Consider the following 135967-nt stretch of genomic DNA (forward strand, 5'->3'; position numbering starts at 1 on the left):
TTCTTTTTTTTTTTTTTGCAATCGAGGCAACCCGAGGCAAATCATTTCACCTGTCTGTGCCTCATTATGCTCATTGCTAAAATGGGACTAATGTCAACCTCTCAGGGCCTGCTGTGAGGATTAACTGAGATCACTTGTGTGCACCCTGACACGTAGCTGTTCAGAGAATGTGGATTCTAGGGAACTTCACAGGTTCCTGGAGAGATGCGGAAATGACTTGGGCCTTTGAGTCATCGCTTGGAGGAAATGCACCGCTCGAGACTTTCCTCACGTGGGAAGCGCCTAGGGCTGGCGCGTCAAGTGACATTGCGGATTTCAGCTTCCCACTCAGCGCGGCCTCAGTTTCCACCGCACGCTTCCATCCTCGCCTTAATCACACCAAAGCGGGCTCCAGGGTTCCAAAAGGACTCCCTGAGGGCCTCTTAGGGTTCAGACTCAAAGCTCCCACTCTTCAAGATGAGAAGAGCAGGAGGCGGGGGGCGAGGGGGCCTCAGAAGAAGCAGCATGGTCTTCCCTGAGTCATGGAATAGCCGGAGACTCAGGGGCCAGCTGAAGGTCTGCAGTGTCTGCTGAGGGATCTGCTAGACTTTCTGGCTCCTCCACCCCTGGGAATCCAACCCATAAGAGGAGCTAATCTGGCTCCCCTTTGCACCTCTTGTCCCCATCAATTTCCTTCCTGTGCTCTCTGGGAGAAGATGGGAGCTGGGGAGGGAGAGATGTATCTGGGGAGAGTGGTCCAATTTAACTGAGCCTCAACATCTGTATCTTTAACAGTGGCCTCCCTGTTCCTGCTTCCAACTGGGAGGGGATGGGAGAGCCCCGATTCTTCCCAGGAGATGGTGATATGGCTCACTCCCCGGGATAAACCATAGACGAATCTAGCCTTTTCCATATGAAACTCTTATCAAACTGTGGGACTGATCTTCTCACCTTTGGAAATCAAACGTGAAACAGCACATTTTGACATAAAACTCCGAAATAGCAGTGACTGAACCACGTAGAAATTTATCTTTCACTCAAGTCAATCCTGGTTCTACAGAGGCCAGGGGAGGCAAGGAAACTTCACAAGGTTTCTGGGAATCCCACTTGCTTGCACCTCATTCTTATGGTCCAAGGTGGCCGTAGGAGAACCTTCCAGAGAGTATGAGTTCCAGGCAAAGCATGGCAGATACTTAAGGATTCTTCCCCAAAGTCAAACCTAATACCTCCACATACACCTATAGCCCTAAGAAGTGCTAAGCGGGGCTGGAGAGATGGCTTAGCAGTTAAGGTGCTTGCCTTCAAAGCCTAATGACCCAGGTTTGATTTCCCAGTATTCACGTAAACTAGACGCACAAGGTAGCACATATGTCTGTTTTGCTGGAGGCCCTGGTGCACCCATTTCTGTCTCTGTCTCTCTCTCTCTGTCTTTTTTTTTTTTTTTTTTAGGTATGGCTTCAAACTCACAGCAATCCTCCTACCTCTGCCTCCCAAGTGCTAAGGTTAAAGGCGTGCACCACCACACCCAGCTTTATCTTTTTAAACAAACTCCAGACACATACACCACCTTGTGCATCTGGCTTATGTGGTTTTTGGGAAGTTGAACCTAGATCCTTTTGCTTTGCAGGCAAGTGCCTTAACCATTAGGCCATCTCTCCAGCCCATTTTCTCTCTCTCTCTCTCTCTCTCTCTCTCAAATAGATAACTAAAAAAAAATTTTTTTAAAAAAATTCCAGGGCTGGAGGGATGACTTAGTGTTTAAGGTGCTTGCCTGCAAAGCCAAAGGACCCAGGTTCAATTTCCTAGGACCCACGTCAGCCAGTTGCACAAGGGGCGCATGCGTCTGTAGTTCATTTGCAGAGGTTGAAGATCCTGGCATGCCCATTCTCTTTCTCTCTCTCTCTCTCTCTTTCCCTCTTTCTCAGTCAAATAAATAAAAATAAAATTTAAAAAGAAGCTTAAATAAAAAAGAATTCCATCAGATATGGTAGCACATGCCTTTAATCCCAGCACTCAGGAGGCAAAGGTAGGAGGATTGCTGTGAGTTTGAGGCCACCCTGAGACTATGTAGTGAATTCCAGGTCAGCCTGAGCTAGAGTGAGACCCTACCTCAAAAAACCAAAAAACAAAAAGCCCTATGGAGTGATGGTCAACTAGGTCTCAGTCACAAGGTTACAGCTAGCTCCAAAGAGATCTGAGAAGTGGATTCTTTTTTATTTATTTATTGAGGTAGGATCTCACCTGGAATTCACTATGTACTCTCAGGATGGCCTCAAACTCACAGCTATCCTCCTACCTCTGCCTCCCAAGTGCTGGGATTAAAGGTGTGTGCACCATGCCCAGAGAGAAATGAATTCTTTTATCAGAATGACATTGGGAACATTCTCACCCTTCCACAGCAAACGTCCTGACACAGGCCAACCTTGACTGTACTAATTAATCACAGGGCTGGTTTTTCTATGTCTAGGCCAAGCCCTGGACTTACCCCCACCAGGATACAGCTGGCCACAGCACAAACCCATGTCTCAACCCAGTCTCCAAGCTCTTCAAAACCTGCCTTCCCTGCGAGGCTCCCTCCCAGGCTTCCTGTTCCTCTGACGGCTCGTGCCTTGGTCAGCCTGTCTACCTGGACGGCACTCCTTTCACCGTTCTGTTCCTGGTGGACTTGGGTTCGTCTTGTAAGAAGCTGTGCAAGCATCTTTTTCACTGTGTGAAGTCTTTCCTGACCCTTGACTCGCCTGCTCTGTGGCTTTGCTCGAAGTCTCCGGAACTTTATTCTATCACAAAAATGTTTGAGGGGGCCTTTGGAAGGTTCAGAGCTGCTCGGTTACTGTAGCCAGAGGTCTGTATCCGGTGACATCTCTGCCTCTAGATTGGAAATTTTCACCTATTGTCACAGCCTTGGTGTCCCCAGTGCCTGTCAGGAGCTGAGAAAAGAAAGGTCCACAGAAAACCCAGCCCCCCGCAGCAGCGCACGCCTCCCCCAGGACATGGGGCACTGGCTCAGAGCAGGTCCAGGGGTCCTGCTACTTTGCTGTCCCATCCTCCAGCTTTCTGAAGGTAGACAGCTAAGGGGGGATGACCCCCTAAGGAGTGACATTCCAGCGGAACAAGGCCCTGGTGATGTCCACACTCAAATCTGCCTAGTCTCCCCATGAGAGGGGTTCGTCACTACCGCTGACAGAAGACCTTTCCTGACAAGAGCACAGTCCCTTGCGGGTCCCAAGGCTCTTGGGACCAGGTAAGCACTGTGTGGCCTGTCCTGAGGCAAGCCCAGACCCTTCACCTGGCTGCTAGCTCTGAGACAGTGGACCACCGTCTGTCCAGACCACAGTCTTTGGCAGAGGGTCCTGTGAGGACCACACTACTCCCTCTGCCCTGCAGACAGAACCTCTGACTCCCCCTAGACAACAGAGGAGTCCTCAGAAGACATTTGCCACATAGCCACCTGAGACATACCTGGGTCACTAGACCTTCTCCCCAAGAAGCTTCAGGCCATGGTTCGAGCTCCCCTACCCCTTCACAGACTCTCAGAGCTGGGCTTGGGCGCCTTCCCTAGGGGCAGGCATGGTCAGGAATGTCAATGTGGGATATGTGTGTGCCCATACACATGTGTTCATGTATGTATGCGTGTCCATGTGCATGAGTGAAGGCATGCATGTGTCGTGGCACACGCGTGGAGGGCAGAGGACAACTTTGGGCATCAGACCCCTCCTGCACCTTGTTTGAGGCAGGATGTCTTGCTCACTGCTGTGTTTGCCAAGGTTAGCTGACCTGTGAGCTTCTGGGCAGTTCTCCTGTCCCAGCATCCCTTCATGCTCTAGGAGCACCGGGATTCCAGGACCTACGCTACAGCATCAGGCTTTACGTGGGGTCCGGGTATCCGAACCCAGGAACTCAGGCTAGTGTGGCAGCACTCCAATTTTTGCTCTCTCCAAATTTACTTTGATCTCCTACCTCTGCATGCAAACATGTATGCACACATGCACACACATGTGCACACACACGCCAGTATTATCTTCCCCACCCCATATACTCCCATGATTCTCTGCACCTTCACTATGATTCTCAAGACATATTATTCTTGCCAGATGTGGTGGTGCACGCCTTTAATCCCAGCACTCAGGAGGCAGGGGTAGGAGGATTTCCATGAGTTCAAGGCTACCCTGAGACTACATGGTGAATTCCAGGTTAGTCTGAGCTACAGACTCTACCTCAAAAACAAAAACAACAACAACAAAATATTATTAAGGCTGGAGAGATGGCTTAGTGGTTAAGGCACTTGCCTGTAAAGCTTAAGGATCCAGGTTCAATTCTCCAGGACCCACATAAGTCAGATTCACAAGGTGGTGCATGCACCTGGAGTTCATTTGCCGTGTTTGGCTACAGGCCCTGGAATGCCCATTTTCTCTCTCTCTCTCTCTCTCTTTCTCTCAATCTTTTTTGTTTAAAAAACAACAAAAAAAAATTTTAAATATGCATTTTTTTTTGAGAAAAAGTATCAATGCGTAGCTCATGATGACCTCAAATTCATGAATCTCCTGCCTCAGCCTCCACAGTGCTGGGATTTCATGCATCTGCCACTACATATGGCCAAGATCAGACTCTTAATAGATTGTGATTGTCTCTGAACAGGGCAATGACCCCTTACTTGCCTGGCACACAGAAGGGGCTCAATGGATGTGGGTGTTCCCTTCCCTACCATCTCCTCCCCAAATCCTTGTCCCATGGTGCAGGAGGTCTTCGGGGTTGATTCCATCCCTTGAAAGTGGGGGACTGAGCCAGGAGCCTGGAGTCTTCTGGGATAGATCTGCAGGCCTGTGAGCAGCCTGGCAGGGGCTGCTGGAAGCTGAGGAGGGTGGAGGGGGAAGCTGACCAGCCTCCGCCCTCCTCCAGCACAGCACACGGTCCTGGCAGGCAGCTGATGCTGGTTAGGGAGCATTTGCAGAGTACAGGTCGGTTTCTGCTTTCTTAGTTAAGCCACATGGCCAGCTTCTGAGATAGGGAGGAATAAGAAAGCTGAAAAGACGTGTCCAAGGTCGCTCAGCTCAGAAGGAGCAGGTTCTCAAGCCCAGCCCGAGGCTGCTGCCTTGCACGACCCTTGGCTGGGCTTTGTCTCTCCCTCTTGCTTCTCATCATAAATGTAGGAACAGTAACACTCTTCCCTAGGACTGGAGAGATGCTTAGTGGTTAAAAGGCGCTTGCCTGCAAAGCCAAAGGACCCAGGTTCCATTCCCTAGGACCCACGTAAGCCAGATGCACATGGTGGTGGTGGAGGTGCCTGGAGTTCGTTTGCAGCGGCAGAAGGTCCTGGAGGGCTCATTCTCTCTCTGTATATATTTGCCTCTTTCTCTCTCCCTCTCTCAAATAAAATAAATTTTGAAATAATGATAATAATAATACTGTTCCCTTGAAAATGGTGGGAGGTTTCCAAGTATTGAGTGTGTGAAGCATCGCACACGGAGAGGACGGCCACCACCCACTAGCATCCCTCAGGCCTCCCAGTGGGGTGGGGAGGGAGAGGAGTAATGAGTGACTCCAATGTCACAGCCATCCAGCTGTTCGCGAGCTCTCTCGGGCTCTCTGAAGGCTCCGTTCCACATCACAGCCGATTAGTTACAAATACCTCCCCCTCCTCATGTATCACTGACAACGCAGAGAAAGGGGTGATTGTTCCTGAGGGGAAGGTCTCTGGGCCCCTTTCCCCAGAGCAGCTGAGAGCTGACAGGGGGAAGAGGAAGGAAAGGTCAGTCGTAGGAAAGGAGGATGTGGTGGGTCCTGGACAGGTGGACGGAGAGCGGAGGGCCACTCCGGTGCGCAGAAGGTAGCTAGGTGATCTGGGCTCAGACAGGCCCTGAGTTAGGATAGCAGGGAGTGAAGGTGACTCCGAGGTCCCTTTCTGGTTTCTGATTCCTCGACAGCAGTCCGCAGAGCGGTTCCCCTGCCCCCTGCAATCAATGGGCAGACACAGCCTCCTAGCAGAGGTCTCTCCATTGGGTCTCTCCAGAGCTTTCCATGTCCCTGGGATCCAAATGCCCCCTTCGAAGCAGCCAAGGTAGGTAACCCCACTCCCTACCCCCAGCTTGCAGAAAAGTCTGGAAGGTTCTTCGCATCCAGAGACCGTCTGCATGTAAAGGGCTGGCAGTGGTCGGCAGAGCCTCCCTGGGCCCTTGGCGGTACTTGACTTTGCTGCCACAGCTAAGCTCGGCCCCGGGGCTAAGCAGGCGCAGTCCTCTCCTGTCGCTCCTCTTAGCACAGCTGAGAGCAGCTGGCATTTTCACAAAGAGCTTTACTAAATACTAAGGGAGAACAAAAGGAAAATAATTACAGAAAACATGAAAAACCCAGCCCTGGCTGCCAAGTTCCCAAAGTACAGGTTTCCATTCCTTTGGTGACAACACGTCGCCCAAGAGGCCTGAAGCAAGGCCCTGGGCACCTCGCCTGGCTCCTCTTGTTCCCAGCGCTGGTGACGGGCGCCATCTTAGTTCCCACTCTGGGAACCACTTGGTCACCCATGGGCTCATCTCCTGGCCCCCTTCCCATCGGGCCCCGCTCCAGGCCTCCCACTGGGTTCTGGTCTGTGGCCAGTGGCATGACCTCGTCCCTGGGGCTGGCGGGGCGGTGGTGACCAACCCAGCCAGTGATTACACAGCAATGGGAGGTGTTTCTCCCACCCCAGAAAGGCCCGCCCGTAGTGAAAGGTCATGAGTGTAGTCTAGGAGGGCACTTTGTGAGTAAGGAGGGGCAGACCAGGGACATCTCTCCCGTGGAAAGAGCAAGAGTCTCTGAGGACTCGATCCAGATCCCATAGGTTAAGCCCCTACTAATGTGCCTGATCAGGCACCAAGCAAGGGGCTGGAGATACTCAGATGGACAAGAGACTGTATCTGTCCTTGTAGATCTTTTATTTAATTCTTTTAAATATTTTATTTATATTTATTCATTAGAGAGAGAGAGAGAAGAGAGAATGGGCACTCCAGGGTCTCCAGCCGCTGCATCTGGCTTACGTGGGTCCCGAGGAATCGAACCTGGGTGCTTTGGCTTCGCAGGCAAGCACCATAACCACTAAGCCATCTCTCCAGCCTATCCTTGTAGATCTTATGCAACTGGACAGTGATGATGCTGGGCCTGGTGCAACTATGGAGGGGCAGTTCAGGCTACTGTGGGGAGCCTGGGTACAGGAAGCCACGGTGTGTTGCCTAGAAGAGGTTCCTAGGCCACAGGAGGTTCTGGGCAGAGGTGAGGTGGGTGGGCAAGCAATCCCAGACCAGTTACAGGAGAACAAGACAGAGGAGACGAGACAAGTGCCTCCTGGCTGAGGATGGAGTAGCTCTTGGCTAACCAGCACATCCAGCCTCCAAAATGCAAAGGCCATTCACCAAGCTGCGTTTGTCAGCTGGTTGGTCCTTGGAGAAACCGTTTTCTAGCTGCACCTGGCTACCCCTTATGTCTAGGGTCAAAGACAGGGTCAGGAGAACAGGGTGTTGTCGCTAGGCCACTGCAAGGCCTCTCCAGAGGCAGGTACTAAATGATAATACAGAGAAGGAAAGCACAGGAGAATAAAAGGTCAAAGGGTCAAGACATTGACAGGGCTACAGCAAGGGCTGGAGAGATGGCTCAGTGGCTAAGGCCCTTGCCTGCAAAGCCTAAAGACCAGAGTTCCATTGCACAGCACCCCCATAAAGCCAGACGCCCAAAGAGGCATATGCATCTGGAGTTCATTTGCAGCGGCTAGGGGTGCTGGCATGTCCACTCTCATTCTCTATCTACCCCAGGCATGGTGACACATGCCTTGAATCCCAGCACTCAAGTGGCCAAGGTAGGAAAATTGCCATGAGTTTGAGGCCATCTTGAGACTACATAGTGAATTCCAAGTCAGCCTAGGCTAGAGCCAGACTCTACCTTGGATAAAAGAAAGAAAGAAAGAAAGAAAGAAAGAAAGAAAGAAAGAAAGAAAGAAAGAAAGAAAGAAAGAAAGAAAGAAATTAAGGAAGGAAGGAAGGAAGGAAGGGAGGGACAAGTCTACAGCCAAATGGGAAAATAAGTCAGGATGGTGCTTATTCGAGACAGGGTCTTGCTAACTAGCCCAGATTGGCCTCAAACCTGCAATCTGACCCCCTGTGTCAGGTCCCAAGGGTTGGGATTACATGCCAGTACCACCTGGCTGATTGAGGAAGCAAAATGGAGATGGGTTAGGGTAGGTGTTTCAGAAGAGGATGGTGGCTAATACAATGTGTAGAAGGTTTGGGGTCTGTGGCAGTCACATAGCAAGGGCTGGCCTGCAGCAGACACGCAGACAGAATCTTGGGTCAGGATTTTTCCAGCCTTACTTCTGGTGTTGCCATGCATTTGCCCAGCACCCTGGGAAGGTCAGCTCCTGGGGAGGCAGAGGCAGGAGGATCACCATGAGTTTGAGGCCAGCCCTAAACTATAGTGAATTCCAGATCAGCCTGGGTTGGAGCAAGACCCTACCTCGAAAAGAATAAAACAAAACAAAAGCCACAAAGTTGAATGAGAAGTCATGTCCAAGAGACAGCATTGCTTGCACACCTGAGGTTTTATCAGTCCTCAAGAGCTAGGGAGGAAGCACTGTGACTACATCCCCTTTGCAGGTGGAGCAATGGGCTCAGAAAGTGAGAGCTGTGGCTTGAGGTTAACAAGGCTGGCCCGCCGCGGGGCAGCAGCACAGGAGAACAGGCTTCTCTTCAAACCATAGGAACTCTGGAGTCTTCGTTACTGTTTTTGCCACCTCACAACCCAGGAAAGTGGGGCTTAAAAGGGTAAGGCTTGTAGTCTAGGAACAAGAGCCTGAGAGGCCCTTGTGGAAATCCCAGATGTTACCCAATGTATTAAGTTCACACAGGAATGAAGCCCGGTGCCTCCAGCAGCCCCACCATCTGCAGATGCGGAAATGCGGAGGGAACATCTGTATCGAATCCCCAGCCCTTGGGCGGGGCATAGGGTACAGTAGGCTAACGTCATATGTGTCAGATGCAAGAATGCATGAATAAAGACGTCCAGGGCACACCCTATGCAAGTCCAGTTATAGCCAAATGTGCCAATTCATAAGTGCTCAGAATATTCTGTCCAGAAAAGCATATGTAGCACAGATAATTAAGAACACAGTCGCCGGGCGTGGTGGCGCACGCCTTTAATCCCAGCACTCAGGAGGCAGAGGTAGGAGGATCGCCGTGAGTTCGAGGCCACCCTGAGACTACACAGTGAATTCCAGGTCAGCCTGAGCCAGAGTGAGACCCTACCTCGAAAAACCAAAAAAAAAAAAAAAAAAAAAAAAAAGAACACAGGATTGTGGCGGGTCATGGTGGTGCACGCTTTTAATCACAGCCCTCAGGAGACAGAGGTAGGAGAATCACGGTGAGTTTTGAAGTGGGCCTGGGACTACAGAGTGAGTTTCAAGTCAGCCCGGGCTACAGTGAGACCCTATCTCAAACACACACACACAAGGTTGTACACAACACACACACTTGTGCCCACATATGTAATACACAGGATATAATGAGCAAACATATATGATATTCACATCCACAACACCCCCATGAGTCTGCTTACCCTCATCTACACTCACAGCGACCCTCCTCCACCGTACTCAGGAGTCAGCAAGGAATCTGTCTATCCTAACAGCTCTAGCACGTTTGAGCACGTCAGAACTTTCTTTGCAGCGTCCACTTGGCTGGCCGGTGTGGCTGGCCCCTGGCTCCTGGATGTCCACACTCAAGTCCTGCCAGGCACGGAGGCAGCATCTCTGGCAGCCCCTCGTGGGTGGGCAGCGGGCAGTGGATGTCGAGGTCACTGGGGTGAGAGTGAGTACTTCCCCGGCCTCCCTGCCTCTGGCTGGAATGTGATACTGCGGCCACCTCCCAGACCCATCTCCTCCCCCATAGCCACCCACCAGCCTCAGGCTAGCCAACTCCTGATTGTCAACCCTGCCAGAGGTTTGCAGCCGGACAGCTGGTCACAGAGGTCCCTGAAGATGGTGGTGGTAAGGAATGATGGGAGAGCACGAATTGACACAAAAACACAGATTTGCATGGTCACACACAGAAGACGCCTGACCAGGTATTCACATACACACAGGCGGAGGCACAGGCCGGTACACACTCACAAACCCACTGAAATGCATGTGCAGACACACTTCCTAACATCTCCAGGGCCACAGCCCGTGTGTGCGTGCACACACACACACCCCCAGTGTACAGCGATACCCAAAGACCTAGCCACAGCAGAGTCATACTGAATATTCAGTGGGCACACCCATTCATAGTTTCACAGTCACACATAAATACCAATGCCCATGCAGTTTCCCATTCCCCTTAACACCCGTGCACTGGTGAACTTAACTCCTCAGCCTGGTCCGGGAAGGAGATGCCAGCATAGCCCGCTCTCCACCTCCCGTGGGTTGGCCCGGCCTGGCAGGAGGAATTGGTGCTGGACCCCTAGCCAGGTGCCCTGCGGTGTTTCCTGTGGGCCGCCCACAGTTGGGTTGCCCTGCTGCCTGCCTGCCAGGCCAGGTAGTTAGATCAGGGTGGAGAGACGGTACTGGAGTCACGTAGCTTGGGGTTCTGTCTGCCAGGGCCGGGGACACACAGGCTTGTAGGGTGCCCGCAGGCGCGCGCGCGCGCGCGTGCGCGCGTGTGTGTGTGTGTGTTCGCGGGTGGGGCGTGCACACAGGTGGCGTTTGCATCCATGAAATGGGGTTAGTGATCCTTTCGCTCCGGGCACTGTGTGGATGGCATGTGGAGGTGCAGAAGGGCCCGACCGAGTTGCTGCCTTTCTACGGATCCAGGGCTGCGATCCCTACCGACGTCGCGAGCCAGCGTTCTCGGGATGGCAGACGTTGGACGCCCATCACACCTGGCGGCTCGCGGTCCCTTCCCCACCACCAACCCCACCACCATCACCACCACCTCCCAGGTGACCCAGAAGAGCCAGGGGGAGCTGTGGCCGCGCTCACAGCGGGCCGGCTCCGGTCAAGCTAGCCCCGAGCTCGGCCGGCCGGGGGCCCTGGCCGGCAGCGCGGGCAGCGCCCCTTCCGCGCCCTGCGGGGTCACGCGCCCTCGGGTCCCGGCGCCGCCAACCGCGCGCTGCGCTCGGCGCTGGCCGCTCCGGGGGCCGCGGGGCTCGGGGGGCGGGGCGGCCGGAGGCCCCGCCCCCCGTACACTGCCTTGAAACTCCAGCGGCCGCCAAGCTTCAGTCCACAAGGGAGCTGCAGTCTGAGCAGGAAACTGCATCCTCAGACTTCGGCTCGGCCAACCGAGGAGCTAGGGTCGCACCGGGAGCCCTGGGAGTCTCTCCCAGAGACGCGCCTGCCCCACGCTGCCCACCAGGTTCCCCAGCCACAGCCTTACCTGTGGACTCCCGACCACCCCCCCACACCCCATCCACACACCCACACACACGCACACCCCGACTTCCAGTGAATGCTCAGGCCGACGGCGGGGACCTCGAGACAGCAGTGAGAAGAAGGACATCTAGCCCCTCGCTCAGCTCCCCTCCAGTGGCAGCGTCTCCCCCAGGGGGGGGACGAGCATGGTGATTGTCCCTTGCAAGACCTTGGCTTTCATCGTCTGAGAAGATGCTAGCGATGAAACTGTTCACTTGCTTCCTGCAACTGCTTGCTGGCTTGGCGCTGCCCACTGTGCGCTCCGAGGTAAGGACGTCCCCACGGGGTGAGGCTAGGGGCTTGCCTCCCCACGACCTGCTCATCCCAGCTCTCGAGCTAACGGGGGGGGGGGCTGAAATCACAGACCCGCTCTGGGGAGCACTTCCTCCTAAGATGCCCACACATTTCCCAGAGACCAGACAGGCTGGACCTGTGTTCTGGGGGTGGAGACCTCAGGCTTCACTGTCCCCAGCTTCTGGGGACTGTCTGGGTGGGAGCAGGAAAGCCACAAAGAGGGAGGTTTCCTGTCTGGCCCCTGGAGCCCTAGTGGCTTTGCTAAAAGCATCTGTCCACTAATCCCAGGCAGTTCCCTGGCCTTGTGGTCAGGGTTGAGGCCCCATGACCAGCCAGGCGCCCCCAGGACCTCTGACCTGGCCTGGTGGGGAAGAAACTGGCTGAAGAAACTTCTGTGGTAGGGTGATGTGGCCCTTCCCCCACTGGGGTTCTAAACTGAGCTGGGGGCTCTTGGGTGGGCTGCAGATGTGACAAGGGGTCCTGCCATGCCCTTTCTCCAGGGTGGGTGGCCGCAAGTCCTGAGTCCAGGGCCTGGGGAAGTAAGCAGGGCCCTTTTCCCAGGAGCTGGGTGTCTGGCCCGTAGCCAGATTGGGCAGCAAAATCCTGACAAAGCTAATGTGCTCCCTTCCCGCTGCACTGCCCACCACCCTGGAGTCCCGCAGCTCCAGCCCAGCAGTGGGTGGGTTGGGCAGCCGCCTGGCTGAGCAGCCGGGCCATCAGCCTGCTTGCTGCAGGGCTGGCCAGAGGTGTTACGTTACTGGCAGGCGGCACCAACTCATGGCGCCGCCTGCTCCAGCCCCTGAGCTCCCCACCAGCTGATCACCTCCCCCAGGCTCTGGCACCCAGCCAATGTGGGCTGTACAGGGCCCAGCAGGGATGGCCTGGGGGCTGGGTAGAAGAGAGACCCCACAGGATCACAGGCTTTTGGGGATACGGGAGGCCTCTAAATCCCACTAACTTCCTAAACCTTTTCCAAATGCAGAAACTGAGGCCAGAGAAAGGTGGGACGTACCCGGGGGTCCAGGTAGATTTTTAGCGGCACAGGGGAGGAAGTAAGTGAAAGAGGGCACCGTGTGCAGAGGGTGAGGAGGAGCTGAGACGGGCCTCTACCCTCTCACCATCACGGTTAGCCCCAAAGGCAAGCACCCCAAGGAGATCCCCACTCATGGCTGCATCTTTCTGTCCACAGCAGAGGGCCCTGTCTGCTGGGAACAGCTCCTCGGAAGTGGAAGGTAAGCCAGCCGGGCTGGGTTTTCATGTTGCATCCCTCTCTTCTTTCATCATGAGCCCAAACCGAAGAGGAGAAGGCATTGACAGGAAGGGTGCGTATGGGATGATAACGAGGTAGGAAGGCCTTGCTAAGCCAGACACCTCGGCCAGAGCCAGTCATCCACACTCGTTGTGACCCATCACCTTAGAAAGGTGCAGCAGTCATAAGTTAGGGTCATCCAGTGCACAGAATGCAGAGCAGGCTGGCCAAGGTTCATCCAGCTGGCTCAGAGCCCCTGCCTACCTAGCATGCTGTCAGGGTGCAGATGGGGTCTTGGAGGGCTGGGCTGCAGTTGAGTGACAAGGACCAGAGTGGGCGTCTGGAGGCTAGACACAGCGAGCAAGCATTCAGGAGGCTTGGGCACGCTGAAGAGCCCACTCCAGCAGCTCAACCCTGGTGGAGCTGTGGAGATCTGGCCAACCCTTCCCATTGATTACAAACAGACAGAACTCACGCGCGTTGTACCCTTCCTGGCCCCTCCACTCCCTGCCCTGGGTTGGATTAAGAGGGACTCTTTAAAGGGCAGCAAGACCTTTGCCAAAGAGACATACATGCAGAAGGCAGGAGAGACGTGCCAGGCCCTTGCTTCCTCCCTCCCTCCCTGCCTGCCTCTCCGAGATATGTACAGTGGCTACACATCACCGCTGAGGCTTCCCACCAAGCCATGGGAGAGGAAGCATGTAGAGACAGGCTCGCGCACATGCAGGACTGCTGTCTGTGGGCTGGGAGCACCCTCCGCTGGCCTACGCACCCACCTTCTTGCCTGCCTCCGTGGTCACAGCCTCTTCCAGGCCTGGCCATGGGGCTCAGACCACTGAACTGATGAGGGAGGAAGCACTTAACGTCACTGACGGCCCCATTGAATGAACCCTTCGGAGCTGACCTTGTAACGTGCTGTCCCACTTCCACACCATATTCTCTTTCATGACGCGTTTACCGTAGTTCAGGCGAAAGCCACCAGAGATGGCTCAGCTTCAGTTTCCTCGCCTGTCACATGGGGTCGCTGGACAGCAAAGCCTTGTTCTTTTTGCTAAGATTCTGAGTCCATGGAGGAGATACAAAGGTACATGCGTCCCAGGGTTCTGGATAAGTGCAGGGTAGCTTCAGAGTGTAGGCCAGCTCATCTGTCACCCTAACCCAGCAGGGGGCCCGCGTTATGGCCCCGTGCGCACTGAACCCCCAGAGGCAGCCTGGCTCAGTTGTGGACACCGATTTTCCTTACTATCCTGCATGGCCGCGGGGGTGGGCCCGTATTGTCACAATGGCCACAGGCTGTGAACTGGGAAGGTATTGGCAAGTCTCCGTGTTTTACAGATGAAGAATCAGAAACTCTGAGAGGTCCGCCCCAGGGGTTGCCCAAAGCCCAGGGCCCTCCTCAGTGTATCTGGCAGAACTGGCATTGAGCGGGCAGGCATGAGGAGAGTGGCTCTTGTGTCAGGCTGGCTGGGTGCCCTGCCAGCAAGCAGGATACCTGCTGGGCTCTGGCTGGTGGCTAGTAGCCACCCCGGAGGCCTCTCCCAGAAGCTTGCCATCAGGATTCAACAGTCCCCATCTTGGGGGTCCTCCATTCTAGGTGGGAGGCAGCTAGCTGGAGGCTCACCCACAGTGCTGAGGTGGGAGCTGAGAGCCCAGGGTGGCCCTGGGAGAGGCCCTCCAGGGAAGGCCCAGCCCCGGCCAGGAACAGCCTCCCAGGGCTCCTCTCTCTCCCTCACCCCACCCCCAGTCAGAACAGGTCTGGGGCCAGCGGAAGCGCTCTCAGGAGCAGCTGAGCGCAGCTCTTTCCTGAGGGGCTCAGCCCACATCTGGGAGCAAGCGGTCCCTGTGTTCCCTTCAGAGGCCCCCTCACCCAGCCCCCTTTGTTTCTCCCACACACCCAGACTGGGGCCTCCAGGGATGAATTGCTCTATTTCCTGGCAGCTGTCAGGTAAACCAGACCCCTGGCCCACCTCCTACTTGGCCTTTCACCAACGTGGGGTCTGGCCACCTGGGCCCACCAAGTACCAGGTCCCAGGATATCAGGGATCCTGGAACCTGGTTCCTGTAGACTCAGCACTTCACAATGGGATGCGGGAGTGATGAAAAGGAAAAGCCACCTCTGCTGCCAGCGCCCAGCCCTGCTGGCTGGGAGCTTGTTTGCGGGAGGGTAGGGGTCCGGGTGCCCTCCACTCCGAGACTGCCCTTCTCTCTGATGGCTACATCCCAGACGAGAGCTTGGGCTTCCAGTGGTATTTTGAAGCTAACTGCTCTTCTCTTATTTGTGTTTCCATGGCAGAGATTAAACGTCCCGAGCGGTGTAGTACTCAGGGGTTTAGACTAAACACAGGTCTTGAGCTGACGATAGGAGAGCACTCTCTGACCCTTGTTGCAGAGGAAGATTTTTCCCTGGGTTACTAGATCACCTTTTGGCCTGCTGTGTTTCCCCAAGAGGACTGTCCAGTGGCCTGGAGAAATAATCAGAGAGCCCACCCCACCCCACCCTGATCTCCCTCCAACCCCTGATCCTGCCCAAGTACCCTGAGACAAAGCAGGGCAGGATGGAGCGGCAGTCGCCCAGATAAGCATGGTTTATTGCCTTGGTGGCTGCCCCCAGCAGCTCCACGTGGCCGAGCCGCCTCTCGGGTATTTTCCACCAGCTTGCTGCCTTTCCTGAGGGCCTCGGCTATGACTGAAGTTTATTTTTCTTCTGAGATTATTCTGAGCCGCATGGCCTTGTCAGATCCATGGAGCGGACTTTGGCCCCCTTTGCTGCTTAGGAGGGACCATAGAAGTAAGGGGCTGTTGGGAGAGGCCTCTGCTCTCTTCCAAGGCAGTAAGGTTTGCAGGTGATCCAGCTTTCCTGTCTCCACCCCAATTAAAGATGACCATCAGATGTGGAGCAGGATGACCCAGGTGGACCGGGGACATTTTTTTTTTTCTGGTCTGAATCTCAAGGCTGGTCCCAGGCACTGAAGTTACAAATACTCTGTCAGAGCGGAAGAGGCCTTAGCAACCATCTATTCTCAGCCTGCTTTCTCCAGTTTAGGAAACCGATATACCCAGAGAGGCTAAGTGACCTCCCCAAGGTCACACAGCCAGTGTAAAGACTGAAGCCAGATGGCCTGGCTCTGGCTGCTTTCAGAATCTGTGTTTGTGTCCCACCCCGGGCCAGCCTCTGTAGAGGCAGCATCTCTTGAAGGATTCCAGATCAGTTCCCCCAAAGATCCCATCACCCACAACCAGGACATTGAGGGGGGGGGTGGTTGTTCCTGGTAATCCTGGGTGAATTATCACCTCATCAGTCAGGAGTCATTTAGCCTGTGTCTCCAGGGGCCTTGCTCCTGTCCTTCTCCAGAGCTTCGTCTTGGCTGTCATAGAGATAAGAGCTACCAGTGATGACCGGGAGATGAGCCCCACAGCTAAACTCCACTCCTGATGCAACGGCTGGAGAAGGCTATAGGGAAAAGTGGGGGCTGGGCCCCCCTTAAACCTTACAGAGCAAAAGAACAGAGCTGGCCACGTGCACAACATGCCTGGGCTTCCTAAGCAGGCTGATGGGACCAAGTGGTGAGGAGGTTGGATGTGGTCCTGGTAGCAAGTAGGGGAGCTAGTTACTGAGTGGGACGGGACACGAGGGAGCCATGGAAGATTCAGGGACAAGTTCCCCAATGTGCAGAAAGGCTTGAGAAAGATCCAGAGGCCTGGGACGTGGCCAGGGCACAGTCCTCCAAGTTCTAACGAAGCAAGGCGGAAACACAGCAACAGCCCAGGACCCTAAGAAATGCCCTACTATGCTGGACTGTGTCCAGAAGAGAGACAGGGCCAGCGGACATCCCAGAGCAATGGGGGCAACATTTCAGGGCCCATAGGGATGAGGGTTTACCAGAGGAAGCCATGTGGGCTGAAGCCGGGAGCCAGCTCTGGGCCATGGAGGAGCAGAGCCCCTGCTGACCTGACTCCACCTTCTGCCTCCTCACAGTGGTGCCCTTCCATGAAGTGTGGGGCCGTAGCTACTGCCGGCCAATGGAGAAGCTGGTGGATATCATAGCTGAGTACCCCAATGAGGTGGAGTACATATTCAGCCCGTCCTGCGTCCCCCTGCTGCGTTGCACTGGCTGCTGTGGCGATGAGAGCCTACGCTGCGTGCCAATGCAGACAGCCAACATCACCATGCAGGTAAGGGAACGCTCCTCCTCCTCCTGCCATCACCTGCCCCACCGATCATAGCCTCTCCGAGGCCCACCGAACCCACTCACTAGAAGTTACTGGAGAGATGGCATGGTGGTCAAGGCGCTTGCCTGTGAAGCCTCAGGACCCATACTCTACAGATCCCACGTTAGGCAGACACACAAAGGTGAGGCAAGTGCAAAGTCTCACATGTCCACTAGATGGCGCAAGCATCTGGCGTTTGATTGCAGTGGCTGAGGCCCTGGCGTGTCAATTCTCTTATCTCTCCTCTCTGTATTTCTCTCTAAAAACAAATTACTAATAATAATAACTGTCAATATCAATGTCCTCAATGCTCCAACCAACAAGGAAGAAAGAAAGAAAGAGAGTGAGAGAGAGGAAGGAGGGAAGGAAGGAAGGAAGGAAGGAATTACTGGGAGAGAGATGGAGGCAGGCCAGAGTCCCAGAACTGGAACTGCATTCCTTACTCCAGCACAAGGTCCTCCTCCTTCCAGAGCCCCTGTCATAGCTTTGAGCCTCTCACCACCCCCTCACTGGGTGTCAACTTTATCCTTCCCGCAGATCCTGAAGATCTCCACCACTGGGGACCACCTCCCTTATGCAGAGATGACCTTCTCTCAGCACGTGCTCTGCGAGTGCAGGTGAGTCCTGGGCAAATCGGTTCCCTAAACTCAGCCACTTCGGCAGGTTCCAGTGGGGCCCAGGGGAGAGGCAGTGGCTGCCATCCCTGCTGTAGGCTGCACTTGCTTCCCTGGCAAATGGTCCTGGGCGTCTGCCTTGCATTTTGTAACCCACCAGCCAGCGTGGCCTGGGGAGCCGGTCCCAGCAGCCGGAATCCAACTGCCAAGACACTGCGGGGAAAGGAGGGGATAGGAGGTAAACCCTCATCCCAGACTTGCAGCGGTCCCAATCGTGCGGCACCACCACTGTCTGAGATGAGAGGCGGCTGCCACAGGCCCTTGGGGATGGTGCCTGGAAGCAAAGACATTGCAAGCCTGGACTTGAGTTCTAGACTAGACTGCATGCCCACAGGGGGAGACGCAGTGAGCTGAGAAGCAGAAGGAAGGATAAAGCCCCAGCGGAAGGAGGAAAGGAGACCCAGTGGTACCTTCAGAGTTTCATCCCGTTGCTGCCCCGCCGCTCTCTGTCTCCAGAGGCTCTGGTCAGCACTCCACCCTGCTATCTGTACCCACACCACCCTGCCACCAGAAACTTGGAACATGTGTTACCAGGAACAGCAAGCCTGGCACAGCCATCTAGGTTCAGGAAGCATGAGATGGGTTGGGATGCTGGTCTTGGTACCATTAGGCTGTGGATGAAAGCACCAAACTCCAGAGGCCTAGGCTGGGGCAGGAAAGAGAGAAGCAACTTTTCATACGTGTTCACTGAGCATCTCTTGCATGTCAGGCGCTGGCCTAGGTGCTTAAGATGCAGTGGTGGGCAAGACAGCCAAGGTCCCTGCCTTCATGGTTACCTTCCCCCCGCTGTACAGATGAGAAATCCCAGGCTCCATAAAGTTCCATCATTTCCAAGCTGCTAAGAGTGTGTGCAGGAGGGGTTTGGATCGAGACTTGACCCATCGCGTTTCTAAACTTGACCCCTCTGGGCGTGGTGGCGCACACCTTTAATCCCAGCACTCGGGAGGTAGAGGTAGAGGATCGCCATGAGTTCGAGGCCACCCTGAGACTACATGGTGAATTCCAGGCCAGTCTGGGCTAAAGTGAGACCCTACCTCAAAAAAATAAACAATAATAATGATGATGATTATTAAAAAAAAAAACAAAACTGATCCCTTCCCTGTAGGCTCTTTGGGCTGTCATGCATTCTCTGTAGCCCCAATACCACCTAGGCCCAGCCTTTCCTAGTGCTCAGGGCTCTGGCTGTCCTCTTTGAACCTGAGTCCTGGCTCCAGGCCCTCTCCACTTTGCCAGTGTTGGGGGCTCTGACTCAACCTGTCCTTTCCAGCCAAAGCTCAGGCAGATAACAATAGCTTAGTCATGAGCCTACCCAGGCACAGGTTGGGTGGTGATTTTCACCTTCTATGTCACTTTTGCCCTCACGGACACTCTTTTGGGCTAGGAGATGAGGTGAATAGGTGTCTAAGAGTGTCTCTGACTTGCTCATCTGCAAGAGGTGTGAGATGAATTCCCAGAGAGGACAGCACTTCCTCCCTGGCCCAGAGCTGTTACCGTCTTCACTCCACTGTCCTTATAGAATACTGAGGCCCCGTCCCCTTCCAGCAGGCCAGGCAACAGGGGCACTTTTCTTCTAATATCTGGCATACCCGGTGACTATGCAGCATCCCCAGCCCTTGCTGTTGCCAGGGTACGATAGGGGTTGAGCCCAGATAGGCAGCCTTAACAGGTGGCTACCACTGCCCATTTATGGCCTTGCCCATCTATACTCCTCAGGGGAACTTCCAGAATGCACCCTAGAATGAAGGGGAGAAAGGGAAACAGTTGAGATCAGATTCAAAAGACCCTAGGCTGGATGTCAAGAGGCTGAGCAGAGCAGAAGCATGAGAACTCCGAGGGTGGCCAGAGCCTAGGGTGGGGAGCCCGAGCCCAGAGGCCGGCCTCCCTTGCCAGCTCTTTGCTGCCCTCTAGTGTCCCTTCTGCCAGCTGCAGTAGTAGCACTTGGGAAATCTGGGGGAAGGGGGTTGGGGTAGCGGGAAGCACCCACTTGTTACTTACTCTCCTCTTCTTTCTGTTCCCTTAGACCTATTGTGGAGAAGACAACACCAGAAAGGTAGGTGGGTTCTGGGGCTCGGGGCTGCTCTGGGGCCTGCCATCCCCCAGTCTTAGTATAGGGGTTCCCGGCTACTTTGTCATGACGCTTTTGGCTTATTGCAGGAGGAGAAGCACGGGCAGGGGGAAGAGGAAGAAAGAGAAGCAGAAACCCACAGAGAAACCCCACCTGTGAGTGTGTGGGGGGTGTCCAGGGATGGCAAGGAGGCTGGGCCCCAGGGGGGCCCCCTACCCTGCTGGCAAAGATTAGAGAAGCCAGGCTTAGAAAGTGTTGGGGGCAGAATTAGGGCTGCACCTCCCCCAGAGTCCAGGATGCGTCCAGGAACCTTGGTTCTTGTCCTGGCTTAGCCCTGTGTCTCTGTGTGGCCTTAAACACATGATTTCTCATGTGAGTCGATACAGCAGGTGTTGGGTCAACCTGCTGGCGTTCACCACACTCATCCTGAGCGTCAGGCACACGGACAACCAACCGAGATTCTTGCATTTCTTGCTTTCTGCTACCTGACTTGGCCACTTCCTGGCCTGGAGGAAGATGCAGCTCCCTTGTCTGCCAGGCTCGTGTTTCTGCCTTAAGGTCCTCTTTCCACACTCCCCGTTGCTTGTCCATCCTTTCTTCATACCTGGGGCAGCAGGCCAGGGCCCCAGGTTCTCATGTGTCTGGAAGAGAAGGATCAGGGAAGGGACAACCCCATTTATGAACCTGACTAGAGAGAGTAGAAGGTTCTCACCCACGCTAGGGCTCTCCCTCAGGACATACGTCCCCTTTGAGCCCTAGAAGACGAAGTCAGTTCATGCTATGGGAGTGGTAGTGACCTCAGGCTCAACTCCAGCCAGATCCCCACTCCACAAGGGTAGGACTTGGAGGGAATACATCCCTCCATGTGCTTAAGGCCCTCATTTCTGCCCTGGGACTACAGTAGTTTGTGGAAAGAGATGGCAGTGAATGCAAGGTGCAAGGTGTCATTTCCTGGGCATTGGTGTTCAAAACTTGGGAGGCAGAGTTCGAGGCCACCCTGAGGCTCCATAGTGAATTCCAGGTCAGCCTGGGATAAAGTGAGACCCTACCTCAAAAAAAAAAAAGTTTCATTTGGGAATCTCCCAAAACAATTTCAAAAGCCATGTATGTGTACCTAGCTCAACTTTAGGTTAATGTTGAATTTGTTTGTTTGTCTGTTTTGAGACAAGGTCTCACTCTGTAGCCCAGGCTGGCCTGGAACTTACTACTGTACTCCAGGCTGGCCTCAAACTGAGACAATCAGCCACCTCAGGCTCCTACATGTTCACAGGTGCTGTCGCCGTGCCTGGTGAGTTTGAGCTTTAAAAATTATAATTAGGGCTGGGTGTGGTGGAGCACGCCTTTAATCCCAGCACTTGGAAGGCAGGTAGGAGGATCACCATGAGTTCAAGGCCATCCTGATACTACATAGTGAATTTCAGGTCAGCCTGGACTAGAGTAAAACCCTACCTCTGGAAAAAAAAATGTAATTAGGGCTGGAAAGATGACTTAGCATTAAAGATGCTTGCCTACAAAGCTAAAGGACCTCAGTTCAATTCCCCATGACCCATGTAAGCCAGATGCACAAGGTGGGACATGCATCTGGAATTCATTTGCAGTGGCTGGAAGCCCTGGAGCACCCATTCTCTCTCCTTCTCTTTCTCCCTCTCTGCCTCTTTCCCTCTCTCAAATAAATAAATAAAATGTTTGAAAAAATGTAGTTATAAATAGTTGCACAGGACACAATTTCTAGCACATTGTAAATATTCATGTTTTAAAGTAAAGCTATTATAACAGTGAGTGTATAACTTCAGATACATCCTATGGGTATGTCACTATCATTTAATTGTTAAAAAATTAACAGTGACAAAATTGTGCTCACTCCCTTTTGTAATAATTTGACATTTATAGTTATAGATTCGCATTTTCCCAGGACACTGCATTTCTATTTCATTTCTCCACAGAATTTCAGCTGACTGTAATATTGCTTTTAGTGCTCAAGTCTTTTATTTACCACCTTGCTATTATTATAGGCCACAACAATATAAGAAAGAAGTAAGTTTGAAGTATTTTAAATTTCCTGTCAGCATAACACCAAGCTAATATTCCTCCAGGAATAAATTATCAAAATGATCATTAGTAGTTCTACTTGATCACAACAGTATAAATACATCACATTTTAATAAATGAAGACATGAAGGTGCCATTGAGTTGACCAGGGCATGCATCTCAATGAGATGGGTATGGCTGCCCCTTCTTATTTAATTAACGAATCCATTGATGTATGTTACTTCCTGAAAGACTGAAACAGGAATATGCATACATCTCCTTGTTCATCTTTTAATTTTATCTTATTTTTGTTTTTTCTGAGGTAGGGTCTCACTGTAGCCCTGACTTAAAAGTGTGTGCCACCACATCCAGCTCTGCTCATCTTTTTTTTTTTTTCTTCTTCTTCTTCTTCTTTTTGTTTTTCAAGGTAGGGTCTCAGGATGACCTGGAATTCACTATGTAGTCTCAGGGTGGCCTCAAACTCACGGCGATCCTCCCACCTCTGCCTCCCAAGGGCTGGGATTAAAAGCGTGCACCAGCATGCCCGGCCACTGTTCATCATTTAAAAAAATATATATTTATTTGGCAGAGAGAGAGAGAAAGAATGGGCACACCAGGGCCTCCAGCCACTGCAAACGAACTCCAGACATGTGTGTCCCCTTATGCATCTGGCTAACGTGGGTCCTAGGGAATCGAACCTGGGTCCTTTGCCTTTGCAGGCAAATGCCTTCACAGCTAAGCCATCCCTCAAGCCCTGCTCATCATTTTTTTTAAAAAATGTTTTATTTATTTATTTGCAAGCAGAGAGAGAGAGAGAGAGACAGAATGAGAACGGACACACCAGGGCCTCTAGCCACAGCAAATGAATTCCAGATACATGCACCAGTTTGTGCATCTGGCTTTATATGGGTACTGGGGAATCAAGTCCGGGTTGTTAGGCTTTGTAGGCAAGCACCATCTCTCCAGTCCTGTTCATCATGTTTTATAGACAAGAAGTTGAAAAACCATGCTTGCATAATGAATGGTACTAGATACCACCTAATTCCTGGAATTCCTCGAGATAAGTGCCACAAGCCTCTAGGTGGTCTGCCAGCAAAACCTGCTTCTAGTAATAGGTCAGCTGACAATTTGATATTCTTTGATTTACTTGAAAGATAGGAACCAGCTGACTTCTGTTCCATGTCCTCAGAATACCCTTACCTCATACAGAAGCATCTGTACAGGATTTAGAACAGGCGAGGTGCATCCTGTCTCTTTTGAAAGGGACTTCTGTTTCTTGCACAAAATTAAGGCTGAATATCCAAGAAGGCTGAAAATTAATTTCTTTAAAACCACTAATTCTAGCCAGGCATTGTGGCACACACTTCTAATATCAACCAATGTAGGAGGATCGCTGTGTGTTTGAGGCCAGCTTGAGATTACATAATGAATTCCAGGTCACCATGGGCTAGAGTGAGACCCCACATCCAAAAACAAAACAGGGGGCTGGAGAAATGGTGTAGCGGTTAAGGCACTTGCCTGTGAAGCCTAGGGACCCACGTTCGCAATTCTCCAGGTCCCACGTAAGCCAGATACACAAGGTGGCACATGTATCTGGAGTTTGTTTACAATGGCTAGAGGCCTTGGTGTGCCCATTCGTTCTCTCTCTCTGCCTCTTTCTTTCTTTCTTTCTTTCTTTCTTTCTTTCTTTCTTTCTTTCTTTCTTTCTTTCTTTCTTTCTCTCTCTCTCTCTCTCTCTCTCCAATAATTAAGTATACATACACACACACACATATTCAAAGGCTGGAGAGATGGCTTAGCAGTTAAGGCACTTGCTTGCAAAGCCTATGGATTCAGGTTCAATTCTCCAGGTCCCACATAAACCAGATGCACAAGGCGGCGCATGCATCTGGAGTTCATTTGCAGGGGCTAAAGGCCCTGGTGTGCTCACTCTCAATCTCTCTCTCTGTCTCTCTAACAAATAAATAAAAGTAAATATATTTTTTAAAACCACTAAGCCGGGCATGGTGGTGCACGCCTTTAATCCCAGCACTCGGGAGGCAAAAGTAGGAGGATCGCCACGAGTTCAAGGCCACCCTGAGACTACATAGTCGATTCCAGGTCAGCATGGGCTAAAGTGAGAGGCTACCTTGAAAAGCAAAACAAACAAACAAACAAAAAACATTAATGCTCAGACTTAGGATGTAGTTCAGTAATAAAAAGCTTGTATAGCATTACAACACCCTGGGTTCAATCCCCAGTACTGCAAAAAATAAAAATGAAAACAAACAATGAACAACTACCACCACCAATTCTCCGTCTCCATGAACGTCTTTAGGTCCCATTGCCCTGTTTGAAGCCGGCTGTCTTAGCTACGGGGCTGAGTTCAAATGTGGCTCCATTGCTGCCTGGCCGTGCTTTCCTGGGGGGGGGGTGGACAGAGTGAAGGGTAAATGAAACAGCACTGGGTGCCAGGCTGGGTACCTGAGTAGATGCCTGGTGAGGGTAGCCTTGGCTGCTTGCTGGCCGGAGTGTAAGCGGGGTTCCCAGGGTGCTTCTTCCCGCGCTCCCTGCCCAAGCTTCCTTTCTGGGTTCCCCCCTCACCTCCACAGGAGGTGATTCCTTGCTTTGCAGCATCGCGTGCTCACCCTCCTGTCCTGTCTGTGTTTGGTCCCTAGCAGGAAAGATGAACTCGTTCCCCGGAGGTAACCAGACCCTCGGAGAGAGACACCCCCACTACCCAGCTCATATATTTATTACCGTCACCCTCTCAGAGCCCTCCCTGCTGGTACCTGCCCTCTATTTATTAGCCAACTCGTCCCTGCTGAACGACTTGTTCCCTCCAAGGCAAGGCGCAGGGAGGGACAAGACCCTCAGGAACTCAGTGCCTTATGCAGAACGTGAGAGAGAGAAGCCAGCCACGGACCCGTGGGAGCTTCGGTTTGGAAAGAATCGACACAGGTGGCCTTGAAAGGGGCAAAGCCAGACCTCCAGAGCTCCTGGGTCTCCAGGGACCCGAGAAGAAAAGAGGGAGCCCAGCATCTGACCGCGGACAGCAGCTCTTGCCCCGGGAGCTCCCAGGCCAGGCAGACAGGTGCCTTCTGCCATGACAGCGGCGCTGGCTGCGTGGAAGGTGGCAGTCAAGGGGACCCAGCCCCGTCTGTCCTTCGGTTCGCAGAAGCTCTGCAGCCTGGAGACCAGGACGGCCAGCTCTGGAGAACTAAGCTTTGCCCGGGGGCTTCGCCCTCCTTAGCCTCGAAGCTTGCTCCCCTTGCAAGGTCCCACCGCCTCGGTGGCCTGGAGCTGAACAGGGAGCAGGCCGGATGAGGAGCAGCCTGGCCGTCGGACTTGAGGTTCCCGGGTCCGTGACCGTGTGTTCTAGCCCCATGGCTGTGGACAGCAAGCGGGCCCTTGTGCCCCATCAGCCGCCCCTGCAGGGCCATCTGACTGCTAAGCCAGATTCTCTCGAATAAAGCATTCTAGTCTGGAAACGGCCTGTCCACAGAGTGTGTCTGCCGGAGCAATGGGCTTTTCAAGGAATGGAAATGGCAGATAGCGTGGGAGGCAAAGGGTGCGGCACTATCTCTGAGCCTCAGTTTCCTCATCTCAAAAAGCCTGATCAGAAGCCGGGTGTGGTGGCATGCGCCTTTAATCCCAGCACTCGGGAGGCAGAGGTAGGAGGATCTCCTGAGAGATTGAGACTACATAGTGAGTTCCAGGTCAGCCTGAGCTACAGTGACACCTTACATAGAAAAAAACAAAAACAATAAAAGCCTGATCCGGGCTGGGAGGAGATGGCTCGGCGGTTAAGGCACTTGCCTGCAAAGTCTAATGACTTGAATTCAATTCCCCAGTGCCCACGTAAAGCCAGATACACAAAGTGACACATGCATCTGCAGTTTGTTTTGCAACAGCTAAAAACATTGGTGTGCCCATTCTCTCTCTCTCCATCCCTCTCTTCTTGGAAATAAATTATTTTTTTTAAGCCAGCTCATATGTCACAGTTAGTGACAATATGAAAGCTTTCTCCTGCCTCCCTCCTTTTGACAGCTGAGGAACTGAGGCCCAAGGAGGTAGAATGATATGGACAGCCGAAAGATCACTGAGCTGGGAGTCAAAGGCCAGCTCTGACCCTGACTTGTCAAGTGACACTGAGTTTCCTCTGCCTTCACTCTCATCTTTGTCCTGAGGGCTTAGCTAGACCCTTCCAGCTTTGACACATCCTAAAAGGACCTCAGCTACTCAGTGGCCCTGGATGGTCATTGAGGACTATCTCAGGGCTGCGTTTGGGATCACTGTGGTCCTACCTATAGCACTTTCCGGTCCGTCTACCCCAAACGAGGAGCTCACATATGTAGTCTCTCTGGCCCCAGCCTCCTCTAAACATCATCAAATTCAAGAGCACAGTTGGGCTGGAAATGGCTCAGAGGTTAAGGCACTTGCCTACGAAGGCCAACAAGCTGACTTCGATTTCCCAGCACCCACATGAAGCCAGATGCACAAAGTGGTGCACACATCTGGTGTTGGTTTGCAGCAGCTGGAAGCCCTGGCGCATTCATTCTCTGCCTGTCTCTCTTCTCTCTATCACCCTCTGCTTACAAATAAATACAATTAAATAAAGTTTAGAGCTGGGGAGATGGCTTAGCGGTTAAGGCTAAAGTGGTTTGGCCTGCAAAGCCAAAGGACCCAGGTTTGACTCTCCAGGACCCACGTAAGCCGGATGAACAAGGAAGCTCATGCTTCCTTGGGTCTGGAGTTCATTCGCAGTGGCTAGAGGTCCTGGAGTGCCCATGCTCTTGCTCGCTCGCTCTCTCTCTCTCTCTCTCTCTCTCTCAAATAAATAAATAATTTAAAAAAAATTTTTTTAAAGAACAGTCCCCTTCTCCTGCCCCAGGGCCCTACCACTCCCTGCCCAGTGCCTAGCCGCTGGGTCACTAATGAGGGTCCCAGGTTCCTATGCCTTCAAAAGAGACACCCCTGCCTACTGCTGAACTACAGTGTCTCCCTCCCTGTCCCCACTCAGGTCCCTGGGTGCCAGGACCTGCTGCCAGTATTTCCCTTTTTTTGGAGAGGACAGGTTTTGAGGTAGGGTCTCGCTCTAGTCCAGGCTGACCCCGAATTCACTATGTAGTCTCAGGGTGGCCTCAAACTCCTGGAGATCCTCCTACCTCTGCCTCCCGGGTGCTGGGATTAAAAGGTGCCACCACGCCAGGCTCAGTATTTTCCTTTTACCTCCAAACTTCATCTACCTTCTTCCCTAATGCCTTAGCCTGAAAAAAAAAAGAAAAGAAAAGAAAAGAAATTCTAGTCCTTTTTCTTGAGTCCAAACCATTTACGAGCCTCCCATCTGCGACAGGCCTATCTTGCTGGGCCGTGTGCGCTGGTGGAAGGGGTTCCCCGTTCTCTCCTTGGCCTCCTTTCCTCACCGAAAGCTGAAATCCATGCGGGCCCTCCCAGGCTTTGGAGGGAGGCCATCCTGGTGAGCTGGGTGGAGCGGCCCTGTGCACGCAGCTGCTCTCCTCCGTCTGTTCACTGAGGCCTGGGGCTCCGGAGGAGACCCTGGCCACAATGTGCTCCTGGCTGGGGATCACAGAGAGGGTGTGGACTGTCCCCAGGGAGCTTGCTCAGCTGAAGAAATGGCTTTCCAGCTTCTCCCTTCAGCTGCAGCTGTTCAAAGCCTTTGGCTGTCTGAAATGAGAAGAGCACCCCTCCCCTTGGCCAGGCCTCTGGCTGGGCCCAAGGACCCCAACCCCGCCCTGTAGCATCTCCAAGGCTTTCAGTTCCCACTCCCGTCCACCACCCTTCACTCTCCCTCCCCACCCCCTCCACCCCAGCAACCTCTGTTATGACCTAGACAGAAACCAGGGCAGCTCCTGAGGTCAGAAGCAGAAATTTCTGTCCTTGGCCAGGGGCCCTGGGGGCAGGAACAAGTAGGAAAGGAACATTGTGATGAGTGCATTTCACCATATTGGCTGTCCTTTTAGGTCATCTGAGTTGTCAAGGGCCTTTGTTTTCTATTTGTGGAGCACCACCAGGTAACAGGCTCTAAGGAGCTGGTGGGAAATGCCCTCTGGTCTCTTGTTCCACAGGGGGTGTGAGTGTGTGCGCGCGCGTGTAGACATGGGAGTCTTTTCTGCTTCTGAAATTGACGACTGGACTCAGAGCTAAGGAGGAGAGGCTCTGCAGCACCCAGCTTTCTTGTCAAATAAAGGAAAAGCTGTTTGGGACTGGATACATTTGCCTATGGGATTCATTAAGAAGTTCGGCCAAAGGCCGGGCGTTGTGGCGCACGCCTTGAACCCCAGCACTCGGAGGCAGAGGTAGGAGGATCGCCGAGAGTTCGAGGCCAACCTGAGACGACATAGTGAATTCCAGGTCAGCCTGGGCTGGAGTGAGACCCTACCTCAAAAAAAACAAAGCAAAACAAAGAAGTTCGGCCAATGTGCGCACCTATAATCCCAGCATCCAGGAGACAAAGGCAGGAGAATTGAGTGAGTCCCTGCCAAAAGCAAGAAAAAAGGGAGCTGGGGACGTGACGGTATATATAAAGCACTTGCCACACAAGTGTGAGGGCTGTATGAAGTTCAGATCCTTAGCACCTACATAAATGCCAGCTGGGCATGGTGGCCCACCTGTAATTCCAACCAGAGACAGGGGCTGCCTGGGGTAAACTGGCTAGCTGAATGAATAGGTGAGACCTGGGTTCAAGTGAGAGACCATGCCTCCACAAATCAAGTGAAGAGCAGTCATGGAAGATATCTGACATCAACCTGTGACACACACACACACACACACACACACTTAGACGCACCCACAGAGACTTGTGCCCACATGCATATGAACATATATACACCTACGCTCATACACCACACACATACGCGTACAAGTAAAATACAAAAGAAGAAAGAGAAAGGAAGGAATTAGCCAGGCATGGTGGCGCACGTCTTTAATCCCAGCACTCGGCAGGCAGAGGTCTGAGGATTGTGGTGCATTGGAGGCCACCCTGAGACTCCATAGTGAATTCCAAGTCAGCCTGGGCTAGAGCAAGACCCTACCTTGAAAAACCAAAGAAAAGGAAAAAGAAAAAGGAAGGAAGGTGAGAAGCAAGCTAAAAAAGGAAGGGAGGGAAGGAGGAATGAGGGAGGGAGGGAAATGTTGCCGAGAGGTGGTTGTGGTGTATCAGAGATTGCCTCGACTGCTCCAGGTGACCTCTCTGTTCTTCCCTGGCTCTATATTGGCCTGGCCTCTTTTGACTGACAGACATAACAGAAGGAATCCCCCATTGGCCCAATGGCCAATGATCCCAGCTTCCAAGAACACTTGGAACTCTGAGCTGTCATGAAGATGTCAGCTACCCTGAAGTCACCGCGTTGGAAGCAAGCCCGTGTTCCTCCAGCTCCAGTTCCCCTCCCCCCACCCCCCGGGCTGAGCCCCGGACCTTATGGAGCAAAGACAAGCTGTTCCCACTATGCCTTGTTTGATTTCCTATCTCAGGGAATCATAAGACTCTGTAACAGCAGACTGGTTTGAAGCAGTCTGTTCTACATGAGGTAGCCAAAGCAGAAAAGCATGAGAGGCAAAGAGTCAGTGTTGAGGGGGAATAGTGTAGACTGGGAGGTCACAGGAAGCGTCTCTGTGAAGGTGACGTGGATGACATGACGGTCATGTGAAGATCAGAGACAAGAGTACTCCACACCGGGGACAATGCTGATAGAAGGAACTAGAAGGGGGTCCCTCTGTGACTAGAGCATGATGGGTCCTCTAGGGAAGAAAGCATGAAGCAGGCCGAACCCAGATCCAAAGGGTTTCCTGAGACAGGATAAGGAGTCTGTGATATGCTCAAATGTGGCGGGAAACTATCGCACGTCTCAAGCTGGAGGTTAAAATGATACTAGGCACATTTTTGAAAGATCACTCAGATGTGGAAACTGCAGGTATACATATGGGGTGCCTGCATTTGTACATACATGTGCACGTGCAAACACACATACACACACACTACACTCCCCCCCCCCAAAAAAAAACCAGGCAAGTCATTTACCATGTGTGTGGGGGGGGGGGTTGCTTGAGAGGCTCTCAAGGCAGTAGGTTCAAGGCCACCTCCTGCTTTCACAGATCCTGCTTTAACAAAATAACCCAATCAAAACACAAAGAGTAGGGCTGAAGAGATGGCTTAGTGGTTAAGGCACTTGCCTGTGAAGCCTAAGGACCCTGGTTCGATTCCCTTGTACCCATGTAAGTCAGATGCACATGGTGCCACATCCATCTGGTGTTTGTTTGCAGTGGCTAGAGGCCTGGTGTGCCCATTCTCTCTCTATCTATCTGCCTCTCTCTCTCTCTCTCTTTTATTTTTTTATTTTTCAAGGTAGGGTCTCACTCTAGCCCAGTCTAACCTGGAATTCACTACATCGTCTCAGCCTGGCCTTGAACTCACCACAATTCTCCCACCTCCACCTCCCAAGTGCTGGGATTAAAGGCTTGTGCCACCATGCCCAGCTTCTCTCTCTCTCTTTAAATGAATAAGAACAAAGAGTAGACAAGTTTTGTCCCTAGTTCTAAGTGGACCCAAACTGTTGGCCTAGACCCTAAGGTGGGAAACTCAGAGTTGGATGGCATTCGCAAATAATTCTGCTGGGCTGGCACTTATGGTATCGGGCATTATTAGGTAGTGGGGAGTTACTGAGGTGTTTGTTTGTTTGGTTTGGTTTTTGAGGTAGGGTCTCTCTCTAGTCCAGGCTAGCCTGGAATTCACTATGTATTCTCAAGGTGCCCTTGAACTCACAACGATCCTCCTACCTCTGCCTTCCAAGTGCTGGGATTAAAGGCATGTGCCACCACACTTATCTTCACTAAGGTTTTGGGGTTTTTGTTTTTTTGAGGAAGAGGGAGAAAGAGAGAGAGAGAGAGTGAGAAGTGGGTGCCAGGGCCTCCAGCCACTGCAAATGAATTCCAGATGCATGTGCCACCTTGTGTATTTGGCTTACATGGGTCCTGGAGAGCCAAACCAGGATCCTTTGGCTTTGCTAAGCCATCTCTCCAGCCCTTCACTGAGGTTTTTAAACAAAACAGTGCCATGATCTCAGAATTCAGAACTGAAAGAAAGTTTATGAAATTTTACCTCCCCATTCTCCAAAGATGGTGAGTCCCAGATTGTCCAAAGCCACGGAAGTGAAGGGAGCCAGAACTTTCAAGTTTCTCAGGAAGGCGAGACAGAGCAGAACTTGCATCTCAAGCCTAGGCTGTTTGCCCCTCAGCACAGGGCTTCCTCCCTAGCATGGGCAGCAGAGTGGAGCAGAGGAAGAGCTCTGTGTCTACTCCACACTTGAGAAGCTGCCCAGACCATCTGTGAGGTGGGTCAGCAGAAAAGGCCCCCTCCTCAAACTCTGGTGGGAAATCAAGGCTCCAGACAGGGTGGTGACAGACCGGAGTCTTGGTGTGGAAAGATGGCTGTCTGTCAGCTCTGGAGCCCAGCAGCTGTTTTCCTAGAGAAGCCCGACCCTTCCCTTTCCTGATGGAAACCCGGGTGCCCCCCTCCTACGACATTGGCCCTGACTGAGGCAGATGAGGCTCCACCTCAGGGCTCCATGCCAAAAAGATGGTGTGGTTCTGGTCCCAGGGATTGTTTTGTTGCTGTGGAAAACACCAGGCGGTTGCAAGCAGGGAGGGGGGCTAGGCTCCCCCCACAGAGTTGCACCACTGGGTGTCACCTGATTAGCAGGCAAAGGGACACTCTCAGTTCCACGGCGAAGCCACTCCAAACTGTTCTCTATCATACTCAGCTCAGGAGGCCCATGGTCAATGCCAAGATCTGCGGTTCCTTCCCCTCTCCCTCCTCTAGGGCCCTGCCCCCCGGGGGAGGGGTGCTCCACCAGCCTGGGCCACCCAAGAGTCACCATGAGGCACCACAGTGAGGTTGCCTCTGTACTCTCACGGCTCAGGCCCTGGTGACAGTGCCGGAGTTTACAGATGTGCATCACCTGGCTGCTCAGCAGGATCTGAAATTCTGCCTGGAATGGTGCAGCCCTTCAGCCCAGTCAGCACCATCAATCCTTGTCATTGTTCAAAATGTTTTTATTTTTACTTATTTGAGAGAGAGAGAAAGGGAGAGAGAGAGAGAGAGAGAGAGAGAGAGAGAGAGAGAGAGAGAGAGAATGCGTAGACTAGGGCCTCTAGCTGCTACAAATGAACTCACACATGCACCATCTTGTGCATCTGGTTTACGTGGTCCTGGGGAATCAAACCTGCGTCCTTTGGCAAGTGCCTTAACAGCCAAGCCGTCTCTCTAGCCCCCATCAGTCCCTTTTCTGAAACCTGTGACAGCTTCTCACTTTCCAGACATCCTAAAGAGTGAGAAATCTTTCCAAGGATTCACACTTCACCATCTTAGAAGGTCTGGGGCTGCCGCACAGACACAGAAGCCTTAGTCTGAAGAAGGGAGGCCTGTGTCAGGACAGGCCTTTGGGGTTACAGAGGTCATAGTGCAATACAAGAGGGGGAGGGAGCTAGAACTGGGTACAACCTGGAGTAGTGTTCCCCCAACAACCGGAAATAAACTTCTCACCCTACAGAGAAGCTAAAGAGGGATGAAGACTTCTCTGAGACCTTACTGCAGGAGGCCCTTGGTGCCTTTGAGATCATTCATTAGGTGGCACACGCTTTTCATCCCAGCACTTGGGAGGCAGAAGTAGGAGGATCCCTGTGAGTTCGAGGCCAGTCTGGGACTATAGTATGAGTTCCGGGTCAGGGTGGGCTAGAGTGAGACTGTGCCTCAACAAAATGAAAGGTGGGCGGGAACTGATTCTTCTTTAGAGAACACCCCTGGCAGGTGGAGATTGGTTGTGCCACGCCTCAGGGAAGCTGCACGTGTGTGTGTGTGTGTGTGTGTGTGTGTGTGTGTGTGTGTGTATGGAGACATCTGCCACCCCACATCCATTGCCTTTCCCCTTAGAACAAAACAGCTCACACTCTTAGGAAAGACCAGTTGTTACACAGTTATGATAGCAAGTAACTTTAGGACAAGTTATAAACCCAATTTATGTAGTCACTTCGTTCAATAATCAGGTTCCTGAAAGCCATACTCAATCAGTAACAGCCCTCCACATTTTCAAAAATAACCAGTTAGCAATAGCCTCACTCCACTGGCCATGTTCCTGGGGACAACAGTCATTAAAAGTTGGCCCTTGGGCTGGAGATTAAAAGTTGACCCTTGGCTAGTGGTTAAGGCACATGCCTGTGAAACCTAAGGACCTAAGTTCAATTCTCCAGGTCCCTTGTAAGCCAGATACACATGGTGGCACATGCGTCTGAAGTTTATTTGCAGTGGCTAGAGGCCCTGGTGTGCCCATTCTCTTTCTCTCTTTATCCCTCTCTCTGTCTCTAATAAATAAATAAATAAAAATAAAATCTTAAAAAAAATTGGCCCTTCCTTGCACACTATGCTTTCTCTAAACCAATACAGGAGTCCCCCAATTTTATCTGAATTTTTACTTTTTTCCTAATTCCCCATTGTCTTTGTTTTTTTCATGTTTTTGTTTATTTATTTGCAAGCAGAGAAAAAGGCAAAATGGATGTGCCAGGGCCTCCAGCCACTGCAAACAAACTCCAGTCACATGCACCATGTGAGTCTTGGGAAATCGAACCTGGATCAGTTAGGCTTTGCACACATGTACCCTAGCCTTGCCTTTTTTACTTTTCTAAGGTTTCAGTTACTTGCAGTCAACCATCTGGAAAATAGGATGCGGAAAATTCTAGAAATAATTGATAAATTTTTAATTTATTTAGTAGTATGCTCTTCTGAGCACTGTGATGGACTCTCACACCATCCTGCCCTATCCCACAAGAAATGCAAATCATCCCTTCCTTCAGCGTATCCTCACCGTATGTTCTACCCTCCCACGAGTCACCTAGTAGCTGTCTGGGTCGTCAGACCAGCTGTGGCTATATCACAGTGCTTATGCATAGCGTTTGGCACCAGCCACATTCTCGAGTATTCATGGAGGCCCGGGAGCAAATGCCCGAGGATAAAGCGGATGGTGTACCGCATGGGACTGAGCTTCTGCTATGCGGGGAGGTGCTGCTCCTTACAAGTACAGCTCTCCCTTGCTCAAGTGAGCTGTAAATGCCGTGTCTTGTTTCACATAATTATTGGTCACATCTTCTTCTAATAACCTCCTCCAAAAATCATTCTTACAATCTACCACAAATTCTTCCAAAATCCAGAGAACAAGCAATACAAAACTTTTTAGCTCTGGTACAAAATTGGCTTAGGCTGGAGCCAGAAGTTCTTTGCTCCATTCTCCCTCTTTTTTCCTTCTCTAACCTCCCCATCCCCCACCCCCCCGCCCACCCAAGAATCTAGCTCCATACTGGGGGAGTGAGAGTGGCTCATTCTCACATGTTCCCATTCAGAGGATCAGCCAAACAAATAAACCTCGCTTTTGATCTCTCTTGATAAAGTGGATCATGTTCCTTGGCATAATTTTATTAGGGTACTTTATGTCAAAAGACACCATCATCATCGCCGTTGCTACCAGATTAAAGACAGCTGAGATGGAGGCATTCTGTCCCACCTACCTCATTTATGATACCCAAATGAGATTGCTATATATATGTAATATTTTATTTATGTATTTGTAAGTGGAGAGAGATGGAGAAATATACACAGAGAGAATGAGTGTACCTGGGTCTCCAGCCACTATAAACCAACTCCAGATGCATGCACCTCTTTGTCCGTCCAGCTGACATGGGCACTGGGGAGACAAACCTGGGTCACTAGGGTTAGCAGGCAAGTGCCTTGAACACTGATCCATCTCTCCAGCCCCTACTGTGTATTTATCTATTTATTTATTTTTGTTTTTCCTTTATTTTTTATTGACAACTTCCATGATTGTAAATAATATCCCATGGTAATTCCTTCCCTACCCCCACTTTCCCCTTTGAAACTCCACTCTCCATCATATCTCCTCCCCCTCTCAATCAGTCTCTGTTTTATTTTGATGTCATCATCTTTTCCTCCTATTATGATGGTCTTGTGTAGGTAGTATCAGGCACTGTGAGGTCATGGATAACCAGGCCATTTTGTGTCTGGAAGAGTGCATTGTAAGGAGTCCTACCCTTCCTTTGGCTTTTACATGCTTTCCACCACCTCTTCCCCAATGGACCCTGAGCCTTGGAAGATGTGATGGAGATATTTCAGTGCTGACCACTCCTCTGTCACTTCTCAACACCACGGTGCCTTCTGAGTTATCCCAAGGTCACTGCTGTCTGAAAAGAGAAGCTTCTCTAACCAAAAATGAGAGTAGCATTAATATATGGGTATGAACATTAAAAGAAGTGCTTACTGGGCGGTTTGGTGAGCATAGTATATACATTTACCCAGACAGCAGCAGACGTTACACCCCTAGGGCTCATGACTACCCTTGTTGAAGGTTTTCAGTATCAAGGATGTACTCCCTCCCATGGAGCAGTTGGTTTCCCCCATAACAGACATGCCACTATTGCACCTGTTGGCTCATTTGGCCTGGTTGGTCAAACTTATGGCTTGCAGTGTCCACTATTGAGTATCTTCACTGGTGATTTCTCTCTCTCCAACTGAACTGCATGCAGTGTAGCTTTTACCAGCTTTTTGTCAGCTGGTCTACATGGAGGAGGTTTTCAGCTCAGCTCCAGCAGGATTTTTCAGGGACCTTACAGCCCATGTATGTGGAGTCTTCAACGGTAGGGTCTTACCATCTATTCCTGGTAGGAAACCAAGGGTCTCAGCAATGCCCTGTAATGTTTTGGGGGTATCAGGGACCTCCCTGGCCAACATCTCACTGGAAGATATCCCACCGCTGGCACTGGAAATTCTCTAGCAACAATCTATTGCTTCTGAGTGTTCTATTGTCCAAAAGGTCCAAGGTAGGGTCCCATTCTAGCCCAGGCTGACCTGGATCTCACTCTGTAGTTGCAGGCTGGTCTTGAACTCACAGAGATCCTCATACCTCTGCCTCTCCTCCTGAATGCTAGAATTACAGACATGTGCCACCATGCCCAGCTACTGTTTATTTTATAACTTGCTTTAATAGCTTTATATGTTGTAGACAGTTTCCCATGACATTAGATATCCTTCTACAATAGTTATTTATTTTTATTTATTTATTTATTTTGAGGTAGGGACTCTCATTCTAGCTCAGGCTGACCTGAGATTCACTATGTAGTCTCAGGGTGGCCTCGAACTCATAGCAATCCTCCTAACCTCTGCCTCCCAAGTGCTGGGATTAAAGGTGTGCACTACTACACGCAGCTATTTATTTATTCTAAGACTGGGTCTCACTATAGTCCAGGCTGATCTGGAACTCACTTTGTAGCCCCAGGTTGGCCTCGAACTCACAGCAACTCTCCTACCTCAGCTTTGCGTGTACTGGGATGAAAGGTGTGAGCCCCCATACCCAGCTACCATAGATTCTAAGTCCTGAATCATATTGCATCATCTGTGTATATCATCGTGTGACTAAAGCTGATGTCTTGCTGCGCTTGGGTCCTCTTTGAGTTGTCACAGTTACTAATGATGTGCCGTGCATCCCCTGGACTTGCCTTTGCGTGCAGAAGTCTCTTGCTTCACAGGAACAGCAAAAGCAGCAAAATCAAAGCCAGCCTCCTCTGCAGCTCTCCCTCCCATTGCTTCATGCAATAAAAGCGTCTTCCCCACTACATTGCATGTCCAACGCAAGCCGCGGGCGGGGGGAGGGGGCTGACTGCTGTTTCCCAGAGCTGTGAGCTGAGGCTCTGCTTGCGCCATCACTGGGGCAGGAGGAGGGGGCGAGGTGAATTCCCCACTGGCTTTTGAAGCTCCCACCCTAAAGCGACACACACTTCATCTATGGGCACTCCTATGATGCAGCCTCACTTCCAGAAGGGTGGAGAAGTGGGACCCGACCCTATGCCAGAAGCAAGGCTGGCTTGAAGGGCCACGGCGAAAGCCTCACCACTGCACTTGGCGTTTGCTGTGAGTTTCTGGAAGATAACCCATTTATCAAGTTAAGCAATCCATTAGCGAGCTCGTTTAGAATCTGTTATGCAAGAGTTTGTCTTTATCATGAAGCAGCGTTAACTTCTATGAAATGACTTCATGCCATCTGTTTGATCCACTGATATTATCTTCCTCCTTGAATTTGCAAAGGCATTTATACAAATCTTCTCTCTGTCCAGAACATTCTCCTCCACAACCCCTTCCAATTACTTCTGCTGGTTAATTTCTTCCTATTCTTTAGAACTCACTCAGCACGTACTTCTTGAGCAATACTCCGTGCCACATGCCGCTCTTGGCCCTCCGGGGGACAGCAAGGAGCAAAGCAGACCAAGTGCTCATCCACATGGGCTTTGCACTGGAGGCAGGAAAGAAAATGAACATACAGAAACAAGTCATGAATGACACAGCCTAAGTCCAGTGGGAAGAGCAGAGCGGGGTGAGAGAGAATGGAGGTGTTTGCGATGGGGTCAGAGGAGGACTCACTTTACAGCAATGACTCAAAGCAAGAGAGGGGGCTGGGGTATAAAACTCAGTGGTATAACATTAGCATGCACAAGGCCCTGAGTTCTAGCCCCATCCTGGGGGGAAAAAAAAAAAACATTATGTAAATAAGAGAAGGGGGTAACCAGATTTCTGAGACTATTCCAAGCATTAAAAAAAAAAAAAAAAAAAAGACCTTTATCAGATACAGGATTTCTATATATTCTCTCACAGTCTGTAGGTTGTGTTTTCAGAAGTTAGTTCCAAGCCAGGGATAGTGGGGCATCCCTTTTATCCCAGTACTAGGGAGGCAGAGGTAGGAGGATTGCCATGAGTTCGAGGCTACCTTGAGACTACGCAGTTAATTCCAGGTTGGCCTGGGCTAGAGCAAGACCTTACCTCAAAAAAAAAAAAAAAAAAAAAAGATTTATTTTGAGATGTCTTTCTATTTAACATTATTTTATTTCTGTATGAGAGAGAGAGAGAGAATGGGTGCAGCAGGGTCTCTAGCTGCAAAACAAAGCATGCACCACCTTGTGCATCTGGGCACTAAGGAATTGAACCTGGTCCTTAGGGTTTACAGGCAAGTACCTTAATCATTGAGCCATTTCTCCAGCCCTATACTGTTTTTTTTGTTTGTTTGTTTGTTTGTTTTTGTTTGTTTTTGAAGGTAGGGTCTCATTCTAGCCCAGGCTGATCTGGAATTCACTGTGGAATCTCAGGGTGGCCTTGAACTCATGGCGATCCTCCTACCTCTGCCTCCTGAGTGCTGGGATTAAAGGCATGCGCCACCACACCTGGTTTAGAATGTTTTTTAAAAATATATTTTACTTGCTTATTTATCTGACACAGAGAAAGAGCCAGAGAGAGAGAGAGAGAGAGAGAACAGGCACGCCAGGGCCTTCAACTACTGCAAACAAACTCCAGATGCATGCACCCCCTTGTGCATCTGCCTTATGTGGGTCCTGGAAAGTCAAACCCAGATCCTTTGGCTTTGCAGGCAAATGCCTTAACCACTAAGCCATCTCTCCAGCCCCCTAGACTGTTTTGTTGTTGTTGTTGTCATTGTTGAGACACAGTTTTGAGCTTATGAGGGTGTGAAATTGATCTACATAAAGTGGAACCATACTTTGAGTTTAGGATTTTAATCATTCCCGGAATTACCAATATGTGGTATGAAACTCTCTCATGATACCAAGCACCAGAAGCAAGCTGCAGCTTCTAGTCAACCACATTTGTTAGTCAACACTCTGTTTTAAAACAGGCTTTGTGAGCTGGAGAGATGGCTCAGCGGTTAAGGTGCTTGTCTGCAAACCTAACGTCGAGTTCCATTTCCTAAAACCTACGTCAAGGTAGATGCCCAGTGGCACATGCATCTGGAGTTCGTTTGCAATGGTTGGAAGCCCTGGCATGCCCATTCATTCTCTCTTCTCTTCTCTTCTCTTCTCTTCTCTTCTCTTCTCTTCTCTTCTCTTCTCTTTATCTCCCTCTTCTTGCAAATAAATAAATATAAAATAATGAAATAATAAAATAAATATAAAATAGGCTTTGTGTTAGATAAGTTTGTCCAACTGTAAGCTAATGTAAATGTGCTGAGCATGTCTGAGGTAGACTGGATACATTATAGTCCTTGGTAGGTTAGGTGTTTTCTTTGTTGTTGTTGTTTTTCAAGGTAGGGTCTCACTCTAGCCCAGGCTGACTCTGTAGTCTCAGGGTGGCCTCGAACTCATGGTGATCCTCCTACCTTTGCCTCCCGAGTGCTGGGGTTAAAGGCGTGCACCACCGCACCCAGCTATGTGGGTTTTGTGTGTGTGTGTGTGTGTGTGTGTGTGTGCGCGCGCGCGCGCGCGTGCGCGCACGTGCGCGCTGAGGATTGAACCCAGAGCCTTGCACACATTAGGCAAGCGCCCTATTGCTGAGCTACATCCTCAACTCAGAGAATTTCTTTCTTTTCTTCTTTTGTTTGTTCTTTCTCTCATATCTTTCTTTTTTCTTTTCTTCTTTCTACCTTCCTTCCTTCCTTCCCACCTTCTTTCCTTCCAAGTATGTAGCTCAGGCGGATCTCAAACTCAGTATATACACCAAGCACCTTGAACTCCTTAACCCTTCTTCTATCCATGGTGCTGGGATTACAGGTATATGCCACCAAACTCAGTTGGGGTGTGTGTGTGTGTGTTTATAAACATGTGAAACTGTGATGGTTTATAATCATCATCAACTTGACAGGACCTAGAATCACCTAGGAAGCGCTGTGGGGGGTTATCTAGGTTAGATTAATTGAGATAGGAAGATTCATTTTAATTGCGGTGACACCATTTGAACATGAATGAATCCACTCTCACTGTCCTCCAGGCCCTGACTGGAGGTACACAGTGACCAGCTGCTCCTCGCTCCTGCCACCCCGACTTACTTGCCATGATGGACTGCTACCTTGAACCATCAGCTGAAGTAAACCCTTCCTCTTTGAGTTGTTTTTATTGGATATTTAATCACAGCAACAACAACAAACAAAAAAAAACATTATATCAACTGAGCTGCATTTCCAATCCCATTTTGTTAGATCATTAAAGAGTTAAACCTAAAAGAAAGGTGAGAGCTTCTCACCAGCATATTTAAAAATCATGGGACAGGCGTGGAGAGATGGTTTAGTGGTTAAGCACTTGCCTGTGAAGCCTAAGGACCCTGGTTCGAGGCTTGATTCCTCAAGACCCACGTAAACCAGATGTACAAGGGGGCACATGCATCTGGAGTTTGTTTGCAGTGGCTGGAGGCCCTGGTGTGCCCATTCTCTCTTTATCTATCTGCCTCTTTCTATCTCTCTCTCCCTCTCTCTCTCTGTTGCTCTCAAATAAATAAAAATAAACAAAAATATTTTTTTTTAAAAATCATGGGAAAAGGTGCGACCTTGCCCCAAGAGAATAAGGACAGAGAGATGAAGATGTTAAGGACTGAGCTCTGGAACTTGACATTCATAATTCAGCAAGGAGAGCAAGTGCCACCAAAGGAGACTGAGGAGTGGCAGTGAGACACGTGGGAATTAAGAAAAGTGGTGAGAACAAGGCAGCTGGCCACATTGTGTCTGCAGTCCGGCAGAGAAAGGGGGGTGCACCGCTCAGCTCCCTTTCTCCTTTTAACCCCGTCCAGAACTCCGGCCCATGCGATGCTGCCACCCACATCCAGGATGGTTTCTCTCTTCAGTTAACTCTTTCTAGAAACACCTTCATAGGCATAACCAGTAGTGTGTTTCCATGGTGATTCCAAATCCAGTCAAGCTGATAAAGATGATAAACCATCACACTAGTTTACTTTCCCTTTTTTTTTTTTTTCTCTCCAAGAGACAGAGGCTTGGGCTGGAGAGGTGGCTTAGTGGTTAAGGTGCTCACCTGCAAAGCCTAAGGACTCAGGTTTGACTTCCCAATACCCACATAAGCCAGACTCACAAGGTGGTGCATGCATCTGGGGTTCATTTGCTGTGGCTGGGGGTTCTGTTGTGCCCATTCTCTCTCTCTCTCTCTCAAATAAATAAAATATTAGAAAAAAACTAAAAAGGGGGGGGGCTCTTTCTTAGGTTGACCTCTTACTCCTAGCTCAATGGATCCTTCTGGTTTAGCCTCCAGGGTAAATGGGACTACGTGTGTGTGTGTGTGTGTGTGTGTGTGTGTGTGTGTGTGTGTGTATGTGATTGCATCTGGTACTTGCTTTGCTTCAATTAAGGTGAGAGAAACAATATTATGATTACGTAAGAGGAGAATAATCCATTAGAAACCAAAAATTAATAATGTAGGCATAGGAAGACTTGCTGGAACGATGTGTCCTCGATTAGAAAGAGGCCGTCTGTGGAAAGACACGGGAGGCCTAGATGGGGAGGCAATGCTTACAGACTCCCAGCGGCTAGCAGGACTCCGCCCCAATGTCTGCAAGGGAAGGAGAAAGCCACAGGTCTGAGAGGGAGCGCGGAGGCGGGCGAGGGGTCAGAAGGGTCTAGTGTGAAAGGCATCCAAGGGGCAGCCAGGCGGAAGAAAAGGACAGGGTGGTCTTAGGTGGAGCTCTCGGATCAGATCTTTCTCTGAAGTGCTTTCTAACCCCCGACACAGCAAGCCCACGTGCCAACTCTTTAACACCTCCCCCCTCCCCCGTACCTCTCATTAGAGCACAAAATGTGGGCAGATCTGCGGATGCTATCGCCGCATCCCAACATCTAGGCCCTCGGGAGGAGTGCAGCTAGGAACCACTGAATAAATAGCTGAGTGAAGTGATGAATGGGAAAAGTTCTAGAAGTCGGCCTAGGTGTCTGAAGCAACCTTTCTTTTATTGGGGGGTGTGTGGGGGGGGGATGTGATGGAAGAGTGACAACACACTGACTCTCCACTCCCACCCTTTGTTAGCACCCGGGTCCCTGCCCCCTCCCCGCCACCGCCCGCCCCCTCCCCAGTTCCAGCGCCCCCGCTGCGCAGGCCCCGCGGCTCGAAGGGCCGCAGGCAGCGGAGGCGAGCTCCGATTGGAGGTTTATTCTAGCGGGCGGAGGATGAGCTCATCCGCAGCCAATGGCGGGCCGGCACCGGGCTGGGGCTCCCCGCACCTGGCCCGGCGATTGAAGCTGCGGTCCGCGGAGCTCGCTCGGCTCGCGGGGCCGCAGGGGCGGAGGCGGCCTGGGACAAGCTGGCTCGTCCCCCGAGCTCCTGGCTCACACAGGTACGGTGTCTGCTCGGTTCTTCATCCCCCGCAGGCCTCTCCTCTCCCTGCCCCCAACCCTTGCCTTCCTTGGCCGGTCCCCACCCCGCCGCAGCCCGGGCGCGCTGCACCGTGCGCGCGCGGGACCTGCGTGCGCCTTGTGGCACGGAAGGCAAGGATGCTCCTCTGACTCCGGCTGCCGGTGGGGACCCAGAGCGCAGGCTTCAGAGCAGCGGGGATGGCCCCCGATGGGCCGGGCCTGCTCCTCTCTCCACCTCCAGGCCGCATCCTAACCCAGGGCTCAGCTCTCAGCTGCCTTGGAGATGCGGGTTTCCTCCCAACCGCCCCTACATCCGGCCGTGAAGGCCTGACGTTAGAAGTTTCCAGCTGGTCTAGTCTGTTCCCATTGGCACCTAAAATATCAAAAGGTGTCCGCCAGGCTGCAGGGAGGGACAGAGGCGGTGCTGACTGGCCCTGACTCAGCCCCTTTCCCACACCTGCTGCTCTCATCCCCGTTGACCATCCGAGGTCACTCATTGCTTAGGGAAGAGAAGCTGTGGCGTCCTTGACCACGTGGACCTCTGGCCTTCTCAGCATCAGGGCCAGTAGGGAAAGCCATCCCTTCCTTAGAGGTGGGTCACCCTGCCTGCTTCGTTTAACTCAGCCTGAAGTTACACCAAAAATGCCCATCAGTCATCTCTTCTGCCAGTGGTCTTGAAATGAGCTCTGTGCCCAGCTCTCTGCTGACTGTGTTGGGGTGCGTGTGTGGAGAGGGGAGGAGGTGGGCCCTCTGGCTTCAAGATTAAGAGGTGCCACAGGGCTGAACCCCCAGGATAAACCATGGGGAGCAGGGACGCAAGAACAGTCGGTGTGTGAGCAGCAGTGTTGAGCAGTGTGTGTTCTAGACACCAGGCTGGCTCTGTGGAGGCCTCTTGAAGGCATCTCAGGATCACAGACATCCCCAGCTCTGTCCAGGGCTCCGCATGCAGAACGTGCTGGAGAAGTACTTGTGGAGCCAAGTTTGTTCAGTGTTTTTTATTTATTTGAGAGCGGCAGACAGAGAGAGAAAGAGGGAGAGTGACAGAGAGAGAGAGAATGGACGTGCCAGGGCCTCCAGCCACTGCAAACGAACTACAGACGTGTGCGCCCCCTTGTGCATCTGGCCAACGTGGGTCCTGGGGAGCTGAGCCTCGAACCAGGGTCCTGAGGCTTCACAGGCAAGCACTTAACCGCTAAGCCATCTCTCCAGCCCGCGGAGCCAAGTTTGAATGGGAAGACAAGAGCCCCAAGCTGCTCTGTAATTAGCACTGCTAAGGAAGGTCTGGCTCAGTGAAGGGACCTGGCTCACATTAGCTCAAGCCCCTCTATCCTTTAGAGGATGTCTCCCAAGTGTTCAGCGGAAGAAGCACAGTGTGGCTCCCAGCAAGGCCCTCCCTAACACATTTGCTCTTTCCAGACTGCAGCTGCAGGGCAGCCATGAGCCTGGTGGCCTGTGAATGCCCACCTGGCCCGGGCGTGGAGCCTGAGCCCTGCTCACGGGCCCGGTCCCAGGCCTGCGTTTACCTGGAGCAGATTCGTAACCGTGTAGCTACGGGGACACCCGACATGAGCAAGCGTGACTACTTGGTAGACGCAGCCACACAGATCCGGCTGGCCCTGGAGCGTGACGTCAGTGAGGACTACGAGGCAGCCTTCAACCACTACCAGAACGGTGTGGACGTGCTGCTCCGTGGTGTACATGGTAAGGATGGGCCGGGGAGAGTCGGGGCGGGAAGGGAAGGGCCAGTGCAGAGTGCTCCGTCCATCCGTACTGAGAGTACAAGGCACTGTGCCAACTCCACAAAGGGCAGTGATGATAACTAACATTTACTAAGGAGTTCTTGGATGCCAGACACCATTCATTTGAGCCTCACATTAATAGAAGTTACTAGATGTATTTATTGCTTATAGTTATAAGCATATAGGATGATTGTGATGATGATGATGATGACCTTATTTATTTATTTATTTATTTGAGGTAGGGTCTCACTCTAGCTCAGGCTGACCTGGAATTCACTATGTAGTCTCAGGCTGGCCTCGAACTCATGGCGATCCTCCTACCTCTGCCTCCCGAGTGCTGGGGTTAAAGGCGTGCACTGCCATGTCCAGCAATGCTGATTTTAGATGGGACTTTTATTGCTGTCCTGGAAGGTCTTAAATTCCTGAGCTCAAATGAACCACCTCAGCAACTTGGGTGCCCAGGTAGAGATGTGCGTGGTGCTGGGTAGGAACAACATTTTATACTCAGTTTCCAAAATGAGGAAACTGAGGCATGGAGCTATTAAAGGCTTTGCCACCAAGGGGCGTGGCCAAGATTAGGGCTATTTTGGCTCCCAAGACTGTGAGTGCCTTTGGCTGTCCCTGGAGCTGACCTGGGCCACAGCTCTCCGGAAGCTTGAACTCTAGGTGGGGAGAGATGGCTGACTGATGAGTGAGTAATAAGTACTTGTAGTCCTGAGTGGGAAGAGCACTAAGGAGAGAGGGAAGGAAGGAAAACAGGAAACTGAGTCCAGATGGGGCTAGCATGGGATATTTTCTAGAATGTGAAACTCTTAAAACCATTTATTTTTATTTTTTAATTCATTTTATTTGAGAGAGAGAGACAGAGGCAGATAGATAAAGAATGGATGTGTCAAGGCCTCCAGCCACTGCAAACTCCAGACGCATGCACCACCTTGTGCATTTGGCTTATGTGGGTCCTGGGGAGTAGAACCTGGGTCCCTTGGTTTTGCAGGCAAGTGCCTTAACCACAAAGCCATCTCTCCAGCCCAAAACTTTTTATTTACTTTTTTGAAAGAGAAAAGCAGAGAGAGAGAGAGAGAGAAGGGGTGTGCCAGGGCCTCTAAGCCACAGCGAACAAACTTCAGATGCGTGCACCACCTTGTGCATCTGTCTTACGTGAGTACTGAGGAATTGAACCTGGGTCCTTTGGCTTTGCAGGCGAGTGCCTTAACCGCTAAGCCATTCCTCCAGCCCTGAATGTGAAAACACTTAACACGAATACGGAAGAACAGTGGGCGCATTGTTCAATGGAAGGCCTAGCAGTGTTCCAGAAAGTGAGAGGCCCAGGCTTGGGGGAAAAGAGGAGAGCCGTGAAGGACAAAAAGAGGCATTTCAGGCTGGGAGACAGACTGATGTGGAGGCCAGTGTGAGACTCCTCAGGGCCTTGTGGCCAGGCTGTGGGTAACCAGAGTTGCCCCCACTCACCCTTCCTATGCTCCTGCTGCACGGACTCCCACCAACCCTGGGCTTCAAGCCTGTTCGGTGCATTCCTTTCCCATCTACTCTACGCTCCACCCTGGCCCTTGTTCATATTGGGCATCAGCGATAGGGGAAGCAGCGCACTCTGGAAGCTTACGTCTCCTTTTGAAGAAAACGGACGTGGAAATCCCCACCCTGCCCCTTTCCAGGGTGTAAGGACAGCCAGTGAAAGCTGTAGGTGCCAGCTGCCAAGTACGGTTGGCGAGGGGTTGGCTAAGGCTCCCAGCCTCCTCCTGTCCTCTCCCCTCCTCCCCAGCTGACCTCCCACCCCAGTTGGCTCCGTCCAGCACAGGGCTGGGGTTCCCACAGTTGCTTTAGAAACAGGAGCCATCTTTGGGGCCAGGGAGATGGTGCAGTAGATAAAGTCCTTGCCTCCCAACTCTGAGACCTGGGTTTACATCCCCAGACCCTACATAAACGCTGGAAGCTGCGGAGGGCTTGCTGAAATCCCAGTGCACCTGTGATGAGAAGGGAGATGGAGGCAGGAGAAGCCCCTGGATATTCACAAATAGAATGGTGAACAATGAGAAACCCTGTCTTGATGAGATGGAATGTGAGGACCAACCCAAGAGTTGTCCTCTGATCTCTACCCACATGCCATGGCGTGCACGTAACTGCACTCATCCACACATTTTTTTCTTCTCTCTCTCTCTCTCTCTCTCTCTTTGTTTATTTGGTTTTGTTTTGTTTTTCAAGGTAGGGTCTCACTCTAGCCCAGACCTGGAATTCACTATGCAGTCTCAGGGAGGCCTCGAACTCACGGTGATCCTCCTACCTCTGCCTCCCGAGTGCTGGGATTAAAGGCGTGCGCCACCACGCCTAGCTTTTTTGGGTTTTTGAAGTATGGTTTTGCTCTAGCCCAAGCTGACCTGGAATTCACTATGTAATTCTCAGGTTGGTGTTGAACTCACAGCAGTCCTCCTACCTCTGCCTCCCAAGAGTGCTAAGATTAAAGGCATGCGCCGCCATGCCCAGCTTACATTTCTTAAACATTCTTTTATTTATTTATCTATTATTCTTATATTAATATTTCATTTATTTACTTATTTGACAAAAAGAAAGAGGGAGGGAGAGAGAAAATGGGCGCACCAGGGCTTCTAGCCGCTGCAAATGAACTCCAGATGCATGCACAACCTTGTGCATCTGGCTTATGTGGGTACTGGGGAATCGAAACTAGGTCCTTTGGCTCTGCAGGCAAGTGCCTTAACCACTAAGCCATCTCTCCAGCCCTAAACACTCTTTTGTTGTTGTTGTTTTGAAGTAGGGTATCACTCTAACCTAGGTTGATATGGAATTCACTATGTATTCTCAGGGTGACCTCAAACTCACAGCAGTCCTCCTACCTCTGCCTCTTGAGTGCTGGGATTAAAGGCGTGAGCATGCATATATGAATGCACCGGACAGGCTGACCTTGTATTCACTATGGAGTCTCAGGGTGGCCCTGAACTAACGGCGATCCTCCTACCTCTGCCTCCCCAGTGCTGGGATTAAAGGCATGTGCCACCATGCCTGGCATAAATAAATTTTTTAAAAATTAAAATTTTTAGGGCTGGAGAGATGTCTTAGCAGATAAGGCACTTGCCTGTGAAGCCTAAGGACCCAGGTTCGATTCTCCAGTTCCCACATAAGCCACATGCACATAGTGGTGCATGCGTCTGGGGTTCTCTTTTTTCATTATTATTTTTTATTTTTTGGTTTTTTGAGGTAGTGTTTCACTCTAGCTCAGGCTGACCTGGAATTCACTATGTAGTTTCAGGGTGGCCTTGAACTCATGGTGGTCCTCCTACCTCTGCCTCTCGAGTCCTGGAATTAAAGGCTTGTGCCCAGCCATCTGGAGTTCTTTTGCAGTGGCTAGAGGCCCTGGTATACACACACTCTCTCCCCCTCTCTAATAAATAAAAATAATTTTTTAAAAATTAAAAAATATATTTTAGTGCTGGAGAGATGGCTTAGTGATTAAGGCACTTGCCTGCAAAGCCAAGTTCAACTCAAAGCTCAGTTCACCTCCCCAGGACCTACATAAGCCAGATGCACAAGATGGCGCATGCATCTGGAGTTCTTTTGCAGTGGCTGGAGGCCCTGGCGCACTCATTCTCTCTCTCTCTCTGTTTTCCTCTTTCTCTCTCTCTCTCAAATAATAATAATAATAATAAATTTAATTAATTTAAAAATTTTTAAATAGAAATAAGAGCCATCCACTGTGGTGAGCAGAGAGTGGGTGTTTGGTGGGAGCTGGCTTGCCAGCTAGGCCCGGATCGAGGGCAGGAGTGGGCTCTGTTACCCTGGTCCTCCACAGTTGACCCCAACAAGGAGCGGCGTGAGGCGGTAAAGCTGAAAATTACCAAGTACCTGCGGCGGGCGGAAGAGATCTTCAACTGTCACCTGCAGCGGACACTGGGTGGCGGAGCCAGCACTGACACGGTAATGAGACCATTCCTGCAGGCCTGAGGAGAAGGAGGGCTCTGAGGGGAGAGAACCCCTTGTTCTCCCAGTGTCAGGACAGGGTGGGTGGTAGAGGGGACGAGTCCATATGTGTTCAGGCTTGCCCTCCAGCCCTCTGTTTCCCCTCTGTAGCACACCCTCAAGCAGCCTCCCCGAGCGTGTGTGCGCGTGTCTCCATACCATTCTCTCACACACACACTCGGAGTCTCCACATTCTGTATCTGTTGTGCATGAACACACCAGAAGTATCTGGAATGCACATATACACATGAGCGCATGCATAGATGTGTGTTGAAGGTGTCCCCTTGTAGCTTTTCCTGACCCTGGGTGGGGGGACCCACACACATGTTCCACGCTCTCTGGCCTGCACACATACCGTCTTAGGCCCATTGCATCCTTTAGGCTGCCTTACCCAAAAGTAAGTTGTCTTAGGCTGGAGAGATGGCTCAGCAGTTAAGGCACATGCCTGCAAAGCTAAAGGACCCAGGTTCAGTTTCCCCAGTACCCACATAAGCCATTCGCACAAGGTAGCACATGCACCTGGAAGTTATTTGTAGTGGCTAGAGGCCCCGGCATGCCCATTCTCTCTATCTGCCTTACTCTCTCAAATAATAGAGAGAGAGAGAAAGGCACAGAGAATGGGGGCACCAGGGCCTCCAACCACTGTAAACAGATTCCAGATACATGCGCCCCCTTGTTATCTATCTGGCTTACGTGGGTCCTAGAGAATCGAACCTGGATCCTTTGGCTTTACAGGAACTTAACTGCTAAGCCATCTCTCCAGCCTTAAAATATAATTTTTTTTTAAAGTAAGTTGTCTGGATTCCCGGGCATGTTCCTGAAACTCATTCCCACCCCTTACCCTGGGAACATCTGCCTCTGTGGACAAGGCTTTTAAAATATTTACTTATTTATTTGACAGAGAAAGAGGAAATGGGTGCACCAGGGCCTCCAGCCACTGCAAATGAACCCCAGACACGTGTGCCCCCTTGTGCATCTGGCTAACATGGGTCTTGGGGAATCGAACCTGGGTCCTTTGGCTTTGCAGGCAAACGCCTTAACCGCTAAACCATCCCCTCAGCCCCGTGGACAGGGCTTTTGAGAGGGACCATCAGAGGCTCCAAGAACTTGGCCTTGGAGGGCTGGGTAAAGAGGTCGGCCTGGTCATTTTGAACCAGTGTGGACCACCCCTGCCACCAGAGTTAAAGGAAGATTATTCTGCTCAACCTGTCCCTAAGAGACAGGGTCTCCCTGGATCCGGGTCCTACCCACCTGGGCTCCCGGGGCTCTCCTGACAGCCAGGAGCTGGGCCGCCCAGACTCAGTGTGGCTTTGTCTTCTTCCAACGCAGGGCTTTAGCAGCCTGAGGCTCCGGCCCATCCGCACCCTGAGCTCTGCCCTGGAGCAGCTGAGGGGCTTCCGAGTGGTCGGGGTCATTGAGAAGGTGAGTGAGCAGGGGCTCGCAGTGTGGGAAGGGAACAGGTGTGTGAGATCAGGGCGATAGGTATACGGAGAGGCATGGGGGGGGGGGTCTGTCATAGCTTCCTACCTCTGCAGGTGGGGGAAAGTGCAGGCTCAGGAGCCCAGCGGCTCCCTCCCTCACCCATCCACTCAGATCCTGGAGAGGCAAATGTGGGGGGGAGGGAGAAGATGCAGTCTGTTTCCCCACCGCCCTCCAGCTCAGACACACACCACCTGCAGAAACCACGGAGGGGCCGTGCCCGAGACGCCTTCTAGCAGCCACTGCCCTGTCCATTCCCACTTCCCACGGGCCTTCCCCTGCACTCCAGCCCTGCACCCCTGAGTCTCCCCACCACACACGGCTGAGCACCTCCCACGCTGGAAGGCACTACTTCTCTCCTGAACCTTCCAGGAGATACATGCATCGCTGCAAGTTGCTTGCCTTGTCCAGGACCTCCTTGGTAGCTCTGCCCTTTCTCCATCCAGTCCACACGCCCTCATCCTGACTGCATCTTGCACTTTCCCTGTAATTCAGGGCAGATAAGAAGATAGGACATGCCAGCCCAACCCTTACTAAAGAGGTCAGATGAAAGTTGAACCGGTATCAGATTCTCCTCTGTCCCCAGTACAGAGCTCTAAAACAGTTCTTTCCCAAGCTGTCCATTTATACATAAGAGGCATCTGGGGAGCTTCCCAGAAATACAGATGCCTGGGCCCAGCGCCAGACCTGTGGAACTAGAATCTGGAATCGAAACCCGGGATCTGTGACTGGACAGATCTGGTGGGTCTGGGAGTTCACAAAGGAAAGGAGGCCAGTGTGTGCTTCCCCCATGCAGGACAATGGCACGCTGCCTGGCGTGCAGGCTCTGGGTCTGGGAAGTGCACTGTGCACAAGTCCTGACACTGCTCTGAGCTTTGGTTTCCTAGTGAATGAGGTGGAGTGGGAATTCTCCCCAAAAGGGGTAATCTGGGAAGGAAATGAAATGACTTTTGGGAAAAGCCTGGCACGTGCTAAGACACTTGCTGACACTTGTGTAAGTGACAAGAGTGGCAAGGCGCAAGCACCCATCGGCAGGCCCTGCTCCAGCTGCTTCTCCTGGGTCCCTGGAACAGGTCCCAGGCTGTCAGCGAAGGCCCGGCCAGCTGCCATCTGCTGTAGGCCCCGCTCCCATGGCCTGACCTTAGTCAAACACAGCCACGCCCATGGACAGGCTGGGAAGTGAATAATGCCATTTCTTTTCTTTCTTTTTAAAAAATATATATTCTATTTATTTATTTGAGAGAGAGAGAGGGAGAGAGAATGGGCACACCAAGGCCTCCAGCCACTGCAGATGAACCCCAGACACGAGCTCCCGCTTGTGCATCTGGCTTACGTGGGTCCTAGAGAATCGAACCGGGATCCTTTGGCTTTGCAGGCAAACACCTTAGCTGCTAAGGCATCTCTTCAGCCTGACATCATTTCTTTTGGGTGATATACCAGTGAGCCTTAGAGACTATGGTGAGCAAGGTTCCAAAGTGAGTAAGTCTGGGAGACAGGGGGTTAAAGTTACATTACTTTGCATTTTTTCAAACTTTATCTATTTGTGAGGTAAGAGAGAGAATGAGAATGAGCAGACCAGAGCCTCTGGCCACTGCAAATGAATTCTTGGCTTCATGCATCTGGCTTCACATGGGTATTAGTGAATCGAACCCAGGCTTTCAGGCTTTGCAAGAAGCACCTTTAACTGCTGAACCATTTCTCCAGCCACACTTTATACTTTTTTTATATTTGCATTTATTTACAAGCAGAGAGAGAGGTTGAGAGAAGAGAGACAGAGAGAATGGGCCAGCCACTGCAAACAAACACCAGATGCATGCACCACTTTGTGCATCTGGCTTTACGTGGGTCCTGGGGAGTCGAACCCGGATTGTTAGGCTTCGCAGGCAAGTGCCTTAACCGTTGAGCCATGTTTCCAGCCCCACTTTGTATTTGAATGTTAAAAGTTCTCAGAGCTTTTGGGATGCAAACATATATATTGGGAGTCTCCAAGAGGGAAGTCTGTGACACAGAAGTTTGTTCAGCAGCAGGACATGTCCACATTTACAGGCATTTTCATATCCAGTACTCTGCAGCCTGCGCAAGAGAACCCACACTGAAATCAGCACCAACTACGCTGCCTTGAGATTATCCCTTTCCCACCCTGTCTCGGCTACACAAGTGATGGACTCCAGGTCCCTTCAGAAAACCTACCCCATTTCCAAGGACAGCACTTTCCCCAAATTAGGGAAGGTATTAGGGCCCTGGAGCCCAGTCCATGAATCTACCCAGGCAGATACAGGTAGCAGGGCAGGGCCAGCGCCAACCAGCAACAGCCCTCAGGCCCAGGGGAGGAGTCAAGGGCTTGCTCAGGACAGCCTGGTGTGCCCAGTGGTCTCCAGCTATGGGCCTAGCTGGGCAAGGCAGGGGGGGTTCCAGGGGCTGAAGAGATGCTGGCAGGAAGCCATGAGGTGCATGCATCAAGCACTGGGTGGGCAGCCGTGATGTCCAAGGATCTGTCCTCAGGGACATGTCACCCTGTTTTTGCTAAACCACTTCTGAGATGTTGAGAGTTTGACATAGGGAAGACAAAGGTCTTCTAAGTAGCTTCTTGTTTGATTTGGCTCAAACACAGGATTTAAAAATATATAGTTTGGGCTGGGGAGATGGCTTAGCGGTTAAGCGCTTGCCTGTGAAGCCTAAGGACCCCGGTTCGAGGCTCGGTTCCCCAGGTCCCACGTTAGCCAGATGCACAAGGGGGTGCACGCGTCTGGAGTTCGTTTGCAGAGGCTGGAAGCCCTGGCACGCCCATTCTCTCTCTCCCCCTCTATCTGTCTTTCTCTCTGTGTCTGTCACTCTCAAATAAATAAATAAAAATTAAAATACATATATATATATATTTTTTTTATTTATTTACTTGCAAGCAGAGGGAGACAGGAGAGAGGGAATGAGAACAGGAAACCAGGGCTGCTAGCCACTGCAAACAAACTCCACATGCATGGGCCACATTGCATCTGGCTTTATGTGGTTACTGGGGAATCGAACCAGGGTCCTTAGACTTTGCAGGCAAACATCTTAACCACCGAGCCATCTCTCCAGTCCCGTGTTTGTTGTTGTTGTTTTGGTTTGGTTTTGGTTTTTTGAGGTAGGGTCTCACTCTAGCCCAGGCCTTGAGTTCCTACTTCTGCCTCCCAAGTGCTGGGGTTAAAGGCGTACACCACCACACCTGGCTCTCTGTGTACCTTTTTTTAAAAATATTTTATTTATTTATTTGAGAGAGAGAAAGACAGAGAATGGGCACACCAGGGCCTCTAGCCACTACAAACGAACTCCAGATGCATGCACTACCTTGAATATCTGGCTTACGTGGATACTGGGGAATTGAACCTGGGTCCTTAGGCTTCGCAGGCAAGTGCTTACTAGCCAGGCGTAGTGGTGCAACCCTTCAATCCTTGCACTTGGAAGGCAGAGGTAGGAGGAGCACTGAGAGTTCGAGGCCGCTGTGAGACTACATGAATTCCAGGACAGCCTGAGCTAGAGTGAGACCCTACCTCAAAAAAATAAACAAAAAGGGATTTCTGTTCCACTGGCTTTATCTGTGTCCCAGGAAATCAGCAGGTTCCTTTTAAAAAGAAAATGCTGGGCTGGAGAGATGGCTTAGCAGTTAAGGTGCTTGCCCGTAAAGCCAAAGGACCCAAGTTCGACTCCCCAGGACCCACGAAAGCCAGATGCACAAGGTGGCGCATGTGTCTGGAGTTTGTTTACAGTGGCTGGAGGCCCTTGCGCACCCATTCTGTCTCTCTCAAAAAAAATAAATAAAAACAAATGTTTTTAAAGGTAGGAGCAGGTACCCACAATTGCCTTCCATCTTCCCAATTATAAGGCTCACCTCCTATTTGTGAGGCACATCCTCACTTAGAGATGTGTGGCGTCAAATCTTCAGTCAGTCTGACACGAAAAGAAGTAGGCTGTGCATCCAGGAGAGTAGTCACATACGACGGGCTGCATCAAGTCAAACACTCTGTGTCTCAGTTTCACGGGTCACATGTCAAGGGCTTCATCACTATTTGAGGCTAATGGCTTCCCCCACTGCAGAAGGTAGAACTACAGGATTTCACAGTGGCAGAAAGTTATGTTTCGCAGTGCTATCTATACTTATTTGTTTGAAAGAGGGAGATAGGCAGAGAGAGAATGGGCACATCAGGGCCTCCAGCCACTGCAAACAAACTCCTGACACATGCGCCACCTTGTGAATCTGGCTTGACGTGGGTCCTGGGGGAATGGAACCTGGGTCCTTTGGCTTTGCAGGCAAGCACCTTAACCACTAAGCCATCTCTCCAGCCCAGCAGTGCCATATTTTAATAAGTATCTTAAAGAGAATGAACTAAGAAGATTCAAGGAGGTCAAGTTTTAGATTGTGCTCTGTCTCCCAACCCACTTAGGAAAAGAGGATTTTTTTTTTTTTTTTTTTTGAGGTAGGGTTTTGCTGTGGCCCAGGCTGACCTAGAATTCACTATATAGTCTCAGGCTGACCTCTAACTCATGGCAATCCTCCTACCTCTGCCTCCCCAGTGCTGGGATTAGAGGCGTGCGCCACCACGCCTGGTTTTTTTTTTTTTTTCCCCCCCCTTGGTTTGGTTGCACCTCTGCTACCCTTTTGAGATATAAGGAAATAAAAAGAGATTTTAAAACCAGGGGAAAAAAGACAAAAATTCACAACCCTACCTCCAAGCTAAACTTCAAAATAATCACTATTAATGTTTAGGTATAATTCCTTCTAGGAAAAGAAATAGGTTTTAATGTGTCTTGAATGTAGTTCTTCGAGGGACAGGTCAAGTTATAGGGTTCTTTTTTGTTTGTTTGGTTGGTTTTTTTCAAGGTAGAGTCTCAAGACTGTAGCTCAGGCTGAATTCACTCTAGTCTCAAGGTGGCCTCAAACTCTCGGTGATCCTCCTATCTCTGCCTCCTGAAATGCTGGGATGAAAGGCATACACCATCAAGTCAGGCGCAAGGTGTAGTTTTACCTTTCTCATCCTTCCCAGCTGGATTTTCGGATTGTAAATCAGAGGGCCCGGCCCAGGACGAGGTGGTGGGAAATGCCACTTGGCAAAGGATGATGGGGAATTATCTGGAGTGTCAGTACTTGTGGGAAATTTTTTTTTTTTCCCTAAACAAGTTTTCTGCCTTTTTTCAAACATCGCACAAGTTTGTTAGGAAGCCAAGACCAAGCTGGGCTGTCTGTGGCCATTGGAAGGGAGACCTCTGGTGGTCAAAAAGAATCCACTCTCCTGCCACACGAAGGACATAGGGCTCTTTGCCTACTTCCATTTTATGATAATGGGGAAACTGAGGCCCCTGCTAAGCTCTTCTCTAGAATTAGCCTGTCTAAACTCAAATCCTGAGTCTACCAGGTTTTTTTTTGTTTGCTTGTTTGAGGTATGATCTCGCTCTAGCCCAGGCGGACCTGGAATTCACTATGTAATCATAGGGTGGCTTTGAATTCACAGCAATCCTTCTACCTCTGCCTCCTGGGTGCTGGGACTAAAGACATAAGCTACCACGCCTACCTAAGTTTGTGTGTGTGTGTGTGTTTAAATGAGATAAAGTCTCATTCTAGCCCAGGCTGTCCTTGAACTTACAACAACGTTCCTACCTCGGCTTCCTGAGTGCTGGAACTAAAGGCATGAGCCATGATGCCCAGCTTTCTACTGTTTTATTTTTTTGTTTTTTTTTTTTGGTCAGTGGGACTGTGGTAGGCAATTTAATCTCTCAATTTCATCAATAAAGTGGGTCACTAATAATTCTCACCTGATAGGGATAGCACTCCCACTACATTGGCCACCTGGGGGTGTCGGCCAGGTGGGTTTGCAGCCAAGAAGTCACAACACCAGAGCCCTCACATTCCCTCCTCTAGGCAGAATCCTCTGCCTTCTTGCCCAGACACTACTCTGTGACCCTTCCTTCCCCCTCCTATACCTGGGCCCACCCCTGAGATGAACCAAGGGTCCAGCTCCAGACTAGGCCAGCAGTGTGCAGGACACTGCTTTTAACCAAAGCCCACAAGGAGAAGGGATGCTGAGGGCAGTCTCCAGAGATTCCCCTGCTGGCATGGGTGATCGCACCTGCCTGTATTTATAGGACAGTGTAAGCCAGTGGCAATACACACCTTTAATCCTAGCAGTCAGGAGGAAGAGGTAGAAGGACAGCCATGAGTTCAAGGCCACCCTGAGGCTATAGAGTGAATTCCAGGTCAGCCTGAGCTACAGTGAGACGCTACTAAGCACAAGAATAAGGAAGTGTGGCATATCAGGGAGAGAGAGACCTAAAGAAACATGCCAAGCCCAGGGCCTGGCCCACCTGACCTAGGGCCGCACCCCAACAGCTCCCTCATGTAAGCAGCAGGGAGTGACTAGCTCTGAGGTCCTTCCGCTGTGACACCTTCAAACCTTGAAGGATGGAGAGCTCTGGGAAAAACCTGCCGCGAGGGGTTGGGTTTCAGCTGTCGTTGAGCCACATGGGGCCCTGATCAGTGTCGGCTTCCCCCAACCTCAGCTACTGATTGATGCCCAAGGCTGCTTGCCATGCCTGTATGAACATCTGTTACATCCCTGGACTGTACAGTGCTTTGGTGAACCTGAGCTGGATGGGGTGCGGGGGGGAGGGGGGTCCTTGCCCTTAAGGCACTCACACCCAGGAGACAGGAGGCTCCCCTGAGGGACAGCCCAGAGAGCACTGCTTACTGGCCTCTCCCAGGAGCCCAGAGGAGCACCAGAGCACCTCGAGCTCTCGCAAGGGTTGGGTGAGGGGACGGTAGTCAGCCTGGGAGGGAACTGTGTTCTCCATACTGCCTGGAGCAAGTAAGCTGTGGGACTAACCTGTTCTTTGACCAGTGCCTCCTGGAATTTGGCAGGTGCAGCTGGTCCAGGACCCAACATCTGGAGGGACCTTCGTGGTGAAGGCAGGTGCTGCCCAGCACGCCATCTCCGCCCCCCCCCCCGCACGCCTCCCCCACCATTCTGCATTCCTCTTGGGACCTTTTCAAAGCTCTTGAAGTCCCTATCCTCTAGAGAACCCCCTCTCCAGAATCTGCACCTAGAGCCCATGTGCCCTGCAAATCCAAAAACTGCTTATTCATCTCCTGAACATGGCCCCTGCTTCCAGAACAGATAAGACACATGCAATCTCATCCCTGGGCCTGGATTCTATGGAGAATAGGGGTGAAGGCCAGGTCAGGAGATGGGGGGGAAGGCAGTTGGCTCCTCACATTGGCTTCCAGTTCACATCCTGGTGTCCTGAAGCCAGGGCATGGATGTCTCTTAACAGCAGCAGCCGATCTACCTGCCCTGTCCCTTCCCCAGAGCCTGCCCAGGTGCCACGCGGTGAGTCGCGAGCGGTTGACCATCATCCCGCATGGGGTCCCCTACATGACAAAGCTGCTGCAGTACTTTGTGAGTGAAGACTCCATCTTCCTGCACCTGGAGCATGTGCAAGGTGAGGGGGCCCGCGGGGCCCCACCAGCTCCTCGGAGCTTTGAATACTGTCATCCACTCCCTTAAAATGCCCAATCTTGAGGTGTGGCTTGCTGCAGCAGATGTATGGCCCAGATGGGGGACCCAGGTTTTCTGGAGGCTAATGGCAGGGCCAGGCTGCTATGGGAACTCCTGGGCAGGATGTATACACCCTAGGCAAGCAAAGAGGGCATTTAGCCAGCTGTCTTTGCCAGTTTCCTTCACTTTGATTGGTGCCCATCCCTAAGTGGCCACATGGGATGGTGGTGGAAGCTGTAAGAACAGGAATGGGGCCATGTGGTAGGTGTTTAATGCTTTTTAAAAAAAAACTCTGGGGTACACCCTTGGATCAAGATACAGTCAGCTGGGCGTGGTGGTGCGCGCCTTTAATCCCAGCACTTGGGAGGCAGAGGTAGGAGGATCGCCATGAGTTCGAGGCCACCCTGAGAGTACATAATGAATGCTAGGTCAGCCTAGGCTAGAGCGAGACCTTAGCTTGGGTTAAAAAAGAGAGAGACAGTCATCATACATCCATGCCTGGCCTTCTTTACCCCTCATGATACCATTCTCCCTAAAAACAAATGAGAAAGTACAGTATGTTGAATACTGGCAAATCCCCCACTTCAAGGCCACTAATAATAAATAACATCTACCTGGGTATTAAGCCTCTAGAGAGATGCAGGCGGTCAGACTGAGCTCTCTGTAGGTGGGAGAAGTGTGCTGTGCTAAGTGACAGGGGGTGGGAGTGAGAAGGCCAGGACCCCTGTGAGCCAGGGCCATGTGGAGGGAGGTGGGAGCGGGGCCCGGGTCTGGTGTCCACTCTGTCCCCCCCCCCCACTGTCCAGGAGGCACGCTGTGGTCCCACCTCCTCTCCCAGGCGCACCCCCAACACCCTGGACGCCGGTCTGGCCCTGCCCTGGAGAAGTCAAAAGCTCAGCTCAACACCCACCGGGGCCTCCCGAGCCCGGCGCGGCCTCCCCCGGGCCACACCCCGGGGCGGACTTCTCCTCGGAGTGTCCCCGCAGCAGTCGGGGAGGCCCCGAGCCTCAGGCCTTCGGCCAGGACCAGCGCCTCCTCCTCCTCCTCCTCCTCCTCCGACCTCTCCTTGAGCAGCCAAGCCAGGCGAGCCGGCCACAGCTCGAACCCTGCGCCCACGCGGGGGCTCCGCTGGGTTCGTGAGGGGGCCGACCGGGTGCTGGGCAGCTGTGGCCGAGACGGGGCCCGCGTGGGGCGGGGCGGGGCCGTCCCGAGCGCGGGGGACGAGCAGGTGAGGCAGTGGGCGGCCGAGATGCTGCTGGCGCTGGAGGCGCTGCACGAGCACGGGGTGCTGTGCCGGGACCTCAACCCGCGGAACCTGCTCCTGGACCAGGCAGGTAGGAGTCCCAGCCACACACCCCCCCTCCAAGGTGGGAGCCCCCCCCCCAAGTCAAAGGGATTGTAAAGGTCACTGCTGCTTCCTGGCCCTAATGTCACAGCAGCCCTTCGCACGGGACCTGCCTGGCCCTCCTCCCCCAGGAGCCTGGGGCAGCAGCTACCAGGGACACCCCTGAGCTCCGGGTCTCAGGGGCCCGTGTCCCTAGGGAGACTCACCAGACACGGCCTTTAGCTCCACGGGATCGTTGAGGGAAGCCCTAGGACTGCCTCGCCGTGCTGGGTGCTCAGTGATGCTATCGTCATTTCTGTCTTGCCTTTCCTCCCTACGTACGCGGGACAAGGTCACATCCGGCTCACGTATTTTGGCCAGTGGTCAGAAGTGGAGCCCCAGTTTAGCAGGGACGCTGTGGACTGCTTGTACAGTGCCCCAGGCAAGAGGGGGGTGTTGAGGGTTATCTAGATCATGGGTCCCTTTGTGGGGGCTGAGGTCAGTGATGGGTAGTGGGTGGTAGAAATGAGAATATCCGGATAGGCCCCCTTTTATGAGGCCAGGGTAGATGATTCTTTAAAAAAAAAAAAAAATATTTGAGAGAGAATGGGTGTACCAGAGCCTCTAGCCACTGCAACCAAACTCCGGGTGCCTGCACCACCTTGTACATCTGGCTTACGTGGGTCCTTGGGCTTTGCAGGCAAGCACCCTTACTGCTAAGCCATCTCTCCAGCCCTGGCTGTATGTATACTTGTTCACACAGAGGTCGGAGGGATCTCTGAGCTGACTGAAGCCTGTGATTGGTGGAGCTATGGGTCACTGCTGTATGAGCTGCTCACGGGAATGGTGAGTAACTGAGCAGAACTTTGTCAGCCAGCTAGGGTCAAGACAAACGTTGCCCGGTTTCCTAAGACCTGACCATTGGGCTGGATGTCCCGCCACCCCACTGAGGAAGCCGCCACCACTACAAGGCCGTGAGCACATCCAGCACCCCTATCGCACTAGGTGATGTTGCTAAGATCTTCAAATCCTAGGAATGATCTGAGTTGGGATGGCTAGAGGTTTCTGGAAGAGGGTGCCTGAGCTGTCTGAAGATCAGTCATCCCCCAAACCTCCCCCCCCCCAGCTCCTCACCACCAGCTACAGTCTGCAGGTCTGTAACCCCAACCTTAGCTGGCAATAAGACAGGACTCTCATCCAGGCCGGCAGCTGCCCCGTGCAGCGTGGTCAGCCAAGAGTACAATGATCCCCCTGAAAACCCACCTGACCGGGACAGAGGCTCTGCTCTCTGCCCTTCACCCGATGAGCTCAGCACTGCCATCTGGAGCCAATTAGGTTGGGAAGCAAGAGAGGGCCAAACCACATTCATGCAGGAAAACAGCTGGCATGCATGCAGTACAACCTGAAGTCCAGACCTGACCAGACCCATGTGCCTCGGGGCCTCTGAGAACCCCGCCTGCCAACGCCCCCTCCCACCCACCCTGCACGATCTTCACTGAGCGTGGTACAGCAAAGTTCAGCACAGCCTGGAGCATGCAGACCCTAAGCAATGACATTCTCTTATGAAATGTGTTGTGGGGCGCTGCTTTCCTGGAGTGGCCTCTTCAGAGGCCCCACCCTGTGTCCCCCCCTCAGGCACTGTCCCAGAGCCACCCCTCAGGATTCCAGGCTCACACCCAGCTCCAGTTGCCAGAGTGGCTCAGTCGCCCAGCAGCCTCTCTGCTGACCGAGGTAAGCCTAGCTTAGAGGTGGCTTCTTGGACTATGAATGGGGGAGAAGGGGACTGGGAGCACAGAACCACCACAGCCTTGTGTGGGTTATGTGTGCTAATGTGAATACCCGAGGGCACCACCAGTGTTGGGGGAAGGCAGGACCGGGGGTGGTGGGCTGGGATAGCAGGGACTGAACATTCTAGGGGCCGTGGTGCTGGAGCCCCTGGAGGTGAGTGCCCACCTCCTTGGTGGGAGTTGGGAAGGGCTCCAGAGCGCTAACTGGACTTCTCCCCACAGCTGCTGCAGTTCGACCCACAGCAGCGCCTCGGTGCTGGAGAAGGTGGGGCTCGCAAACTCAAGTCCCACCCCTTTTTCAGTACTATCCAGTGGAGCAGACTGGCAGGGTAAGGGGTGGGTCAGTGGGCAAGGAAGCAGCTGGCCTGGCTCTCCTGTCTGCCTGCCACAAGGGCTGTCCCCTCCGATCAGTGAGCTTCAGGAGAACAATGTAGGACAGCAGCTGCCTTTCTGCGCTCCGCTTCCAGCTTGGGCCTCATAAGCAAGACTGTCGCTGCCCAGTAGGGGGCAGTCTGAGGAGCAGCTGAATCCAGGCCCTACTTGCCAGCACCCTGAACCCATCAGGCAACACACACCTGTTGAGTGCAACTACCATATGCCTTTAACATGGTCCTGTCATATGTTAAGGGGTGCCTTCTGTCACTCCAGCTCTGCACTTCTCAGCCAAATGACAAGTTCACTGACACACTCACTGCCATGTTGTGCCCATTGGGACATTCATGGAGACTCGACTCAGGACAGTGATTCAGTGGCTCAGTGGACCCAAACCAGAGCTGTCCTGGGGACATCTTAGACATGTGACCACTAGGCTGCTTCTGCCAGAAGCTGTTCCCACAGGAGTGGGAAGGGTGGGAAGCAGGGACATCTGAGGGGGACAGGAGGGTTCCTGACCAGGCCCTAACTTATGGCTATGGAGAACAAAAGGGAGGGAGGGGAGGGACCTAAAAAGCCAGAAGGAGGTCGGGGGAGGGAAGGAATGCATTTCTGCCACTCGGTTAAGTATGAAAACAGAATAAAGGAGCTCAAGTAATCGGTTAGCATGCGGTACTTATATGAAATAAAGAGCTTTCTTCCCCAGCCAGCCCATCTGTGACAGGGGAGCCTGGCTCATGGGTCTGAGATTACCGTCTCAGGCCTTGAGTCTGTTTGCCATACTCAGTTCTATGCCTACTGAAAGAGAATCTACAAAACACATTAACTACTTTACCCATATGTTCAGCCAGAAGCAAGATTTTCTGGTATGAAGAACTGTGGTGAGTATCCCACAGATAACTCCCTAGGTTTGAGGCTCCTCTCCAGACTCCCTGGATCACTGGGTATAGTGCCTGAGACAAACTTCCATCTGACCTGTCCACAGCGTCTCCTAGCCAGTGTCTACACCACTCGGTGGCACTTCTGACACTGTCCATGGGTTGGGCAACTCCCACCTGACTGCTTGTAACCTAAGGAGGCCCAATATTCCTCAGATTCTCAGAGTGACTCAGGGCCAGAGAATAGGGGAAAACACAGCCTGTTGTCCCAAGCTCCATGGCCATGACCTGGCTGTCCCTGGGGTTTGTCTACTAATAAAGCCTGCTCTTCCTGCAGTGTTCTTATGTCATTAATATAGCAAAAATGGCCTGCACAGGGCACATTACAAGGTACCCTAGAGAAGCTTGAGTGGGCTTAGGACCTGTTAGGCAGCAGGATGTACCTCTGCAGAGAAGCTCTGGGCCTTAGGGGGAAGTGGCCGTATGGGGGATCATGGTGCCAGGGAGGAACACTAGTTTAATCCTCATAGCAACCCCCCTGGGAGATGGTAGCTCCTCAGAAAACGGGCTCTGGGAAGTTAACAGAACCTTTTCCAGCCATCTCACGAGGGCAGCTCCTTCTGCAGCTGCCCTTACGTAAGGCCAGACCACTCGCCTGCAGCTCTATGAAGTACAGCTCACTTGTGGGCCCAACCCTGGCCACACACTGCATCACTTGGAATTCCACTGTCCTAGCCCTGCCATGACTGATAGTTGACCTTTTGATGAAGTGAACGGCTACTTTGTATGTTTACTACCACAGTTAAACCTAGCCCTAGCCCTGGCAAGTACTTCTAGTTTGTTTTTTTTTTTAATTTTTGTTTATTTTTATTTATTTGAGAGCGACAGAGAGAAAGAGGCAGGCAGAGAGAGAGAGAGGAGAGTGGGCGTGCCAGGGCCTCCAGCCACTGCAAACAAACTCCAGACGCTTGCGCCCCCTTGTGCATCTGGCTAACGTGGGTCCTGGGGAACCGAGCCTCGAACCAGGGTTGTTAGGCTTCACAGGCCAGCGCTTAACTGCTAAGCCATCTCTCCAGCCCTACTTCTAGTTTTCTCCTTTCACTGAACCCACCTGCCAGCTCTAATTTCTGCACCCACCTCCACACTGTGACAGGCTTCCAAAGAGAGAATCACTACAGACAGACCAGCAGATAAGGGATCCGTGTGGAAAGTTATGGCTGTGTGTAAACCTAGGCTCTGTCACACCTGCACCTGCGGTCAGTCTAGATTAAATGACCCTGCCTAGTGGCCCCACACATCACTGCTCCTAAGAGGTGACCCCCCCCCCATTTGTCCATACTAACTTCAAACATGTTGGTTCATATGTGGCAGCAAACTCCACCCAGGAATAGGAGCCCTCCCCACTTTCCAGTCCACCCCAGAAATAATGCAAGCCCCCACAAAATGGCAGCTGCCCCATGGTGTTTTGAAGGAGCTTCAGAAGGGGGGAGCCACAATTTCAAGAGTCACTTGCTGGACCTACAGTGCTCCCTGGAAGAAAGCTGGGCACTAAGAATCCCTGGCTGCAGTCAGGGTTCCACCCAACAGGTGTGTTACCGTGTCGAAAGTATGGGCTGGGGAGCTGGGGGCATAGCTCAGTGGTAGAGCACACGAGGTCCCAGTTCCATACCCAGCAGCACCAGACAAAACCACGGGCCACTACAGGACAACAGATCAGCGTTACTAGCTCCCGATACCGGCACGGCTGGCGCGACGGTGCTGGGGCTGCGCAGCCTCAACATCACAAGCGGCACAGATGCTGGAACCCGTTTGAGAATATTTGCCCTTTAATTTTCATTCAAAATCAGTCTCTTTAAATATTGTAGTTACAAGTTCTGAATGGAGAAGACAGAGTAGCAGATGCTGCAGGCACTCATTACTGGCCCTTCCCCCCTCCCCCTAGCCTTTTCTCTTGGCTCAAGATAAAAAGGGCTCTCTGCACTAACTAATGGCCCCGTGTCAGCAGTCTCAGGCCTCAGTGCAGGTGGATACAAGGGCTTGAAGCCTGGCAGCTTTCAGGACTAGTTACTGACATTTTACCATGCTTCAAGAATTCCAATGATTGTGCCCAGACTCAAAGGGCAGTACCTCAGCTGATGTCCTCTCTAGTTCAACACCAAATACTGGCCCCTTGAGGCTTGAGCCTCTCCCCTAGATCTATGTCCTGAAGCAAAGGCACAACTCCCCACAGACCACAGCCCAGGGAGAATGGCCTTCTCAGTCCACATGTTTAGACCACCTTAAATTTAAAAGCTCATCACCCTGAGCCAATCAGAGCCAGTCCTCTTATCAGGCTCTGTCCCGCTGCCATGATGCACTAGAATCCGCTCTAAATGAAAATGTCCTAGAATGGTTCCTAGCAACCTACAGAGGGTTGGCATGACCACCGCTGTGTGTAATTATGCCAAAATGAGTCTCGTGTGAACCTACGATAAGGTATGAGGGCAGGCCAGGGCTCTACTCCCATCTGTGATGACAACATGTCACCTCAGGGGACTTTGGACTCTCCCCTACTTGAAGATCTCCTGGCCTGTGCTTCCTGGAAGAGGTAGAAGAGGCATCTTGAAGTCACTGACAGCTGAGAACGATGGTGCGTTGAAGCAGCAAAGCAGCACCTCTGTGCCTGTGCTCAGTGCCTCAACGCAGGGGCATCAAGAGAGTGCACGGCTGGGACAGAGGCTGCTTTGAGCTTGGGAGGCACAGCACCCCTCTAGGCATCCCTGGAGAACACTTTCCAAAGATAGAAACTCAATTATGTGGTCCCCGGTGGTTTCCCTATAGTTCACTGGCACTGGGGAGAAACACAATTGTCTTTGCAGAGGGCTGGAAGAAAGGCAAGAACATTAATGAGTATCCATCAAGGCTCTCTCTTGCTCTCACTCTCACGCCCATGACATTAAGATATTAGAAGGTGAGAGAGGGAGACAGAGAGGGAGAGAGCCTGATAGAAACATCAAGAAAGACCTGTGACTGCTGGTTACATAGTGCCCTGGCTTCCTTGCTTGAGGCCAACAGCATGTGCCTGCCTGTTACCAGGCTAACCTGGGACTCACATGGGGACAGGGAGAAGACTGGTTTTCAGTTCCTGCATGATCAATTGGTAGGGCATATGGGTTCCTTCTAAAGGTCCAGAAGGAGGACTCTGGGATCCTCTACTGCTGCTTTGATTTTGCGGAGGAAAGTCACAGCCTCTCTGCCATCAATCAGCCGGTGATCATAGGTCAGGGCTACATACATCATAGGCCGCACCTCCACCTGCAGAAGAGAAGTCCACAGGTTTATATCGAACAAATCAGAGAATGCTCTGATAAAAGTAAAGTTTTTTCTCTCCCTCTTTCTCTCACGTAAACAAATAAAAATATTTTAGAAATAAATAAGGGCTGAAGACATGGCTTAACAGTTAAGGCACTTGCCTTCAAAGCCTACACACCCTGTTCCCCAGGACCCATGTGAGCCAGATGCACAAGGTAGCACATGTATCTGGAGCTCATCCACAGCAGCTGAAGGCCCTGGCATGCCCATTCTCTCTCTCTCTCCTTCCCTCTCTCATCTAAAGAAATAAAAATAAAAAAATATTTAAAATAAATAAATAAAGCTAATAAATAGTTAAGTTCTTAATTCCAAAGGCTTTCCTACCAATGTTGCCTCTGGTTAACTTATGATTATTTCCAAAGACAAGCTTTACACTTTACTTTTAAAAATTTTTTGTTTATTTTTATTTATTTATTTGAGAGTGACAAAGAGATAGAGAGAATGGGTGCACCAGGGCCTCCAGCCACTGCAAACAAACTCCAGATGCATATGCCACCTTGTGCATCTGGCTTACGTGGGTACTGGAGAATCAAGCATCAAACTGGGGTCCTTAGGCTTCACAAGCAAGCACTTAACCACTAAGCCATCCCTCCAGCCCTGCTTTACTTTTTTTTTGGTTTCTCGAGGTAAGGTCTCACTCTAGTCCAGGATGACCTGGAATTCACTATGCATTCTCAGGTGGCCTCGAACTCACAGTGACCCTCCTACCTCTGCCTCCCGAGTGCTGGGATTAAAAGCATGTACCATGGGCATCAGAAAGTTTAAGTAAGAAAACAGTCTCCTCAAAATTACCTTAAAACAAGTAAATCCATACTCTGCCCTCTAATTATTCTGTTGCCTAAAAAAAGGTTTTTCTTGCAATGTTGGGGAAATCCAACACAGGGCCTCAAGTAGGCCAGCCAAGCATTCACCACTGACCAACACCCCCAGGCTTGAAATTATAGAGAAAAAAAGGTGACCTTTTTTTTGGGGGGGGGTATTTTTGAGACAGATTCTCATGAGCCTAAGCTGGCCTTGAACTTGCTATTATATAGTCAAGAATGACAGTGAACTCTTGATCCTCTTGTCTCCACCTCCTTAACACAGACATATGCCATCATGCCTGGTTTCTGGGCATTAGGGATAGAACTAGGGCTTATTAGGTGTGAGCTCAATCAACTGAGCTACATCCCCAACATGAGAAAAAAGGCTTAACCTTGAGTCCAAAAATTCTGATATTGTATATGAAGTTGGGCATATAACTATTTTTCAGAAAGACGATTTATGGTTTCTAAATTCAAAAAGTGATACAAAGCCGTGTGTGGTGGTGCATGCCTTTCATCCCAGCACTTTGGAGTCAGAGGTGCGGGAGAGTCACTATGACTTCGAGGCTACCCCAAGATTACGTAGTGAATTCCAGGTCAGCCTGAGCTAGAGTGAGACCTTACCTTGAAAAACAAAACAAAAACAAAAACAAAAGTGATCCAAAAAAGTTCAAAACACGAGAGTCGCAAAAAGCTTTTCCTACTAAATTACCTTCCAATGTCTAGGTTCAGTGCCTTTAACCTCATTCCTGAACACTCAAAAGACTTCTAAGATTTATCATATAATTCCAAAGCACAGATAGCTGTACATTCTTGCTGTCTCCGAGGAAAGGAGCCATCCCAGCTGAATCCTCCACTGCTAGAAAGCAGTGTTTGTCAACGAGTCCTAGATGGCCGCGCAGAGGCCTGCTCAGCTCAGAGGTCCGCAGACCGCAGCACGTCAGCACCGTCAGCATTCTGCGCTGCAGGTCCCCGTGGGGACCCGAGAGTGTGTGTGTTTCTAACTTGTTCCCAGATGATCTGGTCTACAGAGCAGAGTCTGGGAATGAGTGTCTTAGCTGTTAATTAGAAACTAAGAAATGGAACTTAAGCCTGAAATTACAGTGAATGTTTATAACAAGCACTTAGATTTCCCCCTCACAGCCACTTAGCTATTACCACCTTAGAAATAACGCTGGTTCCTACCTTGCCTCCTATAGCCACCGGCCTGTCAAAGATGGCGTGCATACCCAGGATGGCAGACTGAGGGGGGTTGATAATGGGAGTTCCAAAGAGTGAGCCAAAAACACCTCCATTGCTAATGGTGAAAGTACCACCATCCATATCTTCAATGGCAAGTTCATTCTTTCGGGCCTGAAAACAAATTTCATAGTTGAAACATTAAACCCAACCAAGTTTCTTTACTCAAAGAAAAAGTCAGAAAGCTCATATCTGAAATCAGTAGTGTAAGCTGTGGTACCCATAGGACAGGTGACTATGACCAGTGTTACACCAGAAAAAAGGCTTGATTCCAGTCAGACTTTTCTCCCTCCAGCAGGTCTTGACTGGCGAGAGTCCAGTCACGTGAGCGTGTGAGGCTCGATGCCTGTACTCCGCTCTTTCTGGACTACGGCCCTTCCCAGAGGCTACGCATTCCTTACAGCAAACAAAGACTCCGTGAGCAATGCTAGCTGGCGAGCCTAGCCTTCCGCAGCAGGCTACGCGCGCTCAAGTGCCCAGCAGCTCACGCAAACCCGTCTGCCTGCCTTACCTTCTCGCCCAGTTCACTGATGGTCCGCTCAATATCTGCGTAGTTCATGGTTTCCACATTCCTGATGACAGGAACCACAAGACCCTGAGGGAGCCAAAAGCTGTTTGTAGTTGCAAAATAAAGTACTGACAACAGTTACAAATTGATTTAACCCAAAGGTCTCCCAAGTCAGAGCACTTTAAACTCACTGTGACTACAGAAAGTCTAAGGTATTTAGGCCTGACATTAAAATAAAGGAATGTGGTATGGTTAAAAAAAAGTTACTTTTACTAATGACACCCTAAAAATATATGAACAAAGAAAAGATGTCTCCCATGTGATCTGCGTCTTCACATTAATAAGGTGAGGATCTAAGACCAGCACTCCCTCCTCTTGCCCCAACATACCCGTGGGGTGGCCACCGCAACACTGATATCAATATAATCCCTATACACCACCTCTTTGGTTGCATCATCAATCACTATGAGGAAAAAAAACAAAACACGTTACATACAAACCCCCTAGGCCAGGGCATTAACAGAGTAAAATTTTCAGTGTCTTGACGCAGTGTGGGCTGATCAACCAACATGAAAATGATTGCATTACAAGTAGCAGATGGCACTCCACATACTCACACCCCAACTAGAAACAGCAGTTCCCAAATTCCTGAACAGACTTGAGTGTAGTAGCATTTATTCTTCTGCAGTTCACAGACACTCTATGAAGCCCTCACAGGAAGACAGAGTTATGGTTAGCTGGGCGTGGTGGTGCGCACCTTTATTCCCAGTACTTGGGAGGCCGAGGGAGGAGGATCACTGTGAGTTCAAGTCCACTACAGTAGTTTACTATGTAGTGCAAGAGACTACATAGTGAATTCCAGGATAGCCTCGAAAAACCAAAAAGAATGGCTAGGGTTAACAAGTGCTCCAAAAAAGGTAAATGAGCAAAGGAAACAGGGGTGTAGGGACATTGTCCATTCTGCTTTCCCGCTCAAAAAGGGGGAGAGGGAAGCCTCTCTAGGCAATTCAAAGTGGGGTGGTCTGGCTTCAAAATACAAGATAAAATCCGGGTAAGGTTGCACATGCCTTTGATGCCAGCACTTGAGAGACAGAGGTAGGATTGACTGCCTTGAGTTCAAGGCCACCTGAGACTACATAGTGAATTCCAGTTTAGCCTAAGTTAGAATGAGACTCTACTTTGGAAAAACCAAACACACACAAGAAAAAAATTTATTTTCTTGCAAGTGCCAAATATAAGCTTTGGCATTCTTTCCACAGAAAGAGAATTTATGTTGTGTGGTTAGAAGGATCATTATTAAGTGAGAAAGCAACCACGAAACCTTGAGAGATGCCTCCAAGCAACAACAAAGGAGGCCAAAGGAAAAGATGCAGCAGGCTGGCCAGGGGCACAAGAAGAAGACAGAAGAACACATTTGGGCAAACAAAGGCAACCTTCCCACTCACCCAGAGCAGTGCTCGATGGGACAGACTAAGGCTTCTACTCTGGATCTTTTGCTGAGGACTAAAAGTGTCACTGACCCTTCTCTGCTAATACTCCAATGGTGTGAGGAAAAAGAAAATGAACAAAAAAGCCCATAAGAGGCAAGGTCACCGAGAAATTAAACTGGAGCCAAGCTGAAAACCTCCTCCCTGTAGACCAGCCAACAAAGATGGAAAAAGCTGCACTGCATGCAGCCCTATGGGAATCAGAAGCCATTAGTGGTAAAAAAACAATGGACACTGCAAGCCTCAAGTTTGGCCAGCCAGGCCAAATGAACCAACAGGTACAACAGTGGCACATCTGTTATGGGGAAACCAACTGCTCTCTAATTGGACTGGAGGCCTACTCTATGTGAGGGAATACATCCCTGGTACTGAAAACCTAGTCAAAAGTCTATGGTGGAGGAGGTCATGAGCCTTAGGAGCATAACACCTGCTCTTGTCTGGCTAAATGCATAATTATGCCCACCAAACTGCCCTGTGAGCACTTTACTTAATGTTCATACCCATATATTAATGCTAACTTTACTTTTGGTTAGAGAAGCTTGTCTTTTCAGATGGCGGTGACCTCTGGGATGACCCAAAAGGCACCATAGTGCTGAGAAGATGTGACGGAGGAGTGTTCAGCACTAAAACATCTCTATCACAACATCCAAGGCTCAGGGTCCATTGCGGAAGTGTGGTAGAAAGAATGTAAGAGCCAAAGGAAGGGTAGGACTGCTTACAATGTAAAAGTCCAGAGAGAAATTGGCCTCAATATCCACAACCTTGCAGTGCCTAACACTATCTTCACAAGACCCTCATAATAGGTGGAACAGATGATGACATTAAAAGAAACTAATGGAGAGAGGAATAGGATACAATGGAGCGTGGGTTTGTGAAGGGGAAATTGGGGGAGGGAGGGAATTATCATGGTTTATTGTCTGTAAGTATGAAAAAAAAAAAAAAAAGGAGCTGGGCAGGGTGGTGCACACCTTTAATCCCAGTACTCAGGAGGCAGAGGCAGGAGAATTGCCATGAGTTCGAGGCCATCCTGAGACTACATAGTGAATTCCAGGTCAGCATAGACTAGAGTGAAACCCTACCTCGAATAACAAAAACAAACAAACGAGTTAAAAAAAAAAAAAATCCCATGGGAGGGCAAGGCCCAGCCTTCCCAGTGAAGCCCACAGACCTAAGATTAAAGGTCAACCTGGAGCTTATGCCAAGTGAGGAAGTCAAGCCACAAATAAAGGGCCCATGGAGGGGCAGTCATGACTTGAAATGGAGCTAGGCTGCTCCAGAACTGCCTGCTGCCGGAGCAGCTGTCAAGCTGTACAGTAAAAGGAAAAACTATTCTGCTCACTGGTGGGGAGGCAGTCATCATGACGCTGTTTTAGGAATGCTGAGTGCAGAAACCCCCAGGGAAGAGGGTCATGTCTCCACAGCTATGAATAAAAAGCCTTGGTCTGCTCACCCCTAAAGGTAGGCGCAGGTTTGTATTCTCCTAACTACCTCCCAAGACTTCTGCTGTACTGGACACAAGAAACTCACCTGCATTTACAACAGGCTGCTCCTGCAAGGCAAAGGCTGAGGCCTTCACAAATGCTGACATGAAGCCTAGCTTGAGGTTATGTTTCTTCAGGAAAGCATCTTTGTGCCGAGCTCTCATCTCTTGGATGTTACTATAAATAGGAGAATACAATGTCACAAAAGAAATTGACTACAAATGAAAACCTGATTGTTGTTTCTTTTTGGTGATTCTGTAGACTGAAGCTAGTACCTTGAGCATGCTAGGTAAGTGCTCTCCCACTGAGCTATACCCTAACCCATTAAAAAAAATATTTTAGTTTTATTTTATTTATTTGAGAAATAAAGAAAAATAAATAAGAAAAGAAAAGGCATGCCAGGGCCTCTACCCACTGCAAATGAACCATGTGCATCTGGCTTATGTGGGCCCTAGGAAATCGAACCTGTGAACCCATTTTGAATTTTTATTTTCCAACAGGGTGTCATGAAGTTACCCAAGCTGAGCCTGAACTCATTCTTTAGCCCAGGCAGGTCTTAAACTTACACCACCCCTACCTCAGTTTCCTGAGTAGCTCAGATGACAAGCCAGTGCCACCAGACCCTGTCGAAGCCCTCCCTGATTTTGACCTTCACACAGGCTTCTACTTATATGTGCAAGCGGGAGAGCTTTTCCCTCACTCTGGACCATTTACCTAAGTTCAAGGTTTTCTTTTATTTGTTTACATTTATTTATTTTAGATAGAGAAAGAGGCAGAGAGAATGGGTGTGCCATGGCACCCAGCTACTCAAATGAACTCCAGACACATACGTCATGTGCCCCCCTTGTGCATCTGGTTTATGTGGGTCCTGGAGAATCGAACCTGTGTCCTTTTGCTTTGCAGGCAAGCACTTTAACTGCAAACCCATCTTTCCAGCCCAAAGTTCAAGTTTTGAAACACTCTGCTAGAGGCCAAACACAAAAACAAGACATAAAGGAATAGGAGTCAATCTGTCTTAATGTTGAGTTGAGTCATTACATGGTTCCTTCTTTTCCTGTTTTTGTGGTTTTTCAAGGTAGGGTTTTGTTCTAGCCCAGGCTGACCTGGAATTTACTATGTAGTCTCAGGTGGCCTCGAACTCACGGCAATCCTCCTGCCTCCCAAGTGCTGGGATCAAGGTGTGCACCACCATACCTGAAAGGCTTCTCCTTTTCCAGAAGTCACAGATTTCAGTGGAGAATGTGAACAGAAGATAACACAGTTCACCTACATCTTTGCCCTGGTTACACTAAGATCAAAAATCATATACTTGGGGGAAATAATAAGCTTTAAAGTATAAACAATGTCTACAAAAATCAATATTCTTTTTACTTATAATTGAGTTCATCTGCAGTGACTGGAGGCATTTGGAGTTTGTCTACAGTGGCTGCAGGTACTGATACACCCATTCTCTCTATTTGCCTCTTTCTCTTACTCAAATAAATAAAATTTAAATTAAAAAAAAAAAAAAAGGCCAGGGCTGAAGAGATGGCTCAGCAGTTAAGGCACTTGCCTGCAAAGCTGAAGGACCCAGGTTCAACTCCCCAGGACCCATGTAAGCCAGATGCACAAAGTGGCTCATGCAGCTTTGTAGTGGCTGGAAGCCCTGGTATGCCCATCCCCCCTCCCTTTCTCATTCAAATAAATAAATAATATTTTTAATAGGCCAAATTGATAACTTCCTTATGACATTTCTTCTGTTTAGCAAGAGGAAAAAAAACAACAAAGACTGGTATGGCCAGGTGTGGTGGCACACACTTTTAATCCCAGCACTCAGGAGGCAGAGGTGGGAGAATCGCCATGAGTTCGAGGCCACCCTGAGACTACATAGTGAATACAGGTCAGCCTGGGCTAGAGTGAGACCCTACCTCAAAAAACAAACAAACAAACAAAAAGCCTGGGCTGGAGAGATGGCTTAGTGGTTAAGCACTTGCCTCTGAAGCCTAAGGACCCCGGTTCGAGGCTTGGTTCCCTAGGTCCCATGTTAGCCAGATGTACAAGGGGGCACACACATCTGGAGTTCGTTTGCAGTGGCTGGTAGCCCTGGCACGCCCATTCTCTCTCTCTCCCTCTATCTGTCTTTCTGTGTCTGTCGCTCTCAAATAAATAAATAAATATTTTTTTTTTAAAAAAGCCTGGTGTGGTGGTGCACGCCTTTAATCCCAGCGCTTGGGAGGCAGAGTAGGAAGACTGCCCAGATTTCAAGGCCAACCTGAAACTATATATGAATTCCAGGTCAGTCTGAGATAGAGCAAGACCCTGCCTTGAAAATCCCAAACAAAAAAAGAAGAGAAAAAATATTTAGTGTACAGGTTCCATGCACGCAAAGGCTCGTGCGAAGTAGAAGATTCACTCGTTTCCTTTCAGTTGGCAGCTCCATTCTCTTTTTCTTTGAACAATTACTAATACTCACCACATGTCAGGGTCAGGGCACAGTGTCTGCTCCTAAGCTGAGCTTTGGTGACTGGTATTTCACTGGTGTTTAGAAAAGAAGCCCTGTGCAGGCCGAGGCCTATCTCTTTCACATTCAAGAGCAAGGTCTAGCCAGGAGTGGTGGCACACACCTTTAATCCCAGCACTCAGGAGGCAGAGGTAGGAGGATTGCTGTGAGTTTGCATCTACCCTGAGACTACATTCTGAGTTCTAGGTCAGCCTGGGCTACAGTGAGACCCTACCCTGGAAAAAAGAAAAAAAGAAAGAAAAGAGAGCAAGGTCTTGCTTTTGAGCAGCTTAGCAGCCAGAACATGCTTTGGTCTGTATATGCACTGCAGAGTTACTGGAAAATGGCTTTCCCACCATTGTCCTGTGGGAACTTCTATGAATCTTAGAATGGGATTCTATGATGGAAATTGAATTTAACTTTATCTCAGGCTCAAATGTTAGCTTCTTCCTTTCTACTGAAAATGGCCTAATTCAACATTAGCAGGAAAGATAAGATGTGGTACAACTTCAAATGCCCCCTTCAGACCTTTTGTTTTTCAAAAAAGTAATTTTCCTAGGGGGGGATGATTGGGTTTAAAATGTTTATTTTCCTGAGTGTAACCTTATTTTAGTGCTAGGATTACCATCCTAAAGACATTACTGGTTCCCAAGATACAAGGGCTGCAAAAGAGGGAAAGAGAAGCGATAAATATCTCTGCTCTCAGGCCTGTCTGAATGTCACTGTCTCGTCATTAAGGAGTTTCCATTTCAGAGCAGTGCCCTTGGAGACAGAGCTGGGACAATAGGAGAAAGGAGGAAGTCAGAAAGGCCTCTTCTGGGTTAGCTGATAGGCACAAGACCCAAAGGGCACTCAATCTAAACCAAATTACTGGCTGCAGTGAGACCTCAAGCCATCGTTAAGTAACACCAATTTAGCTGCTGAAAGGAGATCCGGCTATTTAACTTACTTTGCAATCAAGGCTGTTGGGCCAAATGCATCTTTTAGGGCCACAAATATTTACATGTTTCATCTTAAGAAACTGGGTACAATTTCAAAGTCCAATTCAATTTGTGTAGAACTTGCTCCTAACACACAGCAACACTGGGCTACAGCCTTTGGGATTCATTAGGCAAGGCCTTTCCTACAGTACAGAAAACGACCATCAGTCTCCAGAAAGCTTCCCAAAGCTGGCAGCAGACTTCTTGCCTAGCACACACAAGGCCCTGGGTTCAATCCCCAGCACCACCCAAAGAATGCATTCCCTTCAAAAGTGATGCAACAATTCGCAGACTTCTGCAGCAATGAGAAAGCTTCCCAAAAGAATAGGATATCGGAGGGAGGGAATTACCATGGGATATTTTTTTATAATCATGGAAAATGTTAATAAAAATTTAAAAATTAAAAAAAAAAAAGAATAGGATATCTAGTGAAATTAAGCCAGAGCCATACTCTGTCGACAATACTTCAGCACACTGCCGATTAACCACTCCCTTCTATTTTTACAGTTCTCCCACAGGAAGAGAATAAATTTCCCTAGTAAAAAGATAGGCAGACATGTTCTCTCTCGTATGTGGATCCTAGCTACAGATGATTGGGCTTCTGCGTGAGAATGAAAATACTTACTAGCAGAGACCAGTAAGTTAAAAAGGAGACATAAAGGGAAGAGAAAGGAATGGAGGAGGGTACTTAATAGGTTGATATTGTATATATGTAAGTACAATAATTGAGATGGGGAGGTAATATGATGGAGAATGGAATTTCAAAGGGGAAAGTAGGGGGGGGAATTACCATGGGATGTTTTTTTAATAATCATGGAAAATGCTAAAAAAAAAAAAAAAAGATAGGCAGATTTAACACCCAGAGTAAGAGAAAAGATGGATGCCCTAAAGATTGGTGATTTACCTCTTGATTTAATGAATTCTAACTTTGACATTGAAAACCTTCAGGAATATGGATCCAACCTTCTTTACCATTCTTTGCTATATGTACTCCTCATGCAGAAATCCTTCCTGCTTCCTGTACTTTCTCACTGTCCAGATTGTTAACTCTATCTGGAATGACCTTTCTCCACAATACTGACTGAAGTGCCTCCCATTCTCTCTCTCTTTTCAAGGTAGGGTCTTGCTCTGATCTAGGCTAACCTGGAATTCACTCTGTAGTCTAAAGCTGACTTCAAATTCACGGCAATTCTACCTCTGCCTCCCCGGTGCTGGGATCAAAGGTGTGTGTCAGGCTTCCTTTCTCTTTTTAGACAAGACGCTATGTAGTCCAAGCAGGTCTCACACTCTCTATGTAGATATGGATGACCTTGGCCTCCTGATCCTCCTGCCTCCACCTCCCAAGTATAGGGATTACAGGGGGTTACCACTATACCTGGCTGTAAATGATTAGCATTTACTTATTTGTTTCATTTTTCAAGACAAGGTCTCACTCTATCCCAGACAGACTGACCTGGACCTTACTTTGTAGCCCCAGGCTGGCGTTGAACTCACACAATCCTCATATCTCAGCCACCTAAGTGCTGGAGTGCTGGGATGAAAAGTGTGCACCACCATGCCTGGCGTAAATGCTTATCCTTCTTGATTGTCTAGTAAGAACTTTCCTCCTGGAGACCTTTTCTGAACTTTCCCTGCTACCAGTACCTCTTATCCAAAAACAAACCAATTCATGCCTTTCTTCGTACCCATTTCATCTTCCTGATACTTATTCTAGTTTTTACTTTTGTGTTAGTCCAAATGAAACAGTAAGCTTAAGAGAACCAGGTTTTTTTTTTTAAACTCATTTTTGCATCACCCCCAAATTTCAGTTAAAAATGTCTGCATTTAGCAAACATTACATTATTTTAAATTTCAATTATTTATTTGCAAGAAGAGAGAGAGAATGAATAAGGGCAACCGGGCTCTCCAGCCACTGCAAATGAACTCCAAAGGCATGTGTCACTCTGTGCATCTGGCTTATGTGGTTACTGGGGAACAGAACCCAGGTTTTCAGGCTTGCAGAAAAGCACCTTAACCGCTGAGCCATCTCTCCAGATCAGACATTACATTTAATAACTATTTTCTCTTCCTTAGAATTCTGGTACAACAAAATTTTGAAGAAAACAAGTCAACAATTAGCTTACTACAGGAACGGGAACAATAAATCATTTCCTGAGTTTTTATTTCAGCACTCGGCCTCTGCCTTTTCACCTGATTCTGGGTTGCTTAGGAACACGCACAATGAGCAGTGAGAAGCAGGATGTGGTGCCCTGTCCTGAGCAGACTGTGAAGGTTCTCCACCCCAAGGGCCCGTGGGCCTGGAAATGGCCCCGTGGTCGTGTTTGTGCTCCACAATCCAATACCAATCATCAAAGTTTAACATTACTAGCAACTGAGTGTGGTGACATACATCCGTAACCCCAAGCACTTGGGAAGTAGAGGCAGAAGGATCAGGAGTTCAAGGCCATCCTGGGCTTACAATAGACCCTGTCTCAAAAATAAGCAAAACTGGGCTGGAGAGATAACCAGTGGTTAAAGCACTTGCCTGCAAAGCCAATGGACGCAGGTTCAATTCCTCAGGACCCATATAAGCCAGATGCACAAGGTGTCACATGTGTCTGGAGTTTGTTTGTAGCAGCTGGAGGCCCTGGTGTGCCCATTCTATGAACATGCCTCTATCTCTCTTTCAAATAAATAAAAATAAAATATTTTTTAAAAATAAGCAAAACCAAGCCAGGCATGGTGGTGCACACCTTTAATCCAGCACTCAAGAGACAGAGGTAGGACTGCTGTGAGTTTGAGGGCACCCTGAGACGACATAGTAAATTCCAGGTTAGCCTGGTTACAGTGAGACCTTACCTCAGGAAAAAAAAAGTCATAAAGCTCCAAAAGACTAAAATTTTTAAATTAGAGGAGAAAAGCATAGTATTAGCTAAGTAAGTTAGATAAAACCAACGAATCAGACTGTGTACATCAACATAAAGCAAAGCAATCCCTGTCGCTTGTCCAGCTAGTGAAAGAACTCCCAGCAGCAGTCTGGCCAGACCAAGGTCGCCACACGTGCTTCTTTCTCAGTACTAGGGAAAGCCTGGGCAAGCTCAGGAGATCTAAGAGAGACACAGGGAGAGAGCAAGGACTGGAACATGTCCCACCTCATGTCAACTTCATTGAAAGTGGTTAGCATTGCACATGTATTCTGGGCCTCCTTCAGACGCTGAGCGATGCGCTGCCGCATCCTGTTCATTTTTTCCTAAGACAAAAAAGAGAATGAGTATTAACAATAAACCCATCTACAATCCGCATATAGTAAAGAGAAAGAACTTAGCCTGCCAGGAATCAATGGCAAGCACTACCAACTTTTAAGTGCAAGAGTAGCAGGCTCTCCCTTCTCCTGGAGTGCCCCTTCCACCCTAGAGCAAAATTAAGGAAACATACACCAAGCACTCACTCAGATGTACCTGAAGTTTGACCAGGAATGGAAGTCACGCCGGGCACGGTGGCACACAACTTTAATCCCAGCACTCGGGAGGCAGAGGTAGGAGGGTTACCATGAGTTGGAAGCCACCCTGAGACTACAGAGTGAATTCCAGGTCAGCCTGGGCTAGAGAGAGACCCTACCTCGAAAAACCAAAATAAATAAATAAATAAAAATGGAGGTCAGGGAGTGGGGAGATTTAAAAACCAAAACCAATTTATAAAAGCCTAAGAATCATTACAAAACTTGCATGACAAAAGCTACTTTTGAAACAGAAACTCAAGAATAATATTTTGAGGCTACTGTATTTTTAGGAAGTATTTTCAGGGAAAGAACCCACACTTTTTTTTGGGGGGGTTCCTTTTTTGTTTGCCTGTTTGGTTTCGGTTTTTCGAGGTAGGGTCTTGCTCTGGCCCAGGCTGACTTGGAATTCACTATGTAGTCTCAGAGTGACCTCGAACTCACGGCAATCCTCCTACCTCTGCCTCCCAAGTGCTGGGATTAAAGGTGTGTGTCACCACGCCCAGCCTACTTTTTTTTTTTTTTTTCCTCCATCAAAGTAGGGTCTCACTTTAGTCCAGGCTGACCTAGGATTCACTATGTAGTTTCAGGCTGGTCTTGAACTCACACTCATCCTCTTACCTCAGACTCCCAAGTACTGGGATTAAAATCTGCCCCCTGCCTAACTCCATGCCTGGCTCCTACACTCTATTTCTTTAGCAAGGCCAAGGAAATGAGGTGCCAGACCTTCAAAAGTAGGCATTCACATTCCACTTTCCTGGAAGCAGTCTTCAGAAGCTTACCCGATGTTCAGTACGCAGACCTTTGGCAAGTCCTGGCTCGGCTACTGGAGGGGCAGCAGTGGGCTTTATTGCAGACACTACAAATGAAGAGGGAACAGCTGTATCAGACAGGTACTATGTGCCAGTGCCTTCATGTCCGGTGTCACCTAGTCCTACAGTCAGTCTGCGGCACACCAGTATCACTTCAAACTCACAGATGAACAATCTTTTCAGCAGTAAATAGCTTAAGTCACAGTTAGCAAGAGAACACTGAAATGCACACCCAGGCCTTCAGATACAAAGACGAGAGTTCTTTCTACAAAGCAGCCAACCGGGCTTGTTCACAGCCATGACTGACCAGATTGCTCCTGATAAGGAAACACAATACTAGAAGAAGTGTTGTTCTTCATAAAGACACCTGAGAGTTGGGTGCTGTGATGGTTAATCTTCACTGCCAACTTGATAGGACTCAAAACACCTCGGGGGGTGTCTGTGAGGGCTTCTCTGAAGAGTTTAGCTAAGATGAGAAGACTCGTTCTAAAAGGGGTGACACATTACATGGGCTGGAATCTCACAGTAAATAAGACGACAGTGAATGGAGCACTTTTATTCACACCGCTCTGCTTCCTGGCTGCAAAGCCAATGGTGACCAGGTGCCTCATGTTTTGCCACCATGCCTTCACTGACATGACTGACTGTACCCTCAAAATGAGCCAAAACTAAGCCCTTCCTTCCTCCCCACCTTCCTTTATCGAGTTGCCCTGTGGTGTGTTTTGCCAGTGACAAGAAAAGGAACAAGTACGGGGGTTTACCTGGTTTGCTGGAAGGAGGTTGTGAGGGTGAGGGCACCGGTGGCATCTGAGTGGGTATAGGTGCTGCAGGGGGAGGAGGACCTGCTGGTGCTGCAGGCTCTGGTTTGGGGGCTTCGGCTGGCTTGGCCTTAGCAGGAGCAGCTGAAAGAAAAAGATGCCATTGGCACTGTCATTGTGGAATGGAAACAAACTCAACTGTAAAGTCTAAGCAGAATTGGGTGGCCACAGTTCTGCTTGTAATCCATGAACAAGTGTCTCCCGGGCATTTGCGGTATGCAAGGCACCGTGAGAGACACCCAACAGCGTAGCGTCCCACACTCTACTCTCAGAGCGCCTAAACGTCTTTATATCACTGGCCCAATTTAGCCATCTTCCCGATTTCACAAACACCTACTCATTATTTCATATTCAGCACATATTTTCAAAGCATCTACTAAGCCCAAGACATTAAAAATTTTCTAGCAGGCTGGAGAGATGGCTTAGCGATTAAGGCGCTTGCCTGCAAAGCCTAAATACCCAGGTCCAATTCCACAGGACCAACGTAAGCCAGATACACAAGGTGGTACATGCATCTGGACTTCATTTGCAGAGGCTACAGGCCATGGCACACCCACTGTCTCTATCTGCCCTCCCACCCCAAATAAATGAAAATTAAATTTAAAAACTTCCTAGTAAAGACAGCTTAGGCAATTTAAAATGTTGAAACATATACATAATTCTAACACATTTTAATCATATTAATATACTCATCATCTAATCTAATATTGCATATAAAAAGAATACTCTTTACCATTAAGAAAGAAGAGTTATACTAGAGAGATGGCTTAGCAGTTAAGGTGCTTGATTGTGAAGCCTAATGACCTAGGTGTGACTCCCCAGAACCCACATGAGCCCAATGCACATGGTGGCATATGCATCTGGAGTTCCTTTACAGTAGCCAGAGGTCCTGGCATGCTTATTCATTCCTTCTTATAACTAAATAAATATTAAATATTAAAAAATAAGGTCAGGGCTAGAAAAGGTGGCTTAATGGTTAAGGTGCCACAAAGCCTAAGGACCCAGGTTTCATTCCCCAGAAGCCATGTAAGCCAGATGCACAAAAGGCACATGCATCTTGATTTCGTTCACAGTTACTAGAGGTCCTGGCATGTCTAGTCTATCTGCCTATTTCTACTTTACATTTTTTCCCCCATTTTTGGCCTTGGCCTGATTAATCTCAATGATGAAATATTATCTTTCTGCTTGACGATTTTAACAATTAAAAAAAAAGTAGAGCCAGGCGTGGTGGTGCACGCCTTTAAACCAAGCACTTGGGAGGCAGAGGTAGGAGGATTGCCATGAGTTCGAGGCCACCCTGAGACTACATAGTGAATTCCAGGTCAGCCTGGACTAGAGCAAGGCCCTGCCTTGAAAAACCAAAAAAAAAAAAAAAAAAAGAGGACCAGAGAGATAGCTTAGTGGTTAAGGTGCTGGCCTGGTGGTTTGATTCAGGTGTCCCCATAAACTTATGTGTTCTAAATACTGGGTCCCTCACTGGAGGCAATTTGGGAATTGGGGCCTCCTGGAAGCAGTGCATTGTTGGGGCAGGCTTATATGGCTGTCATAGTTTGTTTCCCCTTACCAGTGTTTGGCACTCTCCTGCGGCACATATTCCCCTATCGTGGAGCTTTCCTTTGTGTCTGTAAGCCAAGGTAAACCCTTTCCTTCCATAAACTGCGACTATCTTCCAGCAGTGAGAAGCTAAGTCCAACAGTAGCTGTTGTATTTTAACTAAGAGTCATAAAGACAAAACTTCTAATCTCCAATGCTAATTATAAGGTCCAGTACAAATGCCTTGGCATTTGTTCCAATCCCAACACTTAACAGGCAGAGGTAGAAGGACTGCTGTGAGTTCAGGGACAACCTGGAAATTCAGGGTTCATTCCAGGTGAAACTGGGCTAGAGTGAGACAACCCCCCCACCTCGAAAAATAATAATAATAATACTAAGTAGGGCTGCAGAGATGGCTCAGCAGTTAAAGATTCTTGCTTGAAAACCCTGGCAGCCTGGATTCAATTCCCCAGTACCCATGTAAAGCCAGATGTACAAAGTGGTGCATGCATGTGGAGTTTATTTGCAGTGGCTACAGGTTCTGGTGTACCCCTAACTCACTCACTCTCTCTGTTTCTATCTCTGCTTGCAAATAAATATCAAAAAATAATAACCAAAGCCAGGTGTGGTGACACACGCCTTTAATCAGGAGGCAGGGGTAGGATTGCCATGAGTTCGAGGTCACCGTGAGACAACATAGTGAATTCCAGGTCAGCCTGAGCTAGAGTGAAACCCTACCTCAAAAAACCAAAATCATCATCATCATCATCCAATTCCTATAACCAGATAAATGAGAATCTCTGGGGCCTGGAGAATAGTCATTTGCATTATTTTTGAAGCTCCATGTGATGTGGAGTGGAGGAGGGGATCACTATCTTTAGAAGTTTCATTTCATGTTTTTTCTGCATGTGTCTTCCCATGACCTGATGGTTTCCTTTAAGTTATTTACTTGGGGCTAAAGAGATGACTCAGAGGGAAAAGGCCTTGCTTAAATTACGTTTTGCTTGTTTGTTCGCATGTATGTGCACATGAGCATACTACTTTACATCTAACTTTACATGGGCGCCAGGAAACCAAACTCAGGTCAGCAGATTTTGCAATCAAGCACCTTTAGCGGCTAAGCCATCTTCCTAGCCCCAGAACCTTCATCTCTACTAAGTCTTTAAGAAAAGATTCAGGGGTAGGACTCCTTACAACGTGCTCCCTCAAGATACAAAATGGCCTGGATATCCATGACTCCACCGTGCCTGACATTACCTACACAAGACCATCATAAGAGGAGGAAAAGATCATGACATCAAAATAAAAGAGAGACTGATTGAGATGGGGAGGAGATATGATGGAGAATGGAGTTTCAAAGGGGAAAGTGGGGGGAGGAAGGGTATTACTATGGGATATTTTTTATCATCATGGAAGTTGTTAATAAAAATTTGAAAAAGAAAAAGATTCAGTATGAGAAATATCCATAGAAAAAAACATAGTATTGTGAAACTAATTTTAACTATCTTTTTGAGAATTTGGCATTTAATTAAAGTTAACAATATAAAAGCTAAGCATACGGCTAGAGAGATGGCTCAGTGGTTAAAAACCAGGCATGGTGGTGCACACCTTTAATCTCAGCACTTAGGAAGCAGAGATAGGACTGCTGTGAGTTCAAGGCCAGCCTGAGCTACAGAGTTCCAGGTTAGCCTCAGCTACAGTGAAATACCTCAAAAAAAAAAAAGTAATAAAGTTCATAACATAGAAAATTATGATTCCTCTTTTCCCTTCAACTAATGCTCAAGTGGAGTACCAGTCTTTGAATTGCTATTGTGGTAGATTAACCCCAATCCCAAGGGGGAACACTGGAGACCTTGACCACCAGGAGAACTTCTTTACCACCAGTTTTCCTGAGTGTGAAAAGAGGAGTGCCTCCTTCAACTTTTCCCCCATCAGGTACCAAAAGAGCTTCAATCACGCCATGTGCTGGTGACGGAACCTGCACAGATGTCTAGAAAAAGAAGAGAAATGGAGAAAGAGACTACATTTGTACCCAGCGTTCATCAAGTGATCGTAGGGAATCACCAACATGATGAGTTTCGAGTTACAACACAGTTCTATCAGGCTCTGCACGCAGAAACGCCTAAAGCTGTATTTTCAGTCAGAGAAGTAACAAGTTGCTGCTACTGCCACAAGGTTCACCCCTCTTGTCCTTTCTTGGAAACATTAAAACAAAATCCAGTGACTATGTTTCCAAGTGACAGAGGAAGTAACAAGTGAATTAACTCATGATTCACAAAAAAAGTACACAGTCCTTACTTCAGAACAAGTGAAAAACTTTAATAAAACTTTTTTTTTTTTTTTGGTTTTTCAAGGTAGGGTCTCACTCTACCCCAGGCTGACCTAGAGTTCACTCTGTATTCTCAGGGGGGCCTTGAACTCACAGCAATCCTCCTACCTCTGCCTCCCAAGTGCTGGGATTAAAGGCATGGCCATCATGCCCGGCTTAATAAACCATTTTTCTTTCTCATGATCTGCCCCAAAACTTTTACAATTGAGATTAGAGCTAGCTAAAAATTCTATTTAGGGCTAGGGAGATGACTCAATGTGTAAGAGTTCTTGATGCACAAACTTAAGGGCCTGAGAGACTTTGAATTCAATTTTCTAACACCACATTAAAAAGCTGGGTATGGGGGCTGGAGAGATGGTTAAGGCACTTGCCCACAAAACCTAACCACTGGAGTCTGATTCCCCAGTACCCACACAAAGCCAGATCCACAGAGTGACACGTGCATCTGCAGTTCATTTGCAGTGGATGAAGGCCCTGGCACCCCATTCTCTTTCTCTCTCACTTTGTCTTTCTTTTCCCTCTCTTTTTCTCTCTCTCTGCTTGCAAATAACCAAAAACAAAATAAAAATTAAAAAAAAAAAAAAAAGATTATCTAGAGCCAGGTTTGGTAGTGCACACCTTTAATTCCAGCACTCGGGAGGAAGAGGTAGGCAGATCGCTCTTAGTTCAAGGCCACCCTGAGACTACATAGTGAATTCCAGGTCAGCCTGGGCTAGAGTGAGACCCTACCTCGAAAAAATAAAAGAAAGAATGAACGAAGATCTGGGTGTGGCTGTGTATGTCTGAATTCTAGTCCCATGGAGTTTAGGGGCGAGGGTTGGTAGGCAACAGAATCACTGCGAATCACTGGCAAAACAAAAAACAGGTGGAGAAATGCCTTAGCATTTAAGGTGCTTGTCTGCAAAGCCTGAGGACTCAGCTTCAACTGTCCAGGTCCCATGTAAGCCAGACGCACAGAGATGCAAGGTTGCACATGTGCACAAGGAGGCTCATGCGTCTGGAGTTCAACTGCAGCGGCTGTAGGCCCTGGCACACCAATTCTCTCTCTCTCCCTCCCTCTCCCCCTCTCTCTCATTAAAAAAAAATAAAGCTGGGCGTGGTGAAACACACCTTTAATTGTAGCACTCAGAAGGCACAGGTAGGAGGATCACTGTGAGTTCGAGGCCACCCTCAGACTCCATAGTGAATTCAAGGTCAGCCAGGGCTAGAGTGAGACCCTACCTTGAAAACCCAAAAAAGACAGAGAGCGAGAGAGAAAGGAAAAGAAACTAAAAGAAAGAAAAGGCAGTCAGTTGGGCTTGCCTCAAAAAAAAAGAAAAATACCAAAAAACAGCAGCTCTAGGCTGAGTACAAAACTTTATGTCAAGTAAACAGATGAGAGAAAAGATAAGGACATTTGACATTTTCCTCTGGCCTCCACATGTGTACACATCTGCACTTGCATACACCATACACACGTCAAAAAAATTATTTAGCCAGGCATGGTAGAGGACACCCTTTGTCCTAGTTCTTGGGGGAGGGGGCAGAAGTAGGAGGATCACTGTGAGTTCGAGGCCACCCTGAGAGTACATAGTGAATTCCAGGTCAGCCTGGACTAAAGTGAGACCTTACCTCAAAAAAAAAAAAAAAAAAATTATTTAAACAATACAGTCCCTATTTCTTTCCTCAGACTAAAATCAAGGACTGACCATGAAAAATTGTCACTGATAAAATAAGCCCACCTTGTCAGTTTCAATCTCACAAACCACTTCATCTTCTGCTACCGTGTCTCCAACAGCTGAAAGACAAAGGGTACCTATCAGTGGAGCCTCCAGGAGCCAAACACTTTTGCCAAATGCGTTGCAAGACCCCTTTCCCACAGGGCTGGGGTGGGAGGGAGTAAGTACACACATATATAAAAAGGTGGAGCCAGGCGTGGTGGTGCACGCCTTTGATCACAGCACTTGGGAGGCAGAGGTAGGGAGATTGCTGTGAGTTCAAGGGCAGCCTGAGATGATTACATAGCGAATTCTAGGTTAGCCTGGGCTAGAGATAAAAAAGAAAAATGGTGGAGCTAGGTAAAATGGCACATGCCACCTTTAGTCTGAGCACTAGGGAGGCTGAGGTAGGAGGACCACTGTGACTTCAAGGCCAGCCAGGACAACAGAACGGTATTCCAGGTCAGCCTGGGCCAGAGTGAGACCCTGCCTTGAAGGAAAAATAAGAAAGAAAAGGTAGAGTCATAGGTTCCACTGCCTGTCATGTGGAGAAGGGAGACATTTAGGAAATACTTAAAAAGTAAGAGGAAGCCGGGCGAGGTGGGGCACGCCTTTAATCCCAGCATTTGGGAGGCAGAGGTAAGAGAATCAAGAGTTCGAGGCTACCCTGAGACAACACAGTGAATTCCAGGTCAGCCTGAGCTAGAATGAAACCCTATCTCAAAAAAATAAAAAAGAAAGAAAGAAAAAGAAAAAGGGAGAAAAGAAGAAAGAGGAAACTACATCCTACCTTTCTCCCACCTGACATCTCCCTCTGTGACAGATTCTGCAAACGCTGGGGTTTGGACTGTAATCACATCATCCTCTAAGAAAAAAGCAGAGTAGAAAGTCACAAGTAACACACTATGTCCTCGCTGGTGTTTTCCATGATTAAACTCAATAGGTTGTTGCTGGTCAAACTTCACTCGCAAGGCAGGTAGGTACTTACTGCACACAGCCGTGGTTTGGAAGAAACGAACACTGACGACACTACTGTTGTTAAAGCTACAAAAGAAACAAACATTAACTCCTTTAGCATGCAAGCCACTAATACCAGCCCAGCACAGGCACCATGGATCACCTTCCCTTTAAAATTGTGTGGCCTTTTTTTCTTTTGTAGTGGACAGGCATGCAGTACGTAATCTACAATCTTTGGGGGCTTTTTAATGCCTCTTCTTGTTTATTTACTTGTTTGAGAGATAGAGAGGCAGACAGAGTGTGTGTGTGAAAGCAAGTATGGGCACACCATGGCCTTCTGCCACTGAAAGCGAACTCCACACACAGGTACCACTTTGTGCACCTGGCTTTGCATGGGTACTGGAGAATCAAACCCGGGCTGCCAGGCTTTGCAAGCAAGTGCCTTTAAAAGCTGAGAAATTTCACCTGCCCTCTTAAAAAAAATATATATATATATATATATACACACACACACACACATACTCATATATATATATGAATATTCATATATGAATATATGGACATATTTGAGAGTGTACAGGTATGCCATGGTCTCTTGACAGTGCATAAGCACTCCAGACACATGTGCTACTTCATGCATCTGGCTTTCTATGTGGGGGTACTAGGGAACTGAACTCGGGTAGTCAGGCTTTGCAAGCGAGCGCCTTTAATTGCTGAACCACTTCTCCAGCCCCTAAACCAGTGATTCTTGACCACAGTGTCGTCCAGAAGAATGTGTCAAAGCATAGTGACCAGGTCAGACCTGGAGAGACTCAACTCAGGAGGGGGAGTCCCAGTCTGAGACCACAGTGCCTTGTGCTGCAATAAAATGACACTTCTCAAATGAGGGAGACTGAACCTGCCTTTTTGTTTGGTTTTTCAAGGTAGGGTCTCACTCTAGCCCAGGCAGCCCTGGAATTCACTTAATAGTCTCAGCGATCCTCCTACCTCTTGCCTCCCAAGTACGCTACCACACCCAGCTCTGTACCTGCTTTTCTGAAGAAAATAATAAGCACCTTGGTCCTTTGTGGACCCACCAAAATGAATGAGCTTCATAATTAGTTGTCTTTGACCTAATCTAAGTAAGACACGTGGCATGTCCCCAGGGGCTCACACTAATGTGCCAAGTCAACCTACACGGTCTCTCCCATGCTGCTTTCTTGTTGGGAGGCAGCAGCCCACCCTGGACTCATTAAAGTAACCTCAAAACCAAGATATTTTTAAAAATATTTTTATTTATTTGAGAGAAAGAGAAGGCAAGGGAGGAGAGAGAGAATGGGCGTGCCAGGGCCTCTAGCCATTGCAAACACACTCTAGATACATGTGCCCTCTTATGTATCTGGTTTACATAGGTCCTGTTGAATTAAACCTGGGTCCTTCGGCTTTGTAGGCAAGCACTTTAACCACTAAGCCATCCCTCTAGCCCCCAAGGCGTTTTTTAAAACTATACTTTTTTTTTTTTTTTTTTTTTGGTTTTTTTTCGAGGCCGAGTCTCACTCTTGTCTAGACTGACCTGGAATTCACTATGTAGTCTCAGGGTGGATTCGACTCATGGCAATCCTACCTCTACCTCCCTAGTGCTGGGATTAAAGGCGTGCGCCATCACACCCAGCTTCATATTTTATTTATTTGAGAGAGAAGAGGAACTCCAGACGTATGCACCCCCTTATGCATCTGGTTTATGTGGAACCTGGGAAATCAAAACCTTTTCAGGCAAATGTCTTAACCCAAGCCCCCCAAAAAAATATTTTAAAAAGTTGTACGAAAGTGTACGCCTTTAATCCCAGCACTTGGGAAACAGAGGTAGGATGGCTAGACTGAGACTCTACTCCGATAAACCAAATAAATAAATAAATAAATAAGGAAATAAATAGAATAAGGAAAAAAAAACATACGGTCAGGTGTGGTGGTGCACACCTTTAATCCCAGCACTCTGGAGGCAGAGGTAGAGGATTAACATGAGTTTGAGGCCACCCCAAGGCTACATAATGAATTCTAGGTCAGCCTCGGCTAGAGTGAGATCCTACCTCAAAAAACAACAACAAAAACATTATAATAGGATTATACCACATAGTACAAAATGAAATCATTCTAATGTTTTTTCCCCCACTTATCATAGTCTGAATATGTTAAAATGCCATAGCTTAAATTGGAGAGATGTCTTAGCAGTTAAAGTGCTTGCCTGTGAAGCCTAAGGACCCAGGTTCAAATCTCCAGTACCCAAGTAAGTCAGATACACAGGGTAGCACATGTGTCTAGAGTTAAGTTTGCAGTAGCTAGAGCCGTTGGCATGCCCATTCTCTACATCTGCCTCCCCTCAAATATATAATTTTTTTTTCCAATGTAGGGTCTCACTCTGGTCCAGGCTGACCTGGAATTCACTATGTAGTCTCAGAATGTCCTCGAACTAAATGGCGATCCTCCTACCTCTGCCTCCCAAGCCCTGAGATTATAGACATGGTCCCCAATGCCCAGCAAGCTATGGCATTTTAAAAAAATATTTATTTATAGCCAGGCGTGGTGGTGTACGCCTTTAATCCCAGTACTTGGGAGGCAGAAGTAGGCGGATCACCGTGAGTTTGAGGCCACCCTGAGACTACTTAGTGAGTTCCAGGTCAGCCTGGACTAGAGTGAGACCCTACCTCGAAAAAACAAAACAAAAAATGATAATAATAAAATAAAGACATCAATATAGAAGAGGGAATAGTAGAAAAAAGGTGAGGGTGCAGTGAAAGGAGATGGGGTGGGGGAAACAAAGGAAGATGGTGGGAGGGGGTTATGTAATTTTTAAATAAAGTTAATAAAAGTTTAAAAACAATGGTCACCATGCAGTCTCAGGGCATGGTGGGGCATGCTTTTAATCCCGGCAGAGGCAGAGGTAGGAGGATCATAATGTGCTCAAGGCCACCCTGAGACTATGTAGTGAATTCCAGGTCAGCCTAGGCTAGAGTGAAAAGCCAAAAATAAATAAATAAAAAGTAAAAACAATGGCCATCAAGGATAGGTCTAGAGACTCAACATAACCATCTTAATTTCTATAACTAGAGGCATGTGAAGACATCTGATAGTCAAATTTAGAATTGACATCTAAGTAAACACCCTGTGGCCACATATCTCCACTCGCCAGTAATACTTACACAATCTTCCTGCTGTCAGGGTAACTGGGTCCCTGACATAAGGAGACTCCTGCAAGAAACAAAACAACTCTTAACCAGTAGCTCTTATCTTCCACAATAAATAAAATGGAAATAGCAAAGAGGATAATTAGCCCCACTAGCCCCCCAGACAGAACAGGACTAACTGTAGGCAATGATAGATCTTCATCCCACAGAACCCTTCTCATACTTTCCCACCAACCTAACCTTACTTAACAGCAAAGCGCAATAGGATCAGGGTCGAGAGCGGGTATGTATTTGGGGAGTAAAGGAGAGGGATTTGATGGCACAGTCTAAAAGTTTTATAATCTATTTACCTTTAAAATTTATGAATTTTCATTAGCCATACATGTTTGCATAATAAAATGTCTACTCCCCAAGTCATCACATATAGGGGTGCGTGGTAACTTAACCTGTGACTTCATAAACACAAAACTTGACTGGTATCTACTGACTAACTGCTTCCTCTGAATATATTCTTTCTTATACCTTGTTTCGGTGGTGTTTTTCAGATCTATCAACAACTCTTCATGCACTATGGGCACAGACACCAGACAGGGTTACTTCCTTATGTGCCCTCACAAACATCTCAGAGTCAGTCAACTCTATGTTCAGCAGCCAATCAGCAGTGCAAACTCTAAGCACATGTCTTTGCACTGGAATACAGCAGCCATTCTGTCTCCAATGTAGAACTTATCCTATAGCGACTTTCATTTACACAATGATTTAGAGTTATAAAAAAAAGCTTTCTGAAGCCAGGCGTGGTGGCGCATGCCTTTAATCCCAGCACTTGGGAGGCAAAGGTAAGAGGATCGCCATGAGTTCAAGACCACCCTGAGAATACACAGTGAATTCCAGGTCAGCCTGAGCTAGAGTGAGACCATAACTCGAAAAACCAAAAGAAAAAAGAAAAAAGCTTTCTGAGCTAGAGAGATGGCTTAGTGGTTAAGGCAATTGCCTGCAAAGCCAAAACACCCAGATTCGATTCCCCAGTACCCACATAAGCCAGATGCACAGGGGGCGCCTATTTCTTTCTTTCTCTCTCAAATGAATACATTTTTTTAGAACGTTCTCTGGAAAAAAAAAAGAATTTCAGGTCAGCCTGGCTAGAGCAAGAACAGAGTTCTCTGGACTGGAGAGATGGATTAGGGGTTAAGCTGCTTGCTGCCAAAGGACCCAGGTTCAATTCCCCAGGACTCACATAAGACAGCTGCACAAGTTGCTGCAGGCGTTTGAATTTGTTTGCAGTGATTAAGAGGCCCAGGTGTGCCCATTCATTCTCATTCTCCCTCTCTCTCTCTCAAATAAATAAATAACCTGTTAAGTTCTCACATATGACCTCATTTTTTTCAAGGAGGACTTTTTTGAGGTAGGGTCTTTCCCAGCCAAGGCTGACCTGGGACTCACTCTGTAGCCCAGAATGGCCTCAAACTCCCAGCAACCTTCCCACCTTAGCTTCCCAATATAATAACTTCGTTTGTATTTTCAAGTCCTAGAGCAACTCTGGGAAGTACAATGCTATCTACCATTATTCCTATTTCATATATAACTAGAGCTTCAGCAGTTAAATGAATAGCCCAAGGTGAATGTTTGAGGCAAAATGCAAACCCTTCAGCACACAAGGTTTTGTTTTGTTTCCTGCATGTTTCAAAAGTAGAGAAAATGTCTCTGACATCTTTCAGGATTCCTAATTGGAAAAAAAAAAGTTGTATTACTGAGAATGTACTATGAACCCGGAGATGCCTTCTGTTCTCTCCTGACTCTTAGGATAAAGTCCAAGCATTATATAGGTCTGTCTCACATAAGCTTCCATCCCATTTCCATAACTAAGCCCCTTCCTGCCTGGAAATTTTTGCACAAGCAATTCCCTTTGCCTGGAATATCATTTTCTTAGCTAACTCATGTATTCTTCAAGTTTCACCTCAAAATGAACTTCTCCCTTGCCATGTACCCTGAGGTTGGGTTTCATCTAGCACAGGCTGACCTAGAAATCACTCTGAATGGGCTGGAGAGATGGCTTAGCAGTTAAGGCACTTGCCTGCGAAACTTAAGGACCTAGATTCGATTCTCCAGGTCTCACATAAGCCAGATGCACATGGTGGTGCATACATCTGGAGTCCATTTGCAGTGACTAAAGGCCCTGCCACACCATTCTTATTCATTCTCCCCCCACCCAATAAATAAATAAATAAAAATAAACCTTAAAAAAAAAAAATCACTCTGAAGCCCCAGGCTGGCCTCAAACTCACTTTGGTCCTCCTACCTTTGGCTCTTAAAGGCTGGCTTTTTTTCCCCGGAGTTAAGAGTCTCACTCTTCTCACTCTAGCTCAGGTGACCTGGAATGTATGTAGTCTATGTAGTCTCAGGGTGGCCTTGAATTCATGGTGATCCTCCTACCTCTGCTTCCCCGGTGCTGAGATTAAAGATGTGCGCCACCATGCCTAGCTCACACCTGGCTTTTCAAATTTCACTTCACTAACATCCCCAATGTATTCCCTATGCTACCAAGCTGGGCTTTATCATGCTATGTTTTCACCACGCCTTATACTTCTTTCCTAGTAAACACAATGTTGTTTTGTCCTTGGGTACGCATAAATGTGTCTGCTCCATGTCTCCAACTAGTCCATTCGATTCTTGCAGATGGAAACCTGTCGGCTAGCACAGCAACGGGAATAGTAAGCATTCAATGACTTGTCTCTGGACAGGGCTGGAGATGTAGCTCAGTGGATACTGGCATTGCCTAGCTTGCATGAAAACACTGGATTTGCTACCCAGTACCACATAAAACCAAGTGTGGTTGAGCAAGGGTGTAATTTCACTTGGGATCAGAAGTTCAAGGTCAACCTCAGCAATATATCGAATTTAAAGCCAGCCTAGGCTGTCTCAAATAAATTAATGGTCTGTCAGGTTCAAGAGTGAGAACATTTACTCATTCAGTAAAGGAGCTCAGGCTGGGGAAGGAGTCAGGTGGATCTGATTTAACTAATGGCTGGCTGAGAGACCTTAGCCAAGGGGCTTAACCTCTCTTTCTTGGATTAGGCATTTGTAAAATAGACACATTTGGTTATGACTAACCAAAAACTGCACAGAAAGCATTCAGAACAATACTTGGTTCACACAGTATAACTGAACAAATACACGAGAGCCACGTGCAATAATCCTGTACTCCTATAATCCCAGTACTAGGAAAGAGGGTTGGCAAAAGTTCAAGGCCAGCACACATAGCATGTTCAAGGCCAGCCTAGTACACATAGCATGCTCCAAGCCAGCCAGAGCAAGCTTCACAACAAATTTATTCATTCATTCACTTTTACCAGGCATATAATGGAAAAAAAGAAGGAAAAAAAAAGCAAGCTGTGTAAGATGCATTGTTAACGTTTTCTCCTCCCCTCCAAAACACTAGGAAGGTAGAAAAATCTAAATTGCTTCCAGTGCTCCTATCGTCTATCCCATGACTCTCTCCTAAGCAAAACCTCCTGAAGTATCACCTTGTTTCCAGGTGCAAAATACTACCAAGTCTCTTTCTTTCCTCATTGTTAGCTCTGCTCTTCGCTAGCTGTCACCCTCCTCCAACTCACAGGTTTGTCAACTACTTAAAACACACACAGAAATCCTGTCCACTCCTTCCTTCTAAGCACTTCCCACAATTTGTCACTACTCACTTGCTTAGCAAGTCACACTGGACCTTTTCCTCCAGCCTATAAGCTCCATGAGGGCAAGAACTGTTAACTGTTGTACCTCTCATGAGTTCTTAGCTCAGTGCGTGGACACGGTAAAGCTTCAGTAATCAAAAGCTGGTGTATGGATAACCCAATGGTACCGCGTTTGCCTCCCCCGGCGCCCTGCGCTCCATCCCCACCATCACAAAACGCAGGGCCGCCTCGCCGGCTTTGTGCTGCATGAATGATCGCCGCTACGATCAAGCAGCACTTCGCTGCACACTTAATCGGAACTGGGCCGTCTGTGCAACAGCGTCACGAGAAGAAACACAAACATGCACACATCTCCTCGCACACGCTGCCCTGCCCACGAACAGCATTTTTTTTTAGGTGACCGCAAGGGCAGAACTTACCAGGCAGGGAACGTCTCCCTAGAGGGCAGTTCCCCTGTTGAGAAAGAAGACATGATCGACGTCACCCAGGACGAAATGAGGGAAGACACAGCTTTTTTACTTTTATTTATTATTATTATTTTTTTTCCTTTTAAGGGGCACGGTCAAGGTGCCGGGTGTGACAGGTGAATCTCGTAAACGCAACACACCGGGTCTTGCCAAAGCATCTCAGGTTCCCGGGCGGAGCGCGAAGCGCTGGTGTCCGCAGGGGACGGGAGGGGAGCGGAGATGCGCCGGGACGGGGGGCACCGCCGCGCCTCCTCGCCCCAACTCTGAGTCAGTGCAATGTGGCGGCGGGCGCGGCTCCCAGACCCGGGGCGCAGACGGCCGGCCGGCCGGCGCCCGCGCCCGGCCCCGGGGCCGCAGGAGGCGCGGGGCCCCGCACACCCCGGGAGGGGCAGCCCCGAGGGCACGGGGAGGCCTCCGCGTCCCGGTGCCCTTGGTGCCCGGCCTGACCGAGCGCGCGGCGCCCCTGGCCCTTTAAGCCCTCCCGTCCGCCGCCTGCCGGCAAGTTCATCAACCCGCCCGAGCTACCCGGCCCGGCCCGGCCTTGCTCGGACCCGGCAGTACCTTCTGAAAGGCAGCAAGCGAGCGGCTGAACGCCCGGGACACGCAGCGGGAGCGGGACAGCATCGCGGCAGCGGCGGGATCGAGGGCGGGCGGACACCGGATATAGGGCCCGGCCGCAGCCGGAAGTGAGATGGGCTGCAGCACCCCGCCGGGCGGCGGGGGGGAGAGCGACTCGGAGCGAACCACTAGCAGGGCGCGGGAGGGGGGGATGCGAGGTCCGTGGTGGGGTCGTGAGTAGTGGGCATCCGTCGGAGCAGGCACCTGCCAGCCTGAGCCGGGCCCCTTGAAGGTACCGAAGACTGTATGGACACCGGATCGCCTCCTTTCGCCTACCTCTCCCCAGACCTAGCTCGGTTTGGCCCCCTTCTCTGTTGGGACCCTCCCTCCCTCCCCCAGGCACCAAGACACTCCGCCTGTATACTACCGGAAGATAACGAAAGGAGGGCCCGGGCTTTGAACTCGGATCTTCGCAGACATGCCTGCCTGATGTCACACACTTGTGTGGCCTTGGGCAGGTGACACTGCCTCCCTGAGCCTCAGGCTCCTGAACTATATACATATACTTGTCACTGATCCCGAAACAAACAGGAGTCTCCAAGGAAACTCCAAAGGGCTCTCATTGCCCTTTTAGGATCTGAAGAACTTCACCTTGCTGGCTGGGGACGTGGCTCAACGGTTAAAGGACCTTGCTTACAAAGCCTGGCCGCCCCTGCATTTATTTGCAGCTGCAAGAGACCCTTTATTTGGACGTGTGTGTGTGTGTGTGTGTGTGTGTGTGTGTGTGTGTGTGTGTGTGGTGTCACACACAAACGCAAATAAAGAAATAAATAGGGGGCTGGAGAGATGGCTTAGCGGTTAAGCGCTTGCCTGTGAAGCCTAAGGACCCCGGTTCGAGGCTCGGTTCCCCAGGTCCCACGTTAGCCAGATGCACAAGGGGGCGCACGCGTCTGGAGTTTGTTTGCAGAGGCTGGAAGCCTTGGCGCGCCCATTCTCTCTCTCTCCCTCTGTCTTTCTCTCTGTCTGTCGCTCTCAAATAAATAAATAAATAAATTTAAAAAAAAAAAAAAAAGAAATAAATAGGGCCAAGAAGATGGCTCAGCAGTTAAAAGCGTTTGCTTGCAAAGCTTGCTGGCCCGGGTTAGACGCAGGTAAAGTCAGACGCACAAAGTGGCTCATGAGTCTGCAATTCGGCCTTGACAGGCCAGTACATACTGTCTCAAATAAATAAATTCAAACATTGAAAAAAGAAAGAAAATGAGGGTCTGGAGGATGGCTTAGCAGCTAAGACGCTTGCCTGTGAAACCTAAAGGACCCAGGTTCGATTCCCCAGGACCCACATAAGCCACATGCACAAGGTAGCACATGCATCTGTAGTTTGTTTGCAGTGGCTAGAAACCCTGGTGCGCGCTCTCTCTCCCTCTCTCTCTCCTTCTCTCTCCCCCCCCTCAAATAAATAAATACATATAAATTAAATATATATAAATTACAAGAAAAAACTTTCACAGTGCCTTCACTCACCAAACCCTGAAAGCACCATCTCTGGAATGTTGGCACCATGGACAGAAGCCCTAACTAGAAACCATCTATGCAGTGGCTGCCCATAACCAAATCCATTTGGATTAGTCTCAGTTTCCTAAGCAGGTCTGAATACTCTCTGTCCATCCTTCACACCTCTGTCAAAGACCCTTTTGAAATGCAAAGCTAAGCCTACTACCTCCCTGCTTAAAGTCTTAGTAATCTGTACCCATCTAGAAAACAATGTCCAAACACTATGGTTTTCCCAGGTACCTGATAATCTTTCCTAGCTACTTGGTCAAGTGGCTTCTGGGTTCTGATCCTCTTCCCCATCCTCACTGATTCGAGCTCCAGTCACACCACACCAGGGCCATTGCCTGGTGCACTACTTCACTCCACATCTCTGTGTGGACTGTTCTTCCCATTTGCCCAAGGACTTCTAAATTATCTTGCAAACCCCTTTCCGAATCCCTTCATATTCCACTCTGTCAGAGATAGCAGATGCTTTATGCTTCCAAAGTGTGGCTGTATTTTTACATTGCACTTACTGTAATATCCCATGTATCATTCTCTTCTTGTGTCCAGGCAGTGGGAAACAAACAGACCACTCTCTTTTCCTGAATCCTCTGCACACAACAGGGTCTGGTGCTCTGTAGGTACTTAGTAAATTATTGAGAAAATGACTAAATATTGAGGAATCCAAGAGCAGTAGCCAGGAGCTATAAAAATTTCTTGCTGAGTTTGCTGTTAATATATATATATATATATATTTTTTTTTTTTTTTTTTGAGGCAAGGTCTCACTCTAGCCCAGGCTAACCTGGAATTCACTTGGTAGTCTCAGGGTGGTCTTTTTTTTTTCCCCCAAAAGTAGGATTCCACTCTAGCACAGGACGAAATTCACTATGTAATCTCAGGGTGGCCTCAGACTCATGGTGATCCTCCTACCTCTGCCTCCCCAGTGCTGGGATTAAAGGTGTGCGCCACCACACCAGGCCCTTTTTACTACTTTTGAGCTTAATAGAAACAGAATCACAATGCCTGTTTCATTCTGTGACTCACTTCTTTCATTCAACGTTATGGCTTGAGAATTCATCTATGTTGTAAGATGATCTATAGGGCACTGATTTTCATTGCAACATACACTCCACTTTCCAATGTTGAGAAGATGGAAAATTTCAGATCATCTTTGAGGATAGGTGGGTTCTTCCCAGCTCTGTCAGGGATGAGCCTTTTTTTTTTTTCCCTAGTTAGGGTCTTGGTTCTAGCTCCAAGCTGACCTGGAATTCACTATATAGTCTCAGGGTGGCCTCAAACTTGGTGATCCACCTACCTCTGCATCCCAAGTGCTGGGATTAAACACAGGCGCCACCATATCAGGCTCAGGGATGAGCGTTTTTGACCCAGCAACTGGCCTCCCCAGTACTGTTTCAACAACTGCTGCAGGGACAGGCCACACAGCATGTCCTTCCTGCAAATCTGATACACCCAGTTTTGGTGCTGGGCAGAATTCAGTGTCCTGAAGATGCTGAAGGGACCCAGAGAAAGATGATCTCTTTGAAGCTGCCTCACTGGGGAGCGTGGAGTCAGGGGTCAGGAGGTCTCCACTGCACGCTGGAGCAATGGGAGAAACAGCCCACTGTAGTCTCCATGGGTTTAAAAGGCCCCGGGGGTTCCCAGGCGAGGACCGAAGAGATGGCATTTCAGGAAGGTCCTTCCCCTCTGAGCTGGCTTTCAGAGCACCTGGGATGGGATTGAGATGGAAAATGAACAGGGGTCAGCCAACCAGCTCAGGGCTCCTATTTGCATATTCATAAGCCCTCCGATACCGGTTGGCTGTACTAAGCAGCCCCCTCTGTCCCCAGCAGGGTTGGGTCTGTTGCAGATGGTATCTTGCATTGAGAAGGGACAAGAGGTGCCCCTCACCGAGCTACAGACCAGGCCAGACTGAAGAGGAAACCAAAATCACTTCCTGACCCTGGCTCTGTCTGCCCAGGATTGGTGAGGACTGGGTGGCTGCACCCCTGGGGATCAGATCTCCCCAAGGACTTCTTTTCCTGTGAGTACTGCCATCCCTTTCACTTGCCTTGCTAGAGTCCTTTGTTGCTGTTATTATATAATGCGCATTATGAAAGTTTTCAGATGTTAACATAGTGTTACGAGATAGTCAGATTTGCTTTATTTATTTTTGTTGAATTCCAGACGTGGAGATGTACTCTACCAGATACTTGAAATGAATTTCTGGAGCCTTCTTTCATTCAGGTGTCACATCAGTTCCTGTGAGAGAGTGATTATCACCTTCACTTCAGAAAAATGGAACCATCAAAAAGTGGAGTCTTTGGGCATATTGCTAGGAAATAGACCAGATACTTCGCTCCCAGCTCCACTCCTGGATAAACTCACAAAAGCATCTCTGATGCCCAGGAATATTTTCCTAGCTCTATAGTCTTGGGCATTCCTATGCCTCTCTGGGATCCTGTCTCCTCACCCATAAAGCAAGGGCAGGCCATAAAGTCCCGAGTCCTAATACTGATTTCTGTTGTTTTCAGGTAAATGACAGACATTGTCAAGAGTTTCTCACAAAGCCAAATTTACTTATGGGATGCATTTCCTCTTCCTTTTGAAAAAAAAAACAAAAACAGGAGGGTTAAAGATTCTCTTTTATAAATACAGATGATCAAAGATTGTAATCTTTTTTATACTTATTTTTAGGCCCTTGCCTGCAAAATTAAAACATTACAATTCTTCAGATGGTTCAATTTTTCCCTGTCTTTCTGTTATCAGTTGAATTCTAGAAGTCTGGAAATCACCTTACCAGACACTCCCCGAGTCCTGCAGTTCTCTGGCGACAGGCCTTCTGGAGCCGCCATAGAAAGAAAGGACACTACAGCGGAAGGCTTGGCTACTTCCAACCCTGGCCCTTGACCTGGGTGACCACATGGCATTTTTACCACAAACCTAAGAGACATACTACTTAACCCCATTTTATAGATGGAGAAACGGCCAGATCATTCGGTAATTCACAGCCAGCAGTGCCTCAGGCCACCACGGCTTGTGACTCAGTTATATCTGTGTCTGACTATGGTCAGAGCTATGTGGCTTGGAGACATAAGTATGATTGAATAGTAATTTTTTGTTTGTTTGTTTGTTTGAGGTAGCATTTCATTCTAGCCCAGGCTGGCCTGGAATTAACTATGTAGTCTCAGGGTGGCCTTGAAGTCACGGTGATCCTCCTACCTCTGCCTTCTGAGTGCTGGGATTAAAGGTGTGTGCCACCACACCCGGCTTGAGACATGGGTTTATTTATTTATTTATTTATTTATTTATTTATTTGAGAGCGACAGACACAGAGAGAAAGACAGATAGAGGGAGAGAGAGAGAATGGGCGCGCCAGGGCTTCCAGCCTCTGCAAACGAACTCCAGACGCGTGCGCCCCCTTGTGCATCTGGCTAACGTGGCACCTGGGGAACCGAGCCTCGAACCGGGGTCCTTAGGCTTCACAGGCAAGCGCTTAACCGCTAAGCCATCTCTCCAGCCCAGCTTTTTTTTTTTAATTAACATTTTTTTATAAAAAATACCCCATGGTAATACCCTCCCTCCCCCGCACTTACCCCTTTGAAACTCCATTCTCCATCATACTCCCTCCCCATCTCAATCAGTCTCTCTTTACTTTTGATGTCTTGATCTTTTCCTCCTCTTATGAGGGTCTTATGCAGGTAGCGTCAGGCACTGTGACGCCATGGATATCCAGGCCATTTTGTGTCTGGAGGGAGGATGTTGTATGGAGTCCTGCCCTTCCTTTGGCTCTTATATTCTTTCTGCCACCTCTTCCACATTAGACCCTGAGCCTTGGAAGGTGTGATAGACATATTGCAGTACTGAGCACTGTGGTCATTTCTTTCCATCACCACAATACCTTCTGAGTCCGTCCCAAGGTCGCCACCGAGACATGGCTTTTCATTCTGAGCCCTTCTCCTCATTTCCTCCATCTACAAGTGCAGTGCAGAGTGTGCACTGGGCAGGTGGCCTCTCATCTTGGAGAATGAGCAGAGATGGGGTTACACGTGAAAACAATACAGCAGGGAAATGCTGAGGGACTTGGAGATGTGCTGCCCTGATAGGTCTTGTATCAGCAGCTGTGTATGGTATTCGGGCGTTTAGATGGGGCGCTGTTTAGGAATACCAAGAATGAGGGGGGAAAGGCACTTGTACATAAATGCGGTTGAGCGGTCATCAATGCGCATCACCAGTGGAGGGCCCCTAGATCCTCTGCCGTCTGCATAGGACAAGACATTTTGCTCTTCATTTATCTGAACAGGATTGTGGTTGGCACCTACCAACGCACAATATTAGTCCAGTTGGAACACAACTGAGTGAAGAAAGTGAATTCAGTGCCACAAAGACAAATCCTAAATTGTTTCAGCAGGAAACTAGAAGGAACTTGGTCCAAGAAATAACAATAAATTTTGTGATGTAAATTTGGACAGAGCCTCCACAGCAATGCTGAGAATGAGTTAACATCTCTCAGGCTCCACAAGGGGCCTTCCATCTGAGGACTCCCAAGCCCACCTCATTTCATCATTTGGTTCCCATGCCCTGGCTGGAGTGTACTGTTGTCTAAACATATACGCGAAGCCGGGCGTGGTGGTGCACGCCTTTTAATCCCAGCGCTTGGGAGGCAGAGGTGGGAGGATCGCAGTGAGTTTGAGGCCACCCTGAGACTACATAGTGAATTCCAGGTCAGCCTGAGCTAGAGTGAGACCCTACATCAAAAAAAAAAAAAAAAAAAAAACTGGGCTGGAAAGATGGCTTAGCGGTTAAGCGTTTGCCTGTGAAGCCTAAGGACCCCAGTTTGAGGCTTGATTCCCCAGGACCCATGTTAGCCAGATGCACAAGGGGGCACACACATCTGGAGTTTATTTGCAGTGGCTGAAGGCCCTGGCCCAATCATTCTCTTTCTCGCTCTCTCTCTCTCTCTCTCTGCCTCTTTCTCTGTCTGTTGCTCTCAAGTAAATAAATAAATATAAACAAAAATACTTTTAAAAATTATATATATGTATATAAATTTGTACATGTGACAGAAGGGACAGACAGCCTGTGAGCTGCTACTGTCTCTTCGGATGGCCTGGTGGGCAGCCTTTCCTTCCCCTTTGTTCCACTTGGCCAGAGCTTTGGGAGATCTCCAGGGATCTTGCAGGGAAGGGCACAGACTCACTGGGGAAGGGCTGCTGTGTGGGTTACGGAGCAGTAGGTCAGGGCAGTGAAGGAAGTGCAGAGGCGGCTGTTCTGTTTTAGCACTGGCCTATGGTTTCCACACTTGCGCTGCAAGGGGAAAGGACACATCCTCTCCCTTTGGTCTATCATGTACGGGAAACTCTACCTCGTTTTACACTTTCTAGTTATGAAAGCCTATCTCCCTTTGCCACGCTCTCATAGTTCTGCTTTACGCTAGTGTTTGCAAACTAACCTTGCTCCTTGGTGAGTGTTCTTTTCTTTTCTTCTTCTTCTTCTTCTTTTTTTTTTTAGGTAGGGTTTCACTCTATCCCAGTCTGACCTGGGACTCTCTATGTAGTCACTGACTGGCCTCGATCATCACAGTGATCTTTCTACCTCTACCTCCCAAGTGCTGAGATTAAAGGTGTGACCACTACGCCTGTTCTCTGCTGGGTTTGTGTTTTTTTTTTATTATTATTATTATTTCTGGTACCCAGATATAAACAATGAGAGAAAATTCAGTTTGAGCTGGAATTAAAGGCATGTACCACTATGCCTGCCTGGCTTTTTTGTTTGTTTGTTTTGTTTTGTTTTTCGAGGTAGGGTCTCACTCTGGCTCAGGCTGACCTGGAATTCACTATGTCGTCTCAGGGTGGCCTAGAAGTCACAGCAATCCTCCTACCTCTGACTCCTGAGTGCTGGGATTAAAGACGTGCACCACCATACCTGGCTAATTTGTTGTTTTGTTTTTAAATAGATATACTTAACTTTTTTTACAGCAGCTTTGTATTAGCATCCATATTCAGTGGAAAGTACAAAGACTTCCCTGATCCCGTGTCCATAACAACCATAGTTTCCCATAGAAGTGCACAATTTTGATAAACAGAGGCACACATTGCCAGTTTTTCTTTTTTTATTTATGTTTAAGTTAATGTACAAAATAATGGATTTCATTACGACATCTCCATACATGGCTCTGGCATGCATAAATAACTATTGCAAACATTTTGGTGTATTTCTTTCCCTCTCTCTCTCTCTCTCTCTCTGTGTGTATGTTCATGCGTGTGTTGAGACATGGTTTTGCTATGTAGCAAATGCTGACCTTGTAGGTATTCTGTATTCCAAGCTAGCCTCAAACATGCATCAAGCCTCCGAATTCAGCGTAAGTGCTAGATTATAGACCCATTCACCACACCCAGCTTTGTGTTCTTAATATCTAATTTTTTCTTAACTACCACAAGTTATTATAAAATGTTAAGTTATAAAATGTTAAATATGATTTTCAGTTGCTACATAGGATAGTATCATGTAGATGGAACCATACGTTATATTTAACCACTTCCTACTTTTTTGTTTTTTTTCAAAGTAGGGTCTTGCTCTAGCTCAGGCTGACCTAGAGTTCACTATGTAGCTCAGGCTAGCCTCAGACTCACAACAATCCTCCTACCTCTGTCTCCCAAGTGTTGGGATTAAAGGCATGCCACTGCAAACTCCAGATGTGCCTCCTTGTGCATCTGGCTTCCGTGGGTCTGGGAGAATCAAAATGGGGTCCTTTAGCTTTGCCAGCAAACGCTTTAACGGCTAAGTCATCTCTCTAACCCACTTCCTGCTCTTACAACTAATGAAATGACCATCTTTGACATAAATTCATGGATATAGCCATCATTTATTTTATATTATTTTTTGCAAGCACTTGGCTAACTGAGCCATCTCCCTAGCCCCAATTTCTTGACTTAACTTTATAAATGTAGAATCATTGACTAAAATGGTATAAAAAAGGTTTTGTTTTGTTTTTTTCAAGGTAGGGTCTCACTCTAGCTCAGGTTGATCTGGAATTCACTCTCTTCTCAGGGTAGCCTTGAACTCATAGCGATCCTCCTACCTCTGCCTTCTGAGTGCTGGGATTAAAGGCATGTGCCACCACACCCGCCTTTGTTTCTTAACATAGCATAAATATTTTTCTAAAAGTATCAGAGTAAGTTTACAAAAAAATCAAAGAATACAAATACTGAGATAACAATTTCATCTATCATATTGGCAAAACTTTAAATAACAACTGGATATGGTGGCTCATGCCTATAATCCCAGTACTCAGAAGGTTGAGGTAGGAGAATTGCCATGAGTTCAAGAACTGCATGAGTTCAAATGGGATAGAGAGAGACCCTGCCTCAAAAAAAAAAAAGACAATGATTAATGACATTGTTGACAAAGATAAAAGAATATGTGTTCTTTTGTAGTTATCATAGTAGGAAAGCAAATTAGTTTATTTAAAAATATATACATATACATATATGTGTGAGTGTGTGTGTGTGTCTAACAAACACAATCACTACAGAAATATGCATAGTGAAAATGGGGAGGTTCTATTCCTCATTTCCAACTTGAATCAGTTGGTGCATTCCTGGAGGGCAGTTGGGGGGAAATTATAAATGTTTAATGTCTACTTAGTCTTTGGTCCAGTATTTCTGCCTCTAGAAATTTAGCCTAAAGAAGTTGGGCATGGTGGTGCATGCCTTTAATCCCAGCACTTGGGAGGCAAAGGTAGGAAGATTGCCATGAGTTTGAGGCCACCCTGAGAATACAGTGAATTCCAGTGAGCCTGAGCTAGAGTGAGACCCTACCTTGGGGAAAAAAAAAATAGGAAGAAAGGAAGGAAGAAAGAAAGAAAGAAGCTGGAGAGATGGCTTAGCAGTTAGGTGCTTGCCTGTGAAAGCTAAGGACCCCAGTTTGAGGTTCAATTCCCCAGGACCCACGTAAGCCAGATGCACAAGGTGGAACATACATCTGGAGTTCGTTTGCAGTGCCTGGAGGCCCTGGCATACCCATTCTCATTCTCTCTCTTTCTCTCTCTCTGCCTCTTTCTCTCTCTGTTGGTCTGTCACTCTCAAATAAATAAATAAAAATAAACAACATAAAAAATAAAGAAAGATAGCCTCAAGAAATAAATAGGCTAAGTTCTTAAAGATGCACTTACCAGCAATCATGACATGCCAGGAACTGGTCTAACAGCATATCAAGGTTAAGTCATGGGACCAACAGACAGACCAACAGAGAGAGAAAGAGGCAGAGAGAGAGAGAGAAAGAGAGAGAGAGAGGGAGAGAATGGGCGCACCAGGGCTTCCAGCCTCTGCAAACGAACTCCAGACTCACGCACCCCCTTGTGCATCTGGTTAACGTGGGTCCTGGGGAATCGAGCCTCAAACCAGGGTCCTTAGGCTTCACAGGCAAACGCTTAACCACTAAGCCATCTCTCCAGCCTGAGCCCTCAGATATTATAGCTTTTCCTATCTTACTGTCTTGAAAGCTGAAGTCTAGAGAGATCACACAGCTAGTTAATAATTCAGGGTCCCATGCTGTCAACAATCATGCTGCATTGTTTACACTACAATAACAGCAAAAATAGGGAAGAAGTTATCAAAGGAGATGATTTAAATAAACTCAGCATATGAACTACTATCAGCTTTCGGTGTTGTTGAAAATTAATGGTGGTTGATAGGAAAGGGTGGAGCTATAGAGTTTTGCACCTATAATGCCATTCTTATTGTAAACATTACACAACTATAAGAAATTATGTCAATTTCTCTCTGTACATAGAGAAAATAGTTTGGAAAAAATGATGCACATCAAAATGTTCACTGTAGAGGCTGGAGAGATGGCTTAGCGGTTAAGCGCTTGCCTGTGAAGCCTAAGAACCCCGGTTCAGGGCTCGATTCCCCAGGACCTACATAAGCCAGATGCACAAGGGGGCGCATGCATCTGGAGTTTGTTTGCAGTGGCTGGAGACCCTGGTGCGTCCATTCTCTCTCTCTCTCCGTCGCTCTCAAATAAATAAAACAAAACAAAAATGTTCACTGTAATGTTCTCTGGGAAGCAGCATTATTGGTGTCTTTTTTCCTCTTAATATATTTCTACATTTGGGTTGTAAAATGATCCTGCAATGCTTTCAGAATCTCAGCAAAGCAATTAAGCTGTTTTTATGGGGTGGTGATGATTGCTGCCCATGACATTGCTTATGGGAGTGCTAATTAATTTCCACATGAGAAGCACGGCTGTGTCGGGCAGGCTTACCCCGGTGAAGGCTCTGGGCAGCACACTGGCCACAACAGAAAGGCTTCATGTTTCTCAGCAGTCAGATGTGCCCTTTCCATGACTGTCCTACCAAGATAGATCTCCGGATACCTGGCCACAGTGGAATCTGGTTGTATTTCCAGTCTCCAGCCTCTCGTCATTGCTTCATTAAACACTCTAGCCCCGTCTCTTACCTGGTACTGCTTTCTTCCTATTTATGCCTTCTAAAGCAATATAAATACTATGTATAGTTATTATACTGTATTGCTTAGGGAATAATGCTTAAAAAAAAAAATCAGTACAGGACTGGAGAAATGGCTTAGAGGTTAAGCCTAAGGACCCAGGTTTGATATTCCAGGTCCCACGTAAGCCAGATGCACATGGTAGCACATACATCCAGGGTTCATTTGCAGTGGCCAGAGGCCCTGGCGCACCCACTCACTCTCTCTCTCCCCCCACCCATCTTCCTGTCTATAATAAATGAATAAAAATAAATCTTAAAAAAATCAGTAATGGGGCTGGAGAGATGGCTTAGCGGTTAAACGCTTGCCTGTGAAGCCTAAGGACCCCGGTTCGAGGCTCGGTTCCCCAGGTCCCACGTTAGCCAGATGCACAAGGGGGCGCACGCGTCTGGAGTTCGTTTGCAGAGGCTGGAAGCCCTGGCGCGCCCATTCTCTCTCTCTCCCTCTATCTGTCCTTCTCTCTGTGTCTGTCACTCTCAAATAAATAAATAAATAAAAATTTAAAAAAAAATCAGTAATGCTCAGTACAGATGTATTTTTTATTTTTATTTATTTATTTGAGAGTGACAGAGAGGGAGAATGGACACACCAGAGCCTCCAGCCACTGCAAACAAACTCCAGATGCATGCACCCCCTTGTGCATCTGACTAATGTGGGTCCTGGGGAATCAAGCCTCGAACTTGGGCTTCACAGGCAAGCACTTAACCACTAAGCCATCTCTCCAGCCCCAGATGTAATTTTTAAAAAAAATTTTGTATTTATTTATTTATTTATGAGAGAGAGAAAGAGAGAGTGTATGCACCAGGGCCTCTAGACACTGCAAATGAACTCCAGACACATGCATAACCATATGCATCTGGCTTATGTGGGGGGTCCTGGGGAATCAAACCTGGGTCCTTTGGCTTTGCAGGTAAATGCCTTACCACTAAGCCATACCTCCAGCCCATCTTTTTTTTTTTTATGTCATCATCTTCAACTTCTTTTTTAAAAAAATATTTATTTATTTATTTATTTTGAGACAAAGAGAGAGAAAGAGGAAGATAGAGAGAATGGGTATGCCAGGGCCTCCAGCCACTGCAAATGAACTCCAGACACATGCACCACCTTGTGCATATGGCTTACATGGGTACTGGGGAAATTGAACCTGGGTCCTTAGGCTTCATAGGAAAGTGCCTTAACTGCTAAGCCATCTCTCCAGCCTGAGATTCAACTTCTTAACAAATATTTTCAGTCTGGATGGTTGAATCTGTGAATATGAAACTTGGGGATCTGTAAGACTACAGCTGAGGAGACAAAAATCAGTAAAGTGAAAAACAATTTATTCAACTGATTAGCAAACATCTGTTTGATGAGAGCCAGCAGTCAAGCAAGATAAATGAGAGTTAATCAGTTGAAAAATAATCCAAGTGAAGGAAACAGCACGTGCAAAGACAGAGAGAGGCTGCAGGAATGGGACCCGCTCGGGGAATACAAAGTCCAGAGTCTCATCAAAACTACGTTGACAAAGAGCCGAAATGTTTGACCTAAGAGTTAATGGGAGGCCAGCGAAGGCTGATTCCATGGAGGGACATTGGAGGAAGTACATTTTAGAAAAATAATGCCACTGCTGTCACCAAGAAAACAAAGATCAAGCTAAAGAGAACTTGTGGCAGCTCCAGTCACCACTTGTGCCACCTGCCCGTACCACACACATCACCCTCCCTCCTCTGGGCGGATGACCCAATCCACTTCCTCCACATGCTAAGTGAGCTCCCCCTCTCCTTCCTGCCCAAGATGTGCTCTCGCTACATTAATACTTTTTTATGGTACCACTGACATGAGCTTTCAAATATGCTGCTGTTGTTCTGATCTTAGGCCAGGCGTGGTGCCACATAACTTTCACCCCAGCACTGAGGAGGCAGGGAGAAGAGGGAGGATTGCTGTAAATTTGAGGGCTGCTTGGGACTAAAGAGTGAGCTCCAGGTCATCTTGGGCTAGAGTGAGACCCTACCACAAGGTCGCACATGCGCACAAGGTGGCACACATGTCTGGAGGTTAATTTCAGTAGCTAGAGGCCCTGTGCCAATTCTCTCTCATTAAAAAAAAAAAAAAAAAAAGCCAGATGTGGTGGTGCATGCCTCTAATCCCAGCACATGGGAGGGGCAGAGGTAGGATTGCTGTGAGTTCAAGGCCACCCTGAGACTACATAGTGAATTCCAGGTCAGCCTGGGTTTAGAGTGAGACCCTACCTTGAAAAAACAAAAACAAAAACAAACAACAACCACAAAAACCCTTGAAGGAGGTACCATGTTCAGTGTCACTGATTCCCTTTGTCCTCTTCTTTGAATCCACTTCTTTTGGATTTTTTCTTTCTCTATACCACCAAAACTGCTGGTCGGGAGTCTTCTATTTTATTATTTATTTATGAGAGAGACAGAGAATGGGCATGATAGGTCCTCCAGCCACTACAAACCAACTCCAGACCCATGTGCCACCTTGTGCATCTGGCTTATGTGGTTCTTGGGGAATCGAACCTAGGTCCTTTGACTTTGCAGGCAAGTGCCTTAACCACTAAGCCATTTCTCCAGCCCTGGTCAGGACTCACTTAGTGACACCACATCCCTAACTTGAGTGGTGACTTCACCTCTCCCGCCTTCCAGAAATACTGTTGCTACTTGCTTCCCAGGACTCACACATCTCCGGATACCTAGACAGCTGCTTCTCAGTTGTCCTGTTGATTCCTCCTGCTGCCTCTAACCTTTGAAGAGCACAATGAACGTGTTCCTTTTTGCCTGTCTCTCTGTCTTCACCCATGCCCTTGGTGAATTTATCCAGTCCCAAATTCTATTTCCAGCCCAGATCTCTACTGAACTCAAGTCTTATATCTTCATCTCAATTTTAGCACGTCCAAGTATTCCTCTTCAGCGGTTCACCCTAGGGTACTTTTTTTTTTTTTGAGGTAGGGTCTCACTCTAGTTCAGGCTGACCTGGAATTCACTATGTAGTCTCTGGGTGGCCTTGAACTCACGGTGATCCTCCTACCTCTGCCTCCCGAGTGCTGGGATTAAAGGCATGCGCCACCACGCCTGATTTTCCCTAGGGTACTTTATATGACTCCACCCTTCCTGTTGCCCAGGCCAAATATGTTGGAGTCATTAGTGATTTTTTTTATTATTATTTATGAGAGAGAGAGAGAGAGAGAGAGAGAGAGAGAGAGAGAGAGAATGGGTGTGCCAGGGCCTTCAGCCACTGCAAATGAAATCCAGGTACATGTGCCACCTTGTTCATCTGGCTTATGTGGGTACTGGCGAATCAAATCTGGGCCATTTGACTTCACAGGCAAATGCCTTAACTGCTAAGCCATCTCTCCAGCCCACTAGGGATGTTTCTTTTCCTCTTGTATATCATATCCAATCTGCTAACAACGCCATTAGTCCAATTTTATATATACCATGACTTCCCACTCCTATTGCTACTACCCTAGTCCAAGCTCTCACCATTTCACCTAAGATAAGGCAATAGCTCCTAACTTATCTCATCCCTTGTCCCTCATTTTCCCCCAGTGAAGAATGAGCCTTTAAAACCAAACCTGAACACATTACTTACAACACTATGATGGGTCCTTATTTGTCTCAGAAAAAAAAGGCCAATTATTCACAATGGACAAGACCCTATCCAATGGCCCTCCATTACTTATTAAGTCTATTTTAACACCTCTTCCCTCTATAGGAATATTAGCTTCATATAGGCAGAAGATTCATGTTGGTTGAATGAGTGGATGAGGAAAGATCAGAGTGAGGAGAGCCCAGACAGTGGGGGAGTCCATCATGAGGTACATGAAGTGTCTAGGTGAAAATTATGAGGCCTGGAAGCAGCCAGTGGTAAGGAGCACAGCTCATTTATCAGCATAATGAGCAATGCTAGGGGTAAGTTGCTGGACACCAGCCCGAGATATTCCCTGACTTCTGGCTTGGAGAACAAGAGAATGGCATGAGAGGCGAAGCAGGCAAAAGGGTGGCTGAAGAGCCTGGGTTTGAAAATACTGAATATAAACAGAAAGTGTTAGGTAAGCAGTCAGTTATATAACTGAAAATAGTCTGGATCATTATTGCACTATCCCTCTATGTCAAAAACATCCCAATTCTAGCTGGGTGTGGTGGCCCATGCCTTTAATCTCAGCACTTTGGAAGGCAGGGGTAGGAGGATCGCCATGAGTTCAAGACTACATAGTGATTTCTAAGCCAGCCTGAGCTAGAGTGAGACCCTATGTCATCGTGTGTGTGTGTGTGTGTGTGTGTGTGTGTGTGTGTGTATTGTTTTTTCGACGTTGGATCTTGTTCTAGCCCAAGCTGACATGGAAGTCACTCTGTAGCTCTAGGATGACTTCAAATTTTTGACATGTTGGGATTAAAGCTTCCCACGTGTTTGGATTAAAGACATGTTGCACCATGCTTGAGTAAAAATATTTTCTTCATATGCATAAATGTTCATTGTCAAATTATCATAGGAAGTCAAGGAATGTTTATCTCCTCAACAGGGACAAATCATTATGAGTGTAAATGTGGCAATAATGAGTTCTTTAATTTGTACTATTTTTTAAGTCATCTACTTCTATTTCAATAATTAAAAAATTTAGGGCTGGAGAGATGGCTTAGCGGTTAAGGGCTTGCCTGTGAAGCCTAAGGACCCGGGTTCAAGGCTCAATTCCCCAGGATCCACATAAGCACAAAGGGTCACATTCGTCTGGAGTTCGTTTGCTGTGGTTGGAGACCCTAGTGTGACCATTCTCTCTCTCTGCCTCTTTCTCTGTTGCTATCAAATAAATAAAAATAAAAAACTTGGGCTGGAGAGATGGCTTAGCGGTTAAGCACTTGCCTGTGAAGCCTAAGGATCCTGGTTCGAGGCTCGATTCCCCAGGACCCACGTTAGCCAGATGCACAAGGGGGCGCATGTGTCTGAAGTTTGTTTGCAGTGGCTGGAAGCTCTGGTGCGCCCATTCTCTCTCTCTCTCTCTCTTGCTCTTGCTCTCTTTCTCTGTCTCTCTGTCACCCTCAAATAAATAAATAAAAATAAACCAAAAAATTTAAAATAAATAAATAAACTTAAAAAATTATTCAAAGTAAGAACCTCCTAATTATTCTGGCCAAGAATCTCACCTTCTCTTGGTGGTATTTTTCCCGTGATGGCACTGCAGATGCCACTCTCTGCCCTGGCCTTTGACAGAGCATGGGGAACTTGAGTATCTCTGCCAGCCACCCAGCAGCCCTAGGTGGAAGCTGAGGCCAAGTGCACAGATGTCATTGGGAGGTCCACAACCGACAAGAGCTGAGAACCCAAGGAAGCCTTAGGATAAAGGGGGCAGGAAGAAGCCAATCCCCTGCAGCCAGCATATTTTGTGCAAGAAGGGTGGAAATTTGTAGAAAGGAAAAAAATTCATTTCATTTACCTCCTCTAGGAAAGGGTGAGTCACCATAACAGACATAGAGATCAGACTCTCTTGGGCTGGAGAGATGGTTCAGTGGTTAAAAAGTACTTGCTTGCAAAACCTGTTGGCCTGGATTTGATTCCCCAGCCACCTATGTAAATCCAGATACAAAAAGTAGCATAGGCAGCTGGAGAGATGGCTTAGCAGTTAGGACATTTGCCTGTGAAGCCTGAGGACCCAGGTTCAATTCCCCAGGACCCACATAAGCCAGATGCCCAAGAAGGCGCATGCATCTGGAGTTCATTTGCAGTGGTTGGAAGCCCTGGCACACCCATTCTCTCTTTCTGTCAAATAAATAAAATATTTAAAAAATGTTGGGCTGGAGAGATGGCTTAGTGGTTAAGGCATTTGCCTGCAAAGCCTAAGGACCCAGGTCTGATTCTCCAGGTCCCACACAAGCCAGATGCATGCTTCTGGAGTTCGTCTGCAGTGGCTAGAGGCCCTGGTGTGCCCATTTTCACTCCCTCTCTCTCTGTCTCTAGCAAATAAATAAAAATAAATCTTTAAAAAATGTAGCATATACATCTGAAATTTGTTTGCCATGGCCGAGGCCCTGGTCCCTGTGCACATGCTCATACGTGCACACACACGTGCACACAAACACTAATAGACAAGAAACTAGTCTCTCATGAGGAGGCAGCTGAAGTGTAGCTGAGGTAAGATTTGGAGAAGGAACTGATCTTGACTTCAAGAAACCTTAATCTACTTGTCTACAAGCAAGGCTGGTGTGATACGTAGTGGGGTACCACATAAGATGTTTCATAAACTCTTCACATTGTATGGGCTCCTCTGGCCAATGTATTTTGATATTTCATGGGAATAAAACATCTCTAAGCTTCATCCTTCTCGTCTCTTCTCCCAGTTTCTAGCTTGTCATTGTGCTTTTTCTTCTTTATTTACCTTTTTATTATTTATTTAAAAGCAGAGAAAGATAGAAGAGAGCTATACAGAGAATAGGCGTGCCAAGGCCTCCAGTCACTGCGAAGGAACTCCAGACTCATATACCACTTTGTGTATCTGACGTATGTCGGTACTGGTGAACCGAACCCAGGTTGTTAGGTTTTGCAGGTCAGCACCCGAACCGCTGAGCCATCTCTCCAGCCCTCCTTGCGCTCTCTCTACACTTCTGCTCCCACTACTAAGCTGCCAGTCTTTTTTCCTTCCTGAGCTGGTGTGTTTATTAAAAATATAGACTAGGACTGGAGGGATGGCTAAGCAGTTGAGGCAGTTGCCTGTGAACCCTAAGGACCCAGGTTTGATTTCCCAGGATCCCTGTAAGCCAGATGCATGAGGTGGCACCTGCACCTGGAGTTTATGTGCAGTGGCTGGAGGCCCTGGTGCGCCCATTCTTTCTCTGTCTCTCTCTGCCTCTTTCTCTCTAATATAAATAAGTAAATAAATATAGACTAGTGGTCCTGTGCTTGTGCCATTGTAGTTGTGTGCTGACTTCCGTAAATCATATCTCCACAAATACACCCTGCACAGAAATAAAACATAGAGAGAAATGACTGATGAGACAGTACTGTTTCAGAGATAAGCCCCTTATAACCACCCTTGCTAGAAAGTGGAGTTATACATTATTTACAATTATATCAACACTCAGAGGCCAGATATCACATATCACATGCATAAGGATAAGGGCACGCTATGACTACAAGGCATCTTTTTTTTTTTTTTTTTTTTTTTTTTGAGGTAGGGTCTCACTCTAGTCCAGGCTGTCCTGGAATTCACTATGTAGTCTCAGGGTGACCTTGAACTCAAGGCCATCTTCCTACCTCTGCTCCCGAGTGCTGGGATTAAAGGTGTGCATCACCACGCCCAGCAAGACGTTGTTTTGTATTTCTCAAATTGTTTATATTTTACCTATGAAGGCCAGTTACTACAGACCAACTTGTTCTTGCAAGTAGAATTTTGTGATCATTCAAGCAGTTCTTACACTTTTCTGGGCCAATTCATTTGAGCATAGCATAGAAACTGTAGCCAGGTTCTTCAAGTCACACATTCTCAGTCGACTCCCCAGCTTCATATGCCGTCCAGTTTCTTCAGGATGAACGGAATGGCTTGCAGCAGGGTCACGTGGATGAGGAAGCTCCATATGGAGGAAGCACCTTCTCACGCATCTAGCGGTTCACCTCCTCAGAGTCCAGTTTCCGAGCTAGGCCCTTGATCTGGAACATCGAGGCTCGGCCTCACCAGCTCACACTCAAGCACCCTCCTCTTCCTCCATAGCCGTTGCTCCTCACCCAGAACTCCACCCCTCTGCCAGTCTTAATCACTGCTAATCCTCCCAGTGCCCAGACAGCCTGACACAGGCTGGTGCTCAATAAGTAGTTATTGAGGGCTGGAGAGATGGCTTAGCAGTTAAGCGCTTGCCTATGAAGCCTAAGGACCCCGGTTCAAGGCTCGGTTCCCCAGGTCCCACGTTAGCCAGATGCACAAGGGGGTGTACGCGTCTGGAGTTCGTTTACAGTGGCTGGAAGCCCTGGCGTGCCCATATTCTCCTCTCTCTCTCTCTGCCTCTTTCTCTCTGTCTGTCACTCTCAAATAAAAAAAAAAAAAAGTAGTTATTGAGCTATAAATGCATTGCCTAGTTTACCAGGAGACAGGACAGCAGTTCCCAAAACTTTGTGTGTGTGTGTTTTTCTGTTGTTATTGTTATTTTTGAGGCAGGGTCTCATTCTAGCCCAGCTGACCTAGAATTCACTCTGTAGTCTCAGGCTGACTTCAAACTCACAGTGATCTTCTAACATCTGCCTCCCAAGTATTGGGATTAAAGGTGTGTGCCACTACGTCTGGTTTGCTTCCTAACTTTGGTTTGCTTGCTCCAAATAAGGTTCCTGACATGGCATTGGTGGTTCAGTGGTAGAATTGTCAAATAAGGTTCCTGAGGCTGAGCATGATGTCTCCCAGCTCTCAGGAGGATGAGACAGGATTGTGGGACCAAGACCAGCTTGGGCTGTACAGTGAGACACTGTCTCAAAAATAAAATAAACAAAACATCATCAAAAGTTCCTGGGGCCAGGCGTGGTGGCGCATGCCTTTAATCCCAGCACTCGGGAGGCAGAGGCAGGAGGATTGCTGTGGGTTCGAGGCCACCTTGAGAATAGAGTGAACTCGAGGTCAGTCTGTGCTACAGTGAGATCCTACTTCGAAAAACCAAAAAAAAAAAAAAAAGTTCCTGGTCTAGAGAGATGGCTTAATAGTTAAGGTGTTTGCTTGCAAAACCTAAGGACCCAGGTTTGATTCCCTAGTACCCATATAAACCAAATGCTCTCTCTCTTTCTGTATCTGCCTCTATTTCTCTCTCAAATAAGTAAAATAAACTTTAAAGAAAGAAAAAAGAAAAAGAAAGGCAGAGAGAGAATGGGCATGCCAGGGCCTTTAGCCACTATTAACGAACTCCAGATGCATGAACCACCTTGTGCATCTGACTTACATGGGTCCTGGAGAATCGAACCTTGGTCCTTTGGCTTCACAAGAAAACACCTTAACTGCTAAGCCATCTCTCCATCCCATTAGGGCTTTTAAAACCTTTTTTATTTTTTTTAAGGTAGGGTCTCATTCTAGCCCAGGATGACCTAGAATTCACTACGTAGTATCAGGGTAGCCTCAAACTCACAGCAATCCTCTTGTTGTCTCCCAAGTGCTGGGATTAAAGGCATGCACCACCACTACTGGCTTTTAAAACACTGTATTCACAACTTCCATACATATAGACAATATAATATCATCATAATCCCCTTCCACCATCTTCCCTTTCCCTCTCCTGAATCCTTTCTTCACTGAATTCCTTCTTCTTTCCAACTAGTCTCTCTTCTCGATGTCATCATTTATTTCCTCCTCCTATTATGTAGGTCTTGTGTAGTTAGCATCATCCACTGTGAGGTCATGAATACCACAGCCAGTTTGTGTCTGGAACAGTATTACATAGCGCTCCTCCCTTTCTTCTGGCTCTTACATTCCTTCTGTCACCTCTTCTACAATGGTTCCTGACCCTTGGAGTATGATAGAGATGTCTGTCTCAGTGCTAAACACACCATCATTTCTTCGCAGCACTTTGGCGAGCTTTGAGTCTCTCCATCTGAAAAAGAGAAGCTTCTCTAGCCAAAAGTGAGAGTAATATTAATATAGGGGCATAAACATATATATATGGAAGGAAATTTGGTGAATTTGCTATTCTAAACAAGTTCCCAACTAATTCAGTTGCTCTCACTGTAGATCCAACAAACCTTGGTTTGACTCCAGCCTGCCAGTTACTAGTCATTAGACCTTAGGAGAGTGACCCCTTCACTCCTCAGAGCCCAGAGATATTGGGTAATGGGTGTAAAGTTCTTGGCCAGCTGTTCAGCTGGCTGTCCTTGTTAGTAGTATTTACTGCTTGTCCAGGAAGGCATTTTCACCTAGAGGTTCACCCCCGGCATCTGCTCAAAGTGGGGTCCCAACCAGGACCACCTGGGGGCTCGCTGGGAATGCAGTCTCTACGCCAGTCTAGACTGGCTGAATTAAAATCCGTCCCTTACCAAGATCCTAAGATGATTCCTTTGTACATTCAGGTTTGTGGGGCACACCCCCAAGTCACATGTACTATCTTTTTCCTCATTGCAGGGGTCTGCCCAGGAAGTTCAGACACTGGATCCTGGCCCCTGAATCCTCCTCAGAGAACCCTGTTTCTCATGCCTGTGACTGTGAGGGCCCCTCCAGCACATCCTGTTCACCTTCTGCTGAGTTGCTAGGCACCAGGCCCTGGGTTCCTTCAGGAAGTACAAAGCAAGCACCTGGGGAGACAGGCGATGGATCCAGCCTCTGTCTTGCTTTCTCCTCAGTCCCAGGCCTGCTCCCACCTGGCAGAACCCTGCAAGGAAGATGAGAGAAGCCCACCCTCCTGCGAGCTGGGCAGAGACTCCCCTTTTCCCTGGAGCCAGCTCCCCGTCTCCAGCCTCCCCGACCCAGGCTGGTTTGTGGATGAGCACATCCGGGCAAAGAGGGCCAGGGTGGAGACCATTGTCCAAGGGATGGGTCTCTCCCCCAGCCCTCTGGTACCAGGCAGTGCCAGAGCAAGGGACAACCCGTGCTGTCCAGAAAAGGCCCGGGAGCGGAAGAGGAAGCAGAGGCTTCCCATGCAACAAGGCCTCCTGAAGCCAGACACTGCCCCAGACCAAAGCCCCAGGAAGGGGGGACCCGGGGTGCGCGAACAGCTTCAACTGCTACAGCAACGGCTCACACAACTGCAAGAGCACATCCTACAGGCTTCGGAGCCCCGGGCCCCAGCTCAGGGCCTAGGAGGCTCTCAGCACAGGAGAGGGCCCCGGGGTGCCGGGCAGAGGGCGGGCTGTAGGACTAGCCCGTGCACTGCAGACAGTGACCCCCACCAAGCTGCCAACCATGACCTCCCGGCGGCGCCAGACCCCAGAATGGCCAAGGTGGATCGCCAGCGTGAGGAGTCTACATTCTGCCAGGCTTTGCTGGCTGTTCTGAGGACAGAATTGAGCAAAGCAGTGGCCCAGGCTGTGGAAACAGTATTACAAAAGGTGCTCTTGGATCCTGCAGGCCACCCGACCCAGGGCAGAAGCTTCCAGGGACTAGTGACAGAGGGAAGAAGCCAGCCTCCATCCCCTGGGGAAAGTGCCTATAAAGACCCACTTGCTCTGGGCGCCCTGCCCAGAAGTGTCTACCTGCAAGCTGGGGTCCCTTTGGGAAGTTTATCACTGACTGAGCCTCTGGATTCTCCTGTGTGTCACATCTCTCCAAGAGGGGTCCCCAAACCCCGTCAGGGCCCCCCAGCAAACTGTCCCTTAACAACCGTGCCCCTCCACACACAGGAAAATCAGCTTTTCAGCCAGCTTCTGGGTCATGGGCGCAGTGGCTGCTGCTGTGGTGCTCCTCCCCAGGGACCCTCTTCGCGAAGTCACCCGTGCCCAGAGTCCGCGCTGCCCCCTTGGGTTCTGAGCCAGCAGCAGCTCCCCTTGCCTTTCCCCACAGCCCTTCCAGCAAGTGGGCCCCTCCTGTCCTCAGCGAAGAGGGAGCAAGGTGACCTGCAGGCTGTGGCGGAAGCACTTCCTTTCTCTTCCATCCACATATCCTTTTCTGGTCATTGATGAGTTCGGGGTCAGTGTCCAGAGAAAGAGGAAAACTGGAAATTGAGGGGGAGGTGGAAACAAATGTCTGTTTCACAGGGAATAGCTTTGTTTTCCCAGTCTTTTGTTTGTTGAGACAGGGTTACTCTCTAAAGCCCAGGTCGGCCTGGAACTCACTGTGTGGACCAGCTGGCCTTGAGCTCTCGGCAATCCTCCTGCCTCAGCCTCCCAAGTGCTAGGATTACCGACATAGGCCCCCACGCCCACCTTTCCAGGTCTTCTCCATGTCACTTCAGGACCTTCCTTCCCTGGGCTCACAGCCTGTTTCACAGCCAAGTGAAAGCCAAGTTCTAGGACTCAGGGATCCTGGAATGTTCATTTACTTCTGTGACCGCCAAGTTCCACCACAAATGACTTGTGCATTTAGGTCTGAGATACAAACTTGCTTGCTTTTAAGCTCAAATGTGCTTCCAAAAATAAGAGAAACGCCCCATGGGGAGCAAGAATCCTGTAATTTGGCTGCCAGCCATTCAGTCCTCCCGGGCAGACAGATCAAAGGGATGACCTCACCTGAGGTAGTGCTTCCCCAGCCTGCCTGGTCCAGATGATTCCTGTGAACGCATGACCAAGAACTTGTGTGACAAAAAAGCCAGTAAGTGTGGCTCATACCTATAAAAATCCCAGGACTTGGAAGCCGGGCATGGTGGCAGAGGTAGGAGGATCGCCGTGAGTTCAAGGCCACCTGAGACTACATACTAAATTCCAGGTCAGCCTGGGCTAGAGTGAGACTCTACCTCGGGGGGGAAAAATAATCCCAGGATTTGGGAGCCTGAAGTAGGATTACAGTGAATTCAAGGCCACAGTGAGTTTCAGGTTGGCCTGAGTTAGAGTGAAACTCTTACAAAATAAAACCTCGTGGAACAAAAGAGTATCTTTCCTTAGATTAGACCCAAAAAAGAGCAGCTGGAAGGGGTCAGAAGCCTGCAGGCTACTGGGCATCCAAGCTGCAACCAGGCGAGCGGAAGCCTGGAGGCTGGGCACAAGCGGGAGGAGGCACCCTGCCCACCATGGGGAAGCCTGGAGGCTGGGCACAAGCGGGAGGAGGCACCCTGCCCACCATGGGGAAGCCTGAGAGGCCCCAGCTGGCCGGTGGCAGCTTCACCAATAACCCTCAGCATCTTGGCAAGCATGTTGTTAGAATAAAAGGTAACTTGAGTAAATACTGGGATAGTTTGTTAGTCCTTGCCATGCTGAAGACATATACCAAGCTCTGAGTATAGGCAGCCTCAAACTCTTGGGAGCAAAGACACCTCAGGATGCATTTTGGGTAATACTATTGCACAAGCCATGGCGTGGGCCTGGAGCCCAGTCTCCACAGGTTATTATGTCTAGAGTCCAGGTGTGCACAAGCCTATCCTCTTCAGGGCAGGATTAAGTGGGGCCCTGGCTCACTACTTGCCAGATCTCATCCTGGTGTCCTGAGTGCTGAGTGCCCCCTGCTGGCCTGAGATGGTATAAACACTCGAAAACAGGCTTCTTTGGAACAATCCTAAACCAGCGAAGAAAGCTTTATTCATCAATGTGGGCAGTAAGAATCTTCTAGAACATGATGAGATACCAGTATGGAGTGATTTTCAGGATAATATAAAAAAGAGCTAACTGGGGCCTTCAATAAAGAACTCACTGGCTAAGACGCCCTGCTGAAAGACCCTCCTTAAAAAGACAGCCCCGCCGGGCGTGGTGGCGCACGCCTTTAATCCCAGCACTCGGGAGGCAGAGGTAGGAGGATCGCTGTGAGTTCGAGGCCACCCTGAGACTCCATAGTGAATTCCAGGTCAGCCTGGGCTAGAGTGAGACCCTACCTCGAAAAACCAAAAAAAAAAAAAAAAAAAAAAAATAATAATAATAAAAAGACAGCCCCAGCCAGGTGTGGTGGTAGGAAGATCCCTGTAAATTCAAGGCCAGCATGAAACCGCGTAATGAATTCCAGGTCGGCCTGAGCTAGAGTGAGGCTGTAGCTTGAGAAAAAGCCCCCAGAGGTTTTCTGATTATTAGCTAGACACCTCTGTATGCCTGTCCTTGCCAAATGAAATGGGAACTGGGCTCAGCGAGCTTCAGAGTTCCCAGGGTCCTACCCTGGGCCAAGTACCTGCTGAATTTGGGATTTCAGGTCCCCAGAGAGCACTCTGGCCCCTCCCCTCTAGCTCCTCCTTCCTTATGCCTCTATTCTGCACCAGAGATTATTTTCTATAGGCCATGAGAGCCACCCAAACCAAGCTGCTTTAAAGCAAAAAAGAACATGCCCAGCCCCATGCCGTCCCTAGGCACCAAGCAGGGTAATAACGATGGCAGTGTTTACTCCAAACCATACCTTCCTCTGAGGAGTCATTTCCCTTTATCATGAGCTGGGAGGCTGTGGTGTGACTCCCCAGGACACACGAACTCTTCGGATTCCCAGGGACAGTCATTGGGCTGTGAACACTGCAGTGTGTTTACTGAGCACTTTCTTTGTGGTATGTGGCTCACACAAACACGCCCATCACCACATAGCTGCAACTCTGAAATCCAAACATCTCTAAAAAGCCCTGAGATCAAATTATTCAAACTTTTTTTTTTTTTTTTTCCCTCCCTAGGTAGGGTCTTATTCTAGCTCAGGCTGACCTGGAATTCACTAAATAGTCGCAGGGTGGCCTTGAACTCACTGTGATCTTCCTACCTCTGCCTCCCAAGTGCTGGGATTAAAGGCGTGCGCCGCCAGGCCCAGCAAACACTTATACAGACTAGAGGCTATTTCTAGTCCTCCCACTTTGTCCAGACATGCATTTTGATGCAGGAAGAGGGGTGTGCTGCTCTGCTTTGATACGGTCACACATTCTGAAACTGAACTCCATTTGGCCCAGCGTTTCAGATAAAGGGTTGTGGCCTGGACCACCCCACAATCCTTAAGTTCCTACTCAAGGATCAGGTATCTGAGGCAGAGGCAAGGAGCAAGCTAACTTGTACAAGGTCACAAGACAATAACGTGAGGATGCAGGATTCTAAGCCAGGATCTGATGGTCAAGCCCCATTAACCACTACATTTTAGGAAGGAAGCCCAGAGAAGTCAGGTGACTTAGCTCACATGGCTAGTAGTATTCCCAAATCTTAAAAATCTTTCCATAGGCTTTTGTTTTGTTTTGGTTTTTCAAAGTAGGGTCTCGCTCTAGCCCAGGTTGACCTGGAACTCACTACGTAGTCTCAAGCGGGCCTTGAACTCATGGCGATCCTCCTACCTCTGCCTCCCAAGTGTTGGGATTAAAGGTGTGCGACACCATGCCCAGCTTTTTCCTATAGGTTTTATGAACCTGAAGAAAGGATAAGTACTAGGCCAGTCGGGCAGGGGCAGGAGGCTTGCATGCAGCAGCCTAGGCAGCTATAACCAGTGCCAGCAGGCTTGATTTCTTTTGGCTGACCTGATTTATCTTATTGGGAAGTCTCAATCACCCTAAAGCCATAGCTCACAAACCAGATACTCAAGATTATTCTGTGGAATGCTTCTCACCCAACCTGAAGACTTTCCCTGAGAATACTAGATGATCATGTGTCTATCACTCAACTCCCTGTTCTTGTTAAAGGGAAAAGAATTCCCCAGGGGGTGGGAGGTATGATTTAGAGTAACATATGTATGTAAGATTCAAGCTTAACTATTTACTCCTTTAATATGCATTTATTGAGCACCTACTATGTGCCCGGCATGGGATAGGTTAGTGGAACACACAAAGATGTATTATTGGCCTGCAAGGAATTCAGTCTAAAGTGGGGGATAACACATGCAGTAAGTATTCCAGTAAAGTCATTGCCACAGAACTTATCGAAGTCTTGGAAACCCCAACTAAGGGAGGTCTATTCAGTAGGGAAAGGTTCCACAGGAGACAGCTCCTGAGCTGGGGCAGATGACAGGGAGTTCTTCTAGGTGTGGAGTGGGGGGCAGATGTAGCCCACAGTTCCAGCTCAGCTCAGAGCACGTGGGAACTGGTCCTCCACAAAGGCCAGACAGAGACTACCGAGGAGACTCCTTTCAGTTTACAGAAATTGAGGGGCAGGGGAAGGAAGTCTCTCCCTGGGGTTTACAAGAGGCTTGTCTGTGACAGAGCTGCCACCCCACCTTGAAGGAGCCCACACAGACTGTACAGTAAGCTGTGCTGGACATCATATGAGCCATGTGACCCTCAGCTTCTACACGTCAGAGGCTTTTACATTGTGTAACTCAACCGTGCAATACAGCTTCTGGCTTTCCTGTTTCCAGAGACAAAAAAAAAAAGGACCAAATTCTCCATTCAATCAGGGAAAGGAAAAGGAAAAAAAGGATAAAGACCACAAAGGAGGGCCTGAGGAGATGGTTAAAGGCTCTTAGTACAGAGCCTGTCAGCTGGGTCAATTCCCCAGCTACTTATGTAAAAGACAGGCAGCATATGCTGTAGCAGCAAAGACCCTGGTGCACATGTGCACACACACATGAAAATCTTAAAAATTACAAAGAATATGACAATCACTATTTGGATATCTGGCAAAGTTATTTGATAAAACAGTATTTTAAAAGTTACTTTTTGCCAGGCGTGGTAGGGCATGTCTTTAATCCCAGCACTGGGGAGGCAGAGGGAGGAGGATTGCCACGAGGTCAAGGCCACTCTGAGAGTGCACAGTGAATTCCAGGTCAGCCTGAGCTTGAGTGAGACCCTATCTCGAAAAACAAACAAAACAAAACAACAAAAATGTTACTTTTCCTTGACACCAAGACAAATCCAGGAAGGCCTAAACGCTGGTCACTTGAAGAAGGCTAAGCTAATGTTTTTCTTCACACGGTACCCTAGTGCCAACCTCCTGAAGGTTCATTTCCCTGATGTTCAGGTAAAGTGACACATTGTGTTTCGCCAACTCTCCAGCTGCAATGTTCTGTCCACGGGGAGGCAGGGCTTGTGCCTCCACCATGTGTTTTTCAAGATTCCTTCATGTCGTTGATAGAATCAACAATTTGCAATTCTAGTTCTGAGACGCCCCAGAACATCATGGACAGTCATGCACTAGGAAAGGGAGGTACATGGATATTGGGTTTCTGAGCAGTAGAGGAATCCCAGAAACACACAGGAAGGTAACAGAGGCACTAGGAAGTAGAATCTGTGGACTAGTAGTTGGTCTTTGCTGGGGACCTTATGTTAAAGAAAGTAAAAAGACCAAGGAAATACATAAAACATACCGGGCTGAGGATGTGGCTGGGTGGAACAGCACTTGCCTGTCATGAGGCCCTGGGTTTGATCCCCAGACACACACACACAATAAAATACCGTCAAAATTATGTTCAGATTGTTGTGTTTTCAAAACTAAGTGCAAGCACGTACAGATCAGATGTGACAACAAAGTTCAAACGGATGGAATCCAACTTTGCCTGGCCCCACAGAAAGTTTCTAATGGTCAACACCGAGTTGTAGGTAAAGTTTTCAGGCCTTTCCCTTATACTGATTCCTGCAGAGAACTCTGATTTAGATATCCCTTTATTCTGCAACTCCAAGTTGCCAGGAAACTGTTCCTGACCCACCCCCACGCCCCCTCCCTTAGCCCTTTACCCAGAAGGCTCTAGGGTTGCCGAGCTGGCACGACAGCTACCCTTACACACCATGGAGACTCTCAGAGGTGAAAACCTCCGCAATATAGTATATAAAGGATTCTCTAATGAGCACTGGGTTCTTGAGTTCCACCGCATAGGCCTGCCCAACCAATAGGGCTCTTTTGCTGATTAATTTCTGTTAATCCTGTGATGAACTGGATGCTGCCAGTTCTGATTCTGAGCACCCTGTGGCAAATGTACAACTTGATGGCTTCCTTGTGTGCACAGTTCAATCGCTGCATCACCTCGCAGATGATCAAGTGGTTCAGCAACTTTCGTGAGTTTTATTACATCCAAATGGAAAAATATGCCCGGCAAGCAATTGCAGATGGTGTCACAAATCCCAAAATGCTGGTGGTTCTCCGTGATGCAGAACTTTTCCGAGTTCTCAATACACACTATAACAAGGGAAATGACTTTGAGGTAAGACAATGCATTAGGTTCAATGAAGTCTGATCCTTTCTCTGTATGAGTGATTTTTCTTTTTCTTTTTATTCAAAAGGTCCCCTCTGGGTCTATCCCTAAGTCACAGCGGCCTAAAGCCAATCTCTTTATCACTTTATCATCAAAGGTTATAGCCTCTAGATCTTTCAAGCAACAGGTAGACGCAGCAAACACAGCTGGTTGAGCAGAGGCCTTCCACTCTGGACTTGACACGCTGCAATGATCAAGTTATAGAACCTGACCTTTTCAGCCTGTGTCCCAGGAGGCTCAGGACCAAATACTGGGCTCAGCTGTAGCACCTAGCCTTTGCCCAGGTTTTCACAACATTTTCCGCTTTATCCTCACTTGACTTCTACCTGTATTCTCACTTGATTAGCTCGATTTGTGAGCCAAATTCAAATTCTCTATAGACATAGCAAAGTTCAAGCATCTTGGCCCTTGGGAATCTCCATGAAGGCACACTAGTGGTGTAGTGCCTCTGAGTTGAATGTCAGTAAAGGGTGAGCTTAGGAGACATTGGTGTGAATTCCCATCAAGAGATAGATCTATATATAAAGGTGTGGTGGTGCACGCCTTTAATCCTAGCACTTGGGAGGCAGAGATAGGAGGATCACTGTGAGTTCAAGGCCAGCTTGAGACTAAATAGTGAATTCCAGGTTGCCTGGGCTACAGTGAGATCCTACCTGGAAAAAAGAGAGAGATGTCTAGTCCCTTGGGCAGCTAACAGCTGTAAGGCTGCCTCTTACTGTGCAGGTGCACGTGTATGGTCGCAGGCTGCGTTGCCTCTTCTCACTTTGCTCACTTGAGTATGATCACAGAAGGTTACTGATACGTCCAAGGATATAAGAGCCACTGGCTTTCTCAGCCAAAACCTAAGCCCACTTTAGAGGAAGGGGCCGAGGCCAGTGTGGGACGGTGGCATGGCTCCATCTTGTCACGTGGGGATGGTCATTTGGCAGACAGTGGTAGCAAGTCTCCAGCCAAGCTGCATGTGAACAGCCTCTGGAACACTTCATTATACTTACGACAACAGACTGGGCGAGGGTTCTAGACGGCTCCATCAACTGGCTTTGGAAGCAGGGACATAGGCGGGTCTGTGGCGGGATGAGGCATTAGTCTCCTAAGTTTGGAGGCACTCGCTCCTTCACCCACAACAGATCGAAGGAAAAGAGTGCTAACAACCTGCCTTTGTTTTAATTTGCCTACTTACTAAAATGAGCTCATTAGTGGAATCAGCAACTCCTACCTACATTAGTCTCTAAAACTTCTCCCAAGGCTGTGTCATTAGGACGGTCACTCTAAGGTCTGTGTTTGACGAGAAAGCAGGGGACTCCCTGGGCTGCAGAATCAGGGGTGGCGGAGATGTTGCTAGTGTGTGGCACTAGCCACAAGCAGCACCAGCCCGTGGGTTCTCTGTGGAGCTAGCACTTCTGGCCTCACATCTTCCCTTTCTTGGGGGTCTCTGGGGTGCAGGTCCCAGACTGCTTCTTGGAGACTGCCAGCGTGACCTTACAGGAGTTCTTCTGTGCTGTTGCCACAGGAAAAGACTCAGCTCCTTCCTGGAAGAAACCCATTTACAAAATTATTTCAAAACTGGACAGTGACATCCCGGAGAGATTCAGATCTTCCAGCTACCCCCAGGACCTATGTCAAAGTTAAGATCAAGCAAAATAAGGCCAGGTGTGGTGGCGCACACCTGCAATCCCAACACGAGAAGTAGTGGTTCAAGGATCGCCCCAAGTTCAAAGCCACCCTGAATTCCAGATCAGCTTGGGCCAGAGTGAGACCCAACTTTGAAAACCCAAAAGAAAAAAAAAGTAATGAGAAGTGTCTGGCTTGCAAGGCCACCCTCTCATAGGTACTGTTACCATTTTGAGCCCTTACTGCCATGTCTAGAGCGATCCGATTTAACCCTAACCATAGTATGTCAACCGAGCGTCAGTGTGTTAGTAGTATATTGGGAAAGAAAGAGGAGTTTGTAATCACAAGATTTGAAATTTGACTCCTTCATTGCTTGGTGCTGTGACCTTGGCAACTTCCTGGCATCTCTGCATCTAGAAAACTAGGTTCTAAGGATTAAAAGATTGTATGTCCTAAAGTCTTCTGTGGCATGTGACACAAATGTTCCCTTCCCTTCTTCCAGATGAGGCTAATTTGGATGGAGTTTTCACAAATGGCTGTTCTGAGTTCAGTCACCTATTTATCAAACTCCACTTATTTGCTAGACATTTTCATATATATAATTACCCTTGAACTTTTCACCATGGAAAACAGCTGTTAACCCTCATATTAAAACTAACTGAACTGTGAGTAATTTTGCGAACTTCCTAACAATTCTGCATTGGTTGGGAGTGTGGACGAACCTCTGACTATGTGACTTAGCCTGCATACTGGGTCACCCATGCTGTCACTTATGATCTCAGCCAGGAAACCACTTCAGTAAGCACCCAGAAAAGTGGCACTGCCACCTAACGACCCTGCCTGGCACTCAGGAGTGTTTCATTATCCAAGATTTTTCTTTTTCTTTTTTTTTTTTTGGTTTTTCACTCTAGCCCAGGTTGACCTGAAACTCACTATGGAGTCTCAGGGTGGCCTCAAACTCACAGCGATCCTTCTACCTCTGCCTCCCGAGTGCTGGGATTAAAGGCGTGCGCCACCACACCTGGCAATCCAAGATTTTTGCTGATGGTCTCAAGCAAACCCAGCACGAGTTTCCTGAAGAACCGCACATCAGCACTGCCGTTTGTTCACAGCCTGCTGGAGGAGTTTGTCAGCCGACAGTCCAATAGTACCTATGTAATTGATGCCCTAGCTTCAAATACATTAAAAAAGGGGGAGAGGGGGAAGGAACTTCAAAATGAGAATGCTAGAAAGGGCCACAGATCACTAGATCCAACTAGGAGAGGAAACTGAGGCCGTGGCAGGAGGCTAGCATAGGTGGTGCAGAGCCTCACAGATGATGAGTGGTAACCGGGACGCATGCCACACCGCTCACAGACATGGAGACCTTCCCTCTCCACAGGGGAGTTACAGCCCGTGACAACTTCCACAGACACGGGAACTTATGACATCCGTTCTTCTCTGCTGGCCCAACACAAACTGTTACTCACTGAGCATGTACGCGTGACATCTGAAAGCTGAGCAACCTGTCTGTCTTCTGAGCTAGTCGGTTCAAGCCTGTACGCACTGCCGCAGGGTGGGTGGGGGCATGCGGAGCTTGGGCTTTCTAGTCGTAGGTAGGGCTGCCCATGACTGCACGAGCTCCTTCCTTCCCGCCAGCGAACAGGCTGCACATGCTGCTACTCTATCTGGTCGTGGCTTTGGGCGCAGGGCGCTAGCTGAGACAGAGGGAAAAATCTCAATTATTGCTAGATATGTCAGCATAAAAAGGTGTGATGATTTTCCCTTGAGTTTTCTCACCAGGTAGCTGAAAGAAACAAAACACACTTAGCTAATCTTTATAGATTCAAGGTTTTGTGGTGCTGGGCATTGAACTGGAGCCTCTTGGCCTCATACTAACTCTACCTGCCCCCCTACCTTGTGTTATTTTTATTTATCTATTTTTCTTTTCTTTCTTTCTTTAATTATTTTTAAAAGTTTTTTTGTGTTATTTATTTATTTATTTGAGAGTGACAGACCAAGAAGCAGATAGATAGAGAATGGGCGCACCAGGGCCTCCAGCTACTGCAAACTCCAGATGTATGCACTATTTTGTGCATCTGGCTAACGGGGGTCCTGGGGAATTGAGCCTCAAATTGGGGTCCTTAAGCTTCACAGTCAAGCACTTAACGGCTAAGCCATCTCAACTCCCCCCCACTTTTTTTTGGTTTTCTAAGGTAGGATCTCACTCTAGCCCAGGCTGACCTGAAATTCACTATGGAGTCTCAGAGTGGCCTCGAACTCACAGCGATCCTCCTACCTCTGCCTCCCAAGTGCTGGGATTAAAGGCATGCGCCACCACACCCGGCTTATCTTATTATTTTTTAATGGAGAGGTAGGAGGATCGCTGTGAGTTCGAGGCCACTCTGAGACTCCATAGTGAATTTCAGGTCAGCCTGGGCTAGAGTGAGACCCTATCTCAAAAAACCAAAAAAAAAAAAAAAAAAAAAAAAAAGATAAATAAATAAATACAATTTACTGGTGAGAGAGAGCGAGGAGAAGAATGAGGCAGATAGAAAGGGCATGACAGGAACTCCAGCCACCACAAACGAACTCCAGATGCGTGCACCGCCTTGTGCATCTGGCTCACATAGGTCCTGGGGAATCAAACCTGGGTCCTTAGGCTTCACAGGCAAGCACCTAACTGCTAAGCCATCTCCTCAGCCCTCCATGTTATTTTTAATTGACCTTCAATACACCCAATTATAATCAACCATTGCTCTCTTTCATCCCATCTTTCACAAAATTTGCTTCATCAAAACGAAGGAACCTGCTGCCAAACCCAAGACTTAAATATCAGTCAGCACTGAGTAGCTTGGGCAAGGGTGTCAGTTCTGTTTGGAGACAGAACCACTCTCCAGAGTGACATCACATAGCTATTGAAGACATTCACGGGAAACATCTCCAAGTTCACATACTATCCCAAGCCTGAAATCCATTAGTGTTGTTTTTAAGACTAAGCCAAGCCACCTCTAGGGCAGTGAACTTTGTCCCGAGCACCAATTAGATGAACCGTGCAAGCTAAAATTGAAAACGCTTGTGTACTGCAGCCTTTCCAGGAACTGTTCTCTAACCACTGAGCTAGACACAGAAGAATGTATAAATATGTGTGCTCTGCCAGCAGAATTCTAGTTTATTACAGTGTTCTGTTTCTATCAAGTACTTCTTTTCAGTGTTGGGAACACATTCTGGGTGTAAGCCGAGCTGGCTATTATGTTCTTTCAGCAGTCACAACACTGCCAAAGGTCTTGTCATTCTTTCCACTAATGTATATGTGTGTGCTGTTCTCTCTCCAATTGGATATGTTTGTGGTCCAGTCAGGTACTGCCCAACAGCGTAGCCTTTCAATAGTGGACAGTGGCCTGGACTGTGCGGTGATGACAGAGACCCCGAGGAGTGCTCAGTTATCGATTAAAAGCAGGCAGTTAGGCGCTGGAGAGATGGCTCCGCAGTTACAGGCACTTCGTAGCAAAGCCTGTTAGGCAAGGCTTGATTCCCCAGTACCCACGTAAAGCCAGAGGCACAAGGTGGTACCTGCGTCTGTGGCAGCACGAAACGCTGATGCATTTACACACTCTCACATACTTTTCTTTTTTAAAGCAGGCAGCTGACATTCCATGTGGGAAAAGGCCCACTAGGAACCTTTTATGTTTTGTTTTGTTTGCTGAGGTAAGGGTCTCACTGTACCTCAGGCTGACCTGGAATTCACTATGTAGTCTCAGGGTGGCTTCGAACTCTCAGCAATTCTACCTCTGCCTCCCGAGTGCTGAGATTAAAGGTGTATGCCACGCCCGGCTAAGAACCTTTTTTGTAATTAAAAAAATTTTATCTGGGCATGGAGATGCACACCTTTAATCCCAGCACTTGGGAGGCAGAGATAGGAGGATCAATGTGAGTTCGAGGCCACCCTGACTACATAGTGAATTCCAGGTCAGCCTGAGCTAGTGTGAGACCCTACCTCGGAAAACAAAACAAAATTATTTTTATTTGAGAGAGAAAGAGGCAGAGAGACAGTGGGTGCACCAGAGCCTCTAGCCACTGCAAACAAATTCCAGACCATCTTGTGCATTTGGCTTATGTGGGTACTGGGGAATTGAATCTGAGTCTGTAGGCTTCTCAGACAAGCACCTTAACCACTAAGCCATTTCTCTAGCTGCAGAACATCCCCCCCACCCCGAGACAGGGTTTCACTATGTATCCCTGGCATGCTCTATGTAGACCAGGCTGGACTTGAACTTGAAACAATCTTCCAACCTCTGGCTCCTGAGTGCTGGTATTATAGTCATGTACCACTATGTTTAGCATGACACTTTATTTCAAATGTAGCTCCTTATAATATGCACAGCTCCAAACCACAGTCAAACAGTAGAAGGCCAAAGGCATCTCCTGGATATTTAAGGAGTGTCTAAATATTGCTTTTTTTTTTTTTAAAGATAAGATAGATGATAGACAGACAGACAGACAGATCACCATTGCGACTGAACTCCAAATGCTTGCGCTACCTCGTGGGTATGTGCAACCTTCCACGTGCCTTACTTTTGTGTGTCTGGCTTATGTGGGATCATCAGAGTCGAACACGGGTCCTTAGGCTTTACAGGCAAGCACCTCAACTGCTAAGCCATTTTTCCATCCCCCCCTTTTTTAACATCAAAGAAAGGCAAAATGTAAGTGAAAAAGATACACAACACTCTTTAATAAGGCCTACATTCCAGCTCCATTATGGAAGTCCCTTTAAAAATCATTGTTGGGCTGAAGAGATGGCTTAGTTGTTAAGGCATTTGCCTGCAAAGCCAAAGGACCCAGGCTTAACTCCCCAGGACCCATGTAAGCCAGATGCGCAAGGGGGCACATGTGTCTGGAGTTCGTTTGCAATGGCTGGAGGCCCTAATGTGCCCATTCTCTATCTACCTCTTTTTCTCTTCTCTCTCAAATAAATAAATGAAAAACAATAAAATATAATAAAAATCATTGTCTTGGGGCTAATGATGTAGCTCAGCTGATAGAATGCTGGCTTAGCATGCATGAAGTCCTAGGTTCTGTCTTCAACACTGCATCAACTGGCCTATGCCTATCAAGCATTCTGGAGGTGAAGAAGGTAGAAGTTCAAGGTCACCCTCTGCTATATAGTGAGTTGGAGGCTAGCCTGGGCTATTTGAGACCCTATCTCAAAAATAAAAATAACAACAAAAAAGCAGGGCACGGTGGCGCACACCTTTGATCCCAGCACTCGGAAGGACTGCCTTGAGTTTGAAGCTGCTCTCAGACTACAGAGTGAATTCCAAGTCGGCCTGAGTTAGAGTGAGACCCTACCTCGGAAAACCAAAAATAAATAAATAAATAAATAAAAATGATAATAAAATAGTCTTTGTTTTCAATGACAAGCTATATAATCTCCAAGGAAAGTAATTTAAAATAGCATAATTTTACACACCTTTAGAAAATATTTCTTTTACAAACTCCTTATTAAATAGGCTAAAGTTGGGCTGAAGACATGGCTTAGCAGTTAAGGCAGTTGCCTGCAAAGCCTAAGGACCCAATTTGGATTTCCCAGGACCCACAGAAGCCAGATATATAAGGTAGCACATGCATCCGGAGTTCATTTGCAGTGGCTGGAGGCCCTGGTGCATTCATTCTCTCTCACACACACAAATAACTAAATAAAGTATTTTTTAAAATAAGCTAAGCCGGGTGGAGAGATGGCTTAGCAGTTAAGGCACTTGCCTGCAAAGCCAAAGGACCCAGGTTCAATTCCCCAGGACCCACAGAAACCAGATGCCCAAGGGGGCATGCACCTGGAGGAGTTCATTTGCAGTGGCTGGAGGCTCTGGTGCGCCCATCCTCTCTGTCTCTTTCTCTCTCAAATAAATAAATAAAAATATATTTTTTTAAATTAGCTAAACTGGGTGTGGTGGCACACGACTTTAATTCTAGCACTTGGGATTAGGAGGATTGCTGTGAGTTTGAGGCCACCATGAAACCACATAGTGAATTCCAGGTCAGCATGGGTTTGTGTGAAACTGTACCTCAAAAGCAAACAAACAAAAAAAGCTAAAGTTTTGATAACCTCTTAGGTAAAGTCCTGTACAGCATAGCCTATTCTTTAGTTTTGACCCTTTATTCTATAAAGGAAACCCAACAACAAGACGTATGTATTCAAAACAAAGGCATGGTCTCACTGTAACCCAGGCTGACCTGAGACCAGGATGGATTCAGTGTACCAAGCTCCTTTGATGTTTCATACAAACTGTTTTACTGACATAGATTTCACATCATGCAACATTATTTTCTCAGTATTAAGAAAGGAAAAGAAGCTGGGCGTGGTGGCACACGCCTTTACTCCCAGAACTTGGGAGGCAAAGTTAGGAGGATCGCTGAGAGTTTGAGGCCACCCTGAGACTACATATTGGATTCCAGGTCAGCCTGAGCTAGAGTAAGACCCTACCTCAAAAAAAAAAAAAAAAAAGGAAAAGGGCTGGAGAGATGGCTGAGTGGTTAAGGCATTTGATGGGTGCTAGATAGCAGTAAGTCATAGCTCCATTGGCTGATGATTAAATAATGAACATTTAAATTTGAAAAGTACTCTATAGTGCTATATAGTACTCCCCCTTCCTCTCCCTGTTTCTTGGTGTTGGGTGTTAATACTAGGATATTAACATGTACTAAGCACACATGTTCTACCACTGAGCTACTTTAAGGAAAAGACAAGCTTGGAACATTATGGCAAATACAGTATTTCTCATGAAATACAAAAATATCCTTTAAAAATATTTAAAAATTTATTTTATTTGAGAGAGAGAAAAAGGCAGATAAACAGAGAGAAAATGGGTGTACCAGGGCCTTTAGCTGCTGCAAATAAACTCCAGACACATGTGCCACCTTGTGCATCTATCTTATGTGGGTCCTGGAGAATAAAACCTGGGCCCCTTGGTTTGGCAGGCAAGCACCTTAACCACTAAGCCATTTCTCCAGCCCTAAAAATATGTTTGGTCAGATTTAATACCGGTCAGACCCATATCTGTAAAGAATAAACTCTCATCTGGGCACGGTGGTGCACACCTTTAATTCCAGCAATAGGGAGGCAGAGGTAGGAGGACTGCTGTAAACTGGAGGCCAGCTTGGGCTACAGAGAGACCCTACCTTGAAAAACAAAAACAAGATCAAACAAACAAAAAACCTCCCACGACTAGCTTGAGAGCGTGGTATTGCATGCTCCATCCCTGAGGTGGATCACGATACCTGTACTCACACTTATTCAGTGCTCATCTGTGAAGGATGACTCATGTCAAGTATTTTCAAGACTAGACAATTCTTACAAACTGAGAAAAAGCTCTTTTGGACTGTGCAAACCTGAGCAGTATAACCAAGTGCCCAGAACTCATTATAAGCAAACAGCCAGGCATGGTAATTCATGCCTTTAATCCCAGCACTCTGGAAGCTATGGTAGGAGGTTAGCTGTGAGTCTGAGGCCAGCCTGAGACTACCTGGGCTGGAGCAAGACCCAACCTTTGAAAAACCAAAACCGGGCTGGAGAGATGGCTTAGTGGTTAAGCGCTTGCCTGTGAAGCCTGAGGACCCCGGTTCAAGGCTCGGTTCCCCAGGTCCCACGTTAGCCAGATGCACAAGGGGGTGCACACGCCTGGAGTTCGTTTGCAGAGGCTGGAAGCCCTGGTGTGCGCCCATTCTCTCTCTCCCTCTATCTGTCTTTCTCTCTGTGTCTGTCGCTCTCAAATAAATAAATAAAAAAAAATTTTTTTTTTAAAAAACCCAAAACCGAAACCCCACAAATAAACAAACAGCCCTCAAGCATATGCTGATAGACTGCAGAAGGATGTGTCTGAGGAAGGTAGGGAGCAGGCAAAAGGGACTCAGGTCTTACAAACCTGGTGGGTTTTATAGGATCGCCTACTTGAAGTCTAGCCTCTCTCCCACCGCCCCTCTTTTGGCTTCTCTTGCACACCAAGTCTTTGAGGTTTCCCCACACCCCTGCATACTCTTACCACTTTGTGTCCACAAGCTCTTTCTTGCTTCGCCATCTCCAGATTCTTCAGCCACTTTCAAATGTCAAGTTTTCTTTTCTTGGACGATCAAGTTCTCTTTCTTCTTTCTGTTCACTGGTTTATGTGGTTCTGACTCTCTACATAATTGCTTTTAGCCTGGAAATGCGGCCTCAGGCAAGAACGTTCTTTCTCCCTTTCCGGCATGAGCCGTCACCTCCAAGCCTCAGGGACCCGACCCGGAGCTGCTCCACTCCTTTTGCTGTCTCAGCCAGTGCCTTTCCTACGGGAAGTGCTGCGTGCACTCAGATGCTTGGCAGCTATAGACCTTGAAGTTACTCTCTTGGCTTCAGCTTTCCCATCTGTACCCATCTTATAAAACACTGTCTTGAAGCTCTGCTAAAAAGAATTCACGTGAAGTGCTCAGCACACTCTGAATGCATAGGCTGCTTCTAGTAAATGTTAGCTATGCTATAATTCAGCTGTCAGAAAATGTTAGCAAAATCATACATCCCCACTTTAGTGAAAACAAATTATTGTGCATCTGGCTTTACACGGGTTCTGGAGAAAGAGACTTTGCAAGCAAGCACCTTTACCCACTGAGAAACCACTCTAGCCCACACAACATTCTGAAACTTTTTTTTTTTTTTTTTTGGTTTGTTAAGGTAGGGTCTCGCTCTAGCCCAGGCTGACCTGGAACTCACTATGTATTCTCAGGGTGGCCTTGAACTCATGGCAACCCTCCTACCTCTGCCTCCTGAGTGTTGGGTCTAAAGGTGTGTGACACCACGCCCGGCCATTTTGAAACTTTTTACCGAAACCATACAGTAACATGTAATAATGCCTAGTATGGCAGCATGAAACTGAGCTTTAAACTAATGTCAATACATTTGTAAGGATAAAGAAGCCCAGCCAAAGCCTTGTGCTGTAAATTATATATTCATAACATCACTTACTTCTCATTACAACCCTTATGATGTGCTTAACATGTAACTGTTATTGCTGTTTGCTACGCTGTTAAGATTTAACCTGTGTTTGTCTTTTATAGAACAATATAATCCACTGCAATTTTGGCATCCTTTTAATTACAAGCATATTGACTGATTTTTTTTTTTTTTTTTGAGAAAGAGGAAGAAGGAGGGAGAGAGAGAGTGAGTGCGCCAGGACCTTCAGACGAAGGCAAGCGGATTCCAGGTGTGTGTGCCTCCTTGTGGCACGTGTGTGGCATTGTGCACTTGTGTCACTACAGCTACATGGGACCTGGAGATTTGAACACGAGTTCTTAGGCTTCAGTCCTGATGTGGTTAAAATTAATACAACCTGAATGTTTTCTTTTGTGAAAATATTTACTTGGGGGTGGGTGGGAGGGAGAGGGCAAGAGAAAAATTACGGGCATGCCAGGGCTACTGCTGTGGACTGTACTCCAGGTGCATCTGGCTTTACATTGGGTACTGGGGAATGACCTAGGCCATCAAGTTTTGTAAGAAAGCACCTTGAATTGCTGGGCCATCTCTGAATATTTTCTTAACTTCTGTAGTTATTGCAATCACTTCTGCACCTTCAGTTGTGAAAGAGGCTCTTTCTTGGTTGGGTGAGAGCCTATAACTGATACAATCCTGCTCTTCCTCGTCCTTCATTTAAAACCTACGTTTCTCTTCTTTTCTTTTTTTCTGAGGTAGGGTCTCACTGTAGCCCAGACTGACCTGGAATTCACTATGTAGCCTCAGGTTGGCCTTGAACTCACAGGGATTCTCCTGCCTCTGCCTCCTTAGTGTGCACCACCACACCCAGCCTAAAAGCCACGTTTGAGATTACTTTTCCATAATATTAGTTTACTTTAAAAATTATTTATTTGAGAGAGAGAATGGGCATGCCAGGGCTTCTTGCCACTGCAAATGAACTCCAGACACATGCACTACTTGGCGCATCTGGCTTTACGTGGGGATTGCGGAACTGAACCCAGGCCATCAGGCTTTGCAAACAAACATGTTTATTAATGGCTGACCCATCTCCCCATCCCTAGTTTACTTAAAAAAAAAAGTATTTATGAGAATGAGAGAATGAATGAAAGAATGAATATGCATGCATCAGGGTCTGTTGCCACTGCAAGGTAACTCCAGATGCATGTACCACTTTGTGCATCTGGCCCTACCTGAGTACAGGGAAATCAAAGCAAGATCATCAGGTTTTGCAAGTAAGCCTTTAGCCCTGAGCCATCTCTCCAGCCCCTTGGTTTACTTTGTAATTAAAAATAACCCAGATTCCTTTCTGGTTCACTTAATATTGGTTTTAGTCTCTGCTTGCCTATCATGAGTGATTGCCTTTTCCAGAAGATTTAAAATTCAGTATTCTAGAACTATTCTGCTTCTAGACTTCAAATCAAGCTTGATGTGAAAAGGGATTATCAATGTGATCTTCTCTGGATTCTCACTATATTAAATTTACTAACAAAACTTCACACTGGCTGAGGGTGGCACACACAGCTGTAATCCCAACACTCAGGAAGCTAGGACAAGTGGGGCACGACAGTGCCCACCTTTAATCCCAGCACTAGGGAGGCAGAGGTAGAAGGATCACCAAGAGTTGAGGCCCAGGGCGACATAGTGAATTACAGGTCAGCCTGTAATATAGTGAGACCCTACCTCAAAAAACCTCCATACTTGCATCTGACAAAATGAATTCTCTACAAATACCCTGAATGTTCTTTTGCTTATGATATGGCCCATTTCATTAGAGCTAAATGACTGACTGAGCCAATCCAAACTCCAGAAACTCTTCTGTGATACTTGTCAAAAAATAGTTTCAAAACAAGTTTCTAAGGAAGATAGTAGAGTGCAGTATCAAAACAGAATGCAGTGCTGGAGAGATAGCTTAGTTGTGTGAAACTAAAGGACCCAGGTTTGATTCCCCAGGACCCAAGTAAGCCAGCTGCATAAGGTGGTGCATGTGCTTGGAGTTTGTTTACAGTGGCTGAAGGCCCTAGCATGCCCATTCTATCTGCCTCTTTCTCTCAGATAAATAAATTTAATTAAAAAAAAAAAAAAAACAGGCATAGTGGTACACGCTTTTAATCCTTGGAGTTGGGAAGCAGAGGTAGGATTGCCATGAGTTTGAGGAGGCCAAACGGAGCAACCTGAGAATACCTAGTGAATTCCAGGTCAGCCTGGGCTAGAGTGAAACGCTACCTTGAAAAACCAACCAATCACATGGATATCAATGACCTCACAGCACCTGACACTACCTACACAAGACTATCATAATAGGAGGAAAAGATCATGACATCAAAATAAGAGAGACTGATTGAGAGGGGGAGGGGATATGATGGAGTGGAGTTTCAAAGGGGAAATTGGGTGAGGGAGGGCATTACCATGGGATATTGTTTACAATAATGGAAGTTGTTAATAAATAATAATAATAATAATAATAAATAAAAAAGAAAAACCAACCAAATAAACAACAACAACAAAAAAACCCAAACCAAAAAACAAAACAAAACAAAAGTGTAAATAGAAACCATTTTTCTAGGCTAAAGCTATAGATTTATTAATAAATCCTGGAAATAAAAAGCTTAACACTGGGGCGTAATGATATAGCTCAATGGCAGAGTGTTTACCTAGTATGTACAAAGCTGTAAGTTTACTCCCTAGTTCTGTCTCCTTATCCCCACAAAGATTTTATTTAGCACTGGGGATGTAGCTCTCAGTATGTGGGAGGGAGAGGCAGAAGAATCAGAAGTTCAAAGTCATTTTGAACTACAGACCAAGGTTCTAGGCCAGCTCAGAGTATAATGAGATGGTCTCAAAAAAAAAAAAAAAAAAAAAAAAAGGTTGGGTTGGAGAGATGGCTTAGTGGTTAAGGCATTTGCCTGCAAAGCCAAAGGACCCAGGTTCAATTCCCCAGAACCGATGTAAGCCAGATACACAAGGGGCGCATGCATCTGGAGTTCGTTTGCAGTGGCTGGAGGCCCTGACATGTCCGTTTTCTCTTTCTCTCTCTCTCAAATAAATAAATAAATATACATTTTTTAAAAGTATGGGCTAGGGAGATGACTTAGTAGACAAAGTGCTCAGAGTACAAATATGAGCTCCCGAGCTCGGATCCTGTGTGGAAAGCAAGATGCTGTAGCAGACGTCTGGAATCCCGGCATGAAAGGTGGTACATGCCTTTAATCCCAGCATTCAGGAGGCAAAGGCAAGAGGATTGCTATGAGTTCAAGGCCAGCCTGGGACTACAGAGCAAGTGCCAGGTCAGGCTGGGCTAAAGTGAGACACTACCTCAGCATTTTAATGCTGAGGTACATATTTCACTTGTACACAAAACATGTTTCTGTTTCAAGAAGGTAACTTGCTATCATGAAACTATTGGTGCTTTCCTCATTTGTAAGTCTTCGTATCCTCTGCAAACATTTGAATTTGCAACACCTAGTTTATGTAATATGAATGAATTTACCAGCAGTGGCAATGCACATAGGCAGTGAAAAAGAAAACACAATACTGGGGCTGGAGAGATGGCTTAATGGTTAAAGTGTTTGCCTGTGAAGCCTAAGGACCCAAGTTCAATTCCCCAACACCTACATAAGACAGATGCATGAGGTGGTACATGCATTTGGAGTTTGTTTGCAGTGGCTGGGGCCCCTGGTGCACCCATTCTCTCTCAACTAAATAA

The 135967-nt window shown here is 48.3% G+C and overlaps 4 protein-coding genes and 1 pseudogene across 8 annotated transcripts; 3 read left to right on the forward strand and 2 right to left on the reverse strand.

The window, feature by feature from the left end:
- Positions 1 to 11204: 11204 nt before the first annotated feature.
- On the forward strand, positions 11205 to 25365 carry Pgf (placental growth factor). 5 transcript variants are annotated; one of them, XM_045154748.1, is made up of 7 exons: positions 11205 to 11647; positions 12864 to 12906; positions 16900 to 17096; positions 17670 to 17749; positions 19827 to 19856; positions 19961 to 20026; positions 24557 to 25365. In XM_045154748.1, the coding sequence occupies exons 1-7, from the start codon at positions 11573 to 11575 to the stop codon at positions 24585 to 24587; spliced, it is 522 nt and encodes a 173-aa protein (XP_045010683.1). In that variant the 5' UTR covers positions 11205 to 11572; the 3' UTR covers positions 24588 to 25365. The 5 variants fall into 5 exon arrangements, with proteins under 5 accessions (XP_045010683.1, XP_045010686.1, XP_045010684.1 ...); XM_045154751.1 differs by having other exon boundaries at positions 24560 to 25365; XM_045154749.1 differs by having other exon boundaries at positions 12867 to 12906.
- A 16556-nt stretch (positions 25366 to 41921) lies between these two features.
- Positions 41922 to 61501, forward strand: Rps6kl1 (ribosomal protein S6 kinase like 1). The gene is made up of 11 exons (XM_004649689.2): positions 41922 to 42060; positions 43496 to 43780; positions 47636 to 47760; positions 49132 to 49224; positions 56168 to 56215; positions 56616 to 56748; positions 57611 to 58138; positions 58481 to 58570; positions 58892 to 58974; positions 59764 to 59859; positions 60138 to 61501. Exons 2-11 carry the CDS (start codon positions 43516 to 43518, stop codon positions 60246 to 60248), a joined length of 1572 nt encoding a protein of 523 aa, XP_004649746.2. The 5' UTR covers positions 41922 to 42060; positions 43496 to 43515; the 3' UTR covers positions 60249 to 61501.
- A 1468-nt stretch (positions 61502 to 62969) lies between these two features.
- Dlst (dihydrolipoamide S-succinyltransferase) lies at positions 62970 to 93096 on the reverse strand. Its single transcript, XM_004649406.2, has 15 exons — positions 92990 to 93096; positions 92381 to 92414; positions 88291 to 88339; positions 85146 to 85201; positions 84948 to 85022; positions 84182 to 84237; positions 82010 to 82121; positions 78542 to 78682; positions 77751 to 77827; positions 76625 to 76722; positions 70081 to 70211; positions 67456 to 67529; positions 67070 to 67153; positions 66505 to 66672; positions 62970 to 64459 (listed from the first exon to the last, which is right to left on the reverse strand). Exons 1-15 carry the CDS (start codon positions 93050 to 93052, stop codon positions 64325 to 64327), a joined length of 1353 nt encoding a protein of 450 aa, XP_004649463.2. The 5' UTR covers positions 93053 to 93096; the 3' UTR covers positions 62970 to 64324.
- Positions 93097 to 111512: 18416 nt separating this feature from the next.
- LOC101611719 lies at positions 111513 to 111667 on the reverse strand (annotated as a pseudogene).
- A 2613-nt stretch (positions 111668 to 114280) lies between these two features.
- Prox2 (prospero homeobox 2) lies at positions 114281 to 123308 on the forward strand. The gene is made up of 4 exons (XM_004649690.2): positions 114281 to 115564; positions 120344 to 120451; positions 121434 to 121628; positions 123123 to 123308. Exons 1-4 carry the CDS (start codon positions 114281 to 114283, stop codon positions 123306 to 123308), a joined length of 1773 nt encoding a protein of 590 aa, XP_004649747.2.
- Positions 123309 to 135967: the final 12659 nt, after the last annotated feature.

This window comes from Jaculus jaculus, chromosome 7 (assembly GCF_020740685.1).
Source record: "Jaculus jaculus isolate mJacJac1 chromosome 7, mJacJac1.mat.Y.cur, whole genome shotgun sequence".
NCBI classification, from domain to species: domain Eukaryota; kingdom Metazoa; phylum Chordata; class Mammalia; order Rodentia; family Dipodidae; genus Jaculus; species Jaculus jaculus.

Bases quoted from the DNA above. Each gene is read 5' to 3' on its own strand.
- Pgf (XM_045154748.1), top strand. From the start codon at position 11,573: ATGCTAGCGATGAAACTGTTCACTTGCTTCCTGCAACTGCTTGCTGGC. The intron at 12,907-16,899 runs GTAAGCCAGCCG...GCCTCCTCACAG, and splicing joins CAGCTCCTCGGAAGTGGAAG to TGGTGCCCTTCCATGAAGTG. The intron at 19,857-19,960 runs GTAGGTGGGTTC...GGCTTATTGCAG, and splicing joins GAGAAGACAACACCAGAAAG to GAGGAGAAGCACGGGCAGGG.
- Rps6kl1 (XM_004649689.2), top strand. From the start codon at position 43,516: ATGAGCCTGGTGGCCTGTGAATGCCCACCTGGCCCGGGCGTGGAGCCT. The intron at 47,761-49,131 runs GTAATGAGACCA...CTTCCAACGCAG, and splicing joins GCGGAGCCAGCACTGACACG to GGCTTTAGCAGCCTGAGGCT. The intron at 59,860-60,137 runs GTAAGCCTAGCT...TTCTCCCCACAG, and splicing joins CAGCCTCTCTGCTGACCGAG to CTGCTGCAGTTCGACCCACA.
- Dlst (XM_004649406.2), bottom strand. From the start codon at position 93,052: ATGCTGTCCCGCTCCCGCTGCGTGTCCCGGGCGTTCAGCCGCTCGCTT. The intron at 85,202-88,290 runs GTAAGTATTACT...TTTCTTTTGTAG, and splicing joins CCTGACAGCAGGAAGATTGT to CTTTAACAACAGTAGTGTCG. The intron at 70,212-76,624 runs GTGGGACATGTT...TCCTATTTATAG, and splicing joins TTCAATGAAGTTGACATGAG to TAACATCCAAGAGATGAGAG.
- Prox2 (XM_004649690.2), top strand. From the start codon at position 114,281: ATGGATCCAGCCTCTGTCTTGCTTTCTCCTCAGTCCCAGGCCTGCTCC. The intron at 115,565-120,343 runs ATATCCTTTTCT...ACACCAAGACAA, and splicing joins TTCCTTTCTCTTCCATCCAC to ATCCAGGAAGGCCTAAACGC. The intron at 120,452-121,433 runs GTAAAGTGACAC...TTGTGTGCACAG, and splicing joins TTCATTTCCCTGATGTTCAG to TTCAATCGCTGCATCACCTC.